The following is a 144,179-nucleotide window of genomic DNA, read 5'->3' as shown; positions in this document are numbered from 1 at the left end:
ATGTGTTAATTCAGAGTAAAATCTATTTCCATTCCAAATTTCATTCATTTCTATTTCATTCCAATTTTAATACGTATTTAGAGCCTTAGAGGCACAAAGTTAAAATAATTTTCCTAATTCCTTATTGATCATACAATATCTCGAAAAACGCTCAACAATACCTACCAATTACGTTTATATACAAAGTCCTGGAATCTAATCCAGATCGTATTACCCATAGGCTCACTCACTGGGCCAAGGAGCAATTACAGTCTTGCTACGTTGGTCTCATTTGCACCATTGGATAAATAATCCACCTACTATTTGCACCATTGGATAATTACTCAAAACTGACCTTCCTAATGAACTTTAAACTCGATGTAATCAAGCTTATACAGGGTTCTATATAAAGTTTGATTAAAATGTCTGCAAAGACGTTATCCTGTCTACAAGATCGCAAACTTTTAGTTAGAGGAAACTTTGAGGTCAAAGGATTAAGGGTCCCCTTAAATATGGTAGTGTTAACTGTACTTTTAACAAGCGCTATAGTTAAAGTTTTACATGATAAAGATTTATTTATTGAAAATATCTAGAGCCAGCAGCGATATGAATTCATTAACAAAAAAACATAGCGACCGGTTTTTTTTTTGTACAAAATAAATTAAGGCAATCAATAAGAAATAATAAATACTTAAAACCTATTCTTTCCTTTGTGAATGCGGGTAACGAAGAGATAACAACACTTGTATAATTTTTGTTTAGTAGCCATAGGAAATTTTTAAGAATATCAATAAAAAAATTAAAACACTGTTTTACTTTCTATCGTTCTATCTTTTTTTTTTACAAATTTTTATTAGTCTGTGATAATACATACAACGCTGTAAAGTATTATATAGTATCAAAAAAAATTGGTACAAACCAAATTCAAAAGCTTTCTTTAAACTTGCAACAATGATTATGGATGAAAGGACATGTCTCAAAATGGGCCTTTGTTATATTATATTATTATTATAGCCTTTATTATTAATAATTTACAAGCGGCTTGATAGTATATTTTTACAGATAAAAGACAAAAATTGTTGCTTAAAAATGAATTTGCTTTAGAAATGTCTTAAACGAACGCCACTACGCGAAGATCACTGAGTCAGGATGTGAGTTACAAGCATTAAATGTCATTTTAATTAATTAATAAAAAATGCAGCTAATATTTTTTTTATTTTAGGTTTTAAGCCCTATATTTTATATTCTTTCAAGATATTCGGAATAATGGACCAGCCTCCATACAAATACGGTACATGTCCTTTGAATTTTAATAGTTGAGTATCAGTTTTAACTTAGCATATATACCTTGCAATACCGTAACGCTATTAGTTCTTTGGCTTTTCCTTCACACGTCGCAAGGTTCAAATATTACTTTTCTATTACAGGATCAATACAGTTGGTCGGGAAGCGTGAAATTGAGCAGGTCCCCCCTACAAAGAGATGCTGAGTGTTTGCGCGACTCGCGTACAAAAAGTACAAAACGCCAATGGACTCAAAGCCTGAGATAGCCACACTTACGAGTACCTTATTTTTTGCTTACCTTTTTTTTATAAAGAATATTTGACATCATCATCATGAACAACCTATATTCAGCTCACTGTTGAGCATCCTTTCAGAATGAGAGAAGTTAGACTAATATTTCACCACGCTAGCTCAGTGCAGATTGCCATATTTCACACACATTAAAATTTTTTCGTGAATTAAGAAAATTCTCATATAGATACCTATGCTGGGTCCTCACGGTATTTTTCTTTATGGAGTTTGGACTTTGGTGGATTTGGAAGATAACAGGTTTCAAGGGTCCAGAACCTCAACCGTCCAAGAACAAAGCATGTTTCCTCAACATAGTAATATGTGAAATCATCTCTAGTTGGCAATCTAACTTGTTAGGAGTAGGATGAAATCCACACTCCTTTCGGTTTCTACACGACATCGTACTGAAATGCTAAATCGCTTGGCGGTACGTCTTTGTCGCTAGGGTGGTAACTAGCCACGGCCGAAGACTCTCACCAACCAGACCTGGACCAATAAAGAAAACCTCAATCGGACCAACCGCGCTTACCACATCGCCACGGAGGTCGTCAAAACTTTTCTTCATAAAATGAAATATGTCTGACTGTTACAGGCCCCTACTACAGAGGGATAAAGCGACACTTGGCTGTAAATACGGACAAAGAGATGAAAAGATTTCGATTGCAGTTTAATTCACTCAAAATTGGGAACATTGAAACGATTGAATTTAAAATGTTTATCGCCTTTCCGTGGCGGTGGATTTACTTTTGAATTCTGTGCACGGACCAGTCCAGAACAAAGGAAGTACTGGGTACGGGAACATATTGTACGGTACTTGTTGGTCAGACTACATTGTAATTTTAGAGTCTAAGATGTAGAATATTTATTACAAAATTTGGGTTCTTATTATGACTGAATGGATTTATGAGAAGGTTTATATATGTACGAGTAGAGTTTTGACGGCCGTGTGGCGCAGTGGGTAGTAACCCTGCTTCCTGCATCCACGGCCGTGGGTTCGATTCCCACAACTGGAAAATATTTGTGTGATGAGCATGGGTGTTTTCCAGTGCCTGTGTGTATTTATACATTATATAAGTATTTATATGTAGTATATAATTGTATATTAATATTATAATATCAACTATCTTAGCACCCATAACACAAGCTACTCTGCTGCTTACTTTGGGGCTAGATAGTGATGTGTATTGTTTAAGTATATTTATTATTATTATTTATTTAGTTTTGGCGGGAAAATCGTAAGAATTACAAGTAGCTCTTGATTTATTTTCATAAATTTTCTGCCTTTTTATGCTATACTATGTTTTCATAAAGTATTTTAATCAATATAGTTCTGTAAAGGTTCATAAGTGAAGTAGAGGTTAAGAAAGAGTGTTTTATTTTGATTAATTCGATTTTCTCGCATCACTGTCAAAAGTTTTGGTAAGGTTGCCTTACTAAAGCTTAAATGACTTAACTTAGGACCGACTGACAGACAATGATGGATGGTATTTGACCACTTTTGACCTAAAAGGGCAAATTATTTGAATGAAATTAAAAAAGAATTAGGAGTATAGTTGTAGTATATAAGATATTCATGTTTCGTTCATCATTAACACCCATATTCGGCTCACTGTCACGAGCCTCCATTAAGGATGAGAGGGGTCCTAGGTCAAACTATTCAATATTAACGGTTCTTTCTATGTTCTATGTTTAGTTGAATGTTGTAAAGAACAATAATTCTTGCAAATAAACGATATTATTATTATTATGCTGACTTCAAAACGTGATGGTCTTACTTAACTTTGAATAAGAAAGCGGTTTAAACCGTCTGTCCCGATCATCTATACTAATAATATAAAGAGGTATAGTTTGTAAGTTTGGAACTTATTATTATAAATGGGGTAAGGGGTAATCTTCGGAAATACTTATCCGATTTCAAAAATTCTTTCACCAGTAGAATGCTACGTTATCGAGGAGTACTATAGGCTAATTTTATATAATTATCGTATGTATTAGCAGAGTTATCATAGTTTTTGTCATACAGGTCGGACCGAAATTCATCATAAACAGACTTATGGGGCAGGGCAGAGGTAGGGTACGATAGGGAAGGGGAAGGTAGGATAGGGGTAGTGAAGGGGTAGGGTAGGGTTAGGGTTAGCGGTAGGGTAAAGGAAAAGTAGGGGTACAGAATCACTATCACAGTAATATTTTAAAGGCGAAAGTTTGTGTGTGTATGTTTGTTCCTCGATTTAGCTGAAATTTGGAATGGAAATAGATTTCACTCTTGATTAACACATAGGCTACTTTTCATCCCGGAAATATCCATGGTTTCCGAGGGATTTGTGAAGAATTAATTTTACGCGGACGAATATTTTATATGTAAAAGAAGAAAGTCGTGTTAGTTACACTATTTATACTTACACAAGAACGGCTGGACCGATTTGGCTAAAAATTACTGTAACCATGTAAAAAATAATCACTGTGTATTGGTGAAAAAGTTTTACTCATACATTTTCTCTCTATAACGCCATATAATGACCAGTCCCTTTAGTGTCGGTATATAGAGTTTACACTGTAACATAATATAATAATGGTCGTTATAGAATCAAAAGTTATAACTATAAACCCGTTAACCCGCATTAGTGCAGCGTCGTGGGTCTAAGCTGAAAATCATCTCTCCTATATTGAGGGAGATCTGGCACTCTATTCTGTCATCGTAGGCTATTCAAATAGATTCATAATGACTGGATTTCTTCATGCGTTTAACAGAGAGTACTATCAAATAAATAAAATAAAAAACCTATCCCTCTTCAAAATACAAAAGTTAAAGCGAATCCGCATCAACATTCATTGGTTATTTATATTTCAATAACTTCTATACAACGCAGAACGATATTTCAATACATTTCCGAGAACACTTTTATATCGTTATCACGGATTATTCATGTTGAATAATCCAACTTATAGTGTTTGATTTCAATATTTATAATTATTTTGTTACAAAAACTAAAGCACTCCTTGATAGTATTTTCGTAAAAGGTCATAGTAAGTACTTTAAAAATGCATTGTCATGTGGAATTTAATATTATTCGGTATTACTAGTGTTGCGTTAATATTATTGCCTGAAATTTGATTTTTAATGTAAAATTATTAAAACAGAACGTTATTCATTAAACAGAAATTTGTAAGAAACAATACGGCCACATTCGGTACCATGTCCACCCAAATTGGAAGGCGTAGTTGTCAATCGTAGGTAGGGATATTGGCGGGAGATTGGTGATGTGGCAGGCAGGCTTAGGTCGTTACAGAGTTTAGAAAATCTTTAATCGTCGTTATGCAACAAAAATGCGTTTATTTAAAAAGATTTCCATCTATTTAAGCCGTTATACCAGAAGGGAAGCCAACTACAAGTAATTCAATCTTGTTTTAATTTCAAAGGAGGATTCAGAAACTAGATCTTTTCAGCTTGCACTCTGACTATTGGAAAATCCCAATTTATTTTATTCCATTCACTATTGATGCTTTTGTAAGTGTTCTTGGTTATACTGAATGGCGTTGGGTTGATTTATTTATCACTACCTAACTGATTCCTGTGACTTTATTCGTGAAAAGCGGTTTTAGGAAAATTGTTCCTTACGTCTTATTTCAATTATTATAATCGATATAACTGTAAAAGTAAGTACGATTTTACCGGATAGAAACGGTGCGGGGGTGAGGGGGTGAGGGGGTCGGCGGGCACCAATACAACACGACCTTCCTGGTAGAATAGCGGAGGTGAACTGCGAATTTGCTTGAAATCTTATCCAGTAACGACGGATACGTTGAACGTTATACGGTGCCTATGTGTGAACAAAGCATAGTTTTTTGTCGAATCCTTTAAAACGGGTACCGTATTCACGGAGACAGTTCATGAAACCACCCATTAAACACGGTAACATTATAATGATTGTAACAAACATAACGTGACATCCTCCTCACCAGTAACGAACTCTAAAAATCTATTCTATTTTTACACTCTTGACAAAATAAACCTTTTCGTAAACTGTGCGACACTCAATGATGTAAGAAGAAAAAAAAGGTAGATAGGTTACATAAACCACATACGATGTTTACAACTAACACACGAAAAAATATTTCAGTAGCGTTGTCAACGGTGAATGACAGTGCGGCGACTGAGCTCAGGTTTGCTAAATAGCATAGTTTTAACGTGCCACTTGCTGTCCGCGTATAACCTATCTACCTCTTTTTCTTCTTACATCATTTGCGGCATTATTTCTTTATAAATATGACAACGGAGGTGCACTGTAACTTTAACATTGTACACCAAAATATACACATCTTATGTATTACGGAACACTGGCTCATAAAGTCACAACTATCAGTACTTGATATTAAAAATTTTTCATTGTCAAGTGTATTCTCCAGAAGGGCTGGACATGGTGGCTCTTTAATACTCTTACTTAATAACCTAAAATACAAGGATAGAAAAGACATAGTTAGTCTTTCTGTGGAATGCATTGTTGAACTATCTTGTGTGGAGTTGGAACGAATTGTTATAGTATGCGTGTACCGACCCCCTCCTGCTGACTTTGATCAATTTGAAGAGGTAATGGAGGATGTAATGAGACGTTTGTGCACATCTTCCAAACAAATACTGATTTGTGGCGATTTTAATGTTGATATTCTAACAGAAAACTCAAAGTCTGTTGGATTTCTTAACTTATTCAAATGTTTTGATTTGACTCATGCTTTTAATGAACCTACTAGGATAACGGCTACTTCAGGGACATGTCTGGATAATATATTTTACAATTGTGTGATTGAAAAAAGATGATAATAAATAAATTAGGCTCTGTCATCACAGTGGTCAAATAATAACTATTTTAAACAATAAATCCAATAGCAACCAATGGTTCAAGTATAGGCCGATAACTGAAGGCAAATTAGAGCGATTTAAAAGCATAATTTCTTCTAAAATTCCAAGTCTTTCATTTGAAAATAGTCACCCAGACAGGCTATTTGGTACGCTGTTCAAGACAATAGACAAAGAGTTTTGTAAAATTTTTAACTTTAAACGTATTAATGTTACTCAAAAATTAAAGTTTAGCGAATGGGCTACTGTAGGCATTTACAAAAGTAGAGACAGATTGTACGAGTTGTACGAGGAGAAACAGTATAATCAAACGCGAACATATTTAGAACATGTAAAAAACTATTCAAAAATTTTCAAACGTGTTTGTATTCTTGCAAAATCATTACATATCAAAGATAGAATAATAAAATCTGAAAACAAGGTACAAACAACCTGGAACATAATTAATAAAGAATCAGGCAAAATTAGACCACGTGATATGAGTTTTGAATTAATTGTCAATGATAAAAAGATAAACACCGATAACGAGGTTGTTAATGCCTTTGAAGACTTTTTCCAGAATGTTCCTATCTTGTTAACAGATTCACTGGACTCTTCTGCTACGGAAGCCCAGAGGATATTAAGAGGCCATGTTAAAGAGTGCAACGTTCTTTTTGAATTTCATCATATAACTGTATCAGACATTAAAAAAACTTTTAAACTGTTAAAATTAAAAAGAACTGGAGACATGTGGGGCATGTCAGTGAAAGTAATATCTAACATCATTGATGTCATTGCTCCCCACTTAGCTATTATTTTTAATGAATGCGTGGATTTGGGTATCTTTCCGAACCTAATGAAACATGGCAAACTGTTACCACTTTTTAAATCAGGTGACAAAACTGATGTTAATAATTATAGACCAATTACAATACTGCCAACACTTAGTAAGGTTTTTGAAAAAATCATTTTAAATCAACTTTTAAGTCATTTTAATTTAAATAATTTATTTCACCCTGAACAGTATGGTTTTACTAAAGGTCGCAGTACAACTGATGCAGGTGCTAAACTTTTAAAACATATATATGATGCATGGGAAAATGCTAAGAATGCTATTGGTGTATTTTGTGATTTGTCCAAAGCATTCGATTGTGTTGACCATAACATTCTTTTACTTAAGTTAAGCCACTATGGCATAAAAAGTGTTGCACTCGATCTCATCGCCTCTTATCTTAGTGATAGAACACAAAAGGTATGCATAAATGATTCAAAGTCTCGCGGTTTTTCTAACACAATGGGCGTCCCACAGGGTTCAATTCTGGGTCCTTTTCTATTCCTAGTGTACATAAACGATTTACCACACCATGTTAGCGGCATCTGTGAGATAGTACTGTTTGCTGACGACACATCCCTAATTTTTAAGAGTGACAGAAGTAAAGATAATTCCGACGATGTAAACCGTGCCATATCGCATGTGTCGCATTGGTTCACTGTTAACAACTTACTTTTAAATGCAAAGAAAACTAAATGTATTGAGTTTTCATTACCAAATGTTATAAAATTAGATAAGTCTATAATGATCAATGGTGAAACACTAGAAATAGAGAATTCCACAGTTTTCCTGGGAGTGACCTTGGATTCTAAACTTCAGTGGGGTGCTCATATAGAAAAACTGTCAGGTAAACTCAGCTCAGCTGCTTTTGCAGTGAGAAAAATAAGACAGTTTACTGATGTTGATACAGCTAGACTTGTTTATTTTGCGTACTTTCACAGCGTAATGTCTTACGGTATTTTGTTGTGGGGCAAGGCTGCTGATATACATTCTATATTTGTACTTCAAAAAAGAGCAATTCGAGCAATATATCAACTAAAATCACGCGAGTCCCTTCGTCAAAAGTTTAAAGAAATAGGCATTTTAACAGTAGCCTGTCAGTATATATATAACAGTATAGTTTATGTGAGGAGGAGGAGGAGGAGAGGGCGCTGCGGTGCGATGACAGTAACGTAGGCTGCGTGTTAAAAGTGTATTTAAAATTATAAAACTGCTAGTTTACGCTTGTTTTCAAGAAATACGTATAGAACTCTGGACAATACGCAAGTGAAAGTGTTATTAGCGTCATTCGACGGCTAAATCAGTGAAAAAGTGCATAAACACAAACGCTTTATACTCGCCAACCGTTTGAAAATTTAGTAAACAAATCACTTTGTACTCGAAAAACTCCCGAAAATAAAGTTACTGGATACTGTTTTCCTGTGTCGTGCGTGCAATCGTGCAAATAAACAATAATAAAAAGTGAAACTACAGTATTGAAAATAAAAAAATACTAAGTCAAGTGAAGTGGTTAGAGGGTCAAACATTAAAAAACGTCAAATTAAAAGACAAGCTAGACAGCGACGATACCGATTACAAAATTCACAATATCATACAAGACAACCGGTGGCGTATTCGGAACTACCTCAGCTACGTAGTCGAGTCCCTCGGTTCGAGCCCCGGCAAATGGACTTGGTTTATTTGGTTTTCTAAATTTATTTATCAGTTTAACAAGGAGATTTATAAGACAGATGATGTTTAATAGTGGTTGATATAACTTCAAACTGAACACACACATTAACACCACGACTACAAGCAGTTCGTAGTTACGAAGTGATGACAACCAACATAAACTGTCATAAATACTGACAGCCAAAAAGACAACTGTCAAAAGTGTTGCCACTAAAACAAAAGAATCTCCCTACATTATACAAAAGTGTTACTGCCTTAAAATATTAATTTACCCACCACTAAAATGGAAAAACAAATGGAAATATTGCTCTCTAAAATAAATGAAAAGTTTAATGAACAAACAATAACATTAACAACTGAAATAACGAAAAATGTCATGGAAGCTTTCGACGAAAAGATGAAAATCCTTAGAGAAGAAAATAACAACCTTAAAAACAAAGTTACAATTTTGGAACAAAAAATAACATTCTTAGAAAAGGAAAAACGCAGAAATAATTTAGTAATTTTCGGCATCGAAGAAAAGGGAAAGACCGAAATAGAGTTAGTGGATTATGTTAAGAAAATTATAGTGGAATCGGGAACGCACTTTGATAGCCAAGAAATAAGTTACATCAAACGAATTGGAGCACAATCTGAGAAAAATCGTCCAGTGATAATATCTCTAACAACAACTTGGAAAAAACATCTGATTTTGAGAAACAAGCGTAACCTTCCCACAAATGTATATATCAAAGAGGACTTTCCCAAGGAAATTCTTGAAATACGCAAACAATTACAACCAAAAGTAGAAGCTGAAAGAGAAAATGGAAATATAGCATTTATAAAATACGACAAACTAATTGTGAAAAAACCAGGGAACACCATTCGCGAGAATAGGAAGAGACAGATTTCAAGATCGCCAACCACTCCATCTCAGAAAAAACTCAATACGAGCAATACTGCAAATGCAAAGACAAGGGAAGTGATCAAACCAAGCATTCTTTCATATGTAACACGCGAAAGATCTTCCTCTATGTCAGAACTGCCAAAAAACAAGTAGCGGCCCTCTCCGACCAAAACCAACTTAATATGTACACAACTCTGATAAATTACCCCCCAAGCCGGCCGGTCACCGTGGGGGAAGTCGACCACCACCCTCCAACAAATCTGCCAACTCAATCCAATACAAAACCAAGTAGTTTATACCTATGTACACTAAACACCCGAACCCTGAGAACACCAGAAAGTTTGGGAGAGCTAGAGTTAGCTATTAAAAACATCAAGTGGGACATTTTGGGCATAAGCGAGATGCGAAGACTAGGGGAAGAAATAGAAGAGAGAAGCCAGTTTATTATGTACCACAAAGGTGAAATCGCTGGACAAAGAGGAGTAGGATTTTTGGTAAAGCTAAACCTTAAAAGCCAGATTATTGGTTTTGAAGGCATATCCGATAGAATAGCTGCAATTCATATAAACATTAATTCGAACATATGGACAGTTATCCAAGTCTACTCGCCGACAGAGCAAGCAACAAAAATGGACTTAGATATATTTTACGACAAACTGAGTGAAATTATTGAAAAATATTTAGAAAACAATATAGTGCTGATGGGTGACTTTAACGCTCGAGTCGGCGTTCAACTACCTGGAGAAGAACATATAATAGGGAAATACGGAAATGGTAAAAGAAGCAAAAACGGAGAAAAACTGGTAGAATTCCTGCTAGAGAAAAACCTGACAATTCTTAATTCCGTGTTCCGCAAAAAACCTAAAAGTAAATGGACGTGGATGTCTCCAGATGGAAAAACTAGAAACGAAATCGACTACATAATTACAAATAGGGTTCGCTCATTTAGTGACACAGGAATAATACAAAACCTAAACTTTAATACTAACCATCGTATGGTACGCAGCTGCCTAACTGAAAGCGGTACAAAAAAACCTAGACCAAAAGCAGTCCTAACGAACTACTTACAAACAATTGCTGAAAAAAGGACCTCAAACGACACCACAGAAGACCTAATGCAAGTAGTTACTTCAGATATGGAACTAAGCGAAAAATATAATAAGATAGAAAACAAGCTCAGAAAACAGGCAAGTATAAAAACAAACAAAAGCCAAGAAACATATCTAAGTGAAAAATCTTTAAAACTAATCGAAGACAGAAGAAATTTAATAAAGAAGAAGAATAAGAAAGAAAACCAAAAAGAAATATCTAATCTCAGTAAACAAATTCGCGAAAGTATGAGGAAAGACAGGCAAAATAAAAGAATCAAAACCCTGGAAAAGCACATTAGCAGAACGGGAGGTACGAAAAAAGCACTTAAGGAACTACGAGAACGGGGAAAAGAATGGATTCCAAAGTTGAGACACAATAATTTGCCAACTACTTCTCGTGGCGAAATCCAAAATATAGCAACAGACTATTATCGCTTATTGTACAAACAACAAAGTCCAAAAGAGTCAAAAATACTATTTCCATATAGCGAACAAAATAATATACAAAAATTTATGAGCAAAGAAGTGGAAGTTATACCTGAAATATTAGCGACGGAAGTAGAAAAATCTATAAAAAGCCAAAAGATGGAAAAAGCTCCTGGTCCAGACAGAATCACAAACGAACTTATGAGAGGATCAATTGAAGAATTAAGCCCAATATTAACAAAGATTTTCAACGAAACTCTATATACCGGCAGCATTCCAAAGCAATGGGCAGAATCACACATAATACTCCTACATAAGAAAGGTCCTAAAGACGACATAGGAAATTATAGACCAATCTCACTTATCTCAAATGTATACAAAGTTTTCGCTAAAGTGATCCTGGACAGAATATCACTCATACTTGACGAGAATCAACCTGTGGAACAGGCAGGGTTCAGGAAAAACTTTAGTACAATCGATCACATACATACAGTCAAACAGCTCATACAAAAATACAATGAATACAACAAAAACATTTATCTGGCCTTTATAGACTATTCTAAGGCTTTCGATAGCCTTAAACACGAATCCGTATGGCAAAGTCTAAAAGAGCAGGGGATCCAAAACACTTATGTTAATATCATCAAAAATATTTACAGTGAAAGTAAAGCTAGAATCAGGCTAGAATCTACAGGAGATGTTTTTCCAATCGATAGGGGCGTCAGGCAAGGGGACCCACTCTCCCCAAAGCTTTTTACCGCCGTGCTCGAACAAATGTTCAGAAAAATTGAATGGGGACATCTGGGGCTAAACATAAACGGAGCACGATTATCTCACCTAAGATTTGCGGACGACCTGGTTGTATTGGAAGAGGACCCAATGAAACTGCAATCCATGATTCAAACCTTAGTAGACAGAAGTAGAGAAGTAGGCCTAGAAACTAACATGAGCAAAACTAAAATGATGACTAACTCAATACCCATAGACATAACCATCAACGGACAGAAACTCGAATACGTAGATGAATATGTGTATCTAGGCCAGATAATATCGCCAAATGACCAAATGCAGAAAGAAATAGACAAAAGAATAGCGACTGGGTGGAAAAAGTATTGGACCTTAAAGGAAATAATGAAAAGTAAGGAACTGGGCATTAAGATAAAGAAAAAGACTTTCGATACCTGTATCCTACCATGCATTACCTATGGGTGCGAAACCTGGGCTTTGACAAAACACCTCAGGGACAAACTAGCAAGATGTCAGAAAAGCATGGAAAGAAGTATGCTAGGTTTGAAATTAATGGACAAAGTCAGAAGTACAGATATCAGGCATAAAACTAAACTAACAAACGTACTGACACGTATTGATCAACAGAAATGGAGATGGACTGGACATATGCTCCGCTGCACAAAAGAAAAATGGAGCAAACAGGTGACAGTTTGGTATCCAAGGGATGGTGCTAGGAGCCGAGGTCGGAAAACAAAAAGATGGGAGGATGACCTAAAAATGACTTTAGGACCTCTTTGGATGAGGATAGCGGCAGACAGAAAACAGTGGAAGGAGTTGGAGGAGGCCTTTGCCGTAAGGCACACTGAAATAAGAGACATTCTATAGCTATAGTGTAGTTTGAATTTTAATGTGTACCTACTTTTTTTTTTTTTTTTTTTTTTTTTTTTTTTAAATTATTGTAATGTATTTGCTAATAACTGTATATATTTCGGGAAATAAAAGGCTTTATTATTATTATTATTATTATATAGTTTATGTGAGACAAAATATTAATTTGTACAAACGAAAAGGAGATCTAAACCCACGTCTTACTAGACACGGGCATAAGTTAGTTATTTCTGCATATCGTCTCCAAAGAGTTAAAAAATCTTTTGTGGGTTTGGGTGTACTCTTCTATAACAAGATCCCCAAGACTGTGATGGACTTGCCAATGCACAACTTTAAGCAATGTGTTAAAAAACATTTACTTAGTCGAGGTTACTACACTATTGATGAGTTCCTTAACGACAAAGGTGCTTGGAGGCCATTGGATCAGCTTCCACCTTCACACAGGAAATAAAACTATAAGAAATTGTAATTTAATTGTTATCAAATGTAAATTGTAATACTGTATGACTTTTTCAAAAGAGCAACTGTTGAGTTTCTTGCCGGTATCTTCTCAGCAGAATCTGCCTTCCGAACCGGTGGTAGAATCTTTACAAATAGTCAACTGACGTGTCAAAAGTGCTTGTAAACTGAGCCTACTTGAAATAAATGAATTTTGAATTTGAATTTTGAATTTGAATTTTGAATTTGAATTTTGAATTTGAATTTTGAATTTGAATTTTGAATTTGAATTTTGAATTTGAATTTTGAATTTGAATTTTGAATTTGAATTTTGAATTTGAATTTTGAATTTGAATTTTGAATTTGAATTTTGAATTTTCTACAAATGGCTGGATTATAATTTTAAATTAAGTGAACAACATTTTCCTACTAAGAAAATAACATTGCATAATTACATTGTATGAAATGTTTAATCATTTAGAGTTCATAATTTATTTTTCTAGGAATAACTAATGACCTTAAGAGTATGAAACACCTTTTCCTAAAATATACATTTCAAAAACGAAAAATCAATCCAAATCATCAGAGAATCAATCATTTGATAATATCATAACAAAATACACACATACAGAGCATGGATCCTCTGTTTCAGAAGTTGGTATAAAAGGTGAACTATGAAAATATGCGTTTCGCAGAAATAATCCGTGATAGTGAAGTTTTATACACCATGTGTACTAAGATCTAAAAAATTATTAATCTTGAAAAGCAATAAATTGTTCCTTCTTTAGTTACCAAAAAATCCAAGATTTTTTATTTTAACAATAGGATTTTTTTCTATTCCACGAGTACGGAAATAAATAGACGTTCTGGAGTCCGGTCTTTTCATGTCGGCTATTTATCACTCTCGGAGGGCGGTGGATCGGGAGAGGCGTCTGGAGGGCTGAGGGAAAATAATATGATGACAAGCACTTACGATTGTGTGAGGGTGACTTGGCGGTATCTGAGAAACAACGTTATGCTGCGAATGTACACAACGGGATAATGGATAGAACCTGTTGCGTATGTCAGGGAGGTGTCAGGTTTGATTCCTTGTTCATGTCGTTTTGGCATATTTTACTGCAAATTATGTAAATTAGGTCAATAACAGCCTATTTTTTACGGCAAACTAAAGGGCAGTCATCCACCGTTATTTGAGGAAGGGATATGGAGCTTAAAACCACTACACAGCTCCAATACCGATTGGCGGACTATGATGTGCGCCAAACTCAGACCAATTACTTCTGGGCTTGTATCGCACCCAAATTCACTAACAAAATTATCTATCATTTTGTCGGAGGACGATGTTAACGCACATATCGAAAATATTAAACACTATACCTACTAAACCAATGATAAAATAAAAAGAGGTAAATAGGCAACATTCGATGATTATAACTGGCACAAAAATTATTTCAGCGATTGAGCTCAGGTTTGCTAATTAGCATAGTTTTAACGTGCCATTTGCGGTCAGCGTATAACCTACCTACAGTTTTTTTCTGCCACAGCCAGACCTAGACCAATTAAGAGCAATAATGTTATATTATTGCTCTTAATTGGTCTAGGTCTGGCTGGCCTGGCTAGGAGGCTTAGGCCATGGCTAGTTACCACCCTACCGACAAAAACCTACCCCCGATCGATTTAGCGTCGTGTAGAAACCGAAAGGGGTGTGGTTTTTTATCCTACTCCTAACAAGTTAGTCCGCTTTCATCTTAGATTGTATTATCACTTATCATCAGGTGAGATTGTAGTCAAGGGCTAACATGTAAAGAATAAAAAGAAAGATCGTTGAATCTTGACCTCTGACAGAGGGTTAACGTCTAGCGAGGCAGGTCCCTATATAATTCGTCTGAGGCACCTTGGGATAGAGGGCATAATTATTCTTTATTTTGTAATCTATAATTGTACAAAAACATGATGCTTGGGTAATTTTAGATTATATTCAGCTAGAAATTGGTTGAAAACAGTGAACTATTTTCAAAGCTTAAGATATTAAACCTTAGGAGTATACATGAACCAAGCAATAAATTTTAATACGTTGATGTTCTATGTTGAGGGTTGAATATTTATAAATTATTCTTTAATTAGCAGTATAATAGAATTTCCAAGAAATTTTGCTCCTTTACAGAATATACTTCAAAAATCTCTTCTTGTAAATAATTAGAATGTAGAATATTCAAAGTACTTGTTTATTAGCATTATTAATCATGCTAAAATTAATTTATATTGTATCAAATAATTAATTTGTCTCGAAACTGTTAATTAAACTCGATCATCCCAGCTCTCTAAACAAATACTTCCATTGAGAAGTAATTAGTTTGTTATTATATAATATTAATTATTGAAAGATAACTTAAATGAAAATAACTCAATTATAAGATCCTCCGGTACCCTGGGAGCTCGTCTAGAAAAATAAATTAGCTTTATTCAGCGAAGATTCAAGAAACTCTTGACACTAAGTGGATTTTATATTAGATTAAAAATTTCAGACGAAAGAGCTTCAGCTAAATTCAACCGAAAAACTTTGATAGTACGTGCTTCCTGTATAATGTACTAAATTGCCGTGAAACCTCTTCGATAAAGAAGCCTTATTATGAGGGTAGTGTTACATTTCTCACTCTGTATATTTGCAAATATTACGTATCTAGTCCTATATTCATAGGCACGTAATATTTGCAAATATATTATAAAATAATTATTGTTTATTCGTTTAACATCATCATCTTTCTCATTTATCATATTGATTCATTTATCAACTCATATTTGGCTCTCTGCTGAGCTCGAGTCACGGTTTAGGCCAAATTGTCCACCACGCTGGCCCAATGCGGATTGGCAGACTTCACACTCGCAGATAATTAAGAAAATTTTCTGGTATACAGGTTTACTATTTATCCAATAAAATCTAATATAAAATGGTAAGACCGGTATTATGTTACGCCTATCGCAGTAAAATTACCTCTCAATGGTAGGTAAACTTCACCGTTCATTTCATGCGCACTTAAAATCAAATTATAACGCGAAATATAATTTTACGATGAAATTGACTGTTTCGGAATGAATTTCACTTAAATACATAAAATTTATTAAAGCCATAATAAGTAAGATTATAGAACTTACTAGTGGGATATTAAACCAATCTAGCTTTTTATAATGTCGGCTTCATTAATGTTTCACTGGCGGGCATTTAACCTCTACCATAGAGATGTGGATCAAATTCCAACGCCTTGTTTGCGTCATTAAAATAATCGTCATCTCATTCAGATTATTGGCTTGGCTTACTCTTACCTGTGACTTTTGTCTGTATGCGTTTTGATTTTTCGCTTTTTGCCCTGATTTCAATCATAATGAAGCACAGCTTTCGTGCAATATCCAAACTTTTTTCTAGAATATCCTGTCTGTTTGTATGTTAAAACAAAACTGTATTTTATTATATTATTTAAGTGTTACAATTCGGTCATGTATTTATATCCACGAGAATGGTATTTTATATTTCTAGTAACTTTAAATCTGAAAACAAATTTTTCAACTGCAGACAGCTACATTTATTTTCAGGTTTGCAAACCATTTGACATTTCCCAGAATCGGCACTGCTCATGTATTTGAATACTTTGTGAATATATATATTGAAAATATCAATACATGAAAAAAGTTGTCACTTTTTCAGATTTGGAATTTAAATCATCCAATTCAGATATTAATAATTTTGAATAGACAAATTTAAAAAGATTTGGCTTTTCCAAATGAATTTGAACATTGTTAAATGGTAGTATTTAAGGAAATTTTAATTTCAAATGGCAAAAACCGAAATACAATGATGCTCTAGCATCATTGTATTTCTATTTTGAATATTAGGTACCTACTATATTTTTTTTTTAAGAAAAAGAGAATTAAGAAAATTCTCTGGTATGCAAGTTTCCTTACGATGTTTTTCCTTCACCGTTTGAGACACGTGATATTAAATTTCTTAAAATGCACACAACAGAAAAGTTGAAGGTGCATGCCCCGGACTGGATTCGAACACACACCCTCCGAAATTGGAGGCAGAGGCCATATCCAATGGGCTATCACGGATCTTAGGTTACTAGTACACGGAACAAAACGATTTGAATTGAATGGTTGTTAAGTAAACCAAGCAGCCATTAATCTGAATGAGATGAAGATTATGTTTTTGACACAAACAAGGCTTTGGAATTTGATCCACATCTCTATGGTGGAGGTTAAATGCCCGGCAGTGAAACATTAATGAGGCTCACATTATAAAAAGCTGGAACGGAAATTTAATATCCGCGCAAAATGTATTGAAAGAAATACTCTCCAGAACGCCAGGCTGCATCAATAGCAAAGTACTTTAAAAGTAAGTAGCCTGAACTCGAAGCAACTCCAACGGTAAAAGTTAAATAGAGGTTCTTCGAGAAACTGTTTGAGTAACAGCCTGATATCGGTTTGAGTAACTGCAAGATAGTGGCCAATTAGTACTAATGCAGCTATTATTTCTTTTGCATTTTATTGCATCAATATTGGAGTAATATTGATGCAATAAAATGATGTTGGGTTATTGCTTCAATCAAAGAATGGTTGGTTAAATTTTTGGAAGTGTAAAATATACCCACGAAACATTAATTTTTTTTTTCCAATTTCAATTAAATGAAAGCAGCGGTTATTATCAAAAGTTAGGTCATTATTGTTCATTTCTTTGTAGGCAGAGAATTTAAAAAAGATCGGGAAATTCAACGAATATTTTCTGGATGTGTTGCTCAACAACTGCCTTATGGCTGAATGACTTCGGATAAAGTTCATCATTAAGATATATAATAGTCTGGGCCTAGATCTAGGCCGGAAACCTAATCTTTCATCATAATATCCCCACAAGAACGGCACTTACGCTAGAAATTACAGGGTACCACTAGTTTAAAAAAAAAACGTGTATTTTAATTAATAGAAATGTATGATTAACTTGATCTTCAAATTCACATCTAGGCCATCTATTGTACAATATTAAGAAGGATCATAAGGGCGAGTTATAATGACCAAGGCTAATTATTTTCACACAAAAACCACGCTAAGCCACAAAGACCTGGAAAGCCTACAAACACGAAACAGTCCCGAAAGAGGCCGCGGAGGCTTCAAAGCGGAAATCTGGAAAATGGTGGAAAATTCGAAATAAACCAAGCGTATAATCCTGCCGAGGCTCAAAGGTTGCGTCACACAATGCATTATGTAGGAGGCTTTTCAGCGCCTGCTTACTTCTAGACTCTTTTGTGTTATACCCGGCCTAACTCATAGGCGTAGAGCGATTTTGAGAAAGTATTGATTAAAATGATAATTACGTTTTTTAAACGACTGTTTTAATTTGCAAACAAACGTTTCTAAAATGGAAAATAATACTGTCATAATACGAAATTGAGAATTGGTGTTATGCGACTTATCGCAGCAAAAGACTACGATATCTTTGAATATAAGTAAATTTTGGAATTTCACTATTTCTGTTTGGACATTTTCTGTTTTTTTCAACCGTGAAGATAGCTCGTAGAGAGTGATAGTGAGAATAATAATTACTAGGTACATTTCTTTTTTTTTACACAATTTTGCATGTACATTAGATCTCAGCGTTAAACCCAGCGTCATTGTGTCAGACACGGGAGCAAGAAAATAAAACATATAAAAATAAAAAAATCTTTAATAATATTAACTACATTATATTTACATTATACTTTTGCGTAACTTTTTCGAGGAAATCTGTATAATTAAACGAAAATTCAAAGAAATTTAAATTATCTATTATTTCAAGCCTATTCTTCAAATCACAATTCTATAAGAGTTCTACGAAAAATTATAACAACTAACTTTCCATCAAATACAAAGAAAATTTTGGAAGTTTTTATGAATAAATGGCATGTTCCGGGAACAAGTTATTAACCTCCTGAAATTACGAACTGCCTCAAATAAGGCTCCATTTCAACTTGCTTATCTCCGCCAACTCTTTTTGTAGGGATATCTTTCTTTGACCTCACAATGTAGTGTAGTCGTTTGCATAGTCTACAACGATTAAATTTTCAATTTTAAAAATTCATTCAAATAGACATCTAGCTACACTTTATAATTATATAAAATATAAAATGTATTTTTATCTATACTAACGATTTCTGTCAGAAATTATTTCGTAAAAAAATTTTTAAGTATTCACGTGAAGGAAGTCGCGGATGCACTAGTAAATATATAAATAAAAAAGTTACAAATCGATATAAGTTGCAGTGGACTCTTAAACCAAAGAAAGAGTAAACTCTTGAAACTAAGAAGTTAATTTTATTCAGATAGCTTTAAAGTAAATTGGTTCCCGAAGGGGGCACACTTTAAAGGTTTACTAAATCGTTTATACAATTATTATATGCTTTATTTAAGCAATGATAGCCCAGTGGTATGACCTCTGCCTCCGATTCTGGAGGGTGTGGGTTCGAATCCGGTTCGGGGCATGCACCTCCAACTATTCAGTTGTGTGCATTTTAAGAAATTAAACATCATGTGTATCAACGGTGAAGGAAAACATCGTGAGGAAACCTGCGTACCAGATAATTTTCTTAATTCTCTGCGTGTGTGAAGTCTGCCAATCATCATTGGTCCATCGTGGTGGACTATTGGCCTAACCCCTCTCATTCTGAGAGGAGACTCGAGCTCAGCAGTGAGCCGAATATGGGATGATAACGACGACGACTATGCTTTATTTCAAGTTGAATAAAATGTTGGAATCAATTCTGTAGATAAAGAATTTTGTAAAAGTATGGATACAAAATAATATTGATTCGTTATATATTGATTAATGAGATACGAATAAGTATTTCGAACTATTAGTTTATTGATTTAATTTAACTTAAATAAGAATAAACTAGCTTAACTAAAAAAATGTTTCACTAGCATTGAATTTTACAGGACATTGCTTTTGTATGTAGTAAAAGGCCTAAAATAAAAATACCCACAGTAACACCAACTTCAAACACACCATAAAGAAAAAAAGCAACTGTGTTCGAATTTTGAATGAGTCGTTTGTGCGTTTCGTTGTTTTTTGTCTCTGGCTGACAAAATGTATTTTTATTCGAATTTCATGAGTCATAGAACGTTCTGTAGTTATTTATTTAATACTTTCAAACAATGAACGCTGCGAATTGATAACGACATGACATTTAATTAGCGATTCTGTGCTTTTTGTTAAATTAGAATTTGTCTCTGTTTATGTAATTTATAACTACAATTTTATAGTTTTTCAGCTATCGTGAGAGTTATTCATATTGATTGATTATGAAACACGGCTAAAACTCACGTCATATTAGGTCGGAGTATGCCCGACTAGTTTCGAACCCATACGGAGCCCTTAGTCATGAGCTGGTTCTTGCATCGCGGCACGATCCAAACTGACAGTTTGGATATGGGCATACTCCGACCTAATATCACGTGAGTTTTGGCCGTGTTTCATAATCAATAAATACAATTTTATAACCTTTATTTTGATGTTAAACGCTGCTTAAATTTGATACTGTTTTTTTTCATTTCATTACATTTATTTGACACATAAATTAACATTTAATGTGATAAACTGTACACTTATTTTGCCTCTAACATTACAAACTTTTACCAAAAAATAGGGGAAAATTTAACAGCATAATGAAATAGCAACATTACGCCGGTGTGAAGTGCGGCGGGTGCGGGTTGTTGCTACAATTTTTGGACACAATGCGTGCTTTATAATGAAGACTGAACGTGGCTTCTGGTGTTTTTCTGTATTATGAGTCTTGAAATTATACCAATACGACTGCGAAGCCTTAAATACTTTTAGTGATAAGAAATAATGTTTTCATCCGAATTAGCGCCACTAACCTTTGTGTGAAAGTGTCCGAAAATGTACCTGGCGTAAGTATTCTTCCTGCTATTTTTTTGTAGGTTTCTTAAAGCTGTATTTTACTTTTAAAATTACTACCACCGAAACTAAAGGCACGTAAGGTTTGCCTTGCCCCGGCTTGATAGGCACAGGTCTTCTTTAGTTTATGCCATCACTAGTACTTTGAAAAAGACTTTATAGATGTTTTGTTTTCTCTGAAACTTATCTGACGAACTTATTTGGCCAATTAATTAGGCTTTATAAGTACACTAGCGGACGTCCGCGACTTCGTCCGCGTAGACTTTAGATTTTCACAAATTACTCGGGAACCATGGATTTTTCCGGGATAATAAGTAGCCTATGTGTTAATCTAGGCTATAATATATCTTAATACCAAATCTCAGCTAATTCAGTTCAGAAGTCAAGGCGTGAAAGAGTAACAAACATTCATATCATCAAAATCATCAGTTTTCGCAAATCTCGGGAAACCATGGATTTTTTCGGGATAAAATGTCTATGTGTCAATCCAGAGTAAAATCTATTTCCATTCCTAATTTCAGCCACATCGCTTCAGTAGTAGCGGTAACAAACATCCAAACATCTAAACATCCTTACAACCTTTCGCGTTTATATTATTAGTAGGATAATATCATCTAACAAATTGCCCAGAGGTTAGCTATCACATCCGTTGCGTCTAATTAAATCACGTGATAGGAATATTCAAGGACCACGTATGGGAAATACAAACAATTTATAAGATTAAATGTTTGCTATTGCGTTTTATTTGCGGAAAATCGTTCCATTTCATTAAATGTACATTACTATAATTATGTTTGGTATTGTATGGTATGGTATTATTACAGCGGACGCTGACAGTGGCTGGTGGGAGGCTTCGGCCGTGGCTAGTTACCACCCTACCGGCAAAGACGTACCGCCAAGCGATTTAGCGTTCCGGTACGATGACGTGTAGAAACCAAAAGGGGTGTGGATTTTCATCCTCCTCCTAACGAGTTAGCCCGCTTCCATCTTAGACTGCATCATCACTTACCATCAGGTGAGATTGTAGTCAAGGGCTAACTTGTAAAGAATAAAAAAAAACATATCTCTTGAGAACCATATATTTTAATGTAATAAAATGTAAGCTATTTAGTAATCCTAAGTATATTAGTCCCATCAAAATTTTTGTTTAATCCATTAAGTAGTTGCTGCGTATAAGAAAGACACACAAACACACTGTGACACAGAAAATCTTTTGCCGTTAATGTTATAATGTAATTGTGATTTTTTAATGAAAGTGGATATAAGGTAATTATTTTGGATATAAGGATTAAACAGTATGTTATAAAACTAATGATCCCTTGATTAATGTAGTAATTGTACATTCTGATATAATTAACACTTTAAATAAGAATAAAAACATTTACATTTTTTTTAATAGTTTTAAATACTAGTTAAATGAAAAATTGATAAATAACAGAATCTAATAAACATGAAATTTTCCAAAATGTTCAAGTTATTAGAAGGAAGCATCAGTTTAAAAAAACACTCAATTAAACAGTACAACACAAATATAATAAATAATACACATAAAAAGCACACGAATAAAATGTTAAGCTAAATAAAACTCCCAAATAGAAGTAGTTGTCTCTCAAATTATATTTTAATGACTGTGTCATTCAATATTCATGAATCTAAACGGAAATGATTTAAATGTCAAGACCTTTCTCGAACTAACTGACAACGAGGCAAATAAAATATAATAAAATTTTGTTTTTTTAGCAAAAAGGTCTAAAAATTCAAACGAAAAAGAAGATTAAGATCATCTTAATGTCACGTTTCTACAATACCCCAAGGTTTTGTTCTTCGTAGATACAAAATAATTAATGTACTAAGTAATTATCAGACAGATGATTAAAATTCAGAGAAAGGGTCGTTAGGACGCGGTAAATATTTATGTTAGAGCTCATTTTTGAAAGTGACGTAATCGTAAAACGGCGGCAAGTAAAGTAAAATAAGAAGCTTTTTGCAAATTAGAAAACCTAATATTCATAAAAACTGTACAACTCATTTTAATAAAACAAAAACGTTTGTTTTAATGATTTTGTTCTATCAAAATGAGTATGACAAAACATAGCTATATACATAGCTTATAACATAATTATTCCTACTAATATTATAAATGACAAAGTTTGTATGGATGTTTGTATAAATTTTTGTTTGGATGTTTGTTACTCTTTTACACTGCAACTACTAAACTAATTTGGCTGATATTCGAAATAGAAATGGACTTTACTCTGGATTAACACATAGGCTACTTTTCATTCCGGAAAAATCTATTGTCCCCGAGGGATTTGTGAAAAACTAAATTTTATACGGAAGTCGTGGGCGTCTGCTAGTATATATTAAAAACAAAAAGTAGTCATTTTAAGGGTGGTAACTAGCCACGGCCGAATCCTCCCACCAACCAATTTATTTATATGTATTAAGGTGTTTTACTTTGAAATACAACCAATAAAAAAATATTGTTTCTATATATAGTTAAACCTCCTTGAGTTTTCTACATTTTTACTAATTCTCTAACTTTAACAATAATAGAGATCAACCATCTTTCTTTATTAGTTGGCATACAAAAAATTGTTCAATTCAAAAAACCAGTAAAATCGTAAATGAATAAAGTACATTTGAATTTCAATCAGGTAGTGTTGAACGGAACTGTGCGAATTCAAAGCTTATGCAAAGATTTTCAAATTTTATTCTTGGTCAGTAAATTGAAACTACTATGTTGCATCTTCTAATCTTCATAATACCCGACATAATTATAACAATAAATATAGATCATATCCATTTGGCTATCACTCTTTTCACTCACTCGTAATAGCCTTCGATTCGGAAGGCGTAGGTTCGAATCCAACCCGGGGCATACACCTCCCTACTTTTCAGTTACGTGCATTTAAAATTAAATATGTCTCGAATTATGAAGGAAAAACATCGTAGGCAAACCTGAGAGTATCTTATATACCTTCTTAATTACCTACGTGTGTGAAGTCTGCCAATCTGCATTTGGCCAGTGTACTATTAGCGTTACCCCTCTTATTCTAAGAGGAGACTCGTGCTCAACACTGAGCCGAATATAGGTTGTTAACCTTAGGTGCACACTATTAGCATTTTGCCGAATTTACCACAAAAACGGTAGGTAATAATTATTAAATTAATTGTCCGTTAAGTTTGCGCCTCTATGAAGTTGTCCCTATATTGCTTCGCAAATCGTGCTGAAAAGCTAGTTATCATTACTGCAAGGGCGGCTGCTGGAGGAGGAGTTTGCTACCACCAGGTGACGCGCAGTGGCAAACTGCTAAGCACGCGCTCACTCACCTACGAGTAGGTAAAAATTGTGTCATATATATATTTTTTGTAATGTCGAAATTTTGAGTAATAATGCATCGTTATAAAATCTAAAAATAACCTTTTTTATTTCAAAATTTCACTAATCAAATAATTTTCGAAGCCCGTTGCTGAACATTGTATGCTACACCGACAATATTTCATAGAAATTTCAATGTTTATTTATTGGTTTAGCCATATAAAAGACCACAAGATCTTGTACTGCAGCAGTTCATACTCTTTTGCCCAAGTGGTTATGGTATCGGACAGTCGATACTACGTCCAGTGTAGCCAATATTAAAATAAACATTGTTTTTTCAACAACACCAGTGACTAAATATAGGTATTGAGCTAACTTATAAACGCAAAAGTATTCAAATTGAAAATTTTCTCGCAAAAGACTATTCAAATTAAGAATATTTGAATTTCAATTTGGTCATCCTGAACGCAATTCTATAGGGCACAGAGGTATTCCGAAGATAGGTATTCCAAATTGAAATTCCTTCTTGAAGTAAAGTTCAAGAAAATGTTAATTTGAAATCAAATCGTAAAAGGTATTATAAATCGACTTGATTTATTTTTTTAACTTTAACGCTTTACTGGAATCTCACCTGATGGCCAGTTAAGATAAACTCGTTTATAACAGTAAAAGTGAGGAATCTTGTCATTGACATTCAATTTAATATAGATAAACCGGAGGATTGGCAAAAATACACGAACATGTAAAAAATATTCAATGTCTAAAGAAAAGAATTTAATAAAAACGAATAAAATTGGACAAACATTATACAAATTTTCAATTCGTTCTTTGCCAAACAAAATATTTGGATTTTGGTTATTTTATACCCCCGGGATATACTGCGACATGGTTCTCAATTAGTGTATACGAGTAAATTTGGATTTTGTTTGAACCAATAATTTTTTGATTCCCGATTGGACGGGTTTTATTATTATTCCGATAGATATAGTTTACCCATTTAATAGAATGTAAATATTTTTTATTAACTTTTTTTAGCATAGTACTGGGCTACTACAGACTGGAGACTGGACATCTGGACTGATTTATAATTTAAATTTTATTTGAAAATAAATAAAATGAACCGTAGACAGATCAGTAAACAGACGTATAGAAAGCATTTAACGCGTTCCTCTAAATAAAAAGAACAAATAATAAGTTCTTTTCATTCAAGGGAAATATACATACTTAAGTATAGACTCTGTTATGTGAAAAGGGGACTCGCTATTTGGTGTCATGTCACGTGCTTTTTTTTCAAATTTAGGCACAAACCACCCTGAAAAATATTCTGAGTAATAAGCCTAAGCGTTACAGCCTAATTTTATTCAAATTATAAACTAAGGAAAAAACATTTTTCAGTGTAGTCAAAATCATTATTTTAATATTATATACATTTAATTGTTATTATTTTGACGTCACACGGCATGCCAACTAAATTGTCTAGTTTCTTTTGTCTGCGAAATAAATACATTTGAATTTGGTTGGTCCATAAATCTGCTTACATTACGGTGGTAAGTACAATCAGATGTATTGTCAGCAAACAGACCAAGCAGAAACAAAGTTCTCATTTGAGGGAAAGTGTCTGACTTTTAGCTACCAAAATTTGAAATACTCACATATGAATATAAAGTTACAAAAGTAAAATAAAAGCTTTTAAATCTAAAGCTCCATACTGAAGATGGCGGTAAAATGTTCAAAGCCCACATTCCACTTGCGGGCGGGTGCCAATCGACTTTGAAATTCGTTGGCCTGCACTCTCTACGATGTGCTAAGTACGTTGCCGCTCCAGATGAAATTAACTCCGGAAATTTACAGTGGTTTCAAAATGTACTGTAACTCGCTGCACTAAAGCGATATTGCTAGATACTTTTATAAAATAAATAAAAAGAAAACCTTTATTGCACTGTTGTTTTAGCTTTAAACTTTACAAAATTTACAATTAAAAATGAGAGTTACTACTAATAAACATTCAGTTGGTCTCTCTTTATACCAACTTGTCTTATAATGACAAAGGCCCTTTCTAAGGTTTACTACGTACTCGTAGTTCTGTCTTTTGCTATGAGATCCACTCTGTATTCCTTTTCTTAAAATCTTCTTCCCATCTCTTCAGCTGCCTTACCCTATTTCGTTTGTTTTCTCGGGTAGGTTATTCAGTTGTTATTTGATCCATTCCTTTCTCTTTTCTCTCAGAATATTTTTTTATTATTTATTATCATTTGACACAACCTAATTTGGTTAGGTATTGTGGCACACGACCAAAGCAAAAATTGAATCAGAAGTACTGATTTAGGTTTTGATTGGTTGCATAATTAATATTCTTTTATTTAAACTTTTCAACGATAATCTTGTAACTACTGGTATCATAGTACGAAGCTACTTGACAAATTTTCAAAATATAAATGTTTACATTAGGTACTACTTACTTTTCAATTTTAGGTTTCTACTCAGAAAATATTTGGTAAACAGCCTTACCGACCAAGTTGTTTAGCATTATACCAACGCTATAGGTAACAGTAAAAATTGTAATCACTCGAGTACTGTAAGCGTTTAATTCAATTTCACTTCAGTTCAGCCAGCGTGCTACTTGCCTATTTGGTTTGTGGACTAAGTCATAAGCGGTGAGCGTAAATTTACGCTAAGTATAAAAGCGAAAACCGCTTGACGTACAAACTTGTAAATAGATATATAATAAGAACGGATTTTGCGTGAGGCTTAGATAAGTAAGTACACAATAAACATTATCATTACATTTAACTAATTTTTAACAAACCTAATTGAAAAACCTAACCTGTCAACTATGTATCATCATAATAATCATTAACAGCTTATGGATGTCCACTGCTGAACATAGGCCTCTTGCATGGACTTCCAAACAAAGCGGTCTCGAGCCGCGAGCATCCAGCGGCTCTCTGCAACCCGCTTGATGTCCTCAGTCCACCTAGTAGTGTGGACTCCCCACTTGACCAACACTGCGCTTTCCGGTGCGGGGTCGCCATTCCAGCACCTTGGGACCCCAACGCTCATCGGCTCTTCAAAACTATGTGGCCTGCCCATTAACACTTCAGCTCCGCGACTCGCTGAGCTATATATCTCAGTGACTTTGGTTCTTCTGCGGATCTCCGTAAATCGTGAACTTATTCCTTTAAAAAAAAATATCAGTAGCAACCCGGTGTTAGGAAGTTGGTGATGTTCCGAGCATAACTCCATTTATAGGAAGAAAGTTTTTTATAGACTTCCACTAGTTGCTTGATGGAAAACATTAGAGAGTCTTAAGTTGAGCACGCTTGTTTACATGATAGATTCCTAAAATATATGGATAAGTATCCATTAAATATCATAACAACTTGGACCACACTACCACTGGGGTGTAGAACCAAGTTGCAACTGAATGCCTCCTGCATAATGCATTGTGTCGCGACCTTAGCACCTCGCACGTATTATACGAGGGGGGTTATTTTGTATTTCACACCACTTTCTGATTTAAGCAATGGAAAATCTCTCTTATTGTTAAGGTTATTTACATCAATAGGAGGTCGCTAATTAAGGGATAGCAGCTGATCACCGGGACGTCTTGTGCTTGAAATCCAGTTTTAAATTTGAATTAGAACTCAAAATTAATTTCTTTCCAGTAGGTAGACAGGTTTACAAGCAATTTTGAAACGTTAGGTTTGTCTGTTTGTAGTGATTCATCATCATTATCAACCCATATTTACCACCCTGCTGAGCTCGAGTCTCCTCTCAGAATGAAGGGTAAGGGAAGTCCACCACGAAGACTCAATGTGGTATGTAGATTTCATCACTTTGATTGTTTGGAACACGTGATATTTAATTTTTAAAAGTTGGAGGTTCATGCCCCGGACCGGATTCGAACCTACACCCTCCGGAATTGGAAGCAGAGGTCCACTGGGCTATCACGGCTCCACCACTATGGCACCAGGCCGTATCTTATGAACCGTGATACTCAGACAGTGTAAATTTTCACAGATGACGAATTTATGTTGCCGCTATATCAACTAAAATTTTAGGGGGTCATACGATAATCGTAATGTTTTTTGCCGTTTTTATAGATAGTGGTACTAATCCCTTTCCGAATCTGACTCGCACATGGCCCGTGTTTAACATTCTTTTAGGTGTACTTTATGGCGATAAGTAAAATTAAAGCAATGAGTGTACCAAACACAAAAGATGAAGTTTTTGTTTTTATATATCTATCAGAATATTATGTATTCTTTCATAAATTATGATGTGAAAGTTTTTGTATCTACGAATAATAAAATTAAAAATTTTCCTTATGTATAAAAACTTCAATTTTAGTTTGTTTTTAAACTGCGCACATAAATCTAAAGTTATCGATGGAGCCTCGGATCAACATTTCACGGCTGAAAAGTTAAGAAAACTGCAAGAGCGAGAAAACTAAAATAGTAAAAGTTAAATAGAAATTCTTATGAAAAAGTGTTTCACTTTGTACTGAATTAAAGTTCTGTAGCGAAAAGTGGCAATTTTTGTACATTGCTTTTTTTAGTTTGATTTGCTTTTTACTTTGTGTTTGAAGTTATTCGATAATTCTAGTTTGAATTGTTATTAAATACAAATATTTATTTTGTAAATATTCAGACTTCTTTTCGTCCGGGGAAGTAGGTAGGTTATTAACATTAACAACCCATATTCGGTTCACTGTTAAGTACGGGTTTCCTCTCAGAATGAGAGGGGTTAGTCCACCACGCTGGCCCAATGCGGATTGGCAGATTTCACACACGTAGAGAATTAAGAAAATTCTCTGGTATACAGGTTTTCTCGCCATGATTTACCTTCACCATTTGAGACACGTGATATTTATTTTGAGTGTCCAAATTGGAGGTGCATGTTCCGGACCGGATTCATCTACTATTATCATGCTCATTTATCAAGTAACATCATTGCGTTACAATATGAAGAGTTTGTTTGTCGGTAAAATTACAGGCATATAAGACTTGAAACCTATACCTCAGGTTGTCAGGCACAGGGCTTTACAGCATACAAAGATTACTATTTTCAAATTTATTTCATAAACCAGGCGCTGTGAGGTATTGAGTTTGTTCAATCATACCCTCGACACCGAAAGGGGTAGTGTATAACAAAAGAATAGACCAACAAACCTCCTGACGACATGCCGAATCGTAATCGACATGCTTTTCTGAGTTCAAAACTCAAAATGCGGACCTCGAGTTATGTAAACTCAAAATTTCACAGTGTCTGATCTATTAAGCTAAGTTTATAGACACTTTTGAAACGGCAAGTTTGAGTACCGTTATTACCGTAATTCCTTACATTCAATCTGACATTTTTATTAGACGTAAAAACTTGGACGCACAAATAACAAAGATATCTGTAATTTTGTTTGGATGCCCATACGAGTTAAGGATTTTTCGTCGGCATGATGTCTCGCGAAAACAATATTTATTATGGGGCGTATTAGGACGATTTTGAGCGAGTTACGGCAACACCGCAAAGACCTGTATCTCCGAAAGTAATCATCGCAGATACACTGTTACTTCTACAAGATTCCTCTAGTATTAGCTCACTTTCAATATATTATACAATAAAAAAATTGGATAGAAGCAGGCGTTACTTTGCGGAAGTTCATCATGATTATATAATGATTTATTTATTTTGTTATCATCCGCGAAAAGTCACGTTTCACCCCGAAACCGGAGCATCCTCAGGAGATGTTGACTCTACAACGTGCAATTGCAAAGTTTTAGGTACGTAGAGAGTGTTATGTCGGACCTGGGCGACGTTGTCGCATGGGTTCGTCGACTTTTCGCGGATGATAGCAAAATAAATAAATCATTATATAACAAAAAAAATGTCAAATACCCAAATACAGATAGATATAATACTTTTCCAACTAGGTGTTACATATGAACTTTTAGCTAAGCTAAGGATAAGAGCGTGGGATATAAGATCGGTTAGAGAGATAGGAGCGCTCTGACTAGCTTAGTACCTACACAAGAAGTGGCCGGACGTTGTTTGATAACAGCTTTACATATTACAGAGACTTTAAATACATTACATGTACGTTTACATGCGCCACGGTGCTATGCCAAATTGCCTCTTAATGTTCGTTTTTTTGGCACCGCCTTCAAACCAATTAACAGAAAGGACATAGGTATTTTGGCTGGTGGGAGGCTTCTGCCGTGGCTAGTTACCACCCTACCGGCAAAGACGTACCGCCAAGCGATTTAGCGTTCCGGTACGATGCCGTGTACAAACCGAAAGGGGTGTGGATTTTCATTCTCCTCCTGACAACTTAGCCCGCTTCCATCTTAGACTGCAATATCACTTACCATCAGGCTAACTTGTAAAGAATAAAAAAAAAGGTACGATGTTATTTTTCGCTGTTTAGAGTAATGCATCTTTGAATTTGGTTCAATAATTTTGCCGTAAACGCCACAGTGTGGGTAATTTCGTTCACTTATTTCAGTTATTTTGATTTTAACACAAAACTACTAAGCCGATTTTCATGAAAATTAAATGAGACCAATCTAGAACTACTCTCTTTCAACCAAAAACATAATTTTCAAAATTTCAACATCAAATGACGGGGTTATGAGGTAACAAAATATAAAAGAACATACGCTTTCAATTGAGAACCTCCTCCTTTTAGACGGTTAAAAAGTTTTTTTTATTTTACGACCAGCTGATGCCTTTTGGTTTCACTCGCGTAGTTCCCGTTCCTGAGGGAATACTGGGATAAAATATAGACTATGCTACTCGGTGAAGATGTAACTACCATCAATTAATAAATCAATCGAACTTTGATTGTGATGTTTGATTACCTATTAAGTGAGTGTTCAACCAAGAAGGTTTACTGCGGTACGCATCTAAAAGGTACCTAGACGAATATTGAACTTGCTTGGTTAAGAATTAATATAATGTTTACAAAAAACACCCTCGCAAACAGTGCTTTATTTTAGAACAAATTTGAATACTATAAAAAAGGTTATCGTATGCTTAATAAAAAAAAATATATGCTTTCACGGAGTTTTTTTTTAAATTATAAGGTAACAATTCCGTCATACATAAATTTTGCGTAACTCTAACGGATTACGCAGCGCACACAAAGGAGGCCCTTAAATATAATTTTGTTTCGTTATAATTTAGTACCAGATAAAAAATATAACCGAATAAAAAGTCAACCGAAAGCCAAAAATATCAAATAAAATATTTTATCCTAAACCTAATCACGTATGAAAATCTATGTTCCAAATATGAAATAATACAATTTCCAATTACATTAACTATAACACACAATACGTTCGTACAATCCAATATCCAAAGGCACTTACTCTGTTATAAAACCTAAACAATCGAGGCGTTCCCCGGGACCGATCCTAATCGAACCCCCGACCCTTCATCAGAGCGGGACGTGACCTGGGTACACGAGAAAAATCTCGATTTCAAATTGGAATATGAAATTATCAGGATCCTGTAGAACGGCGTATTGGATTGTTATATTTTTTGCTTCTTTATTTACTCATTTACTTTTATTCGTATTTATTATTATTATTATTTTAAATGTTGTAACGGGGTAGTCATTGAAAGAACGTGTCTTTCTTCTTAGACTAGCTTGTTTTTTTCATTTAAATGATCTAGGTATGAAAAATAGTAAAACAGATTCAAAGATTAGGGAATGTCCATTGTTTTTTCGTTTTTTGAAACTGTTTAGTTTTGCTTAACTTAACAAAGATATAATATGATATTTAAACCTTATTTAAATAAAAAAAAGCTAATTAAATCACTTTTGTGAATTCCCACATTTCTTGCCTCCCCATTGCGTTGGTTTGCAATACTTGTTTCGATTGAAAGTTTTAATTGGATCAGTGCCGTGTCGATTTCCAGTCGCTTCAAAACTAATTTGGTATTAGGGCAGGTCGTGAATAATTCAAAAGGCCCGGCCTTCGTTTGCGTACATTATTGAAAGCTATCCATAATTGATGGAAAGAAAACATTCGGATCAAAGTTCTAAAGATTCTACAATTACTCAGCGATGCTATTGCATAAATAAACATGGCTCTATTATTGTTTACTAGCAAATGTCTCAAGGTTTCACGCCCTGTAATACCCGTATCACCATGATTCATTGGGTTCTTCATTCAAACGGTAAAGGAAAAACATCGTGAACAAACCTGCAAGCATACCAGAGAATTTTCTTAATTATCTACGTGTGTGAAGTCTGCCAATCCGCATTGGGCCAGCGTCGTGGACTATTGGCCTGACCCCTTTCAATGAGAGTGGTTAGGCCAATAGTATCATATCAGCAGTGAGCCAAATTATATGATGATGAATTCCCGTCTGTGGGAATATGGGGATAAAATATTGTTCTTACAGTATACACTCACAAAATCACAAAATGGGATTCAATAGATCCGCGGCCGGCCACAACACCAAGGGATCATGGGAGCCCAATGTGTTCGCTATTATACACTCTCTAGCTGACGCCGTGCGGTTACACCCGCGTGGTTCCCGTTCCGGGATAATATATAGCCTATAGCCTTCCTATCACTGAAATAATTTTTCAAATCGGACCAGTAGTTCCTGAGATTAGCGCGCTCAACCAAACAAACAAACTCTACAACTTTATAGTATTAGTATAGATAACACTGTCCTAACTACATGGAAGGGCAAAGGAATATTTGGTCACAATTATCAAATAAAAATAATCGCTAATATTATAGATAGATATTCATATTCATTTGTTTATTGCATTCAATCTGACTTTAAATTTTGGAAATTCCGATATTTGGTTTGCAAAACAAATTAATGGAATCCCTTTTGCGGGTAGATTGCAATAAAGCGGGCAATGTTCGGATATGAAACTGATAGCCGAACCCGCATCAATTGATTGATTTCAAACTATTTTAGCCCAATCACCTATATTTGAACTGAATATTTATTTTTTAACCGAGTTGCAAAAAGAAGAAGATTTCTTTTTTCGACTGCACTTATATTATGTATGGTTTATAGACAAGTTTTTCTTTTCTTTATTGAGCTAAAGAATATCCATATAAAAACTTAAATTAAACCGGTAATTAAGCTAAAATTTTTAAAAGACTATGCTACAACTGCCAGATCTCTTCACGAAGGAATATTACAATGCTGTAATTCAATCAAAAACTAAATTTAGATTTGTAAATTTATATTAGTTTATTTTAATTTATAACATAGGAAATTAGTTAAATAACTTAATTTAGAAATATAATATAATAATTTACAGTCTCTGTGTAAACATTTGTTTCCTATCCTCGCAATTAAATAATTATAATACAGCCTTTGTGGAAGTGGTCGTTCTGGGAAATTCTACTTCCATGCTTAATTACACGCAGGTGAGGCTTAGTAACACCTGCCACGTTGGTCCAGTGGTCTATAAAAAAATGTAGACGAAAATCATTCTATTCAATTCAAAATAGGTCCCGACTGTTTTGTAATTGCTTTCTACACTTCTGGACTGAGCTTGTTTTTTTTCTTTTCAGTTTTTGTATAATTTATGCAGTCGGGTATTTTTATTTGTTTAATTAATTTATTTATTTTTAATCAATTCTTAAGTTTACTATAACAAGTAGGTAGATAACGCACTACCAAGTTAAAAGTTTTGCATTCCTTGGTACTTCCTGGCAAGAATAACTTATGTAAGATCAAGTTAGTATAAGAGGTTAACTTATAAGGAAGTTTGCTTCAATAAAATATACATGGGTGCTTAAAATTTAATATCCATTTTGATGGTCAACATTATGTATTTATTAATAAATATATAAAAAATTATCACTCACTACATACTTGAAAAAAATAAAATTATATCTAAATTTCAAATAAATAAAATAATTATAAAAAATACATACTATCTTAATCACCCGTAGTGATTTAATTTTGATGATCAAATGGTCAATATTTTACTATACAACAATCTATAGTGAAATAACAACGCCTTCCAATTGCCAATTGCCAATGGTCTAGTGGTTAACTAATCCAGCAACGCATATAGAGGTCCTGAGTCTAAATTCTGAGTCGCGCTATGAATAAGATTTATCTTGTTTTGAAAAAATCTCAGCTGTAAGGAGTTGGAAAACCCATGGTGTGACACCATTGTCTTACAGGGCACGTTAAGCTGTTGATCGCAATTATTAAAAATACATTAATCAATTGTAATGTTTACAATAATTAAGTGTAAAAATACATTAATGAATTATGAACGAGTAATTCTATTTCTAAAAAGAGAGTATAATAGTAAAATTATTATGATCATGGGTTTCGGAATAGTCCAGGATCCGGAAAACACTTTTACAATTGATTACTCTCAATGATATTAGACGCTTAAATTTTTATTTACAAAAAAATTCAATTCTGGTAGTTAACAGGTACCTTTTAGCTTTTTTTTACAAGTTAGCTCTTGACTACAATCTCACCAGATGGCAAGTGATGATGCAATCTAATATGGAAGCGGTCTAATTTGTTAGAAGTAGGATGAAATCCACACTCCTTTCGGTTTCTACACGACATCGTACCGGAACACTAAATCGCTTGGCGGCACGTCTTTCGTCGGTAGGGTGGTAACTAGCCATGGCCGAAGCCTCCCACCAGCTAGACCTGGACCAATTAAGAGAACCTCAATCGACCCAGCCGGGGATAGAACCCAGGACCTCCATCTTGTAAATCCACCACGCTTTTCGTCCTCGTCCTAACAAGTTAGCCCACTCCCATCTTAGATTGCATCATCACTTACCATCACTTACCAAGGGCTAACTTGTAAAGAATAAAAAATTATATATCATTTGTGAAAATGTTCCCCGGATCCTGAACTAGAACGGTATTCACTTTTGTTCTCATTTTGTCCAAGAATATTTAACAAGACCTCATTGTGTTTTATTAGATAATGGTCCTCAAATAACATTTTCCTTTATAGAATAACCGAAATATTATGATAAAATAAGGATGTGTTATTGTGAATTAAATTATTCATGAGAAAACGATACCGAGCTCTGGGAGCGAGTTTACGCGTAAATTTGAGATTAAAAGCGCTTTAATGTGGCGTAATAATAAAATATATTACAAATTTATGGATACCTACTTTTAAAATCCTAGCAAATATTCACGACTTCTTCCGCGTCGAGTCCAGCTTAGCTATTCTGTAACGATATTTTAAAAACTCGCAAGTGCGAGTTTCGAATTCATCTCTATATTTTTCTGTTTAACACGATACTATAGAATGAGAAAGATAGCGGTGAATTTGAAACTTGCACTTGCGAGTTATACAAAACATCGTTAGAGAATAGCCGTGCAGTCCCTAATATTTTTCGTTAATCCGATGCCATCAAAAACAATACTTGTAAAAAACCCAAGTCTCGCAATTCAGTTCTTCTACCGTAAAAAGTTGTGAGATCTATGTAATACCAAGTCGGTTATTTTATTCAGTCCCTACATAAATAATCTTCTGTTTTAAGATATTACGTAATTTGTTAACATACGAGTAACAACATCTTACAGAGACCATATCAATGTTAAGGATCTTTATTTTTTTTATAAAATAGATTAACTTAGCCATCGCATCTAAACACAATGTATCTCGCAAGTAATACATAATATTATATTCAATAGATATAATTGCTTAGAGCGATTGCCAAGTCAATCTATTTAATAAAAAAAATAAAGATTCTTAACATATACTACGCCCGCGACTTCGTCCGCGTGGATTTCAGATTTTCACAAATCCCGCGGGAACTGATGCGGACTTTTTTTTAGAACTTTTAAAGGGGAACAATTCTGTCATACGTGATAATATATAGCCTATAGCCTTCTTCGATAAATGGGCTATCTAATTTATCATTTGACACATTGAAAAAAAATTTCAAATCAGACCTGTAGTTGCTGATATTAGCGCGTTCAAGCAAACAAACAAACTCTTCAGCTTTATAATATTAGTAAGTATAGATTTATATACCTACTTATACTCGTATCTGTAACACACCCTCATTTTATTAGGCACTTACATACAACTTCATAAAACATACCCCATTCTTGCTTTTTCATTCCCTTGACCATTTTAGATACTTAATACCTTTGAACATAATATTTGTTACTAAGAGATCTTGAGAACGGCTGAACCGATTATTTTGTACATAATTTATTTTTTAGAATATTCCTTGAAGTACGATTATTGTTTTTGCTCGACTTGGCGTCACTGCCGTGCCCCCAGATTTATATGAAACGAAAATACAAATTTATTATAATCTACCCACAAAATTAGTTTGACTTTTGGTGTGATATTTTATAAATAGGCAAAAGTTTTTAAAGCATTGTTACGTGTATCGCCACTGTAAAGCATTACAAAATTTTTTAAAGTTTTTTTTTTAATTATAGCATGCGTGACTTACGTTCAAATTCATCAATTTGCTTTCACAATTAAAATTTAAGTACAAAGGAAGAGGCTAGTAGTTACGTCGCTCGAAGTGAAATTTAACCAAATCTTTACCAAGCTTAGTTCACAATTACTTTTGAATCAATAGTCTGACTTTAGAGCATAGTCTGGTAAGTTCATTGATGATACTCCCATGATATGCGGGCGACGAGTGGAAAGACTGTGCGGTTATGAAATCACGCGTGCGGGGAAGTGTGGTGCAACAGTCGTTGATTTTTCATTCATCGCACGCCCCCTAGCCCGCGCGGCCCATCGGGAGTGTTACAAACGAAGTTGTCAATATATCGGTTCAGAAGACAGATTCGACTCAGAAGACCCAGCAAGTTAATCAGAATATCATTATCAGTCTATTACTATTAAAACTTATCCCATCACTCACTATTACTATTAAAGACACCCATCTATTACCCATCTATTAAAGACTCACCCATCACTCACTATTACTATTAAAAACTCACCCATCACTCACTCAGCCATGAGTGAGTGATGGGTGAGTCTTTGAAATAGACTGCCCTTATTATCATTGAGGGGATAAGGAGCCCTTATTATTGTAAGCCCGCAAGGCTTACAATAATAAGGTTTTGAGTAATTGTTGGTCACTGTCAGATGATTATGATAATAGCCAGGTGTAACACCACCAACTTTCCAACACTGTACTGAAATTTATCTAGTTACCAACCTACTAGCAAAGATATACCGCAAAGCAATTTAGGGTTCTGGTACGATGGCCACGTAGAAATCGTCCGAGGTATGGCTTGAACCTCTTCCAAGAAAGCTCGGTACTATCTTAGATGGCGTCGCCATTTAACATCAGGTGCGATCGTAGTCAATGGCTGTCCTGACATTGAAAAAGAAATAAGAATTTTAATTCAGAAGATATAAGAATAATTTCAGAAGAAAAAGAATCTCAGAGGATGCTCTATTAAAATAAATTTAAAAATAAATGACATCACAGTCTCCGAGATCGAATATAGGTTCGGTAATAAGGTAGCGGGTTCCGGATGAAAGCCTCCAGCGACGTCTGACGGACGGGGGCACGTTTCATTGACAACACAAATCTTTTCCGGTCGCCGCCCGCCCACTGCGCGTCGCGCCGTTGGGCCAAGTGAGAGCGGAAATTACTTGCTATTTTCAAGGAATTTCAAGGTACCTGCGTGGTTAAAAGGAGTTCAAATTGTTTTGAAAAAGTACGACCAAAATTTGAACAATTTAAAAAAGTCGTAAGAATTATACTTAAACTAGCGGACTCGGTCAAACTTCGCTTTGACTTACGCCTACCCCTATTTTCTTTGCTATAAACCTCACGGAGCCCGAGACCTTTCCAACGAATGCAAAACCGTGGAAATCGGTTCGTGCGTTCTTTAGTTATAGCGTCAGGAAGGAAACCCGACTTATTTTTATATAGTAAAAAAAAAAAATAACAATCAAACATTGTTTGTCGGATTGTATACCTATTACCTAAATACCTACGATTTTATGAATGTTTTACTTTTAATTAGCTTTCTGAAATCTTGGTACACTTTCAACATAATTATTAAGAAGTTAATTATAGCTTGGTAACTTCGCTCGTACCACTCCCGGTATTCCGCGCGGGCCGGGGGATGAGCGATGAATGAAAAACCCACGACTGATGCGCGTCACTTTCCCCGCACGCATGATTTCAAACCCTCGCAGTCTTTTCCTCTGTCGCCCGCAAATCATGGTAGTGTTATCAACGGACTTGCCAGACTATAGATTCGTTTCAGTTGTCGAAGCGACGTGGTGCGTATCCCAGTCTGTATCAGGCAATCAATTACTAGTTCAGCTCAACTATTATATTTGTGTGAAAGAGTAAAATCTTATGCCTTGTCCCATTTTCGAATAAAAACCAATACGCGGCCTTTTACGTTTGACTTGGAAGGGCCGTTAAATTACAAGGGACAGGCTCTTATTTATTTGACAGATACGAGTAAAAACTTGACTGCCGATAGATTAGTGTTGCCATTTCGAGCGTTGTTGAAGTCTTTACTAGATCAAATAGGATTTCTTTACAAAAACTCTACTATACAAAGGATACCAAATTAATATTTAGTTTGATAAATATTTACTTACGTACGTTTAAACAGCTTGTTAAAATGGAGTCCTGGGTTTTTCAACAAGTTTTATCGTTAACTTATAAAGTACCTACTCGTACATTCAGTCTTCAATAATATTCTGTTGTGCACGAAAATCATAATATTTTAGGTATTTATAAACATATATGAAATAAAAATATCCTATTAGACTAATATTATAAACGCGTTTAAAAGTTTGTAGGTATGGATGTATGTTTGATTAGATGCTTGTTTCTCTATTAATGCTGCTACTATTGGAAATTTGGAATGGAAATACATTTTATACTAGATTAACACATAGGCTACTTTTCATCCCGGAAAATTTTATGGTTCCCGCGGGATTTGTGAAAAACTAAATTCCAGGCGGACGAATTCGCGGGCGTCCGCTTGTTTTATAATAAAATGTATCGACTAAAATCGTAGAAGCTATTTATAATGTCGGACCATTTCTCAATTAAGATGTTAATCTATACTAATATATATGAAACTAAAGAGTTTGTTTGTTTGATTGAACGCGCTAATCTCAGGAATTACTGGTCCGGTTTGAAAAATTATTTCAGTGTTAGATAGCCCATTTATCGAGGAAGGATATAGGCTCTATATTATCCCCGTATTCTTACGGAAACGGGAACCACGCGGGTAAAACCGCGCGGCGTCAGCTAGTAACTAATAAGGAAGTCGACAACGACCTTTGTAATATTAAAATGCCACCCGCTAGCGAACTACGGCCGACAAGCGATGATGGTTGATTGCAGAGATCAACATCTAGCCAACAGATCTAAACAGAAACAGTTAGCATCTACGGCTATAGGTCCTGGTTTTTAGTTCTGCACTCCGCGGTTTCACTCGAATTACATTATCGCCTGTTTGTCGTATAGCCTTCCTCGGCTAATGGTCTATCAAAAACTGAAATAATTTTTATTTTTGAACATATAGATTCTGAGATTAACGCGCTTAACCAATCAAACTAACTCTTCAAACTTGTAACACTAGTATAGATGGGATACTTTTCCTTCAAGTAATTTCAAGTAATTTAAAAGTTAGGAAGTTATTGGTGTAAAAATGATTTGTAGAGCACGTTAAGTTAGTGCCAGCCCTATAAAATAATTCATCAGTTTCATCATCGTTATCAGCCGATGGACGTCCACTGCTATACTAGGCCTCTTGCATGGACTTCCAAACAAAACGTTCTCGAGCCGCGAGTATCCAGCTCCTTCCTGCAACCCGCTTGATGTTCTCGATCTACCTAGTGGGGGGTCGATCAACACTGCGCTTTCCAGTGCGAGGTCGCCATTCCAGCACCTTTCCTTCCGTTTTTCCTTCCTTCCCAAGGAAAGCCTCAGCGAAAGAGAAAATAGAAAAATTAGAAGAAAGCCAAGTGCGTGTAGAAATGTTTTATTTAACTAAAATGGCTCAAAAATCCCCGAATATCATTTAGCGTTATAACTTATAGTTCCTAGTGGTAGTAGCCTGCAACGTTAAAAACAACAAATCATGTTGCCATGAATACAAAACAATACGGTAATTCTAATGCGTCATCGTTACAACAACAGTTTCTTTGAGGGTTGAGGGTGTTATTACGAACCCGTTACTAAGGGATTTTGTTATTTTTATCAATTAGGGTTTGTACACATGGATGACCATCCCAACACCTGGCACTTCAGCATATTGACTCACTAAGTCTCTGTTATGAAGCAAAATATGTGTTTACGGCTGAAAATAACTAAAAATGTATGCATGTGTTGACCGGTAACAATAATTTAGATAATTATAATGAACTAGCTGACGCCGCGCTGTTTCACCCGCGTGGTTCCCGATTATGTAATGATATGAAGCTGAAGAGTTTGTTTGTTTGAACGCGCTAATCTTAGGAACTACTGGTCCGATTTGAAAAATTCTTTTAGTGTTAGATAGCCCATTTAATTACGAGGGCTATAGACTATATTATCCCCTTATTCCTACGAGAACAATAACCACGCGGGTGAAACCGCGCGGCGTCTACTAGTATAATAAAAAAAATTATGGCAAATAAAAAAACGTGTGCGTTTCGGGACGCTCAACAAAAGTGATAACACAACTGCTGTTTGCGTAAGAGAATCTCTCTCTATAGTCGTTGCTTCATTACTGAAGATCGTGGTCCTGGTAAGATCCCAGCCTCCTGCGGGTCCACGCCTTCCATCGGCTTCTGTTGGTGGCCATCGCTGCTATCGTATAGAACTTCGTCCCTTTATCCTCCTTCTTTAAGAGAAAGCGTAAGAGAATAGCAAACCAGAAAGAGTGGCGCCATAAGGTTACGAAGCTTACCCCCCTATAAAAAGTTGTCACTTAAAAAAAAATATTAATATACCTACTCGTAAAAGACATCTAAATGAATGAAAACCGGATTAGCAGAGTATCAGTGACATGTTTACTAAAGACTCCTTGGTTCGTAAATAGGGAAAAGGCAGGCCTGTAAAAAGGCGAAACATACTCGTACCCTGCTCTTATTTATGCTAATCATGATGTCACATGGGTTCATGGTATTGTTTGTATCCTCTTTTGACTTATCTTGGGCTATTTTTGGCGAAAATAAAAAGTCAAAATTATTTATAGATCATTTTAATTTTGACGGTAATTATACTAGGGTATAATTATTTATGGATTTAAGTCATTAAGTTTGGATTACCTAAGTTTTCTCTGACTATTTTGTTAAGAGTTTGAGCGACTTCATTATCTTTATACGTAACTAAATATACCTACTTACCATTGACAACCCACATTCGACTCACTGTTGAGCACGAGTCTTCTCTCAAAATGAGAGATGATTCGTGGTCAACATACATAGAGAATTAAGAAAATTCCCAGGTATGCAGGTTTCCTCACAATATTTTTCCTTCACCGTTTAAGGCACGGGATATTTAATTTCTTAAAATGCACACAACTGAAAAGTTGGAGGTACATGCCCCAGGCCGGATTCGAACCCACACCCTCCGGAATCGGAGGCAGAGGTCACATCCACTGGGCTATCACGGCTCTTAATCAATGCTTAACTATTTTTTTATATAAATTGCGATGTCACAGAAGACCATAAGCTTATATACATTTTAAAACTTTAAAGCTGATTAATTTAATAATTGGATAACAATAAAGATATAATCAATTATATTCACTTCCTAAATTTTGAAATTTCACAACTGTTCTGAATTACTTGTAGTCCAAATATATTACATTTAACTATTTTAATATTCAGCTACTTGTAATACGTAGCTAAGATTTAAATTCAGTCACGGTTTTTATTAACATTGGCATTTCATTATGAATTTCCCCAGAGATTCGTCTCACAAATCAGGCCTCATCGAACTAAATGACAACCTCTCAGTCCACCGGGGACAATAGCTGATGCAGCAAAAGCCACAATTTTTCCGTCACAATCATGAAAACCGAAGTAACCACGTAGTAACTATAGGTTAGTTACTACGTGGTTACTTCGGTTTTCATGATTTAGTCTTTTAGTCTTTTACAAGTTTGCGCTTTTACAAGTTTGTTTTCTATTCATTCGGTCGGTGAACGAATGAATGAATGAATGCCAAAATTAAGTACAAGTTCTGCATTCATTTATTCGTTATCTGAGTTTAGGCAATGCAAGTCGAGCATGAGTGAGGTGACTTCAAAAAGGGTTAATTCTTAACTCCTACTTAGTTATCGATCATTAGCATTTTTTATTGACCCCAGAACACCCTGATGCAATGCGTCGGATACGTACGATGCAGATATGTGGACACCTATCATTAACATACTCTCTGATGCACGTGTGTGTAAAGCACCAATTTCTGACTCTGTGCTGAGAATTTTTACCGAGGATTTGGAAAAAAGTACAAAATCAATGAATAGTTTCAGAAATATACCTAAGTAGTTACTATTGTTGCATGAGAGAAAACCACTTTTTTAAAAAATCTTCTTGTACGTTAACTTTATCGTTAAAGTCGTAAAACTAACCCTACAAAACAACACAACCCTTTTTCAGAATAGGTGGGCTTAATGAAAAAAATCTAAATTACAAAACTTGGCAAGAAGCAAAATTAATTTCGGATTTTACCTGTTTTCTATTTTCCGGCGCTCCGACTTTTCCTAAAATCATGTATTTAGGTCAAACCACGCCGCTACAGGCGGCTGTGGTCTGACGAGGGTCAATTGGAGTTTTTGTCTCAACCTTAGGTCTGACTATTCTGGAATTGCCAACTAAGTAATAGACTATTTACTTAAATCTCTTATATATAAAATTCTCGTGTGTTTTTACTAAACTCCTCCGAATCGGCTAAACCGATTTTTATGAATTTTTCTGTGCATTTTGGTCTAACAATCGGTCAATATCTACTGCCTTGTTCTCGTAGTCGTAGCCATTCTGGAAATAAAACCCAGGACCTCTGTCAAGAGTTACAGCAATACAAAATACACCAGAGAGGTAATTACAAAATTAGTCATTCAAATGTCATTACATAATTGATGTGAATGAAAGTAGGAGGTCCTAGTATTTATTTAAATATATTTGGTGATTTTTTAGCATTCTTAATTAATTATTTTAAATGATTTTTTCAACTTTCGTGGTAACTAAACGAAAAACTTGAGCTGGGAGAAGGTTATAGTGTATCAGTCGGGCATTGAACTCTGTTCTCTAAATTTACTTAATACTTTATGTTTCGCTCTTCTTGACTACCCTTTAGCTGGCAAATAAATTATTCTCACTTACGGAACTCACAGTATGGTTTGTTAAAATAAATACAAGATTACTTCCAAAAATTTATTTTTCACAACGAAACATATTATTGATATATTAGGTATTTTATACATTATTAATCTAGCCATTTACATAATAATAATTAATTACTATGAATTTAGAAAATATAAGAACAGCAAGCTTAAATAATAATTTATGCGTTTTTACATGATTTACAAAGAAATATTAAATATAGCACAAGTTCAGAACAGTATACATTTAAGTTTAGTTTTTGTTTCAGAAAGGTATATTAAAAATTATACAATTAAACATTTTAATTAAAAAGAATTATTATATAGAAACACGGAATTTTTTAAAGCATTGCAGATGCAGATACTGATTTGTTATTGCGATTTCAAATGGCTTCACAAAGTCCAATTTTGAAATTAATTTTACTTGCAGTACATAATTTCCAAAAACAAAATAAAATACTTAAGAAAATGTGGCCTCTTCGTAGTATACCTATGTCTTGAATACCACACCTACCTGAGTAAATATAATATCATGGAAAGAAAATATAATTTAAATTTAATCCAAAGTATTTTACATTGAAAATGTCAATACTTTGGATTAAACCAACTTCTACTAAGTATATTTAATAAGTATACTTAGTAGAAGTTGGATTCCTTGTCATATAGCTTAGTTTGTCACAACATATTGTGCTACTAAGAAACACGCGAGGCATTTATGCCTCAGGTTGACAGATATAAGACCAATGGGGCTAAGTAACGAAGTTTTTATAAACTCGCTAGTGCGAGTCTCGAACTCACCTCTACCTCTCTCTGTCTAATACGATACTACAGAATGAGAAGAAGAGAGGCGAATTCGAAAATCGCATTTGCGAGTTTTACAAAACATCGTTACAGAATAGTACTTACCACTGCTCTTTGTTTCTTTCCAGCATGTTCTGCTATAGGGATGTTTTTCTAATTAAAATCAGGTAGGTCGTCTGCTTCTTCTGTTAATTGCAAAAACAACAAAAAAACAAGTTTACACATGAATATTTACTTTTGCGTGATTTTAAAGCGTAGAACGCTTTTTACAACACGCTACTTCACACTTCTTCACATCATTACCAACCCTCTGTTTGTGTCTAAGTCTAAGAGTCTGTGATGAGCCAGACCAGCGTCATTTTATAAAAGCACAATTGTCAGCCGGTACTCTTTTCCTTTACTGAGTCTATGGGTCTTTTTTGACCCATATGAGGAATGAAACAAAGTTTTCTCTAAGGATAATTTCTTATCAGATTTGATGTTTCGTGCAAGTACGGTTTATGGAGAACTATTAAGGAGTTTGGATAAAACGACAATGGTCTGGTCATATCGTTCTACGTCGGTCGGTGGTGTTTTGTTGTCTTTGGTGCCATTATAGTCTCTGATATGACTAGTTCGTGCAAATTTATTTACAGCATTAACTTACTATAACATTTTAATAATTTCTATTACATTTGTTTAATCTATATACAATTAATTTGTTTTCTTTTATTCATAAAAATGTAGCAGTCATTGGAATGCGTCAGAAGATGTTAATATTAAAGCTTACGTCCATTAGGTCGTTGAGAATCGTGAGTATTCATTTATACATTTACTATGAGCGAGCGATGTTTTGCTAATGGACGCAATTTCATAGTAAATATGTTATGGACGCTGAAACGCGATTCTAATCAGCAATCTAATGGAAGCTTGCCATATCGATTATGTTGAACGGTCGTTACAAATTTTGATTTTGGCGACAACAATAATTTTGATAAAGCATAATATTAACAAGTCCGTTAAATAATATTATCTCTTTACAGCGAATTTTAGGTTTGAATAGTTCTTAATAGTCAGATATTATTACTTACCAGTTTAAACAAACTCGATAACTTTACGAAAAACTGTGAATAATAAATAAACTCTGTTTTGAGAGAATTATCTAATTTTTATTTATATAATTCAAAAACTGGAATCCAATTCCTAGTACCTTTTGTAAAAACAAATAATACTACATAATACATATAATATTCCCACTAGCTAAATTGACATGAAAATATCATTATAATGCCAGTGACAAACCATAGTAAAATTTCTCAGCAGTGTAGAACACATTTGAAAATTGAATTGATTTGTTTAAAATTAATGTTGAAATAAATGTATGATTCTAACATGACCGAATTTAATTTAAAATGGTAAGCATCATACTTCAAAGTAATTTTATCAAAGTTATAAACAAACAAGCTAGCTCCAACACAATAATTGTAAGCTAGATCGGGCTAATCAATTCCAATGTTGACAGAAAATCCGTTGAAGATTACAGCAGTCACTTCCAACACAGCACTCCCCCCAAGTCTTAACAAGTTTAGTTTTCAACAAACAACGGGTCTCCAATTAAAGGCCGATTCACGCTTTGCCGAGGCCGTAAGGTGCCGAGCTCGGGTCGAGTTTTATTTAACCTTGTCACGAACTAATTTAATTATGTCTTAAATTCTGATGTTAGAGACGTCTTGTTGATCTTTGTGTAAGTTTTACGGGCAACGTGTTTTCAACTGCCTGAAGGTTGATTTCATTAAAATTTAATTTTGTATAGCTTGTTTAGTTAACATAGTGTAGGAAATAGTAGTCTGAGACGGATATGACATCGCTCGATCTCGTGTTGGCTCGTGCCGACGCTAGGTGGCGTGACTTGTTCCGTAAAGAGTAGGGAGTTAGAGAGGGCTAACGATCGGGCGGGAACGACTTGGGATATAAGGCGCTCTTACTCCTACTCCGTATGGTCGTGTCTCGTGGCGTTCTACCTGTCCACAACTTTTGTTGTGTATTCCTGTAAGGGTTACTTGGGATAGGTGGGGAGAGTGACTAGAGTGAAAAGGGGAATGTTAGTTCACTGTCAAGGACGTCCTTAAGCCTACGTACAACGGTCACAAGACCGCGACTCCACTCAAGGTCATTCTCTTCCATTCTAAGGTCTTGTTATGGTTACAGTTGATTTGTTGGTTAAGTTGTCCTGGCAAATATTGTGAATCATAGGTAACCTTCGTTCGACATTGGTTTTCTTATTTTTATAATCCACTTCTGAGTTTGCGAGAAATAGATTCAAGCCTTTATTTAATTTATTTGGATATGTGTGTTGTGATTGAACCTTTATAAGTTTATTAGATACTTTATTAGCTACTTGCGTATCTTCAGTTCCATGCACGTGTAAGTTGTGCAAGTTGAATTACCAAGTGAAATGTTATCATAATTATGTTTAAATTGAAACTGTTACCATACAAAGTCAGTTAGATCATCAACCACTGTATGGACGTTGAATACATATAATTATAGACTAACTATAGGCTCTATGATTGTCTCTTTAAGTACACAAAGACATTTAGACGTGTTGTCGATACAATTATCGCGCCAACATAATAATATTAAGCTGTATTCGCATAACGTAATTAAATAGATTGCGTTACGATTATCCTTTATTAATATTAGTTTAGTTTCATTTGGGCTATTTATTAATACATCTATACAATCAAATTCTTAACAGAATTGTTATTTTTGAAACAATATCTATATTTTTCGACCGATTTTGAAGATGATTCTAAATAAATTGTATTATGATTGTCGCATTTTTGTTTGTATTTCCGCGATTTAGTCAGATACTGACTAGAACAAACAGTTCCGTAGTCATACCTGGATAGACCTTCTAGATTGCTATAATTGGAATATCCATTTAAATATTTATCTTTTCCAAATTTTAGGGAGCCGTCATTTTGAAAATAAATATCAATTAGAACAGGTAGGAAGTTTTATTTGTGTGAAAGTTCATAATTTATATCAACACCTGTGAAAATTACTCCAGTATCTGACAGTCTTATCAGTATCAGTGACAGCTCAAGCTTAAGCTTTTGCGAAAAATTACCAAAATGTTTTTTTATTACAATTTAAAAAAATACATCGGTGGTCTGTAAAGTTGGTTTACTGATGATAGTTGAACGTGACAACGTCATAAGAAAATACAGGTGGATGTCAAAAGAAAGTTCGTTTTTCTAAAATACTGTTTAATAATCTTTATAGAGCAGAATATACTTTATTTCTTGTAAAAAAAGTTGGCATCCCTAGAGCGAGGGAACGACGCATGACGTAATTTTTTTCGAGTGTGCAGCCGGTTTCATCGAATTATAAGACGTGTCACGTCAAATAAGGTTCCTTTCAAAGAGGCATCCTTAAAAATAACTTGTGGCGTATTTCACTTTAAGTGAATGTAAAATATAATAGTTTTATCTCAATTATTAATTAATTAATAATCTGTTACAAAAACTGTACTCGAACTCGACTCGAACTCGATACGATAGAGCCTCACTGCAATAGTTCACAAATCACTTGACACAACCGAGAAGGTCACGCGAGCATCACAACCGAGGCGAGGAGCCACAGACAGAGGCGTGCACGCTCGCGAGGCGCCGCATCCGGCAGGGGCCAGCTCTCACCCCACGGGGACTCCCCGGGCCCCCGTGCTTCCGGTCACATCGTCGTCACCATTTCTGATAAAGAATACAGATAACATTAATTTATTGAATGACCAGTTGGCCCTTGACTGCTATCTCCCCTGACAGTGCAGTACAAGATGTAAATGGGCTTACTACTAGGATGGGGTACAAAGGACATGTCCCAATTTTGAATGGAGGCTGGGCCTTTATTCAGAGTGTCAACTAAGCAGAACAAATTATTTTTATCTTAAAAGAACATAAAATATATCGCTTAAAATCCAAAATAAAAAAAAAATTGGAACCGGCATTTTTTAATTAATTAAATATTTTTTTTTTCATTAGCTGACAACATTAATTAAGAATTTTTATTATGGCAACGCGGACACAGGAAGAACCACAGTACTTACTACCCCAACACCCAATTGCGTCAGAGAGGTCTCTTAAAACAGTTGTTACAAACCTTCGGGGTAATTTTTTTGCTTTTTTTCAGCCCCTCTAGTCTCTTTATCTTCGGGGTAATTTTTTTGCTTTGCTTTTTTTTTCAGCCGCTCTAGTCTCTTTGGTTCAATGGCTTGCAAGTGATTATTAGATCCTGGATCGGGCAGTAAAATATTGATTTTTTTAACGGAACAATTTTCAGTGAGACCTTGGAAACTCGTGTAACTACACCCCGTGTCTAGGAGAGCACATTGTACAGTCGATCGCAGTCGTTATCTATACTAATATTATAAAGATTTGTTTGTTTTTTTATTGAGCGCGCTAATCTCAGGAACTACTGGTCCATTCTTTCAGTGTTAGATAGCCCATTTATCGAGGAAGGCTATAGGCTATATATTATCCCCATATTCCAACGTCGTCAAGTCATTTAGATAAATATCGTTTTAAATTCAAGTTTTCACCCTACGGCCACCAAAATACACTGAAGGTACGTGGTGCGTCTAACACCTATTTTCCTATTCCCTTTGGTTGATTATAATTGAACTGAAATTGATTGTTCCCAGTTATATGTTTGATATACACTATTAGGGCTTTTGTACTATATAGTAGTAATACAGCTCTTTGATTTGATTTTCTGTTAATAAAAAAAATCTGTAGGTACATACGGCGGGTATTTGACTATTTACCGGCTTTACATAAATGCAAAATTGCGTAAAATGTAAGTTTACATTTTACCCAATTTATACATTTCAACCAATTTTCGAGACGTGATCGTAGTTAAGTAAATATAATAATAATTTTATATGAAACTAGTAGAAGCCGCGCGGTTTCACCAACGGGGTTCCCGTTCTCGTAGAAATAGGGGGATAAAATATAGCCTATAGCCTTCCTCGATAAATGGGCTATCTAAAACTGAAAGAGTTTTTCATATCGGACCAGTAGTTCCTGAGATTAGCGCGTTCAATCAAACCAACAAACAAACTCTTCAACTTCTATATATAGATAACTAAATAGTGTTACAATATACCATGAAATATCTATGAGAATTTAAATTGAAACGTTAACATTCGTTCAAATATTTGAATTTGAATTTAATGTCTTCCATAGAAGCAGGTTTCGCGGAAACTTTAATACATACTCTCGCTGAAACTTAAATACCACGGTGCCAAGTCCCCGGGACGCGTATGCAAAAAGTTCTGTTTAAATAAGATGCACTAAAGCAAAAGTCATACGTAAGTATTAAATCGGAAACTTTGGGTTACTTTAACTTTATTTCTTTCATTAAAACTCTTGTGGTCTTTGTAAAGTCTTTTATGATTATAATAACTTAAATATTACACAGGGCCTAGTGGCAGTATGATACTGTGACGATCGCGTTGACGTAAACGTGAATTTCTAAGGAATTGAAACAGTGGCATCTAGTGGCACTACTGCACAACTGTTTCAATTCCATATAAATTCGCGTTTATGTTAACGCGATAGTAACAGTATGAAAATATTGAAAACTCCCACTAGGCAGCTGTTCTCAAACCATTAATCTTCATAATGTTTAAATTTAACGTAATTTCAAAATTATTCAATTGTATAAGGCACAGAACAGAAAATGCTAAAGATAACGCTTGGTATGAAGGCTGTCTTTAACTAATTCACGAACTTGTCTTTTCTAGGCTTTTTGAATATAGAAAACATTTAATTTCTAAAACAATTAGTAATCCACAATAACCGATTTATCAGTATTACCCACAATCACTGATAAATCGGTTATTGTGGATTGTGTATTTGAAAGTTGTACGTGTCCAAGTATACAACTTTTTTTTTATATGATCACGAGGAATAATTTGTATAGTCGCCAAACTATTAACTTCGTGGCAACCCTTCGCTAGAAACTTTTATATTTTATTTGCTGCTTTAATGGGTGAACAAACCGCTTCAGCATATTTATATTCCTTTGTTACAATTTAACCTTTCCAAACAGCTTTCAACTAGATTTATTTCGATTGACTTTTAAACTAGCCTGCTAAAAGTTGAAGGTTGAATAAATCAAGCGATAATTCACCACATCGATATACTGTATCGGCAATAAAACTTTTATCTAATCAAAGTTTATGTACGTTTAAAAGTTCATTCATTTTATATCATTATTGAAGGGGTATCAAAGGCCGGACTCTATTTCAAATTCTTATATTTTATGTAATAACTAGCGGATTTTCTCAAATCCCGCGGGAACCATGGATGTTATTATACATAATTATATACCTTTCTCTTCAATTACTCTCATCATCATCATCATATCAGCCGATGGACGTCCACTGCAGGGCATAGGCCTTTTGTAGGGACTTCCAAACATCACGATACTGAGCCACCTGCATCCAGCGAATCCCTGCGACTCGCTTGATGTCGTCAGTCCACCTGGTGGGGGGTCGGCCAACACTGCGGTTACTAGTGCGGGGTCGCCATTCGAGCACTTTGGGACCCAAACGTCCATCGGCTCTTCGAACTGTGTGCCCCGCCCATTGCCACTTCAGCTTCGCAACTCGTGGAGCTATGTCGGTGACTTTGGTTCTTCTGCGGATCTCCTCATTTCTGATTCGATCATGCAGAGATACTCACTCCTAACATAGCTCGTTCCATCGCCCGCTGTGTGACTCCGAGCCAAAAATATTATCCGATTGTGAGAATCAAACCCACGGACGTGGATGCAGAAAGTACGTTTATATTGGAATCTTATTTCCATAATAAAATATTCATGATAGAGTTAAGAGATTGTTTCAATAAATTTCTTATAATGAGGCACGATATTATCCAAATTAGGTATTGTGAGCTTTTCATGACTTTGTAGATATTAAAAGCAAAGTTCGGGTAATAAAATTAAAAGTTAATGAGGTGAAATTGTGTTATTTCTAATTTTCGTACTCTTCGTTCTTCATGTTTTTGTTCTTATTAACATTATTTACTTATCTTACAATAACAACAATAAAAAGTGAAAACAAACAATAAAATAATAATAATACTTTTTATTGTGAAAATAAAATAAGAAGGGGGTGACATAGGGGTATAAAATTTGTATGGAAAGTCATTTTTAGAGTTACAGTTTTAAAAATTTGTTCATAAATCATAAAAATAATACAAAATATATTGTGATTCAAAAACTTTTGAAATTCAACCCATAAAGAGGTGAAATAGGGTTTGAAAGTTTACATTGATTTCCACGCGGACGAAATCGCGGGCGTCCATTAGTTATATAATAGAGTTCAAAGATTGAGTCTTGGGTTAACAGGAGGCCACTAAATGCATGCGGCTCGAGACCGTCATCTTTCGAAGTCCATAAAAAGGACCATGTTTCAGTAGCGGACTGATAGTGATGATGAGACTTTACCAAGGTTCTGCATTTGGTGTTGGCTGAGCACGATGTAGGAGTTCTCGAGCGCGGGGTCCTCCAGCACCCCGCGGTGGAGCTGTTCCAGATGTCTCTCCGGGTCATCTGCAACGTATCAACTGTTAAACCTCTAAAGCCCATAGTGTATGCCGAATAAAAGAGACTTCGTCTATTCGTTGGACTTATGTACAAACTGGTTCTTTTATTAACCTAAAAGAGCCATGATAGCCCAGTGGATATGACCTCTGCCTCCGATTCCGAAGGATGTAGGTTCGAATCCGGTCCGGGCCATGCACCTCCAACTTTTCGTGTCTCAAACGTTGAAGGAAAAACATCATGAGGAAACCTGCATACCAGAGAATTTTCTCAATTCTCTGCGTGTGTGAAGTCTGCCAATCTGCATTGGGCCAGCGTAGTGGACTATTAGCCTAACCCCTCTCATTCTGAGAGGAGACTCGGGCTCAGTAGTAAGCTGAATATGGGTTGATAAGTCTGACGTTTTTGATCGAGAGGGTTAATATTACGATGAAAACACAAGATTCGATAAGCCAAAAGGACGTTTTCATATTTTGATGGAAAGAATTTCAAAATATTTGAGTCTAACATGATTTTATTATTTTCATCTATTTTGAATAGTTCTACGTAATCTTGCATACACTGCGTGAGTTATGCAAATCTTAAATTTATGTTATGCATAACTTAAATAAATTAATAAATAATAAATACAATTTATTTATTAAACACTCAGTAACAAATTTTTTATACAATAATAGAGATCCCTGGCTCCCAAACTAGCTGTAACAGTACCTTGGAAGCCATTTTAATTTGTGGCGTCAAAATTATTACTGAGCTTGTGTAGTCAGAATTTTAGTCACACTCACGTGTGCCTTATAGCGTTGAAGACTTGCTATATGCGTACTTATACCCTTTTTAAAACCTTATACATTCAAATCTAAAAGAATTTTTCAGAATTCCTCTTGAAACAAGATTAAATAAGGAATAAAAGCTTGTGACTTATATTTTTCAAATTCCTATCCTGAAAACCACTATATCTTGCATAGCATTTGTAGCTTGCATTTTGAAAAGCTGCGGAATGCTTTCTTAATACCACGGGAAATCAGAATTTATACGCGAATAAATTTGCAAGTAATCGCTTTTTCGATAAAATAGACATTTTTCGGAAGACGAAATATAATACATACAATATTGTAATACTTTAAAACAACAAAACACGCTTTTAGCACGCACTAAAAATTACATATATTGGATTTAAGTCACGTGACTATTTTTTTCGTATCAAGTAGCAAGCCCTTTTATTTGATATCCATATCATGCGGGTGGATTTCAAACGGCCAGTCGGGCATCTTGGGGAGGCCGCCATTTTGATTCGTAATGATAATTCTTAGCTAGTCATATACTTAGTCTTACACGAAGACCGGGAAGTGGGTCAAATTAGGATTCCAAGATTTGTCTTTCCTACATAGTTAAAGTGATTGGGGAGGACGCCATGACGTTTCTTAGCTAGTCATGTATTGTTATCAGAACTCAGAGCGTGTGCAAAATTTCATCCTAATCGAAGACTGGGAAGTGGGTCAAATTAAGAAGATAATATTTTCTTACATACATAGTTACAAATGAAGCTAATATAGGTAAAGCGTGTAAAAATGTTGTTTATTCGACATAACCTGCCTATTATTATTTTTAACTATAAGTGTAACGTTCCCTGTTAAATGACTCCAAAAGGAGTCACGTTTGTACCAAGGTCATCAGTGACTCCTTGGAAGTATGGTTAAATAACAAGGCTATGGAAATTTTTAATTAGCATAAATGGAAACTTATGTTATTGTCGAGTATCACGAAGTTGTAGATGGACGTACGAATACATTTTTAACTTTTGTTCTGTGACAACTCGTTAAGTTACACCTGCGACCAAAGTGTTACAGAAGTTGTTAGATATGGCTTAGTTATAAGACTCAGTAAGATATTTGCCATATTTCTAACTAAGCCAGTGATAAGTGGCTCACCTGAGTCTTATGCTGGCATCACACGGTGACCCATCGCTGGTGCATCATAAGGTAGACGAGATGGCTATGTGATCATTGTAACGATGGCGATGTTTAGTTTTCATTCGTAGTTGTAATAAAATTAATATGTAAGCTATAATTGTTGCTGCATCAGTATAACTATTTAGCGCTTTTCATTAACTTCATAAAGAAATCTCTAAACACCTATTCTAAAAAATTGTCATAACAGACGACGCACAACAAGTCAAATTAAGTATTTTTTATTTCAAACACCGTGGAGTGAACCACTTGTAGAAGCGTATCGCCATCAGGAGATCGATTGTTGTTCTTGTTCTATATACTCGTCGATGTAATATTGGCCTATAACAAGTTATAATACAATTTGAACTTTATTTTTATGGGATGCCAAAAATAAAATGTCAATAACAACGACGTACCATGGAAACGAGCGATGTCCCATCGCTGTAACTATACAGAATGCAAGGGCTGGCCTACTATCCATTAATGTGCGATCAGAAAAACGACAACGACCTATACAAAGACACATCAAAAGGCACACGCCAAAAGCCGACAAATGTCACAACGCTCTCTACACGATGACCCATTACAGTGGACTATCGAGATACCCACCCACCAGGCAACTGCAAATACAGGTTACAAAGAGCTGATTCAAAATAATGGTAATAATTTTAGAAATAACTTATCATCATTGCAAGGTATGAAATTCAAGCGCTAGGTACAAGGTTTCCAACGTTTCTAAAATCAATATCCCCAAATGCACTATTCATCACCTTGTGCAAACTAACGCGACGGTATTTGGTTGGTCGTACGGTCATAAATCTATTCGTCGCTGCTAGACGCGACTGTGTCGCTTGTCGTATGTCGCTTGTCGCCGGTCGGCAAGTAGGTCGATGTAATGCCTCACTCCACATGCATAATGTTCATACGAGTGTATAATGTGTTTGCTCTTTTATGTAGGAAATGTTGCAGGGCGGAGATTTTCGCGGCGTTTTCGCCAGATTTAGATTTTCAAGGCCGGCTTTTACGAGATTTGTACGTGGTTGTTTCTTTTTAATATTTGGATGACCGAGTTTTACGGTTATTTGTGAAATCATATCACATTCGGGTAAAAAATATTCCAGTGCTTTATAAACCACGTTCAACTCACAACTGTATTCCTTTTAAACGTTTTTAGGCAAATTCTTTCTGTATAAAAAAATCGCGCTATAAATAACTATGCTCATAAGCATTCTATCTGTAGAATTGGCTTACTAAAACATGAAAGATTGACTTCTAAAACGTCCGACTTTCCAAAAATGCTTAAAATAAAAGCTTGCAAATTTGAATTGAAATAAATATTAGAGAATTCTAACGAAATTCAAAAGGTCTTTTCAAACATAAATACAGCAAAAGACGCGTAAATACAAAGTTTATAAGATGACGTATTAAAACATTTTATTAATTCAAAATATAAAAAAATAAACCCCGTTTCCCAACTGAAAAGGTTTTGACATTCCGTAATTTGAACGTAATCTAAAGAACGAATGAATTCATTCAGAAATATTTTCGGGGAAAACGTTAAAAATACTGCGAGGAAAATGTTTATAAGCCCTTAGGGTTAAATTTTCAATATTTTCTCATTTTTATTGAATACCTATACAGAGACCGCGGGCGAATATAACGAATTTACGTGAACGTAATATGATGTATCTTTATGTTTTTTTTAATTTTGATTGGTAAGGTATATTATTGTTTTTTTTATAAGCTCCCTCAATTTTTGATAACACCTACGTACGCTCTTTCCCTCTGGCCTAAGCTTCAAAAGGGCTATTCAGTAACGATGTTTTGAATAACTCGCAAGTGCGTGTTTAGAATTCACCTCTATTTTTCTCATTCTATAATATCGTGTTAGACAGAGAGAGATAGAGGTGAATTCGAAAGTCACACTAGCGAGTTATTAAAACATCGTTACAGAATAGCTCTACTGATTCCCTTGTCTAGGTAAATTTTCCACTCAGAGAATATTTTATTATAAAAATCAACAAATTCCAGACCAGGCGATAGAAGATTCAAAGAGGTTTCAGATACGGATAGTTTTCTAAACAACAACTATTTGACGGATTCTACTTTTGACGACAAGTTCTAAGTATAATCCTGACGTTAAGACAAAAGACACAATTTTTAATGTAGGTAGATCTAGCGTCCTACATTGAGAGTGTGGTTGGTGTGTTAACATGGTTATCAGTAATTTATTATGTATCATGGTGATCCTTCATTGAAAAGGGTAATAATAAACAATAGCACTGAGTCCCAAGATTCTATATCTTGGGACTCAGTGCTATTGTGATTTGAAGGTGTGAAAAAAAAATAACTTAAAAAGATACTGCCGTTTATGCCTCTAAAAACGTTACCTATTTTTCGACACTGAAGGGAAACTTACTTCCCCAACCATCCATAATATGGTTAAAAACCAAGCATGTATATTTATATATTAAATTACAGTAATCTAACATAATATACAAGTAGGTTAAGCAAATAATAATAATATATACGGTACGGTACGGAACCTTCGGTAGGCGAGTCAGAGTCATTTTGTACGGTTTTTTTATAGTACTTTAGTGTTATATTGAACTCACATGACTGCATTGTAGTTGTGGGTGGCGGCGTTGTCGTCGTTGTCGTGGTGGTCGTGGTCGTTGTCGTGGTCGTAGTGGTCGTCGTCAACACTGAAAATAAATATGCTATTAGCGTAATATGATATTAAAAGCCAATAATACTTTATGAAGCATACAGGTATGTAGATCGTATCCATTTATTTTGTTAATTATTTTCTTTTTCAACATAAGTGTATTATTTTGTTAGTTTTATAAATAATAAAATATATCAATAAAAATTTGCTACGTCTATTTGAAGAATTTAATAGAAAATAGAATAAAGATTTTAGCTTAAAAGGATTTTCTTATCTGTTCTACGTTTACTAAGTCCTACGAATCCATTTTATATTTTGCCAGCAGAAGGCAAAAAGGCTTTAAATAGATTGTTACTAAGATTTACTTAGTTATCTATTTAAAGCCTTTTTGTATAGAAAGGTTTGTTGTATTGATTTTTCTTCACTGCTATTATTTTGATTGAAGGGTCTGGTAAATCGTGATGTGACTTAATCAATACATATCAATATCAAATGAAATATCAATACATACAAAAATGACTACAAACACAAAAATGTCAAACGAGAGTTTATACTCTATCATTAAAAATGATTTTTGTGTGTATGTGTCGGCATCTACCACGCTGCTCTAATGTGGGATGGCGGGCTTAGAGTGACATTTTTTAGGGTTCCGTAGTCCACAAGGAACCTTTAAAGAGTCGCAATGTCCGTCCGTCTGTCCGCGACTTAGTGCAAATACTATCACTACTAGTAAGCAGTAAATTAGTATGAGTAGGTAGTACATCAAAAATGCGAACAAAGTCGTAAAATAAAATATTTTTTGTAGGGTACGCTACATGCAAAGTGATGATGAATTTATATCGTCTATCCCATTATCGGTATTTTTGTGCATTACATAAGGGATTAAAGTGCTTACTTAATCTACGGAACCCACGCGTGGTACGACATGCACTTTGCCGGTTTTATTTGTAACAATCACTATCAGATGTTAAAAATATATTACTAATATTATAAACGCGAAAGTTTGTATGGATGTTTGTTACTCTTTAACGACGCAACTACTGTACCGAATTGACTGAAATTTGGAATGGAAATAGATTTTACTCTGAATTAACACATAAGCTTCTTTTTATCTCGGCAAGAATCCATGCTTCCCGAGGGATTGGTGAAAAACTAAATTTCACGCGGACGAAGTCGCGGGCGTAATACAACTGCGTTATATACCGATTTCCCAACGGTCTTATACTGAGAACTTCTCGGAAGAAAGAAAAACTCAATAATAGAATAATAGTAATTATAGAAACATTGAGGAGGTTACAAAAATAGATCAGTAAAGTTGTCTCCTATTATTCGAGCAATAAAGAAAGTATTATGTTACTTCGTAAAACTTTCTTTATTAAAAACCATTACTTTTATGAGTTTTAGGTGGTTGTCACTTAATATGAAGCTCACAGTCAAGTCATTACGTGTTGTTTAATTTAAACAACTGTTGATAGATTAGTTAAAGCTGGATTTATATTTGTCTGACGTGTCGTGTCGTGACGCGTCACATCAGAAGCCACCACGACATGTCACAACACATAAGTGTAAAAGTTGCCATATGAAATGTATGATACCGATTTTGTTCTGATGCGTCACGACACGACCCATCTGACGAATATAATATTCCGCCTTTAATTATGACTCTGACATTTAGAAATATTGAGCACTTCTTTCGATCAAGAAATTTTCAAAACCCATTTCCGATTCGGGATGTTGTTGATTTTACAACCCTAGGAGCTCAAGCCGTCGACCAGAACCACGATATCACTAACATGATTACTACCTATTATTGCAGTCATTTTTTTAAAGAATATTTGTCATTATATATTTTCTAAATACTTATGACTAATATTCAATCCCCCTCCAAGTAGTCGGGAACGACTATATTATTAGTGGGATCGCAACACCATTGAATTATTGAGGCATTATAACCCTAAGTCCGCCTAAGAGCAGTGTGGTGCGCAGCATACGTCCTTTATGTTCTGTTGCTGAGCCTAAGCTTATATACCTGTCCTATAACGAGGGAGGCCAGAGGCCAATTTAGAAGGAATTGATACAGGGTCAATTAGTGGCACTACTACACAACTGTTTCAATTCCTTAGAAATTCGCGTTTACATTTACGCAATCGTCACAGTATGAGAACATTGAAAACTCCCACTAGGCACTCTGACTCTGTAGTGGGTTATTCTGATACATAAGTTCTTTCCTAACTTTCAAATATCTTACTATGTAGGAACAGCTCCGCCTGTGCCTTGCCCAAACTGTTTTCAACGTGACACCTGTAGGATCCCGCGTCTTCTCTCGACATTTCGCTCACTTGCAAGCTTAACGTATGGCGATACCCTCTTGTTGTTTTGCTGACTCTGTATTTTGTGCCTGGGAACAAAAAAGGAAGTTAACAATGATATAAGTCACAAGGCTGAAATGGTAATGGTTTTGAAAGGCCCAAAGGTGGTTGTTCATATGCTGAAGCGATGATAATAATGATGATGATGATGTTTAGGATTATGACAATGGTGAACCCTAATGCCAATGATAACTGCCTCATTGGTCCCGTGGTTAGCTGATTCAGCTACGGACAATGAGGTCCAGGGTTCGAATCCCGGGTCAGGCCAACAAAAACAAAATAGGTTATTGGGATTTTTCTTACAAGGAAAATCTTAATAGCAGCCTAGAGTTAGGAAGTTGGCGGTGTTAGTACACCCCCGTGCATCGGAGAGCACGTAAAGCCGTCGGTCCTGCGCCTGATCTCTCACCGGTCGTATCGGTCTGCCGTCCCATCGGATTTCGAGAGTGAGGCAAGAGAGAGTGCACCTGTGCTTGCGCACTATAATATCTCCTGCGTACATGGTTAATCTCACCAAGAGATTAGCCGCCGTGACCGAAACGTCGGTCGGGAATTAATGATGAACCCAGTGCATTTTAAAGTGTGTGTTGTATATAAATAACTGTCCCGCTCAGTAGCTGTTAATAAAAGCTTTCAGATTTCATTTAATAATCGTTATATTTTATGCCACTGTCATATTATAATTTGGATCTTTGGGTTTAAATAAAGATATTAGACGGACAGACACACGGATGGGTAGCCGCAAACTTATTTAAAGGTCTCGTTTCATCAGTTAATTGGTTTGCTTTGAAATTGAGAATATGTAAAAGTCAAAAGTCAAAAAGTCAAAATTCATTTATTTCAAATAGGCTTACTTTACAAGCTCTTTCGAAACGTCAGGTATTAAACTTAAGATAATGGTGATACTAATCATTCGAAAACTTAAAATTAAAGTTACGAGGGTTCCAAACACGCCTTGGTCCGAGAAGAGCCCACAACAAACTCAATAACTAACCCTATGAAAAACAGAAAACAACATAAACCATCCCTCTTTTATGTCAGGGGTGACAAATGAATGAATAATAAAAGAACTGGAAATGTATTTATAATGTGAATATTTGGCAAGCAGTAAAAATTTATACAAATGGTGTTTTGATAGTTTCACTATCAAGTAACGAGCCGTCAAGGGGCAGTATCAATCAGTGAGGGGCCTGGCTGACGGCCAAGGGGCTTGATGACGACTCGACAAATTATAAGCGCGAGATCAGAACGAAGTTACTGATGAAGTGAGTTTCAAAAGGCCAAATAGAAAATGCCTCAAAGTATTATGTTTCGCTTCTGCACATTATCTTACGCTATAACAATTAAAACAAAAACAAAACAAACGATCACTGGAATGGTAGAAAGATTATGAAAGATTTTGAGAAAGACACGAGAAACAGGTGTAGCTTCTTTCTCGTATTTTTCTTGTCTTCCTGTGTCTTTCTGGCGTCAACCGTGATTTCAAAAGGGGACAAACGATTTAGATGTGGGTTTCTTTATTCGATAGTTGATTTTCTAGCAACGGTACTTAAATATTTTTATCAAAATCAGTTTAGCCAGTGCAAGCGAAAGTGGATTCACTGGGAATAGTAAAAATTGATAAAGATTCAATTCAGAACAATTCTTAAAAATATATAAGACACAAATAACGCGTTTTTAAAGCCAAATTCTTGATTTTCCCAATTTAAAGTAGAACATTAAGTATTAGAAATGTCCACAGAGTGAGTTCTTATGAGCAATACGATAATCGTTGTTGACAAAAAGCGACCGACTAGCTGGAGAGCTGTGAAGTGATAAACGAGCTGCCACCAGGAAAGTGATTAATGGCTTACGAAGTCTTTTTCAAACCCACAATTCGAAGCATTCCGTTAATCTTGTTTTAAAGTATTTGAAACTACTATGAGATTAGCTAACGATAATTCGAGGTATGGAAAAGAAACGTTTGTAGATTGAAATTCAAATTAATGAATTTCAAATAGCTCATGTCCATTTCATTCGTCAATTTCTTCTTCTCTAAATTGAAAAAAGCTTATGCTAAGCATAAGTAAGTCAATATTATAACCCAATGGCTATGTCCACATTTTTTATTTGACATATTTAAAATTTACATTATTTTATAACTTAACTGGCGAACAAACCGGCGGAATGTTGTAATCAACTCCGAACATCTGCATCACCATAAGAGCCATCGATACGTTGAAGGTCATTTGGGGATATGTTTATTGGCGGTTTGAATAACCTCAAATTATGGTATGCGAAAACACTGAAGATGAAAACTAGTTAGCGTTACGAATATCACGTGTACGACAAGACTAGGTAAAATGGTTGGCTATCTAAAACTATGTATGAATCATAAAAACAATCTGCGACGTGAGGTGCAACCCGTGAAAACGAACGATGGGATTAGCTCAAACAACTTTTCAGAACACAGAAATTTATAAAACAAACAGTTCCCATTATAGTATATAAGTAGGTATATAGAACAAACAGCTCTTCAGAAAACTTCCCAATTTAAAGTTTATAGAGCACACAACAGGAAATGTGCGTTATCAATTTTGTACTCATAACCTTTAGGTGACATGAGTATAACACGGTAGTCGATCATGTAAAGCTATTGGTTGTGTCGGTCATCTATTGTAATATTAGCAGAGGATTTGATACATCGTATAAGGTTCTCTCCACATTGTTTCCGACGATTGTGATTCTACATCCGAAGCATACGTGTATTAATATAATCTATACTAATAATATGAAGCTGAAGAGTTTGTTTGTTTGATTGATTGAACGCGCTAATCTCAGGAACTACTGGTCCGATTTGAAAAATTCTTTCTGTGTTAGATAGCCCATTTATTGTGGAAGGCTATAGGCTATATTAATCCCTGTATTGCTACGGGAACGGGAACCACTCGGGTAAAACCGCGCGGCGTCAGCTAGTTTTAATGAAAATTGTAAGGCCTTCAAAAAATAATCATTAGCTACTATACCACATTGACATCACAATGTAGAAACAACGAAATTCTGTGTTTGCAATGTGGTTTGTGGTTAACCCGTGGTTACGCTATCGTCAATATCTCCCACATGGTTGAATTTTACGAAAAAATGTGGTATGTAAATGAAACTATTCAAATTACTAATCACGATTACTTTACGAGTGTAACAATGTCAAGAATTAGTAATAATAAATGAACACGAATGCATGGAAATTTAACTTTACTAACTAGGTTTTGCAATACAAAACCAATTGTTGTGTTTTATTTGAAATTATGCCTGCGAAAGTAAAGAAAGACAGAAAGAAAAAACATTTATTTTGCAGATAAAATCGATCGATTGCAGATTGGAAATTTTCAGCTTCTTGGTAATTTACAAAGCTAATATGGACCATATTAATATGTACTTATTTTGACTGGACTGAAGTAAAACTACACGTGTAAAACTAGCCTATTTAAGATCGTACTCCGAAAAGGAATCAATCATCTGACACTCCAGCGCCACCTGGCGAGGGGCCAATGACTCGACACGTCCACCAGCTATGATGAATGTGCGAGATCTACGAGTACACGATGATTTTAAAATAAATAAATTAAAACTTGTTAAGCTAGGCATCAAAAATTATTTTTACGGTCATTGCGCGTATTATAGGCCGAGTAAGCGAAGGATTCCAGGATTCAAAGGGTTCAAAAGTAGAATCCATGAGTGTAGCGAGAGGCACAATCAAGAGCACTAGAGGTAAGTAATTCATTTTTTAAATCATAGTCCTGTTATAATATAGGGTAATTTATCACAAAAATAAAAAGAAGAATATTTTTATTCACGTGCCGTGGGCTAATAATGATTATTAGCCCGTGTAGGCTGAAGGGTAATTATCATATTATAATACATAGATAATACTTAAATATTATTTCTGTTTTTTTACTATTATTATTTTCAAAATTATAATTTGTTTTAAAATGGAAATTAATAAACCTCTTAATTTAAATTAATACTTTAAAACCCACCTTTACTTTAATTTCTAAACTTTTATATTTTATAAAGTTACTTATGACAAGTCTTCAATAAAAACACCAAACAAGTGCGAATCAGAGTAACGTATAAAATAAAAATGAACAAGTACTCACAAAATAATTTAGTTAATGAAAGTTTAAATTTCAAAGTTCAAGGATTATTTTAAAATGAAGACAGATTTTCAAATTTTCTTTTGATAATTGCTTATTACCGCGGTAATTACACCGGCCCTCTTACACAAGAGATTGAAGTTCTAATTATCTTCAAGGGGCGCATAATTCTCAAGTTGAAGATAAATTATTATATTTTTTTCTTTTTTAATTAACAAAATTAGATTTTTTAAATGATGTTCATAATTTTACCAAGTACCAGCCACAGAAATGTTATAGAGTTTTATTATTATTTTATATATCTTTTCAAATAATGCATATTCCGAAAAATATTGCACTCTATGACACTACTGTTCTATGGGCTTCATAAAAGGGCTCAGAGTCACTGGATCAATGGAATGATGGATGGAATGAAATGAGGAGATCAGCAAAAGAATCAAAGTCACCGACATAGCTCAACAAGTCGCGAAACTGAAGTGGCAATAGGAGGGGCACATAGTTCGAGGAGCTGATGGTCATTGAGGTACTGCATTGATGACCCCGCACTAGTAAGTGCACTGTTGGCCGACCCCTCACCAGGTGGACTGACGACTAGCGAGTCGAGGGGAGTTGCTGAATGCAGGCGATTCTGGATCGTGGTGCTTGGAAGTTTCTACAAGAGACAATATGTCCTGCAATGAACGTTCATTGGCTGATATGACGATGACCATGACAATGTCCTTTACAATGGAGGAATAATATATTGAAATCCCTAAAATTCGCTCATTTCTTCTCTGGTGAACAAGTAAAGATTGCGACTAAGAACTTTGTATAAGTTTAAAAGTGGTCAGATATCTAACAACAATAATTACGTGACCTTAGCCATTATTTATTTCAGTATCACATTACACACGCGATAGAATAAATTCTAAAACAGGTAAGCTAACCGATACACAGATGAAACTTACCATTTACCAGTCTCTGTTCACCGTTCAGGGTCCAGTAGGACTGCGGCAGGGGAAACGCCTCCGCAGTGCAGGTCAGGCCCGCCGCCGTCCCGGACAGTGCCCGGACCGCCACCCGACCGGCCCACACCGACGGGGCAACTGTAGGGAGAAAGAACAATGTAGTTAAGGTTACAGTATACGTATATATTGAGATACTAGCTGACGCCGCGTGGTTCCCGTTCCCGTAGGAATACGGGGTTAAAATATAGTCTATAGCGTTTCTCGATAAATGGACTATCAAACACTGAAAGAATTTTTCAAATCGGACCAGTAGTTCCTGAGATTAGCGCGTTCAATCAAACAAACAAACTCTTCAGCTTTATAATATTAGTATAGATTAGGTCAGCGCGAAGAAATTCGAAGTGGTTCGGCCCTGACCACGGAGTACAGAGGAGGTCATTTTTAGTCCGTGCAAGTCGGATAAGTCCTGTCGACTAGCCGACAGAAATCCGGAGGAATATTTTTCCTTCCCGACAAAAAAAAACGTAGATATAATATTGAATCTGTGGTAGAAAAACCTCTGCCATATTATAAAAGTGTTTGTCAGTTCAGTCAGTTCCTACGGCAGGCAACTGTGGTGTTAGTGGGTTTCATCGGTCCATACCCTAAGCCATCGTAGTAGCCAAGTACAAACCGTAATATTTTTGTATTTTCTACGGGATATCATTAGTATTATAGTCGCCAGATATTTAGTCGATCACAATCCTTCGCTAGAGATCTTTTGAAAGTATAATACTAATAATACTTAATAATAACACATGCGGGCAGCATTTCCAAAAAAAAAAAGGGCCACAAAAATTCCGAAGTTTATACCCGAAATTGTTAAATTCTGGAACATCTAATTTTAGTTCGTACCTCAAATTATCAAACTCTGGAATATCTAATTTTAATATAAAGCGTATTATTTTATTAACTCAACAAAATTTAACAACACGCCAAAATATTATTCACGAACAATAAATAAATTTAGAATGTTGAGCGCCTGTCACAGCGCCGATTCAGCTTAATACGAAAACAATTAAAAACTTTTGCCCGTTCCAACAAGCTTTCGAACAATTTTTCTAACATATTAAAAAAACAGAAAACACACAATCCAAATATCCAATTCAATTTGGCTATAAAAACTTTTCAATTAATTTGTAAAGAGCCAATTGTTAACCGTCCGAAAAAGAGAGGTGTTTTAACTTTACTACTCATATGTATATGTTCAACACGTTCTGGTTAAAATTCTTAGCAATATACCAAGTAAATTGGACTAGTTATTAATTAGATGATGACGTATTTCTCTTCGTATGTGAAATTTGCCAATCTAACGTGGTGGACTATTAGCGTAACCCCTTTCATTCTACTCGTGTTCAACAGTGAGCCGAATATGGGTTGTTAATAGTGATGTACCTTCTTCTAAGCATTACGTAAGTACATTCTAGACTTTTTTTCCTTTTTATTACGTGAAAGCTTCATACTCCAGCTTTTACACTCGTAAATTTACATGATAGGTCACGCCGAGGCTTAGGTAATGCTCTATGCATTACAAACATTACGATGAATTTAGTTTTACGCCCGGTCGTTCATTCAGTTCATTCACAGCTCGGGAACCAAACGGAGCGTAGCATTTTCAGCTTGTCAGTGGCAATTTCATTTCTGGCTTTCCCTCCAATTAAGGCTACCAGATGCAAAACATTTTTTTCGGCGCAGGTTTTCACTGGACGGTATAAATTAAACCTTATGGAAATTACACCATTTTTTCTCCTAATTCAACATATTTTACCTTTTAATTGGCTTGCGCCGGTTATAACGTATTACGTTTAGAAATAAAATTGAGTAATAATGCATGAAATGATTGTATAGTTTTAACACGGCTTGCAATATATAAAATCGGAAGGTCACTCATCACGATATACTCGTATCGATAACAGCTTGACATACGAGTACCTACAAAGATGAAAGCTAGGGTAGTTATTAGACATCCACTAATACCGGATTTTGCGATAGGTTTGGATTAAGAAGGTCTAAGAGACCCGGATGATGTCTCTAGCGTCAGCTAGTAACTGATAATAACTTTCTAATGTCGGTAAGAAACATAGTGAAAGCATAATATAGCAGACAGTAGATATACATAAATTAATAACCTCGGGAGCAAAGATATAAATTTACAACTGATAATAACAAACGCTATTTTAAAGTAATATAAATATTATCGAGATCGTATTCATCGTAATTCAATTGAGCAAAGATTTGGAAACGAAGCCAGAAACAAATCCGTAAATCTCCCCTCCCTGCAATGGTCGATCCAATATTGGTCGGAGTTAAGCCGCACAATTTAATTTTGCGATGCGGCCATTGATTGGGCTCGCACGTGGCGTTTATTTGTGGGCACCCATGCTGCTCGCTGTAATGTGGCCATAGACAACGTAGGTAATGTAAGGTGACAGGCTGTGATGGTCAGAACTTTATATACACAGTAAGTTTGTCAAGAAGAAATTAAAGAAAGTTTTCCTTAGGGATCCCATCACTAACTGACGGATTTACTTTATAGAAATTGTCTTGCACCTTTTTGTAATTTTTTTATTATTTCATTTTATAATATTAAATTCTTAGGTTACCTTACTTTAGGTAATAAGTATCTTATTAAAATTAGATTTAGCAATTATTTTTACATAATCATTAGAATAATGAGCGTCAACTCGCCAACAAACTGCCTGTACAGTTTGGCGAAAGTATAGATATGTTCAATAATTGTTAAGTGTTATAAATAAAATAAATAAAAAAAAAAGAAATGCTACCAACGATAAGTACAATAGGTAAGTATGAAGTTTAAGCCATGGAAGCTTCGAGACAAATGTGGTGGGTTTCAAAGATCATCCAAAGATAAAACTTTTATTTAAATTATAATTCTTCTTCTTGTCTTATTACGATACTCATAGATAGTATAACGGAACTGTGCAAATATCTCTTCTAACAAAACGTTATAATTAAAGAAGTTAAATGTTAGTTTTACTGTGTTTTTCTAAATATTCACTAATAATAAATTACATAACAAAGTCTGTTAATACAAAAAGAAGGTAGCAAACTAAACTAAACGATCGAATAAAATGATCGTTTAGTTTAGGAACTAAACTAAACGATCATTATATAAAAAAGGGTGTATGAAACTAGCGGACGCCCGTGATTCCGTCCGCCTGTAGACCACCATAATCTGGTCCTACCGCAAAATCCGTTCTTAGCAGACTTATAAACTACCTCCCTGACAAATTTTATCTTTTTGCGTCAAGCGGCTTTTGATATTTCGTGATGAGTGATTTGCTTTTCTTTAAATTAATGATTATTATTATGTGGAAATAACATCGTTTTGTTTTTACATCGTACATCGTACATTTTTTATTCTTTACAAGTTAGCCCTTCAATCACAATCTCACCTGTTGGTAAGTGATGATGCAATATAAGATGGAAGCGGGCTAACTTGTTAGGAGTAGGTACATCGTACCGGAACGCTAAATCGCTTGGCGATAGGGTGGTAACTAGCCACGGCTGAAGTATCCCACCAGCCAGACCTAGACCAATTAAGTAAACCTCAATCGGCCCAGCCTGGGATCGAACCCAAGACCTGCGTCTTGTAAATCGAACGCGGACACTACTTCGCCACAGAAGTCGTCAAACCTTGTTACATGATTGCTTCAACATTAACGGCCGTTTTCAATAGCCTACCCAAGATTACGGATAAATAGCTATCCTCGATTATCAGTAACAGTCAAACTATCTTTACATAGTCAAACTATCTGTAAGTAGGTTATTGAAAAGCAGATAAGAACAGATAGATAGATTTTCTTAACTTTAGTAAGCGAAATGGCGGATAGATAGGTTATTCAAAACGGCCGTATGTCACAGCCACTTAGCTGCTTTGATCATTCATTATGATTATCAACACCGAGACATATTAATATTATTATTTTTTTTTATTTATTCTTTACAAGTTAGCCCTTCACTACAATCTCACCTGATGGTAAGTGATGATGCAATTTAAGATGGAATCGGGCTAACTTGTTAGGAGGAGGATGAAATCCACACCCCTTTCGGTTTCTACACAACATCGTACCGGAACGCTAAATCTCTTGGCGGTACGTCTTTGATACGGCATATCCTGATGTTTGAGCTCATCTGTCTTGGGATAAACATACTTGCCTTTTTAATTAGAGCTTATTTTTTTTTAATTGGTACTTACACAAGACGTTAATCTGTATCCTCTTGCTGACGGAGGGCGGAACGCCGTTGGTCGCGATACAGAGGTAGGCGCCCGACGTTGCTCGCTCCAGGCCCGTCAGGTTCAACCACTCGCCGCTGTGTTTTGACACTGGAAGAAAGTTATACTTTTATATTTTGTATTTCCTTTAGTTTGAACCAGTATGAGGCCAAACAAGCAAGGTTCAAAGTCAAAGTCAAAAGTCCAAAATTCATTTATTTCAAATAGGCTCAGTTTACAAGCTCTTTCGAAACGTCAGGTAATAATATTAAACTTAAGATAATGGTGATAATAATTATTCGAAAACTTAAAATTAAAGTTACGAGGGTTCCAAACGCGCCTTGGTCCGAGAAGAGCCCACAACAAACTCAGCCAGGTTTATCCTTTTTTTAGTTTATCACCATTTAACAATAGGTATATAAATAGCCTGTCATGTAATACGTTAAACAACCCAATCATCATCATCATCGAATCCGTAGGTCAATAAGAATTGGCCTACGATTGTGTTGCGGATTGCGACCGTTGCGATAACAGTGAATAAAAAGTAATTCGATGATCTTCCATTAATTCGTGCCGGCTCTCTTCGTTAAAATCTGTTATCCGAACCGATGTCAAAGTTATTACCAATTCATATACTTCACTTGTTAAAAGTGCTTGTTTATAAGCTACTTCAAAGAAATTAATTTTGAAATTGTAAACTGCTGGTTAACAGATCGCACCTTAACCCAATGATGTTAGAAGAAAAAAGAGGTAGATAGGTTATACGCGGACCGCAACTGGCATGTTAAAACTATGCTAATTAGCAAACCTGTGCTCAGTCCCAGTCAGTCCTGTCATAAGCCCCAGTATGTCGTTATTCTTGTAAAAACAATGACGTTGTTTCACTGCGTCACTACAACCAGATCGTCAGTGTCACAAGTGATGTAAGAAAGTCGGTCAACAAAAAGAAAGTGACACAAAAAGTGTTTATATGTATCTGCAACCATTAAGGAAACGCGGTGAGATGTTTCCCCTATACGTGTTGGCACAGTTTTACCGTTTCCAACGTTACCGGGGCGGGAAAATAAAATCGCACGATACAGGTCCGGTGGCGTGTAGATATACCGCTGCACGAAATATGGCTGATCTCCGCGAAATATGCGAGGATTTTTAGCATTTCTAATATTTAGATTTAGAACATACCTTTTTATAGCTATACTTTTTTTAGCTGGTATAAAATAATCGGCTTAGCTAAACTATTTTACCAGTAAATCTTTATGAATACGACATTTGTAGTTTGGGCCATGTTTGGAGAGATATCGAAGCTAAAATTTGCGAAATAATTTTCACTATTTCTAATTAATGTTTAGAATATACAATTGGACGTCCATCGACTGATATGATAATGATGATGATATAAAGAGAGCCGTGATAGCCCAGTGGATATGACCTCTGCCTCCGATTCCGGAGGGTGTGGGTTCGAATCCGGTCCGGGGCTTGCACCTCCAACTTTTTAGTTGTGTGCATTTTAGGAAATTAAATATCACGTGTCTCAATCGGTGAAGGAAAACATCGTGAGGAAACCTGCATACCAGAGAATTATATTAATTCTCTGCGTGTGTGAAGTCTGCCAATCCACATTGGGCCAGCGTGGTGGATTATTGGCCTAACCCCTCTCATTCTGAGAGGAGGCTCGAGCTCAGCAGTGAGCCGAATATGGGTTGATGACGACGACGACGACGATGATATACAAGTGCATTGTGGACAACAAAAAGTAAAATTTCAATTTGATGGACAGTTTTAAATGGTCAATGGTCTACGACGTATCCAACGATCGATTCGAGTAAAGCTATTAAAATATACGCATTAAAGAGTCCTAAACATTAGAAGCAGTCATTAATTTGAAGTAATTCACGATGTTAGCATAAAGCATTTCTCAGTTATGAATAGACATTTCAACCATACATTACTCGCAAAAATAATTTCTCTCTACTAAAGTCCCTCATTTCAGTGCCATGAATTATGGATTTCAAAACGAAAAACCTAAAGAAACTGCTCTTGTAAATAGAGCATTTACATGCTTTTTTCATCAATGTTTTTGGCACGAGCTCACATCTTCTGAATCCTTACTATTTAGAATTGCAAACCCCCCATTAAGGGGGGGATAAAACACGCCACAAATCTGGTTTAACGTTTTAATTTAAACTTTTGCGTAGAGGCGAGATTTTCACTTGTGTTGTTTGTAATCAGTAAACATAAAAATACGGCTCGCGGGAATTGGATTGGATTTTTTTGAAAGAGTAAGCAACTAATGAGTTTTTGCTTAGTTGTACGGATGATTCGAGCTTTAGAATGAGAACTATTATTTCTTACTCAGTACAGCGAAGGTTTATATCTCAGTGATTCATTGGTATAAATGAAAATAATATTAATATGGTTTGTATAGTCCGTATTTTAAACCATACGATTACTACTGGAATATTGTCAATACTTTGACCCAAATTAAAAAAGGCCAGAGCTAATCAATGGATCAGAGCTAATCAATGGATGTTAAAGCGCCATGCATATTTCTGTTGTTAAGGATTATTATTGACGTGGACAGTCTGATACTTAAAGGAGATGATAAAATTAAAGACACAAAGCTAATTGGTTAATTGACAAGTGTGTTATAGAACGTATTCCAATGTAGGATGGCCTACGAAGTGAGAAACCTACAGATAAATAGGCGAGTAGTAAATCTATCTGCTTGTTCATTCTCTTTACCTGATGCTATAATACATATATTATGATGGAAAAACTGACAACTCTTAAGAATTTTGTCGTGTGTTACGTTTTACAGAGATTTACTAAGATTTTTAATATTTCATAATCAGAATAACTAACAAATAGAAATTAACAGTGCAAAAACACAACAACATAAATGTGTTTCTTTTATTGCTATAATAAGGAAGCAGTAACAATAAATTACAACAAAAATGTAGCACAATGTTTAAGCGTTTCTTTACAAAATAGTTGGCAAACGTTTTCCACTTAAGATTTCTATTAAAGAGCAAAAAAAGAGTAAAACAAAGTAAAGGCGATCCGAGGCTTTGTGCCAGCTTTGATACGAAACGCAACCAGACAGAAATTATCCGCACGGAAAACTCCAAATAGTTTTCAATTGTTAACGGAAGTCATTGATATAGGTACTAAAGAGTCCTCGGGTTTATGGAATGTTACTTTGTTAACTCGTATACGCATTTGTGTTGTTACTAATATATCCAAAGCCATCCATGATGCTGATATAGAATAACTATAACATCATATCAGCCGATGGACTTAGGCCTTTTGTAGGAACTTATAAACATCACGATCCAGTGAACCCTTGAGACTCGCTTGATGTTGTCAGTCCACCTGGTAAAGGGTTCAACTAACACTACGTTTTCTAGTGCGGGGTCCCCATTCTAGCACTTTGGGACCCCAACGTCCATCGGCTCTTCGAACTATGTGCCACCCATTGCTACTTCAGCGTCGCGACTCGTGGAGCTAAGTCAGTGACTTTGGTTCTTCGAATCTCCTCATTTCTGATTCGATCACGCAATGATCCGAACGTAGCTGCCTCATTCTATCGCCCGCTGCGTGACTCGGAGCGTTCTTATGAGGCCCATAGTTAGTGATCAAGTCTCGGAATAACTAAAGCTTGAATTTGTTATAGTCTTAGTTAGCTACTGCGAATTGTAGTTTCTTCTTTTTCAATGACCAGTGCGTTTAGATTAGAACTATTCGTGACTAACAGACGCCTACGACTCCGTTAGCGTGAAATTATATGTTTTACAAATCCAAAACGAAAACAAAAACGCTGTATTTTTTCAGTTTTTTTGGCCTGTTCTCCAATGAGCCCACAAGGTTCCATTTGTAACAGTATCAAAATTCACTTTGATTGATTCAGTGGTTCAGCCATGAAAGGTAACAGACAGACAAACAGACTTAGTATCGCATTTATAATATTACTATGGATATGAATAGTATGTTGTATTAATAGTCGTAGTAGATATGTTTACACGTTTTAATCAAGATAATTTTAAATTACGTCGGTTTTCAAATGCAAATAAATCCCACAACAACAAAAACAAATATTATTGTAAGCTGCTTTAATGAAAACAATGTTTTGTTACCACAACGCGGTCCGAGCGGATAGGTGTTGTACAGTTTCATCCGTAAACTTTGCTTGGAAATCCTAGTTATCTGTAATGCACACGTAGCCCGGCTAAACCAATCTTTATATGTACACAAATAAGGGTTGAAATCCTTTGATCTGTTGCATTTGTTTAATGTAATACAAAGCATAACACTCCCATTGTTAGAGTAGGGAGGAATAATAGGTAATGCTGGTGTAGTACTGATGCTAGAGGAACTAATATTGTTGATAAGCTTGGAGAAACTTCGCCGCTCGCGGTTGCAAATTGAATGTAAACTAATCTAATTTGCATCCCGACTCAAACTTCGCGTGTTGTACGGATTGTCACTTCAAAGTTTTCTTATTTGAGTTCACTTATTTTTCGTTTGCTTTTGAGATTCGTTGAATTACCCTGTTGCTCTTGTTGCAAATGTATGTTGATATGTACGCTTTGCTAAGCTGATTTTCAGAAAAAACCTCGACAAAAGCTCATCAGTGATAACGGTCTGAGCTGTATAGAGAGGAAACTACGAGATACGTAATCTAAATACGAGCTTTTATATAAAGGAAATAAGGTAGAGAAGACATTCGTTTTTACTGAAAAACGCAACTTTATTGGATAATATTTCTGATATTCCGTTCTTATCCCGTCATCTAGGACATAGAATGCAAGCGTCGTATGAACACAGATATTTATATTTCAAACGTTATATCAAATCGATATAATAGAGGTTTCTGTTATATCCTTTCGTAGCCGACATCATTAAGAATCTACTTTATAAATTTTGAACAGCCTAGTATCACCGATCCGGCGCCATATCTACAACCATATTATTTATAATACATACATTTTCGTAAAATTCTATTATACAAAATAACTACCTATCGAATAATAACTTTTCAAACTTTTATTCTTTACAAGTTAGCCCTTGACTACAATCTCACTTGATGGTAAGTGATGATGCAATCCTTGATGAAATCGGACTAACTTGTTAGGAGGAGGATGAAATCCACACACCTTTCGGTTTCTACACGACGTCGTACCGGAACGCTAAATTGCTTGGCGGTACGTCTTTGTCAGGGTGGTTACTAGCTACGGCCAAAGCCTCCCACCAGCCAGACCTGGACCAATTAGGAAAACCTCAATCGGTCCAGCCGGGGATCGAACCCAGGACAGGTCCACTGCGCATACCACTGCGTCTATACGTAACTTTTTGGGTATAGCAGCTTATGCTATACAGTGGGTAAGTATGTGATTTACACTTTACTGTTAATAGTTTGTCTGATACTACCTGAACACATGGGTTAGATTTTTGGTTCTGATCTGCTTTTCCAGGCCTATAATAAAACAGGACAGGCAGTAAATGTAAGTACGAATACGTACCGAGTGTCTGGTTGTCAATTTTGAAGTGCCTAGAGTCCTCCCTCCTCCAAGTGACGTTAGGAGGGGGGACGCCCGACGCCACGCAGCGCAGTGTGGCACTCTCCCCTTCTTTGACTAGCACTTCGCTGCTGCTTGCCTCGTCATCTATATCCGGAGGCACTGTCGAAAACAAATACATGTAAAGATTTTTTCGTAGTAGTAATTTATTAAACAAGTAAATAATATGTACGTACTTGGCTTGGCTGTTTTAAGTGGAAAATCTTTGCCTAGAATCAATAGTGTGTAGGGGCAGATAACAGAGTGAAACGCCTTGTATGGGTACCCATTTAACATTATTACATTTAGGTACATAGGTACAAAAACAAAGAACTTAAGTCAGTCATTGACGGTTAATTATTCTCACGTTTCTGCAGCTCTGTAGATCCCTGGAACCATAATTTTTTCCGGAATAAAAGTAACTTATCCTGTTGCTCAATAACCTCCTCTTTATTCTAACCACCAAAATAGAATTTATTGGCCACGGACGAGGATAAAATAAGACTTCAAACTCTTAAGTTAATTATCCTCAGCGAAACATTCATTCATTTCTTAGTAGTAATTCCCGAAAAAGACGTTTTTATTCTTTGGTAAAATACGGTTGAATAAACTAAGACGAGTTCGTTGAAGTTTTCTTAAGTTTATCTTCACTGGCCGCGTACTTACTTCGTAGTTACTTTCTGAATAGTTTGGAAGCGAATAGTTTCCAAAATGTTTGTCATCGAATATACCAAAGCGTGGAATACGGAGACAAAGCATACATACATAATATCGTTTACTGACTTGGACCCAGGGAAAGAGTGCTGAAACTTTTATTAAAAATACTCAGGATAAAGATTGTTTTTATTGTAGACTTTTATATATTCCAACCGATGTGCGTCTGTTTTATTAGAAAAATTAATAAACGTGAATTTCACGCGAAGGTATTTGTGGGAGTCTGTGAGGTTTTAAATACAATAATCTTTTTTGATTTATAATCAAGCAGGCGCTAGTAGATTTTAAGCCACGGTTTGTTAAATCGCTACTCTAAACCATAATTCAAAATTCATTTATTTTAAGTAGATTTACAAGCACTTTTGAAACGTCAGTTGACTATTTGTAAATATTGTACCACTGGTTCGGAAGGCAGGTTCTGCTGAGAAGAACCGGCAAGAAATTATAAGATCAACCTGGTTTTATGTGAAAATAAGTTTCTATCAGTGTATTTTTTTCTGATTATGTAAGAGCCCTAGGCTCCTTAATGGGACCTCAGCGGCATCACCGGGGTGTAAGGCGAGAGCAGAAGCATTGCCTGATGGGACCCGAAGGCAGAAGCAGAAGAGATGAGCGGAACGACTCTATATGGGCGTCTGACAATTACAATGCTTTGTCTCCAGCCATCAACCGAAGGCATTGCAGCTGCAGCCTCACCTGACTTTCATGTCACTGACAACAAATCAACAATGTGTATCCCATATTGACGGCTTCCGTGGCGAAGTGGTATGCGCGGTGGATTTACAAGACGGAGGTCGTGGGTTCTATCCCCGGCTGGGCAGATTGAGATTTTCTTAATTTGTCCAGGTCTGGCTGCTGGGAGACTTCGGCCGTGGCTAGTTACCACCCTACCGGCAAAGACGTACCGCCAAGCGATTTAGCGTTCCGGTACGATGCCGTGTAGAAACCGAAAGGGGTGTAGATTTTCATCCTCCTCCTAACAAGTTAGCCCGCTTCCATCTTAGACTGCATCACTTGAACAACTTGTAAAGAATAAAAAAAATTAAAAAAAATTAGAAACATCTAATATGTATTTAGCAAACTAAACAGCATTCGAACGCAAATGTAAATAAGAGGGAGCTATAAGAATAAGTAAAGTTCAGTGAGTTTAGTTCTGTGAGTCTTCGTATTCAGTGTCATAAGTTCAGATGCGAGTTCCCAAAAATTCGGTTTCTTTGCCCCAGTTAAACATCTACAAGGGATCCCAATATTGTACGAGTATGTTTGATCTCTTTGAGGACGCCGTTTGTTGAGTCTTATCTATGTAAATACGGTGTGTCCTTTCCCAATAGGTAGCCACTGAAGCCAGATCTATGAAAATAAAGTTGGCTTCCAAAGGGGCTCTTTTGATATCGAAATCTGTATGCACACAGACACTCAGCGTAAGTGAGGTCTGAGGTGACAAGTGATCATTTCTTATTATATAGACTAGACTAGACTAGCCGACGCCAGTGACATCATTCGCGGATGTTTGAGTCGCTTTGCATTGTAAGATACTTAGTAGAGCTACCGGGTGGCGCGGTCCTCACATATTCGCAAAAAATGCATTACTTAGAACAAATTTGATGATCTTAAAAAATATTATATTGACTTATCGCTAAAAGATAGACATATACTGATATGCATCGCAGTAACAACATATATAGTCTGGTTCATCATGAGCATAGTCCATCGCCTGCTGAGTTGCTCTAGGCCAGAGTTAGTTTTGGCATTTGGTACTCCCGCCCTATCATATCTCAACTGAACAGTCTTGATACTAAGATTTTCAGGTTAAAAGTGCAAATGGGATGTACCTATGTAACTTACCGATGAGTTGTAGTAGATGAGTCTGGTTCATTATTGTTAAAAGTCAATTGACTGACTTACTCTGGGCCTTCTAATACTCTCTCTACTCGTAAGATGTTCAAAAGAGATGTGCTACTTACCAACAACTTATTACTCTGACTCATCATAATCATAGCTCACTCCATCGCCCGCTCAGTTACTCTGGCCTTCTTATGAGGCCTATACTCTTAACAGGTTCAAAGGAGGATGTGTATCTTACCAACGACATGCAGTTATAGATGAGTCTAACTCATCATGGGTTGAGAGTTAGTTGGAACGTCTGATTCGATCATATACCTACATACTCGGAGCATAGCCAAGTCCATTGCTTGCTAAATTACTCTGGGCCGTCTTATGAGGTAACTCTTAAGAGGATGGACTTGCCAATGCACAACTTTGAGCAATGTGTTAAAAAACATTTGCTTAGTCGAGGTTACTACACTATTGATGAGTTCCTTAACGATAAAGGTGCTTGGAGGCCATTGGATCAGCTTCCACCTTCACTCAGGAAGTAAAACTATAAAAATTGTAATTGTTATCAATTGTAAATTATTGTACTGTATGACTTTTTCATTTCAAAAGAGCAGCTGTTGAGTTTCTTGCCGGTATCTACTCAGCAGAACCTGCCTTCCGAACCGGTGGTAGAATCTTTACAAATAGTCAACTGACGTGTCAAAAGTGCTTGAAATTGAGCCTACTTGAAATAAATGAATTTTGATTTGATTTGATTTGAGGTTCAAAACAGGAGGTGTATCTTACCAACGACCTGGAGTAGATGAGTCTGGCTCATCATAGGCTCGGTGTTCACTTGGCACATGTAGCGGCCGCCGTCCGTGGCGCTGACGTCACGCAGGCCCAGCGTCCACGCGCCGTCGCCATGTTGGACGCTGATGCGGTGGTTCTTGGTGATCACGTGGCCGGCGATCGTGAGGATCGTCTGCGTGTCCACGCGTAGCCACGCCACCTGGTAATAACTTTTTTTTAGATGATGTTGATGTAGTTAGTGGATTACTAAAGTAACACAGTGAGAACCACATGGGTTGTTTCTCTGAATTCACAGGGTCACTTGGTATAGGAAAGATTATATTGCATTCCGTATTTTGATCAGTTTGATCAGATGTTGTAACGACGACATCGTCAGTGAAATGCCGAGCACTCGAATAATTCAGAGAGGTTCAAAATGGACGAGGATACTTTTTTATTTGCGTTTCGATTTATTTTTAAAACTTATAGAGATAATGTCAGAAAAATAACAGTGCCATTTTTATTTTGTTCCATGGCATTTAAGTTGCACCTTCTAACAAGTGTGTAATTAAAGATGAATCGCCCAAAAAACATTGTATTACTGAGACGGGCAGCGTGACGTCAGGAATGTGTATTCAGCAATGAAAATCTTCGTATAGTTCCAACAAAGTGTATCATCACCAACAAAGATCGCGCTCGACTGACTACCAGACGACAAAATAATTACCGACTATAACTCAAACAGTTTTACAATTCAAAATGGTTTCTGTATCTTACAACTACTTTTTAATTATACAGTTTTACGGCTTAGTCTAACATTATGAAATTAATATCATTATAATATTTAAATTAATTATAAAATGTAAATAGTTTACTTTAATCTGAGTTTAAATAATAAAGCTAAAGATAGAATCTTTAGGTTTAGTCAAATCAGTATCTTATAAACGAAAAACTGTAATCATGACATTGAAGAATTATTATCAGCAAATAACAGACAATGTTTATAATAACATATAGATAGTTTAGTATATTTATAGTTTGTTAGATGGAACTCGTAGGCCCTCGTTACAATTGGTCACATTTTATTACTAATACCAGGGTAACTAGTATGAGAAAGAAAGTAACTTCTAATATAATTTAATAGTATAATACAAATGTTTGGACAACATTTCTGTATTCTGAGGATAACATTATCATTTTAAAATCACTTTATTGTATATGTTTGCATCTATAAAGGTTTGCGTCTATCTAAATATTCGAATATCTTTTAAATACAATTCCAAAGGGGACTTAATAATAAAATCTTAATTTTAAATTTAGTCATGTAACAGATTAGAAGACATTTATCAACATCAGTTGAATGGGACGATCAAGTAAAAATTAAAAACGTCACGACTACAGTATCCATTAATCATTCGCGGACAATCGGCGCGAGTTGGACTGTGTCATTCTCATTTATAACGAAAATTGACCTTTGTGTCACTCGGGACGCGATGACACCGCGATTTATGTAATGTCATGGTGAATTACTTGAATTTATTTTTATTTTAGGTAAACAACTAGCAGACGCCCTGCGGTTTCACTCGTTAATAACTGAAGCATTAAAAATTATGCAATGGCTTTAATGGACTGTATTTCTATATGGTTATCGGAATTGGAATAATTGTTCTTCTTATTTTATCCTATTATACTCTTATATTCCACTTTATAAGTGGGTTTAACCTTTAATCACTCGTGAGGAATTGTGAGGTTTCACAGTAGTTTTGAGCTCACCACGTCCACGAAACAGCATATTTTTTTTTCACAGGGCATTAACCACTCAACTTGCAATGTCTATAGTAACAGAGAACGGATGCCGAAGAGGAGAATGAAGCGGGGTCCGGGAATAACGTAAAATATTACGTTTTTTTATGCAAATTGATTCTCATATACATCTTCCTGGTAATTACCTTACATGATTTACTTACCTTACATTACATTGGTACATTGTCTTATTTAAATATAAATATAATAATAATTATTATATAACCTAGTAGGTACATAGAAAATACTTATCAAATAGGTAAACGTACCAGTTACAGTTACCGTGGAAATATGAAGATAAAATATAAGAATACTCACAAATAATAGATAAAAAGTGTTTTGAAAATCGGATCGACCGACGAAAATAAGTTAGCATTTGACTGCGATCTCATCTGACTTTAAGTGACAATTCTGTCTAATTGTGAACTTGGAAGTGGATTATAATCTACTCATGGTTTCTACGCAGCATCTTACTGGAGCATCTAAACGTACGTATTTGTCAGTAAGATGGTAGGTTTATCATTAGTCACTTCAACTTTGAAACTCGTTATGCTATATTGGTAGTTTTGTTTCTTCTGCAGATCTTGTTTCAGTTTTGATAATGCAAAGATACTCCGATCTTATCTCGCTTCATCACCAATTAAATGACCATAATGATAATTATGATATTATGATGATGACCTAATATGATCCTTCATATGAAGCCCATAGTTAGCGTGTACCCTCAAAATGTAATTTTACCAATATAAATGCTGATTTTTGATCTCGTAACGTAGTTTGAACCTCGTACCTTAAAGCTCTGTAGGTTATCCACTCTGCAAGTGAGCGCCGCATCCCTGCCGACTGCCACTGTGACGTTGGACCCCGGGCCCACGAAACGGGGCAGATCTATAACAAGAAAAAATAACGTCTTTAGCCTTTTGCGAGGAGAAAATTAACATCTTTAGCCTTTTTAGCGATTGGCACTAAACCCTTTGGACTCCTAAAAGAAAATGGGAAATTGAGCTTTAATCCACAACACTGATCAAATACAGTCACTAATAGGTATTATTGATAGTGTTTTGCATGATAGAAGTGCTTGCTTAGGCATGGTGGTGCAACACCACAAACTTTCTCACTTCGGGCTGGTACTGTAATATTACTGTAATAATAACGGTTATTTATAATTCATCCCACTGCTGGGCAAAGGCCTCCCTTTTTAATTGTCTATCCATTCCATTATCATTGGTTGTCCCTGTCTTATAAGTTCTTTTGAAGGCAGTTATTTCCGTTTTCCTCCTAGTAATGGACAACTGTTTCTTTTTGCACCCCTGGGTATCATGATGTAGTTATACTACTTCAGTTTTTGTTCGACCTTTTGTTGTTCTGCCAGTGTCTTCTCGTTATTTTACCTACATCGCTTATAGTATCAGTTTCATCATCATCATTAAATACCAATGGACGTCCACTGCTGAACATCTCGCATGGACTTCCAAGAACCATGGTTTGGAGCCGCTAGCTTCCAGCAGCTACCTGTTTAGTATTATTATCATCATAATCATCATTATCAACCCATATTCGGCTCACTGCTGAGCTTGAGTCTCCTCTTAGAATGAGAGGGGTTAGGCCAATAGTCTACCACACTGGCCCAATGCGGATTGGCAGACTTCGCAGGGAATTAAGAAAATTCGCTGGTATGCAGGTTTCCTCACGATGTTTTTTCTTGACCGTTCACCGCACACAGTTGAAAAGTTGAAGGTGCACGTACCAGACCGGGTACCAGAGGTCATACCTATCCACTGGGCTATCACGGCCATAAATATACAAAGCATTACCACCTATATAACTGCTTAGTTCACGTACCGAGTCCGTAATGTCGTTTAACTAAATGAACCCAACTCCCAACTCCCAACTCCCGTCCCGCGAACGGACAGACCGCGCGTATAAAATATCGCCCAACTTTGCGCACAGCGCCGCGGAACTGTCCCGAACATACAAAAATATAATTTATTTAAGCAAATGTTTAATGCCCGCCATTTATAACGGGCCGAGTTACGGGCTTGAACTTAATGCTTAGAGAGATAATAGCCCTTGTTGTCTAATGTTTGCGCGTGGGTTTTACCGAGAATAAATCTTTTTTGTTTAATCTATACTTAGAAAAGCGAAAGGTCACTTAATCGTCAAGAAATCCCGAAAAACGCTTGACATACAGAGATGAAATTGGCAAGGAGGTAGTTTTTATTTAGTAGAAGAAAGTTTAAAGACGGACGTTGTTGCGGTGGTCTGTTAGGACCATAATTATACAAAATTATTGTTTCCTAGTCCAATAGTCCACCACGCTGGACCAATGCGGATTGGTAGACACGCAGAGGACTAAAAAAAGACTCTGGTATGCAGGTTTCTTCACGATGTTTTCCTTCACTGTTTGAGACACGTCATATTATAACTGAACAGAGGGCATGCCCCGAACCGGATTCGAACCCACCACGCTCCGAAATCGGAGGCAAAGGTTATGGCTGGGCTATCACGTATCTCAACTCAACTCTTTGGCCTAAGCCTTCTCATTCTGTGAGGAGAGTCGAGCTCAACAGTGAACCGAATATGAGTTGATAATGAGTGTTTTTTAAAAAAAACGCTCCTAATCTAGATAATTATCCTACTTGTTACATGCCGCTTCGCTTGTCGCTCCGCCCGCATTGGACTCGCGGCCTTATTCAACACGTGTACGTAACTGGAACGCTGATTCGGCAAATCGCACGGGTGCATAGTGACATGGAAATTTACCACACTTCTTCACTTACGCTCGAAGACGTCGTTAGTTTAATTAGTTTGTAATTTTTATATTAATAAATTCATTTTAAGAACCAAGAACTCTTTCTTCTGGACACTCCTGCATCGGCGAACGTAAATGGCGCAGTTACGGTAGGATCTCGGGTCGAGTCGTAAGAAATAGTGCCAACTTCGCATCGTCTTCTCACCTCGATAGACTTTCAAGTTTCACCGAGATCGAACGTGTAGCCACGCAGTGAGGATTCCAGAAACAGAATCGAGTCAGCAAGAAAGAATGTTCACGTAAGTACGCTGAATTTTCCAGTGTCCTACATCCTTTATTAAACACCTAAGTAGTAATAGTATTTTTTTTTTAGTAGATTAAATTATTATTCAAAATTTTCCACTCAAGGAAAGAACCAAAACCTAGCGTTAGTAGTAGGCTTAAAGACCAGGACTCTAGGCGTAAAATAGATAATAATATGTCCGACTTAGAGAATATATATAAAGCTCTCCGCTTAGTCCCGGACTTTGACGGGAACCCGAATACTCTAACTAGATTTATTAAATTATGCGACCAGCTCGTCGTGCAGTATGGCAGCGGGCTCGAATTAAATAATTTAGGATTAATTAACGGTATTCTTAATAAGATATCGGGTCCGGCCGCTCGACTGATTAATACGAACGGAATACCTACCGATTGGGCAGGTATTCGCAAAGCGCTTATTAATAACTTTAGTGATCAAAGAAATGAAATAGCGTTATATAATGATTTATCTCTACTCAGTCAGGGTTCTAAAACACCTCAGGAATTTTACGAATCCTGCCAAAACCTTTTTAGTACGATAATGACATATGTATCTTTACACGACACATTGCAAACTACCATAGAAGCTAAGAGAGATTTGTATAAAAAGCTCACCCTTCAGGCCTACCTAAGAGGTCTAAAGGATCCGCTGGGCTCACGCATTAGATGCATGCGCCCTGATACGATCGAAAAAGCTCTCGAGTTTGTCCACGAGGAAACTAATACGATATATTTGCAAAGTAGAAGTAGCCATATGCCAGATAAGAAATTTTCACCGCAAGCACCATTAAATTACAATCATCAGCCTATCCGTAATTTCAATATTCCGTTCAGTAATAACCCTTTACCACATTTTAATAAACCTATGAACTTTAACATGCCCGGTCCGTCTAGACCGCAGCAACAGGGTTATCATGCACCCCCACAATTTAGCCAGTTTAGGTCACCTATGACACGTACGCAGCAAATGTTCAGCGCGCCGCTGCCTGGCAACAACCAGCGTAGCGCAGTGTTCAAATTGCCGCCAAAGCACAATACCTCTACGCCAATGAGCGGTGTCAGCCGCTTCACTAGCAGACCACTGCCACCGTCCGGCTGGAATTGGGCGAGACAAGGTAATCCACCACCTACTAATTATTTTAAATCTAGAGATGTCAATCTGAATGAATGTTCGAATTATGATGACTATTACAATTACTATCCCGACTGTGACGAATATTACTATGACTCTAACAATGACGTAGATTACTATAACCACCAGCACTATGACCAATATCCTTATGACTACAACACCCCTCATGACCCTCATGACATGACCAACGATTGCAATGCCCAGATTACTTACGAACAACCGCAGACGTCCAACGATCAGGATTTTCAGGGAGTTTCGAAACCCAGCAAATTAAAATAGAACTTAATTTGCAGACTCATAGACAATTACCTTATATACGAATTTCCGATCCACCTTTGAATTTTCTTATAGATACAGGGGCCAATCAGTCTTTTATCAGCCCCGAGGCAGTTGAAAATTATTTTTATAATGTTCCACTAAATTACGATCCGTTTGAAGTTACAAATGTTCACGCTACAACTAAAAATGATTTTTCCATAATTTTACCATGTTTTCCAGAAGTTAATGATAATGACACTATGAAGTTATTCGTGTATAAATTTCACGATCATTTTGACGGTTTAATAGGTATGGATTTACTTACAAAATGGGAAGCTAAATTAGATCTTAAAGAACTAAGCTTAATTACTAAGTTCGCAGTTAATCCAATACAAATGTATAATTCTCGGAATTTAAATCTCTATGAAGATATAATTCCTGCTGAAAGTTCTAAGTTACTTAGGTTACCAATTAATGCACCCGACGGTGATGTATTAATTGAAGAACAGATTGTCTGTAACTGTATAATAAGCGAATGCCTCGCTACAGTTGAGAACTGTCGTGGTATCGTTGAAGTCGTGAATCCAACTAAGAACGACATTATATTTTCATTAGATCAAGCTACGCAAGCAACCGTATTCAATGTTGAGTGTGCTCGTACTGAATACTTATCGCCGCGTGCTAAAGATATCATATCGCGAATACGAATGAACCATTTGAATGAAGAGGAAAAAGCTAATTTAACAACTCTTTGCTCAAAGTATGAAGACGTATTTTATGTTGAAGGTGAAGGTAGCATTAGAACAACCGACGAAATTCCTATTCACACTAAGAGTTATCGATATCCTTTTGTACATCGTGATGAAGTTCGAAGTCAGATTAGTAAGATGTTAGAACAAGGTATTATAAGACCTTCTGAGTCAGCTTGGAGCTCACCAATTTGGGTTGTACCAAAAAAGGTTGACGCATCTGGAAAAAAGAAATGGCGTCTGGTCGTTGACTTTCGAAAGCTTAACGAAAAGACAATCGACGACAAATATCCCATTCCCAATATTACAGACGTTCTAGACAAGTTAGGCAAATGTCAGTACTTTACCACCCTTGACCTTGCATCTGGATTTTACCAAGTGGAATTGAATCCTTCAGATATCCCAAAATCAGGCTTCCAAGTCGAAAATGGAAAATTTGAGTTCTTAAGAATGCCAATGGGATTGAAGAATTCCCCCTCTACTTTCCAACGCGTTATGGATAATGTTCTTAGAGGACTTCAAAACGTTATTTGTCTGGTATACTTGGACGACATAATTGTCTTCAGTACAAGTCTCCAGGAGCACATGGTTAACCTGGAAAAGGTATTCCAAAGATTGCGAGAGTCTAACTTTAAAATTCAATTAGACAAGTCTGAGTTCTTAAAACTCGAGACGGCTTATTTAGGACATATTATAAGTAGTGAAGGTATAAAACCTAACCCAGATAAAATTGCTGCTATTCAAAAGTATCCTATGCCTAAGACCCCCAAGGAAATAAAACAGTTCCTAGGACTCTTAGGGTATTATCGAAAATTCATACCTGATTTTGCTCGAATCACCAAACCAATGACAAAGTGTCTTAAAAAAGGAACTAAAATTACTTTTGATTCTAATTACGTTAATAGTTTTGAAAAGTGTAAAACTCTACTTACTAATGATCCCATCCTTAAATACCCAGACTTTGACAAGGACTTTATTCTGACTACAGACGCATCGAATTTTGCAATAGGTGCAATACTCTCACAAGGGACAATTGGTTCCGACAAACCTATATCGTACGCTTCACGTACGTTGAATGATAGCGAAATAAATTACAGCACTATAGAAAAAGAATTATTAGCAATAGTATGGGCAACGAAATACTTTCGACCTTATCTTTTCGGTAGAAAATTCAAGATAGTAACTGATCATAAACCTTTGCAGTGGGTTATGAACCTTAAGGAACCGAACTCAAGACTTACGAGATGGCGACTGAAATTAAGCGAATATGATTTTACTGTAATTTATAAAAAAGGTAAGAATAACACTAATGCAGATGCACTATCACGCATTGAGATCTGTAACGAAGAAGTTAGTTCAATAGTAGCGAACCCCACCGAACGACCACCATCCTTAAATGACTCTGAAACCCTTACAGCACATACGGCAGACGAGAATCCTATACTTGAAATTCCTATAACGGACGATCCCTTAAATAAATTCCCTCGACAATTGTGTTTGACTATTGTAGGTGACATAAAAAAACGTACAACTGTGACTAAACCTTTTGACACTCATACTCGAACATCTGTTCAGTTATCTAGGTCAAATTTGGTGGAAGATCTTGTGAACGCAATCAAAGAATACGTGCAACCTAAAATTAAAACAGCCCTTTCTATAAATCCACCCCTTGCAATGTATGATATTATTCCAATTATACAGGATAACTTCAGAAGTTCGTCAATGAATTTAGTTTTAGCAAAAAAGGAGCTTGAGAACGTTAAAGAATTTTTAAAACAGCAAGACATCATTCGTCACTATCACGAAGGTAAAACGAACCATCGTGGTATAAACGAATGTTACCTATCTCTTTCCGCTAGATATTACTGGCCTAAGATGAAAGACCACATAAGTAAATTTATCAATGATTGTTCAATTTGTGGGCAAGCCAAGTACGATAGAAATCCAATAAGACCCCAACTTCAGTTAGTACCACCTGCAACTAGGCCTTTCGAAATAGTGCATATGGATAGTTTTACGGCGCAAAGTGAAAAATACGTAACTTTTATCGATGTATTTTCGAAATATGGTCAAGCATACTTACTTAGAGATGGCACAGCGGTTAGTGTTATACAAGCTCTGTTAACTTTTAGTACTCATCATAATTTACCTCTTACTATAATTACAGACCAAGGTACAGAATTCACTAATCAGATCTTCTCAGAATTTTGCAAAGTACATAAAATTACACATCATAAGACTTTAGCTCACTCTCCGAATGCTAACGGTAATATTGAACGTTTTCATTCGACAATATTAGAACATCTCCGCATTTTGAAATTACAGCACAAAGATGAATCCGTAATTAACTTAATGCCATATGCTATACTTGCATATAATAGTTCAGTTCATAGTTTTACTAAATGCAAACCATACGATATTATATTGGGACATACTGACCCTAGGGACCCAACTGACATTGACTTGACCCCACATTTACTCCAACAGTATATAGAAAATCATAAGAATAAAATGACGCAAGTTTATGACATAATCAATGACTCATCTTTAGCAAATCGATCCGCACTCATGGAAAATCGCAATAAAACTCGCGAACCCGAAGTTGAATATCAACCCGAGCAGCAAGTATTCATTAATAACCCTTACGCTAGTAGATCGAAACTTGCACCTCGTTTCACACATGATACCGTATTGGCTAACTCACCCATTCACATATACACTTCTAGGAAAAAGGGGCCTGTAGCTAAAGCTCGACTAAAACGTACCCCTAAAACGACCAAATTGTTACAGAATACTCGTGATGCTGCCCTTCGTTCTGACCATGGGACACGAGATAAAACTTGAAAGACTAGAAGATGGACCAGGACTTTTACCTTTCAAACTGGGACCAATGAGACTTACAACTGACCATCATATACTTTTACAATACGTAGACCTGACCGACATTCAGACCAATATCAATTTAATAGAAACTCAACTGACTAATATTAAAGACAAACTGGACAATGATACATATGCATTATATGAATTCCAGATTGATCACCTTGCAACTAAATTAGATAAAGCCACATCCCGCTTGTTAACTTTTGAGCCTAATCGTTCTAAAAGAGGTTTAATAGATGGTTTAGGCTCAGTAATAAAAAGTATTACAGGTAATCTAGACTATAAAGATGCTTTAAAGTACGAAAACGCTATTCAAGTTCTTAAAGAAAATCAGAATAAAATGATATCTGAACAAAATCGTCATATTAGCCTTAATAAAGAGCTGATGAACGAACATACATCTATTTTAACGAAACTTGTTAATAACCAGGTTCAATTAAATGAAAGCATGCATGTTCTACTTAATTCTAACAAACATAGAACATATTCTCTGTTGAAATTCGCTAAATTCGGACAAGTTCTTTCAATTATTAATGATAATTTAGATAGTTTATTAGATGAGATAAGTAGGTTAGAAAACGCATTAGCATTTTGCAGTGAATCGCGCACTCATCATTCAATGCTTAGTATAGATATGATAAATAGTACTTTAGTTAGAATTAAAACTCTATATAGGAGGGATCAAATATTAGATTTAGACTTTAGAAATTATTATGACGTCGTAAAATCAGGTTCATACTTTAGTGGAAATCGCATAGTTTTCATATTTAAATTTCCAATAGTATCTCCACTTACCTTTTTCCTATACAAATTAGTCGTAGTACCTAATAAGTTTAATCAGGTTATTATTCCTCCTTTTCCTTACCTTGCCTTAACTGGAAATATTCACGTGTACATTGAGGCTGAATGCCCGAAGGTAGAAACACAGTTTATCTGTGAGAAAGAAATCAATCATCAACTGAGATCCACTCCAGACTGCATCAGCAATATAATCGAAGGAAAACCGACGGACACCTGCAAGAAAATCATCATCAACCTGACGAGGCCAGCAATGGAAAAATTGGACGATCGTCACTACGCAGTTGTATTCTCAAACCCAACTCGAATACGACTTACCTGTGAAAGAGATGAACTTAACACTGTATCCGGAAGTTTCTTAGCTACTATACCACACAACTGTGTACTTCACACAGATGAATTCACCTTAGCCAATGTTAACGACCGAATAAGAGGACATCCGCTAAAGATAGCTAACTTTACTGTCAAACCTGAAGAGGATCCTGCTATTCCACTCTTGAATATTAACTCGATAGATTTGAAGAAACTTCATGAAGTCCAAGATAGAGCAAATTCGCAAGAACCCATCCAAATTCAAGAAACTTCGATATTGTACCACACAACCATTCCATTCTACGGATTGCTACTGGGAGCGCTGATACTTACCTGCATATTAACATCTCTATCATACTACCGTCGAACAAGAAGCAAGCCTAAGATAGAGACATTTCACGTCTACCCTGAACCGAAGACATCCGAAGATCGTCAGAAACAAGAAGCATCCCACGAACAACTGTCAGCAACTTTTCCCTTAAACTTCAAGAAATAGTTGCTGATTCGAAGGGGGAGGTGTTACATGCCGCTTCGCTTGTCGCTCCGCCCGCATTGGACTCGCGGCCTTATTCAACACGTGTACGTAACTGGAACGCTGATTCGGCAAATCGCACGGGTGCATAGTGACATGGAAATTTACCACACTTCTTCACTTACGCTCGAAGACGTCGTTAGTTTAATTAGTTTGTAATTTTTATATTAATAAATTCATTTTAAGAACCAAGAACTCTTTCTTCTGGACACTCCTGCATCGGCGAACGTAAATTACTATAGTAGAAAAAGCGAAAATATTATTGTTTTTTTTCCTATAATTTTATAAAAGTAAAATACTTTAACCATTTGCATCAATATATCAGGTAAAACCGAGTTCCATTAACCTAGTCTGAACGTAATATCAGTTCAAAGTTAGTTAAATTAACTGAACGGTAAACTAAATTTTAGTTATCTGCAGTTTAACTAAGTCATAATTCAAATTGTTAATTAATGCTGTCATCTAACACCGTGAATTTAGTTCCGCCATATTAACAGAATGGCTTTTTGACTAAAATTAGGTAATTTTGTTGTAGCTTATGAATAAGTACTTACTACAAGACACCAGCTGGGTTTTAATTCCTAGATATAGTCCATTGCGTTTTTTAGAGGACGCAATTTTATTTTTTTTGCTGTGTAGGGGGAGTCAGTGTAAAGCTAAAACCAAGTTTATGGGGTCGCCACCTTTGTCCCGCGGCCGCCATGTTGAAAATAAGGCTTGAAATGGTTTTTACGATATATCTCGTAAACTATTTGTCTGATAAAAACATTTGTTCTTATTTTAGCAAATTAAATTTTCTACAACTTTGGTTCAGTAACTTTTTGTCGTAGAACAATAAATAAAAAAGTTATAAGCAAAAATGTTCAGAAATTCCAGAAAAAACATTATACTTTTCGAAACGCAACCCCAAATGTAACTTTTCAATGGACTAGAACTCGTGCAAAGCGTTTTGATTTTCTAATACATCATTTATTTATTAGTCCTTTTTTAATTTTTAACAATGTTGATATAGAAATAAAAACCTTTTATTTGTTTTTTTTTATTCTTTACATATTAGCCCTTTATATGACTACAAACTCACCAGATGGTAAGTGATGATGCCAATCTAAGACGGAAGCGCGCTAACTTGTAAGGAGGAGGATGCAAATCTAACTAGCCAGTCCTGAAGTCTCCCACCAACCAGGCGTGAACCAATTAAGAAAACCTCAATAGGCCCAGCCGGGTACAAATGGTTCCATATATGGTGGCCAGCGAAGAGGGGTGGAGAAAGGGCGCAGAAATGATCCATTACATTATAGGCAGACGGGTGCAGGACGAATGAGAGCGGTGAATTGATTTTGATTTTTTGATTGGTCTGCGAATGTAGGAAGTTTTAGTCCGTAGGGCGCTGAGTAACACATACTCAACGGTGAAGTTGGACATCGTCATCCAGGATACCTAAATGTCATCCATGAGGATTTCCTCCTACAATAAAAAAGGCCCAGCCGGGGATCGAACCCAGGACTTCGTCTTGTAAATCCACCGAAGCATGCACTAAAAACCTTTTAGCTTTTACATGTAGAATTAAAATATAGTTAAATGACGGACGAAGGTTTGGCTATACAGGCTGTTAGACCTTCAGATATATATAGGAACAATAAACGCCCAAAATAAATAGACCAGACGCTCTTTTTGATGTCATTTGATTGATTTTAAAAATTACTAGCAGACGCTGCGCGGTTTCACCCGCGTTATAAAATATAGCCTATATCACTCAAGATAGTATATCTTTACAACAGTAAAAGAAATTTTCAAACCGGCTCTGTAGTTTCAGAGCCTATTCAAACTAATAAACAATCAAATCTTTCCTTTCAATAATATTAGTAAAGATAAATTTTCCAATCCCATACTAATGGCTAAGAACTGAACGCAGGACTTTAAATAAGGACCTTTTGTTTAAGAGGAACCCTTCTTTGCAACACCTTAATTATAAATGAGTAGATGAAGTATGCTGTATAAACATTCAACACAAACATAAAGCCCAGCGTACACAAAGGAGTAATCCAACCGTACATAAATTATACACACGCGCAGTAAAATAATTCGTAGGAGAAAACTCAGGTATAAAATATTACCGTACCCGAGTCGGGCCCATCGGGTTCCTAAGCAAATCGACCTCAAGGTGCACCCTCACAATGATCTACCATTTTTCAGCCTCCCCAAAAAGCACCCGAGAGACAACCGGCCATATTTTTGGGAACGGACACGTCAAGTGGATCAGGGTTGCCACAAGTCTATCAGAACTATCAAACATTAATGAAGTTTCAATACAACAGAATCGAAAGGTTTTCATTGTACAATATTAGGACTCAATTTTTAGTCTTTTAAATCAATATATTTATTTTTAATTTATATTTAAAGGTTTTTTTTAATTTATCTAGATAGACAGTTTATTAGATATCGCTCAATGATTTTATAAGGTCAGTAAGACAATGTGACTCAATAATATTTGCTGGAATTAATTGTCATAATTATTACAGTAAACATTTATACATTACAGTTTATTATATTTTAATATCCTGAAAAACACACTTTATTAAAAATGTTTAAAACATTGATTAAAACGTGCATACTTTTCATCGTTCCCCTCTGATTCCTTGTGTCCTATTAGTACAATGCACTTACTCAGTTATACTGTTGACAACCCTAAATGGGACTCAAAGAGCTCAAAGCGATGATCGCTCCCTAGACAGATGAGAGACTTGAAAAACATTCATTTATAAACCAACCCTATGGCTCAGTACTTAAGATCCATTATGAAACATTTCGTTACAAGGAAGCAAGAGCATTATTCAGTCTCTACTGTTTTTGCCGTAACTCTTGTATGAAATTATATACAGAAGTGGCAGTCGGTTTGCGAATTTTTCACGAGTGGATATGGTAAGTGGAAACTGTCACGTAGCCTTTGAATTGTGGCGTGTAACACGACCGTATTGTTTTAGTGTACGTTTGCCTTTACCATAACTTAGTTTGGGATCTCTCTAGCACAGAGATGCAATTTGTTTCACGATTGGTTCAATTTAACTTTTGTAGTTCAACCGCTAGAAATGCGAGTATGTAACTGACAGGCGCAGAAGTGAGTTAAGTGCGCAAACACTTTACACGCGACACTTGGTGCTATTTTAGTAAAAGTAACTTTATTTACACAGCAGCTATAGCTCAAAATATAATTTTAGAAAAAAATATATCAGATTAATGTTAAGTTACAAAGTTTTTCCATGATGTACTTCCGCAATATTTTTTTGTTTGCCAAGTAGCATTTCTATCCTTCGTTCTAAAGGGTATAGTTTCAGATTAGGTTACCTACCTACCTATTAACAGTATCGTTTAATTTTTTTTTCACTTGTCATCTTACTGGAACGTGAAATCGTTTGGCAATACGTAGGGTGCCGGTAGGGTGAAAACTAGCCACGGTCAACGCTTTCTAACTTATAGATCGGACATGAGCCAATTTATAAAATACTAGCGGACGCCCGCAACTTCGTCCGCGTGGAATTTAGTTTTTCACAAATCCTTCGGGAACCATGGATTTTTTGGGGATAAAAAGTCTATGTGTTAATCCAGGCTATAATATATCCTAATACCAAAATTTCAGCTAATTCGGTTCAATAGTCGAGGCGTGAAAGAGTAACAAACATTGTATAATATTAATAGGAAGTAGGACTAGCCGACGCCGTATGGATTCACTCACGTAGTTCCTGTTCCCGTGTATCGAAATTTACTATGACACTCAGAAATAACGTGGCTTTCTAGTGCTAAAAGAAGTTTCGAATCGGTTCAGATGACACAGAGATTACTTCCCTAAATACGACAAACTTAAACTCTATAATATAATACTAGTACCTATAGATAACATTTTAACTGACCCGAGATGGGGATCAAACCCAGAGCCTCTCTGTTCAGAGCCATAGCACCACCAACTATATACCACATAACAGTGGTATGCGCGGTGGATTTACAAGACGGAGGTCCTGGGTACGATCCCCGGCTAGGCTGATTGAGATTTTCTTAATTGGTGTAGGTGTGGCTGGATTTGGCCGTGGCTATTTACCACTCTATCGGTAAAGACGATTACGACTGTATGATGTCGTGTAGAAACCGAAAAAGGTACGGATTTTCATCCTACTTCTAACAAGTTAGCCCGCTTCTATCTTAGATTGCATCATCATTATCATCCGGTGAGATTGTGGTTAGGGGCTAACATGTAAAATAAAATATTCAAGAAAACTATCACTTTTCCTTTACTATTTGAATAAAAGATTACGTCAGATTTATACTAATAAAGTGCTTAATATGTGAATGTCCACCCAATCGTCACCGGCTTCGTTGATACGCTATCACGCGTTGCATGCGATATCACTCCAGAGTAATGCGATATTAATGGGCGAAAATATTATCGCGTACTACTTACTGGAGTTACTGAAACGAGTTCGAAATCTTTCATCAATATTATATTTAAACCTTTTATAATAAATCGTTGGATATTATCATCAAAATGTGCATTCAGTGTCATGATATACTCGTAACAATATAATAGTCTTCATCAAACATAACTTGATAAATACATTTTTCGGAAAGCCGACGAATTGTCACTGCCACCTATCCTCACATATCCTCAGGATGCTTCGATTATGGATTCAAACGATCAAATTTTGCACACGCTCTGCGTTCTGACCCCAAGATGGCGGACAGGTTATTTGAAATGCACCCCCCCCGATATGGGTATCAAGCGTGTTTTTTAACTGTTTAAACTATTCATGTTATTAACAAGCAACGTAGTACTTATCAATATCAGCCTGTCTGAATGGCATTTCTTTATAAAGATTTGATTGGCGGCTTTAAATCACCACGCTGCTTCATTGCAACAACACTTCTTACTATAATATTGAACGAGACCGAAGCTGTAACATACTCTCAGAGGCTTAAGGCTGTAACAAACGAACTTACTTGGAATTTCTATAAAATATGCAACAACACTGCTTATTATAATAATGTTGAACGGGACCGAAGGTGTAACATACTCTCCGAGGCTTAAGGCTGTAACAAACGAACTTACTTGGAATTTCTATAAAATATGCAACAACACTGCTTATTATAATAATGTTGAACGGGACCGAAGGTGTAATATACTCTCCGAGGCTTAAGGCTGTAACAAACGAACTTACTTGGAATTTCTATGAAATATGCAACAACACTGCTTATTATAATAATGTTGAACGGGACCGAAGGTGTAACATACTCTCAGAGGCTTAAGGCTGTAACAAACGAACTTACTTGGAATTTCTATAAAATATGCAACAACACTGCTTATTATAATAATGTTGAACGGGACCGAAGGTGTAACATACTCTCCGAGGCTTAAGGCTGTAACAAACGAACTTACTTGGAATTTCTATAAAATATGCAACAACACTGCTTATTATAATAATGTTGAACGGGACCGAAGGTGTAACATACTCTCCGAGACTCAAGGCTGTAACACACTAACTAGAATTTCTATGAAATAAATGAAAGCCCAGTTTTTTACAGCCCGAAGTAACCCAAAAGTAGGCTCTCATTAATCGAAGGTATCAACTAACGAGGTGTTGTATATTACAATGTAAAATAATCTAACAGTACCTTTATATGCGTAGATAAACTACCCGCTTATCGCTAAATCACGAATAGCTCTCAGTGGGAACGTTAAAGTGACATCACGTCACGTTACGTACATAATAAAATAGCACCACCACCTTGAGAGTTATAAACTTGACAGCTGAGTTGTAAAACAACATCTCGTATAGACCTCGGCAAGTAAGTTGAACCAAAATGGCGGTTTCCGCAGGTACATTTGTAAACCAAAGACGTGTGCTCTATAGTTGCCCAGTACGTTTAAGATATCAAACAATTGAAAGTTTCGTACGAGATTTTAAAGGTTACTCGACCGAAAACGTGTTGTTGAGTTGACTGTCCTATACCTTGATATCCAAGTAACAACTCAATGAATAGCTACAATAAAATACAAATTGCTACAATTTTTATCTAAAAATGGCCGAATAAAACATATTGTTTAAATAAAATTTTAGAATACAAACTTTTAATTTACACTAATTTTAAAATATTAGGTAAATTACAGTTAAAACCTCTAAAAACTATTAAAGTTAATACAGTTTAAAACAAGACATGTTAAATGTTAAGTTTTTTTTCGTTGTTAAAAAACTGCCTCAGTTTTGATCTTAAAATTAAAAAAATGCATTGGTATTTTATCACCTTCTGAACATGAAATGAAAATATAAAAAAAATTGGACCTTGTTAAAAATATTTTTAATTAATTTTCGTCCGTTTTTCAAACGTAATTACCGCTTTCCGAAACCTCGCCTTTATTAAAAGCTGTTGCTGAAATTAAAAGTAAACTCAATTAAAATCTATGAAAATTTTTATTTCTATGAAAAAAATCATAATATAATAATATGTCAGCCATGTTTGTGATGTGAAAAGGTAATTTATTTTCCGCTCCACAGTTCATGGATCATAAACTTCGTTTTCATAACTTTTACGAGCGCAACTATGTTTTACTAATTTTTAATTAAATAGAAGTTTATACGTTACGGTAAGTAACTTTTTTTTTAAATCACCACCAGGATTATAATTTCAATGTACCATTCAAATAATAAGTCACTACATCATCGTTTTTTGATCACAAAAACAATGTGATTTTTGTTTTTATTGAAATAGCCGTAATTGTGTAAAATGCAGTTACGACTATTTTAACGAAAAAACCTCGGGCACGCCTTTTTAAATCAAGTTTTAAATTTTCTGAAAAACAGAGAGAAGGTTAACATTTCGACGTGTATATATTTTTTACCCAACTGCATCAGAAGGAGGGTAATGTTTTTCGAGCGCATGGATGTATATGTATGTCCATTTCAAACAGCTAGACGGATTTTTACTTAAGACACAGTGCTTAAGAGGTTTCATTGAGTTCATCAGAACTGTGATAGTGATATAGGCTATGTTTTATCTTCGCGTTCTCACAGGTACGGAGAGAGTCGTCTAGTCCTTTATAAACGTGAAAATGAGTTTGTTTATTTATTACCCTTTCACGACTTAACTAAACTGGATTTAAAAAATTTCAAGTCAAAATCATTACTAGCGGACGCCCGCGGCTTCGTCCGCGTGGAATTCAGTTTTTGGCAAATCTCGCGGGAACCATGGATTTTTCCGGGACGAAAAGCCTATGTGTTAATCGAGAGTAAAATCTATTTGCATTCCAAATTTCAGCCAAATCGCTTCAGTAGCCGCAGCGTAAAAGAGTAACAAACATACTTACACACTTTCACACAAACTTTCGCCTTTATAATATTAGTGTGAAGTGTGATAGTGTGATAAGTAAGTTGTATTCTATATAAGTTTATAGAGGAACACGAGACTTTAAATTGAACCTAAAAAAATGTTAACTGGTTTTCAGTAAAACAAAAGCTATTATTTGAAGTTGTCACCCGTAAATTGATTGCAAAGTAAACTCGACTCTAATTAGTCGCGACTCGTCAATTAACGAGCGGCAATCATTCTGACGCCGCGCGAGCGATGTGTTATCTTTTTAACCCGCGATGCAAAAAGAGGGGTGTTACAAGTTTGATGACGATGTCTGTCTATGTATGTGTGTCTGTCTGTGGCATTGTTGCTCTCAAACGGATGGACCGATTACGATGCGGTTGATTTTTTATTTGAAAACCAGTTTCCTTCGGTATACACCACACAGTAATTAAACTTAAACTTAAATTAAAAAAATAATTATAATATGAATGAGTGAATATAATCTACATATACATAATTTAGCAGTAAAGGCACTCAATTAGATCATAAATTATAATTATTAAACCTTCATTATAACAAATGTTTCTTATATTTTAATGTTAACGACTGCAGTATTTACTGCAAAGTTCTACAATACTCAGCAACATTATAAGTTATTAGACAGCGCCCTGAATATATAAAATAACACAATAAATTACCATCAGCCCACAATTTATCATGTTTTGCTGGTATATAAAGGAAAGGGTAATTAATTTTAGCAAAGGTCACCAAACTCAAAGGCAACGACCCCGACCACGGCCAATTTATACCACCCTCTCGCAAAGGCTAATTTACTATCACTTTTGAGTCCTTATGAAAGGTACTCTGAAAAAATAATAATTGTATATTTTATTCCATCGAAATACAAAGTTAATACGAGCGCTTTTATTTCTCGAATAAGAAACTAATATAATAATTCTACAACATACTCATTACCGTTCATTGACTGTTTTTTCCTTGTTTTCGCTTATCGGAAACTAATTATCTTTGAGACATTCATATATTTGGTGGCCCACGCGTTTCTGTTTAGATCGTCGCGACGCGTCGCAAAGTATTCGTAAAAATTATTTTTTCATAAACACATGATTGAAATAACATAATCACTAGGTTATTATGCATAAATATATTCTCTTTGAGAAACGGATTTATTATAGTATATTATTATTTATTATAGTAATAGGATAGAAAAGTTTTAGTAGGTCTTATAAATAGGTACTTAGTTTTTGTCACGTCCATCGTGTTTTAATTAATTAGTTAGTAACCTACGGTTACACTATTCGACACTTATCAGAAGGGGTGGAACCGGCCTTTAAATAAACTAAAACATCGAAGTAACGATCGACTAAACCATCAAACATAAATGGCTAACATCACACCCATTCGCTGTAGGATAAAAACGTGACTGAATGTAATTGTATTTTCAGTTTTTCGGATAGAGAGGTATTTGAAACTGTACCAATTAGGGTGAAAGGGCAACACGGAACGTAAAAAATGTACGAGTATGTGGGAAATTCGTCGTTTTTCCCCGACGCATGCGAGTTTACATTATCCACTTCGGAGTACTCGAATCAGGGTCGAGAGACTCTTTCACTGAATGCTAAGCAGGTTTGTGTCTGCGCTGGCGAAGCTACGCTTGTTTACTTGTTTGCTTGCGAGGAATGGAGACTTGTTAGCATAAGTTGAACATTGAGTTGATCTTGAACTGGAAGACTTTTAATGTTAAAGGACATTTAAATTTAATGATTTATGTTTTCCCTTAAGAAAAATAAAAATGTATAGTACGTTAAAAAATACGTCATGGCTCACTAAAGGTATAAAGAAGTCTAGTGTGAACAAAAGAAAGCTTCATTTGACGTATAGGCTCTGTAGGTCAAATAAAAAAATAAATAAAAAACAGTATTTGAAATATAATAGCATTTTTAAAAAATGTATTTATCAGTCTAAACAACTACAAAGTACTAGATACATAGTTAATAGGAAAAATAAATGCAAAGCCAGTTGGGAACTAATAAATGATAATTTAGGGAAAACGATAGAGCCTAATGATATTTCTCTTATAAAAACGCACACAGGAACAATTAAGGATCCTAATGAGCTATGTGAAATTTTTAATAACTTTTTTATAAATTTAAGCGAAACGACCACTTTGAGTAAAAACGGTAGTAAATCATATTGTTATTCATCTAATAGTCACTCAATTTTTATAAACCCGACGGATGCTTTTGAAATTTTAGCTATTATTAAATCGCTCAACAACACTAGAGCTGTCGGTTATGACGAGATAAGGACAGACATAGTTAAACATTGTGCCAATTACTTATGTGGACCACTAGCAGACATAATAAATAAATCATTTCAGCAAGGAACATTTCCAAATAATTTAAAAATTTCTATTATTAAACCTTTATTCAAAAAAAATGATCGTTGTGACATAAATAACTACAGACCTATTACGTTGGTACCTATTTTAGCGAAAATATTTGAGAAAGCAATGTTGAAGCGACTAAAAAAATTCTTTGACGCCAACAATTTATTGATTCGAGAACAATTTGGGTTTCGTGATAATAGTTCCACTACTGAGGCTTGTTTTTATTTAAGTAAAATAATTAATGATAGCCTAAATGACAAGGTACCAATAACTGCTATTTTTTTAGATATGACTAAGGCGTTTGACTTTGTTAATCACAATATCTTATTGGACAAATTAGAAAGATATGGAATTAGGGGAACAGCTCATCAATGGGTAAAATCATACCTAAATGATAGGACTGTATGTACACAAATTAGTAAATTAGAAATGAATATTAAGACATTATATAATTCGACATACAAATGCAATAAAAAGGGAGTACCACAAGGAAGTATTCTAGGACCATTTCTTTTCCTAGCCTACATAAACGATATAACAGCAGCGACAAGCCACCCGTGCGTATTGTTTGCAGATGACACAACTATATTAGTTAGATGTCATAATAGTATTACGTATGAACAAGAGATAAACACTGTTCTACATAATATAATAACTTGGCTGAATGAAAACAATTTGCAAGTCAATTTAAATAAAACTAAATTTATGCAATTCAATTATTATAATGCAAATACAGTACCAGTTAATCTTAAGTATAATGACATTCAAATAGAAGAAGATGACACAATAAAATTTTTAGGGTTAGTTTATGACAAAACAATGAACTGGAAATCTCATATTGACTACATTTGCACAAAATTGGCCAAATTTGTTTATGCGCTCAGACGTCTTACGCAGACGGTTTCAATGGATGCAGCTTTAAGTGCATACCACGGACATGTATCGTCGGTACTGTCATACGGTTTAATACTCTGGGGTAACTCTGTGGACTTTATAAGAGCATTCCGACTACAAAAGAAATGCATTAGAGCCTTGTGTAAAGCAGGGCCATTGGATAGCTGTAAACCTCTTTTTAAACAGTTGAACATTCTTCCACTGCCATGTATGTACATTAGAGATGTTTGCGTTTTTGTTAAGCGCCATCCAAAATATTTTCAACGAAGAGGTGAAGTCACTGTCAATAAGTCAGTCAGACACGGTAACAGGTTAATGTTATCAAAAGTATGTACTGGTAGCTATATGAAAAGTGCATACTGTATGGCTGTAAAAATATTTAACAAATTACCTGATGACATTGGAAAATTAAGCTTGCCTCATTTTAAAATGAAATTGAATAAATGGCTTATTGATAAGTGCTACTACGACCTTAAGGAATATTTGACTTAATTCTTTAATGACATTCTTACTTTTAATTCTAATTTTTGTATTATTTGGTAATTGTAAAATTATAATTTTATAATTTTCCCGTTTAATTTGGTAATTATGACTGTTTGTGTTATTTATTTCTTTTTTTTTGTAATTTTATATCTTTTAATTTAGTACTGTGACTTTTTAAATTTGTAATTGACTGATTGTAATTATTATTTTTTTTTTCTTAATTTTATTTCATTTATTTTAGTAATTGTAACTGTTTGTATTTTTTCACTGTATGTATAACATTTGCAAACTATTAATTTAGTTGAATATTGTAAAGAACAATAATTCTTGCAAATAAATGATTATTATTATTATTATTATTATTAAATATACTTTCGAACTGGTAAATACGTGGAGTATATTTTATTGCGAAACGGCATTGAAACATAAATAACCCTGTATGTACGTTAAGGAGATTTGTTTATTTGTGAAGAAAAACCCTGAATATGTTAGAACTCGTGGTCAATTAATATATCACACAGATCCAAGGTCAAAATAGATTACTTTCGTCAAGAGTTAGACTTGCTATGTTGTATACATAACAAGTCTAATTCTTGACGAAGAAACAAATGCTTTTTGTATGGCAATTTCAATATATGATAAAGTTCCAAGTTCGATTAGAGAATTGACTTTCCCTGCATTTAAGCGTAAAAAAAATCTTAGTATATTCTTATGCAATTGACAAATGCTTAGAAGCAATTAGATCATGTTGCATTCACACAATTCATTGTTATTTTCACACAAGAATTAGTAGAATAAATTATTATTTTATGTAATGATTATAATTATTGTAAAGAATGATAATTTTAAAAGAAAACATTATTGAGCTTATTAAGCTGGCTCTTTTCAGTAGAATCCGCCTTTTGAACCTCTGCAAAATTTATGTTACAAAAGTGTTTGTTAACAAAGCATGTAGGTACTCGAAATAAAATGATTTTAAATTTTAATTACGATATAAATTCAGTGACGCACTAACTTCCTAGCGTGCGCATCCATCGCACAGCCTATAATTAATTACAGTAATTAAAATTTCGCACCACTATTAATTAGACCAAATTTGAATCAAAACAACTCAAATGATCAATGCTGATATTTCGTTGTAATTTTGCATTTGGAATGTTATTATTGGTCGATCAAACATAACTGGAGCAATTATAATTATTATTAGCAATACAAATCTAACTCGTGTGCAAATTGTAGATATTCGTTAAATGAGTAGTTTGATTAATTTGTGCCAAATGACAATTAGCAATATATCGGGTGTGTTATGACGTATGGCACTGGACCGAGTTGTTTCATGCAAGAGGTATCAACAGGCTAATTCAGTAACTTTAACGTATGAGCCTTTGTTAGATATCACACAGTAGGTAAATGACATTTCTCAGTTAATTTCATGTTTATTTTAATAGGTTGCTAGACAAAAATGCAAATTTGGTCTCTAATAACAACCTATTAAAATAATACCAGCACGTAGACCAAATTGAAGACTTTAGGACATTATTAGGCGTGTATATTTTCCGAGTGATTTATACATGAGTGCCTATTTGCTATGCATAGGGTGGAGTGACACTGGTTTAATTTGCAAAATCTTATGAATAATCTCTCGCTATGTCGTCAATAATATATAATTACAATAAAAACTGAGGATCTATTGAGACGTTATGTATATTTTTTTTAATAATTATACTAAAGCACATATTCTAGGAAAGACAGAAACACCTACATCCTACGTCCTACATTTAAAAGGCAAATTCGTGTGTAATTTTATGATTATTTTAAAGACTAAGTTACAAAGGTATAGAAGCGTGCTCGCGAATGCCAGAATCATTTTGATAAAGTGTATTCACGCGTACGTTTCGCTGAGAGCCATCTATAATTACATAGCAAGCATCAGTTCAGCAAATGAGGCCATGCATCAAGCGGGCCTACCGCCCAAATATATTTGCCCGAATATTTCATAAGCCGAGCGGAGTTAGTGGAATTTTCCAGCTTATGCCGATCATATTTCACCTGTCTCTAAATATGTAATGTAAGATTATTGTAGAGGTGTGTTACGAATGTTGGAATTATGCTGGAATTATGTAGGAATAAAGTGGGCCGTTATTGTTTGATGATATATTATTCCTTCTTGTGTGTGTTCTGGGTTAATAGACAGCTTATGTAAATATTTCTTCCACTCTTTATAATGAACCAAGATCCTGCGAAACATACTTCATTTTATGAAGACTGGAAGTTCGCCAACAGGGATGGCTCAGGTAGATTTCAAGAGTAAAGTCAGTTTCAACATTTTGTCTACCTAAAATGAGTTAGATCACAGGCAATCGTTCTATACTATACTAGCGGACACTCGCGACTTCGTCCGCGTGGAAATCAATGTAAAATTTCAAGCCCTATTTCACCACTTTAAAAATTTAAATTTTAAAATTTTTTGAATCCCATTTCGTTTATTTTTTTTACAACTGTAATTCTAAATTCACAAATTTTTAAAACTGTAATTCTAAAAATTAAGGACATTCCATACAAACTTTCAACCCCTATTTCACCCCCTTTATTATTAGTTTAAATATAGATATAGATATGCTCATGTTTAAATTTTTACTGATGCCTTAAATAGCTTTAATGCATAAAGATAAAATGTCCGTCGCCTAATACTTTATTTAAGGGGCAAAGAAACAATATTCAGTTTAAAAAAGCAACAATACAAAAAAATAAAACCTTTTTACTGTTTTTAGTTTTATTATTAGCTTAAGCTCATCTTCGGGACTACTAGACGACGAAAAAATAGAAGATTAAACTAAACTTAGTGGACATACTCGTAGGATGTACATCGTAACTTTAATTTTAAGTTTTCGACTATTATTACCACCATTAGATTAAATTAAATTATGACATAATTCTGACTTTTCAAAAGTACTTCTAAACTAAGCCTAATTGAAATAAATGAATTATAAACGTTCAAAATTGCGAGTACGAGTCATATATAAAGGTTCCTAAATCAAAATAATATCAAAGTTTCCTAACCTACTGAACACGATATCGGTTGCTTTTTAATAAAACATTCTTAGAAAATTCAACTCCTTTGTAACGGAAGAAAGATTTTTATATTAAAGCGAAAATTCTTGTGCAAAGATTCTCATACGTATTAGAAACTTACAACGCTCTAGTTCCCTTATTCTTTACGAGATTATATATATTAATAACTTTACACATTACGTTATTAGAAGGAAAACCATTAGACTTGTCAGTTTTTCTAGATTTTTTTAGTTATAACTTTAGCAAAACCCTCATGTTGCGTACACTGACTTTTTACCCCTACCCTACCCCTACACTACCCCTACCCTACCCCACCCGTACCCTACTCTTCCCTATACCTTCCCTACCTTCCCTATGAAAAACAACTAATAGTACATCATGATATAAATGCGGTAAGTTGAAAATTACAGCCGAGTCCATATTGAAGCTCGAGCCAAAGGCGAGAGGCCTCTGCTTTCTTACTATAGTAAGAAAGCAGAGGCTGTAATTATCAAAGCACGTACGTCATACGACGTTTTATAACACATTTGTGAGTAAACACGCTTTTAATACACTTTCTGAAAATGAATTTGCATCTATGCCTGTTTTCCATTTGATGACATTTTGACACGCTCGTCATTTTTACAAATTGCTCGTCAATTCTACGACGCCTAAGTCTGTAGATATAATTTTATATTTTCTTTTATTTTATCTTTATAATAAATAGGTTAAGTACTTAATTAAGTTAATAAATATTATTGTTTTAATGTATTAAAGATTTTTTTATGAACCGATTAGGCAAATAAAGATTTCTACGAATTGTTTACCTTAAAAAAGTATTAAATAAAAAAAACACCGAAACATCGTAAATTAAATTTTCATTTTGTTAAAGTAAACGGGATATTATTTAAAGATTTGTCTAACTTTATTAAAAATACTTATTATAGTAATACTATGTGTCTTACTTACTTACTAACTACTCGTACTAGTCCGCAGACGAACCAAAGTCACTGACATAGCTCAGCGAGTCGCAAAGCTGAAGTGGCAATGGACAGGCCACATAGTTTGAAGAGCCGATGGACATTGGGGTCCCAAGGTACTGCAATGGCGACCCCGCACCAGTAAGCGCAGTGTTGGTCGACCCTCCACTAGGTGGAAGACATTAAGCGGATTGCATGGAGCCGCTGGATGCTGGCGGTACGAGACCATTTTGTTTGAAAGTCCATGCAAGAGACCTATGTCCAGCAGTGGACGTCCATCGGCTGATAATGATGATGCTGTGTCTTAACTGATTACTCTCAACATCATCGTCATTATCAAACTATGGACGCCCACCGCTCTCCTCGTCTACCTCTTCAAGACAGGAAGGACTTGCAAACACAATCGTCTTCAGCTGCAAGCATTCAGTGGCTCCCTTTAACCGCTTGACATGATCGCTACACGTATTACTATTTGCCTTACTTTTATTTAGTACCACAGTAAATTAGAGAGACAACAGTAAAAATAATGAACAAGGAAACGCGTATCTTTACTAAAGATCTCTGCCAGTAACCCTTGGCTGTGTGAATGCTAAAAGAAAAATAATTTGTTGGTAAAGCTTTATAGGAGAAATGAATGAAATGGGAACATGAATAATGCTTTTACTAACTATTGATTCTTTTTTAATAAGACGTTTGAACCCTACATTCACGTTATCGCTGTTACATTACGAAAATGCAAAAAGAAAAACTAGAAATTCAAAATTAACCACAATGTATAGTTTAATCATAGAATATAACACATGAATTAAATTAATTTGTTTATCTACAATTACTGTTTCGTACGTCAGCGTTCATCTTATTTGGTTTAGGATCTAGGAAGTTTAAGAATAAAAAAGTATATATACCTACTCTAATTATCATAAAATTGAAAGAAATTTAAATATTTATTAACGACATACACGTGCATAATTATGCACTTAGTTAAATGATATTATGTGGATATAATTTTTCATTTAGGTTTGTCTTGACAAAGCTTTGAATTTCAATCCCCATACCCTGAATATTTACACGCACAAATATGTGTACATTTTATGTATACACACGCGCACACATTGCTCTGACATATATGTAATTGGTTCAATTTAGCAAACGGCATAGACGCTAAACGTTCATTCAATTCGCTAAAGCGGTGTGTGATGTATGGAATGTTTCATTAATCGGGGCTTAGAATATGTTTATTATTACGTCATTAATTGGATTCAAGCCTCAATGACACCACGGTCGCATTATAAATGAAATCTGAGTTAATTCTATAACCATCGGAAAACTAAGTATATTTACATTGCTGGTTGAAGCTTTACGGAAATATTGGGATAAAAGCACAAAGGTAGTAGCTTAGGAAGGCTCAGTCACACAGCGAGCTATGGAACGAGCTATGTTGGGAGTATCTTTGCACGATCGGGTTAACAATGAGGAGATCCGCTGAAGAACCAAAATCACTAGTATAGCTCAACGAGTCGCAAAGTCGCGAGTCAAATAAAATTAAAACCAAAAAAATAAAAAAAAACAAAATCAAAATTCATTTACTTCAATTAGGCTTTGTTTACAAGCATTTTTTAAATTTAATAATAGGTATGTGTATTTATTACTACTATAATGTGGTAAAAAGAAAAGGAAAGAAGTCACCTGTAAAGTGTAAAGATACATTTTACTTTCAAGCCCAAAACACATACCAATTTTTACTAATGTTAGTTGAAAAATGACTTTCGATTCAAACTGTCATCAACTATCAACCCCTATTTCACTCCGTCCTGATTTTATTTTCACGACACAAATATCCTTTAACCTTCTTCATATTATAGTCTTAAATCGTGAGATGTTTTATTTGAATTCATTTAGTAGTTTAAGTGTAATGTCCGGTCAGCAATAACACAGAATTGGACCAGTTACAGTTTAATTAGAGGTAAGTATAAAGATAGATTCCCCTTTACCTGTATAAATATAACTTTATATTATTAAAATTTTCAATATAGCCCAATTTCATATTTTAAAATTAATTTAAATATCTTTTCAAGTCTTTATTACAAAAATGAAATAAAAATCTATGTAATTCTCAAATTCCAAGTGAAATCGAGTGTTGCGAATCCTATTAAAAGCGATGAACAAATGAATTGAAATACACAAATACAATCCAATCCGCGACCGGTCCAACCCGGGATATTATATTTCGGCATTCACATGTTTTATATGTTATAGGTACCTATCTGTCGTTATACGTACTGTGCATATTATAATATTTTGTTGAAATAAGGATTTTTTTATTGAAGACTTACTTACCCCATTTTTAATTTTTTCTCTCCGTAAGAACCTCTAACCTACTTTAAGGAATATGTTAAAAAATAATTAGTGTAATCGGCTTAGCCGTTCTCGAGATTTCCGCTTATGAAAAGATATAGAAATCAACTGTTATTTTTCCATAGTCAACCATGAGACTGCGTATATTATGAGGCGGTTCCCCACTCAGAAGCCCTGACCGCCGCCGGTTGCTTGGGCACTCAAAAGCCATGCAAGTGGAAGAGCATTTTTTATATAATTTTAATAGTGTTTTTATTATTTTATATATTTTCAACATTGTTAATAATAAAAAAATGTGTTAAAAAATGAGAGAATAAATCAAAGCATCATTTAAATTTATAGAAAGTACAATTATAAATTTATATTTTATTTCAAGATCGATAGACATACATCTTATGTTTGTTAAACGTTTGATACAAATTAACTACTTCTTAATAGTAAACTTGTTACAAAACGATTCTTAGTAAAGTCTATATTTTGTCCCTAATCACTAAGAATCTTGAAAAATCATTACTTTAATTTTAGCTATCAATTAAAATTCTAAAAAGTTATGAATTACAAGTCTGTAGCATGTATTTTTTTTGTATGTAAATAAATAAATAATTGAGTTTTTTCATTTAAAGTTATAAAATTTTTCCTAAGAGGGAATCATGTTTATTTTCTACTCATGCGTAATTTCAACTTGATTTGGTTTTCACACGCGAACATCGATATTACAACGATTATCAGCTTTTTCATCGTTGAACGTTCAAAAATTATCCTTTTCAAAGCACCCACCTATTAATTATTGCTCACTCACTCGCATCCCGAACATTTGAATGAAAGGCTAGTATGGTTCGTCAAATTACGCCAACTGAATACCTGACGCAGACTAAAATAAATTGATAGAGAGGAAGTTTATTGATCACTTCGAATATGTTATTCGTTTTGAATTGCCACTGAAAAAATTAAAAAAGGACGTCCTATTTCGCGTAAATAATAAATTGTCCTTTTGTAGGTGATTTAAAAATTTATAATCAACCAATCAATACATTACAGAGTCAGGAAATTTTATAAGGTAGAAGCAGCACGTATATTTTATGATTCGATTTAACAGAGCTATTACTCTAGCAGATTGCGAGCGTTTTCAAAGCGGAGCGGGCTCGCAACGGATACGTAGCGGGTGCGCAACGGAGACGCCGCGCATCCGCAGCGAATTCGTTGCGGTCGCACATTGTTGTACTGTCTCGTACAAACGCCAGTCCGTCCACGTGTTGTCAAACGTACGATTTAAATCGTATTTGTACGACTTTTAGGCTCTTGTACGATGTACGATCGAGTAAAAATTGACGACCTATTCAAATCTTAATAACAATCTTTTTAATTAACTAGTCCACGAAATTAACCTGCGATGATTTGTTGGTTTGGTAAGAAAAATACAAACAATATAAACAATAGTTTTTTTTAAATATTTTTTTTTAATAAATTTTAATAAATAAAACAGCGTTGCGAATCCACCACGCCTCCGTGAAGTATTCGCTGCACAGCCGCGACGTATTCGCGACGCATTCGCTGCGCCTCCGCTCCGCTTTTAAACCGCTGGCAATCCGCTAAACCGTAAGTTTTAAGTAAAAAAAAATCCATGACTACAAAAAATTGTAAACTTTTAATAATTCTCTTCTTTAATTCCTTTACAGTAGTAGTAGTAGTAAAGCTTTTTGTGACAGGACTCATCCGAGGAAGTGATTATTTATGCCACAAATTTCTGTTTTCTGTTTTAACTATATTGAACTGTTAATTGGCAAATTATAAAATTGACTTTTTCGAAGACTTTTTAACTTCTTTTCAGAATTTGTTTTCCTAATAGTTGCTAGAGTTATTGTAGTGTGACTACATAGATTTTTTAAACAAAATAAATTAATTTAAATATGTCTATATCTAACCCAATTTTAATTTCAATATGAAAATTCAGTGTTCAATTAACGCATTGCGACATACAAGGTTTTGCTACGCGCTGGCTATTCAGGCATCGATGCAATAGTCTGTGGCAGTTTAATACTCGTGCAGAGTGTGGGAGGGATCAAATATGGAACAGTATATTTTTTGCAAATGACGGGGAAATTTCAATCAGTTCTGCGCTTTTCATGTTTGTTAAAAAAAGTGTACATGAAAGTTATTTATAAATATGGAGTATCCAGTGGATTGAAATTTAATTTAAACCAAACTGAAATATTCGCTTCGTTTGAAATTTTATGTGATCCACTGGCTGGTTTCAGTTAGGGTAGTCACTAGATACAAAATAGTTATTTATGCCACTGTCAAGTACTGAGGGCAATTGTTTTTTGTTTAGGATGATTCAAAGCCGAATTGCACAATGGACGCTACAATCCTATAGCACTCGTGCTGAAGTCGAAGCTGATACATACATACTTAAGTGCACTTACGTATGTGTGCCTTGGCTTTGCCTCGGCCCACATTCACACGTTTGTCCATCAATGCCTAGTTGCCGCCAATGCTTGTATAGTACTTTTCTCAAATGCGCGGAAATTAAACTAAGTATTACAATTCAGAACTTTTATTTGAAAATACAATTATTTAATGTACAATTCTTAAAATTTAATGTGGATTTTCCAGGAATTGTGTTAGTTTGAGATAATTCTAACGAGTTTGAAGTTTGTTGTCCATACTAGTATCTTAGGCGTGATTCTGAATTTCAAAGTTTTGATGTTAAGTCGATGGTCGGGATAAGATGCTTTCGTTAATTTTACGTGTAATACTATTTTAAAACCAATGATGAAGTCGACGAACACCTAATGACAATAGTTTTATTCGCGTCAAAGTATTTTTTTTTACTAAGCAGCTTTCTATGTGCAAGCTAGTTTAAAATTTAAATTAGACCTTTGATAAGTTACCTTTTTGGTCGCCATGTTGCGGAGTAGAATATCGTTCCATTTTTAAATTGCACGACAAATATGATTTTACATAGTAATTTATTTGGCCGGTAAACCAAACAGATATGGATTTTCATACAACTATTGCCTTAAAATTACGCTCAAATTTCAAAGCATGTTTGAGAGGAAATAGATTACGAAATGGGTGTAGAGTAACCGATAGGTATTGGAGGTTTCAAGATCGTTTATATTGAAACCTTCAATACCTAACGGGTAGTAGAACTTATGGGGTAGATAAGCAGTGTGTTTATGCATAAATATGGAAGGAAAAGGCTTAAAGCGTGCAGTAGCCTATTATAGTATTCTGACACCAATAATCCTAAAACATACATAAACGTTAAATTTGTAAAATAACATTCGCTTCCTTTTAGGTTAAAAGTTGATAGAAAAGCACATGGTGCATGTGATGTTAAAGTCGTCGTCTATAACAGAACAACCATCGCAGTGGAAGTAACCGTACAATGAAATGCCTAATAAGTTTTGTAAACATCATGTCATTAATTTCCTGTGAAAGGTGGTCTTCGAGTTGGATGAAAGATATTATGTTTATCCTTTACTAGCTGACGCCGCGTGGTTTCACCCACGTGGTTCCCGTTCCCGTAAGAATACGGCAATAATATATAGTCAACAGCTTTCCTCGATAAATGGGCTATCTAACACTGAAATAATTTTTCAAATCGGATCAGTAGTTCCTGAGATTAGCGCTTTCAACCAAACAAACTATTTAGCTTTATAGTATAGATTTTTATATTATTATTATAACTTTCTTTCGATAATAAAATATTTTTTTTTTTTATTTGAAACAGATCAACATGGTTTTGTTGCAAGTCAGTCTATCACACGGGTTCAAGTACAGCGCTCTACACTCAGAACATACTCTATTAGATTTCATTTACAGCATAACTAAGTAACATAAACGTAATACAGTTTACGGCCTGAAGCTTTGACGACGTAGCGGTGTATTTAATGAACTGATACGTTAAGGTTTGAGACCTGACGTTGACTGTAATATAAGGTCGTTTGTCCAGCACGAATATGAGGTTGGGCAAACATTGCCTTTCCCGAACCTTAGATAAAAAAAAACCAAATTCCTAAAATGTTTAAATTTTTGTAAAACGATCCTTGAACCTTCTCATTTGAATCATAAAGCAACGCTTACACAATTACTTCGGAAACGATGTCAAAAGAAATATCCTCATGACAAATAACAAAATACCAGACCAATCGTTGGACCGATCTCTCACAATAAAAACAACAGCTACAGGACATGGCAAAAGAAAGGAAATGTTATACTTTGATTTCCTCAGAGACAAAATATTTATGACACCAAAAACTGATTTTCTTGCGTCATCCCCAACACGAATAAAATAAAAAAATATCAGCTTTACGTTTGAACCGTTAGAATATATGGCAATTTTTTGGCAATGGCAAAAAACTAATTAAAATTTCAACTGACTGAACTGAATTTCAATAAATCTTAATAGTTACGGTCATCGTATATCTATTAGCTACTACTATTGAGATTAGATTACTTGCAAATACCGTCAGATATTTTTAAATCAATTGGATCTGTGAAAATTTGCCAAGCATTACTTGGTGATAATTCGAACAACTTAAATAACCTTATAAATTATCACTTTACTTTTAAACAAACTGCTGTTTTGTTTAAAAGTAACGTGATAATAGTAGTAAAAAAAGTTCAAGCTGAAAATCAGCGCTACGTGTCCTAATTTAAATGGAGACTATTTATCTATCATTATGCTGAGCTGAGCCCCTTTACCTTCGACTTCAGGCTTTTAACTCTGTTGTAATAAAAAAATAGGCATATTTCGGCTAAAAGTAAATCCCTAGTTAGTTTAAGTTTTATTATCATGCAAAGACGCCGATGTTCGTTTTTGTTTGAGAATTTTCGACACTTAAACATCTGTTAGCCGCGATATTATCGCAGATCCGTCTTGCGATATTGCCTTGTTGTAGTCCGCGTCTTAGCTCCTAGTGGATTCATGTTGAAATTAAGAAAGGGTATGATGGATTTCGTTCCGTTAAAGTCTTCAAAATTGTTCAGCAACAATATTAAAAAATAATATTGCTAGGGATTTATATAAAGACAAACGAATGTCTGGTATTTATATTTTTTCAAGATTAATCGATCATTTGCATATCTTGTTCTGAAAATAACCCATGTCTTAATAACTGTCCCTGTACCAAAATTAAGGATCACTTCAAAAATTCAGCCGAGAAAATATGACATGAAAAATAATTATGGATAATAATAAGGATAATTTAATGACCAATGGAGCATTGTAGAGTTACCATGGTCCAAGAATGTTTCGGTCTTAGATTTTTGACCTCCGATTTACAAGACGGAGGTCCTGGGTTCGATCAGCGGCTGGGCCGATTGAGGTTTTCTTAATTGGTCCAGGTCTGGCTGGTGGGAGGCTTCGGCCGTGGCTAGTTACTATCGGCAAAGACGTACCGCCAAGCAATTTAGCGTTCCGGTACGATGCCGTGTAGAAACCGAAAGGAGTGTGGATTTTCATCCCTCCTCTAACAAGTTAGCCCGCTTCCATCTTAAATTGCATCATCACTTACCATCAGGTGAAATTGTAGTCAAGGGCTTTCTTGTAAAGAATAAAAAAAAGAGTGAAACGTACTAGTGACTGACAAAATTTTGGATGTTTTTAATTTTTTTTTTATTTTTTTAATTGAAAGACTACAATTATTATTATCTATGGCAAACTGTAAAAGCAGTAAATGTAACTCCACTAACTATATAAGTTATACCATCCTCCATATTCCTTCTACCTGACGTTTTTAAAACCCAATACATAGTATGAGAGTAAACGGCATATATTCGCAGGCAGATCACAAGCTACAAACTACAAGCTTATCAACTGATAGGCTCCGTTTTATAGTCGCGATTTCCATAACGAAATTGTCTCTCGAACGCTTCTTTCTGCGTTCGTGTACGCGACGCCGGGAAATTTAGGTAGTTTGAGGGTTAGATAGGAAAATAACCACTTAATTCTTTGACCGAGAAGACCTTTATTTTTGAAACGAAAGCTTTTAATATACGATTTGTTCGTGAAGTTTGCCACTAGACTAGAACTAGAACTAGAACGGCATACCATGTGATTGCAACTTTATTTCTTAAATAGATTTTTAAAGTACTTACCCAATAACTCTACAGTGAAACATATAATATTTGTATATTATAATAGATTATATTATGTATAATCGATTATAATATAAAGTACTAAAGCAAGATGATAGAAAATATGTTGACAGTATTTTTAAAACAATTAAAAAAAGTAGTTTACCTTCAATTCTAAATTGTTTGTTGGTAAACAGTGCATAGCGAGTATGGCTTTAGTATTATAGTACATAAGTATATCATCACATTTTATATTTTTAAAATTACTTTGAAATACTTTTTCCATAAAAATTACATCGGATTATAACGAGTAGCTTTGAAAATTTTATTTTTTACAAGTTAGCCCTTAATTATAATCTCACCTAATGGTAAGTGATAATGGAATCTAAGATGGAAGCGGGCTAACTTATTAGGAGAAAGATGAAAATCCACGCCCCTTTCGGTTTCTACATGGCCTCGTACCGGAACGCTAAATCGCGGCTGAAGCCCACCAGCCAGACCATGACCAATTAAGAAAACCTCAATCGAGCCAGCCGGGGATCGAACCCAGAACCTGCGTTTTGTAAATCCACTGCGCCACGGAGGCCGTCATTCCGTTAGTGTAAGTAATGTTAAGTTGGTTATGATTTCTATTAACAAGTCAGCGCATTCCTCGCTCGCTCAGAACTCGTTGCGGTTCACTCGTGCAAAGAGTCGACACGATCTCTGCTCTTTATACACGACTGCTTCACAAAGTTGCCTAAAACGTTAAAATATCCGTCTTGCGTTTACCAAAAATAGTATTTATTTATATAAGTATTGCAATATAATATAAAATTATTAAATTCTGCCTAAAATTTCTGTTTAAATATTTAAACCTGTCAGTTTGACACGGATAACATGATCAGGTCGCGCAAATGCACCTTTACGAGTAATGACTTTCACAAATAATTTAGCTGATTTAGCTAATGTAGATTTTTCTGAAAATTGGCTCAATAATTATAATTTCTTGCAAACTTTCTGTATAGTTTGAATAATTTTTAGGCCTGAGTTTGTATGGAAACTGGGTCTCTCCTTCGTCTTTTTAAACAAACAATTAATTAGTTAGTATATATTTTGTTAATCAGCACAGGTTTAGTATTTGGTAGCGCAATGAGTTTGAAATAACTTTGGACGAAGCACTGTTGTTTTGTGGTACATAAGACATAATTATGATATAATTCATAGAGTATTTTTTTTGTATCTATTGTATCGTACGTTCTTTGCGGAGTACAGTAAAGTATATTCTCTTTCTTTCTTCTAAATTCACTTGAATAATTTCATCTATGTATTTAGTTTTGTTTATTTTTTCGTTGGGATAAGTTGGCGGTGTTACACTCGAAGAGCACGTTAAATCGGTCTCCGTCATTATCATAATCATCTGACAGTGATATTAATCCCGCCAACCCGCATTGTAGCAGCTTGGTGGTTCTAAGCTCCATTTTTCTCTAATATGGAGCTAGGCTTAGTAGTAGGCTGTTAATGATGACGTAAAAAATATACATCGTTGCTAGGACTGACGGCCTCTGTGGCGCAGTGGTATGCGCGGTGGATTTACAAGACGGAGGTCCTGGGTTCGATTCCCGGCTGGGCAGATTGAGATTTTCTTAATTGGTCCAGGTCTGGCCGGTGGGAGGCTAGTTACCACCCTACCGACAAAGACGTACCGCCAAGCGATTTAGCGTTCCGGTACGATGCCGTGTAGAAACCGAAAGGGGTGTGGATTTTCATCCTCCTCCTAACAAGTTAGCCCGCTTCCATCTTAGACTGCATCATCACTTACCATCAAATGAGATTGTAGTCAAGGGCTAACTTGTAAAGAATAAAAAAAAAAGGAGATAAGACTTCCACGTAAATGTGAGTATTGATTACTATTTCCATTAACAAGTTAGCGCGCTCCTCGTACACTCAGCTCGTTCATTTGTACGAGTCAGAGTGGGGAGCGAGGCGGTGCGTCGACACGATCACTGATCTTTATACACGACTGCCTCCCAAAGCTCGCGTTCTTACGTTAAAATATCCGAATTACATTTAGCAAAAGTGTCAGGTATTTTCAACCTAAAGGAATAAGAATCAATTAGAGGGACTAAATCGATGTTTATGATAATTCACCTTACAAATGTGTTATTAAAATATTTTTCTTTCTTTTTTTATTCTTTACAAGTTAGCCCTGGACTACAATCTCACCTGATGGTAAGTGATGATGCAGTCTAAGATGGAAGCGGGCTAACTTGGTAGAAGGAGGATGAAAATCCACACTTCTTTCGGTTTCTACACGACATCGTATCGGAACGCTAAATCGCTTGGCGGTATGGTGGTAACTAGCCACGGCCGAAGCTCCCCACCAGCCAGACCAATTAAGAAAATCTTAATCTACCCAGCTAGGGATCGAACACAGGACCTCCGTATTGTAAATCCACTGCGCATTTCACTGCACCACGGAGGACGTCAAAATATTAGCCTTTTTTGTGTGGAAATATATAAATCACTACGTTACTACTAGTTAACCTGTAGTGGGGTTTGTATGTATGGAAAAAGAAACTATAGTTTTCAATATTGCTCGCTGATAAGATGGAATATAGTAGCTGACGTATTTTTTAATATTGCTCGCTGATAAGATGGAATATAGTAGCTGACGTATTTTTTAATATTGCTCGCTGATAAGATGGAATATAGTAGCTGACGTATTTTTTAATATTGCTCGCTGATAATATGGAATATAGTAGCTGACGTATTTTTTAATATTGCTCGCTGATAAGATGGAATATAGTAGCTGATGTATTTTTTAATATTGATCGCTGATAAGATGGAATATAGTAGCTGACGTATTTTTTAATATTGCTCGCTGATAAGATGGAATATAGTAGCTGACGTATTTTTTAATATTGCTCGCTGATAGAATGGAATATAGTAGCTGACGTATTTTTTAATATTGCTCGCTGATAAGATGGAATATAGTAGCTGACGTATTTTTTAATATTGCTCGCTGATAAGATGGAATATAGTAGCTGACGTATTTTTTAATATTGCTCGCTGATAAGATGGAATATAGTAGCTGACGTATTTTTTAATATTGCTCGCTGATAAGATGGAATATAGTAGCTGTACGTATTATACTTACGAGTATAATTGCTATTTTATTCCCATAGGTATGCTATGTATTAAGTGGTTTGAAGGCGGTGTCGGAAAAATAAAATAATAAAAGATAGCACAAAAGTATAAATAGTAGTTAATTTTTGTTTTTTTTTTATTTAAGGTATATAGAACATCTTATGAAGTCACTTATCATAAAAGCAACGAAAGGGACGTCTAAAGGACTTTATAAAAATTTCGGTAACATTGTAAACTCTAAAATAAAGTAATGTTTATAATCTGTATCAGAATTAGCTGATATAGTTAGTTGTGTAGTCGTACAAGAATATCATTATAAAGCAATGTCGGAGGACATCAATAGCAGAATGGTAGCAATCAATTGATGCAAAGAGAGGAGGGGGGGGTTACTCGGCTACTGTGACGGGCAATCACTCTTGACCGATGGCCCAATTGCTACTCTGGTTTCTGAACGTTGACTTATACATAGTGTACTAGCATTTGATTCCTTCTTCGTTTGAAGTAGATTTAGTTGCCAAGATCTTTGTTTAGCAGATATACCTACCTTTATTTTATGTGTAGCGAATTTATTACCGCTTTGGTACGAGTAAGATGATACTAACTAAAAGGATAGTTACTAAAAGGAAAGAGAACTGCATTTATCGTTTCAAAATCTGTATAGATTAAAAAAAATATATTAATTTTTTTTTCAATATCCAGTTTTATACCAGACTTCTATGTACTATACTTTATAGACTATCCAATTAATCATTCTTAAAACTTAAAAAAATAAAACTAGCTCTAAAGTATGAAACTGTGAAAACATCTTAGGAAAAGATGGAAAAAATAAAGTCTCTATGATCTTTTGTTCGGTCAATAGCGCTATTCTGTAACTATTTTTTTTATAAGGAACAGTCAAATTCGTCTTTAAACCTCCAATACTAACAATGCAATACATATACAGGGTGTCCCGTAAATATTACGAAATACTTTACAGGGTGATAGCTGACATCAAAGCCTACTAAAATAACGCAATATTTATGGTAGCCAAAATTCTACGGTTATTAAGTTATTGGTTTTTGTACAAAATACAAAATTCCCTACCTTTAATGCAGGTTAATCATACCATGTACTGAAAAATAACTTAGCCGACGCCACGCGTTTTCACCCCCGTTGTTCACGTTCTCGTGAAATACGGCGGTAAAATATTAGCTATGACACTAAATGAATAATGTAGTTTTCTAGTAGTAAAAGAATTTTCAAAATCAGTTCAGTAGATCCCAAAATAAACTACCAATATAATACCACAAACTTTACCTCTTTATAATATTAGTTTGGTTGAGCCGCTATTGCCTTTAACTCGCACCAAAATCTAATCACGTAGTATAACTGATAAGTCAAATAAGTTGCGTATCTCCATTACGCCTACCTGCCAAATTAATAGCCATTATAATTTCAGTTTCGATTTGTCCCGAGCAATAACAGCAATATCAGCAATAACAGCAATAAGAGCAATAACAGCAATAAGAGCAATTTGCACAAACGTCACGTACAGGACTCTGTAATGTTCAAATGTTGCGATTTCATAACGGTACGGGCTCAATTTGGTGCGTGATTTTATATGGTAAATATTACAGAATTTTTGGTTATCTTTAAACAATATTAATTTTTCTTTTTTTTATTCCTTACAAGTTAGCCCTTAAATATAATCGTTCCTGATCGTAAGTGATGATGTAATCTAAGATGGAAGCGGGCTAACTTGTTGAGGAGGATGAAAATCCACACTCCTTTCGGTTTCTACACAACATCGTACCGGAACTTTAAATCGCTTAGCGGTACGTCTTTGGTCGGTAGGGTAGTAACTAGCCACGACTGAATCTCCCTACAGCTGGACCTGGACCAATTAAGAAAACCTCAATCTTCCCAGCCGGGAATCGAACCCAGGACCTCCGTCACTAAATCCACCGCGCATAAAACTGCGCCACGGAGGCCGTGCATGAATAACCGTTTGTTGGTATATCCAAAATTTTAAATTCAAAATCAAAATGTAAGATTAAATTTTAGAATTCAAACCATCTTGAGTGTTATTCATCCAAACCAAACAAACTTTTGGATCGCGCCGCGTTGCAAGAACCAGCTCATGACTAAGGGACTCGTATGGGTTCGAACTAGTCGGGCATACTCCGAAGTTATATCCGTGTTTCATAATCAATTAATATAAATTAAAAAATATTCTAAATGCAAGTAAAATTATTCTTATGTATTTACCAATCACGCGCACTACACTGAGAAAAATAAGCTACTTCCGTAAAGAGCTTGCATATAATTATTTACTATAGGTGCATGATACGTACAATAGATGCCGTATACTTAGTAATGGCGCAGCTTACTGTACTGTTTAGAAGCAACATCATGTAACATATGGAGCTTGTATACAACATAGTGCCGGTTAAAAGCGTAATAGTGTCTGGTTTGCTACGTATTTTAAGTGTGAAGCACCAGGAATTTTTTCTCAGTGTAGTTTTATGGCAGTAAGTATATGAAATATGCGAATATATTCCAAGACCGTATTCCATTGTAGGCTGATCCATCCAAACATTCAGCAAATGTGAATGCAGACAATTTTTCCCCGGAATACGCAACAATTTTTCATCCGTCAGCCCCAACTGATGAAGTCAGTGGCCAAATAAACACTGGCGATATTTATCAAAGGAGCCGCATTGTTATTGTGGGCACATTCATAAAAGGAGAAGGGAGAAGCCATTTACCAAATCATAATACACAAAAATAATATCATTTCGGGGCTGTATTAAAAGTTCTTTTGCCTTTATTTAACTTATGAAGTGGCACTTATGATTTGGAGGTAAAATGTTTCTTTATTTATAACGAGTACTTTGTGAACCCATAAGAGTGGATGAAAGAGTCGTTCAAATTGAAATTATTTTTATTTTGACATTGGAAATACATATTTTGCTATTTAAAATTAAATGAACTTCGACAACCGGTTTCATTTCATTTGAATAAAAGCTTTGCATTAACTGTTTATTGGTTTACAACAGTTACGGTTGTTTTTTTATATCATCATCAATACATATAAATAAAACTGTCTGTCTGCGATTCCATAACAACTATTATCTCAATTATACAGAATGGTGTTTGGAAGTCCCTACTAAAGGCCTATATCCTGCAGTGGACAATGAACATCTATCGGCTGATGATGATGATGATGATGTCACATAGTATTATGAAGAATGAAAAATTTTACCGTTGTGTATGTTTTTTTCTAAAAATATGACAAAGGGCTTCAGAAAAGCATTTCTGAGGGGAAGATAAATCTATATAAATATTATAAAGAGGTAAAAGTTGCAAGTGGAAATCTGTAGATTTACTAAACCGATTTTAAAAATTCTTTTAACATTAAAAAGCATCTTTCTTTTATCAAAGCCTATATTTTATCCAGTATTCCCTCGGGAACGGAAGCTATGAGGGTGAAACCGTGGGACGTCTGCTAGTAAAGAATATATTGGCAATATCATATTACACATGTATCCATACAGGGTGCTCGGGAGTATTTTTCATAACTCTAGAGTTTCCTTTAACAAAAATTAATTCAAAATGTTCAAGGAACATGTGTTCTAAAATTAATATTTTCGGAGTAAATAATATTTATTTTGCCAATAGATCTTAAAATGTGGGACACATTTTAAGAAACTCATCCTTATAATAATGACGTATTTATATTTTAAAATGCAACGTAGTCACTTTGTTATCTAAAGGCGTGTTACGTGTATAGTCGGTATTAATTAATTAATTAGCATAAAACATTTTTTTTTGTTGTTATTAAAATATTAGGCAGACATTTCGGTTCCTATAAATGGTCTCGTTAATACCTTTAAGTTATGGTTAATACTCCCGAGCACCCTGTATAATATTACAAAATACGATGCAAATGCTCCCCGTAACCGAAGAGCGGGTCCCTGGGCACCAGAGATGAAAGATGACGGAAAGTTTCCCCACTTTGAGCGATCACCTGCCAATTATTAACTTGCAGTGCGCTGGGGTCTTATTGACTACGTGTTCTTAGTATATTAAGGTTAGCCGCAAGATAATCTTCTAAGCTTCGGGACTTATCTTCTTTGTATTGGCTTGTGAGCATGTAGTAGCCAGATCTTCGTTATTTAATAAAACAGATAATTCTGCTCCTACCATAAGTAATTATAGTTGTGGTTTCGCAGGCTTTTAAGCTCTAGTTTCTCAATCTAGAGAAGAAACTAATAATATTATTCACTATAGAATTATTGTTATTTTATATTTTCTTCTGTATACCCTTCAACATACATACTAACGATTAAACTATAAGGTATAATATAAATGGACAGACGAAAAGTACCCTTTCTTCCTGTCATAATTAAAATCTAACTCAGTTCAAAATTTGTCAAAATTAGTTCATTAGTGTATTGATAGTTAATCTTTTTTGTTGTCTCAAACCATACAAAATATTGTATTTCTAATATTAAACGTATACAAAACACAAAAAAACATTTGCTTAAATAACTTTGTTCAAAAACCTTTACTGGAAAACCAAAACTCGAGTTTACGGGTCTAACTTTAACTTGTAATCAGGAAAAATACCAAAATTTACGAGCTTACACCGAACCGGGTCCCTTTTGTTTCGAGATATAAGCCGCAGGCGTACAACGGTGCACGTAATTCGACTTGTATCCCCATTCAACCCTAAAGTCCTTCGTCAAAACGTCCGTGACCGTCCCTTTCGCTGTAAGCCAAATCACCAGTCATTTCGCAGCGGTTTATGGAAAAATCTTCGCCGTCTCTCGAATGCTAACAGTGTTTGCGACGTGACAATTTGAATCCAACTATTACTGGGAACAGAGCGCCTCAGTCGGTATTGGCGCGATTCCGCACCTTTACGACAATGTTTTATTCGTCGGCGAAATTGCTTTCGTTTTGCAGCTTTATGCCCGTTTGATTTTAGTACGAAGGTTTTAAAATTTTCTGCGAGTGTTACAAGAAAAATACAATCGTATTGTTTTGTGTGTGAGGCGAACAAACCCAGCATTGTGCTCGCGATGGAATTCACTGTTGTGTACAATAGTCTACAGTGTTTTCTCAAATTGAGTTTCCACACAAAGAACTCGGTCCATTTTATGAACCAGCAGTCCACTGGCAGAAGTTCTAACATAATTTATTTAATTTTTAGGTTTGAACAAAATGTTTTTTAAATATTTTTTATTTCAAGTTTAGATGAATTTGAATTGAAAAAATTACCACTCTCGAAACACTGCTTAATAATTCTGCGTTAAAAATACGAGTAGGGTTCTGCACAGCTGCTAGGATACATATATATATACGCTAGGAATTGCTAAGAAGAGTATGACTCAATTATATTTAAAGATTAAGAGCAATTTTATTTAGAGCTACTCGTATGCTCGGGGTATCTCTGCGTGATCGAATCAGACATGAAGATCAAACCAAAGTCACTGACATAGCTCAATGAGCCACGAAGCTGAAGTAGCAATGGGTGAGAGGCACATAGTTCAAAAAGCCGATGAACGTTGGGGTCCCAATGTGATGGAATGACTACCTCGCACTAGAAAGCGCAGTATTGTTCGACCCCCACCAGGTGGACTGACGACCTCAAGCGAGTTGCAAGGATTCGCTAGATGCAGACTTAGGATCGTGATCTTTGGAAGTCCCCTACAGGAAGGCCTATGTCCTGCAGTGGACGTCTATCGGCTGATATGATGATGATGGATTAGCCAAGTAGCTAAGTTTAGATAGGTAAGTACCTTCAAAGCCTCGTTTCATAACGATTAATATAAAAAAGTTCACGTTACAACCCTCGGACTCGCAAATTAGATGCCTAAAAGATTGATTGATCCATTCAACTTGTGCCCAACGACTCACGACTTAAAAAAAAGGGAGAGTTAATATTGTTGCTTCATAAATCAACAGCAAAATGAGATATCCGGTTGGTAAATTAAACGTCGCTTCGCAGTAAATCATCTGGCGTTTTTGAGATACTGCCTTCCAGTAGATTTGCCTACTTGTAGTTTATGAGGTAATGGAGTGTGCCGAGTCCTCAATTCGGTTATCAGCAATATCAGCCTATTTTAACCATCCAGGTTGTGGTCTTGCTTCTTATAGGTGAGAAGAATATGTAGCTTAGACCCACCACGCTGCGCCACTGTATGTTGGCCAGTTGAGGAGGATAAAGTTTTGATGTTAAGACGTACAGTGTACACTGTTTTTTTTTTATTCTCTACAAGTCAGTCCTTGACTACAATCTCATCTGATGGTAAGTGATGATGCAATCTAAGACACAATTATTATTTGACGACCTCCGTGGCGCAGTGGTATGCGCGGTGGATTTATAAGACGGAGATTCTGGGTTCGATCCCCGGCTGGGCCGGCTGTGGATTTTCATCCTCCTTTTAACAAGTTAGTCCGCTTCCATCTTAGACTGCATCATCACTTACCATCAGGTGAGATTGTAGTCAAGGGTTAACTAGTAATGATTAAAAAAACACTATCGTAACAATTAATACACTATCGTCATCATATTGAACGAGACTGAAGGCCTAACGTTTGTTCAAGCAGGTCCCAACACTACTACCCAACTCTGGGCTAGGAATTTTCACAAAAATTTACTTGGACAAAAGAAAAGTTCTATATTTTATAGCATCTTCTATCACACTCCACTTTGTGTGGAAGTGTGTGCTTGTTTCTCTTTTGTGGTGCGGCTACTGAACCGATTTGGCTGAAATTTTAAATGGAAATAGATTTTTCTCTGGATTAACAAGTATATGCTACATTTTTATCCTTGAAAAATCCATGGTTCCCGAGGGATTAAAAACTAAATTTCACGCGGACGAACTTGCGAACATCCGCTAGTTTGACATATGCCCAATATTCCCATTTCCCTCTATATGGCCGGTAAGCGTGTGTTAGGAACATATACGACAATAGCCCAGCGGGCATCGAACCCATGCCTTCTCGCTAAATCCGGCCTCATTTGCCGTTGAGCTATTGAGGTTTCAAAACTCGTGGAAATGTTGAACGACTCAGATTTGTGAGAAAATTATTTTATCATGACTTAGCAAAGCAAAGATATGGTCGAAATTGTAAAATGATAAAAAAATATTTACCGTCTAAAAATGAAAGTATTCATGGTAAAAGCTTTTCTCCTCACCATCTCGTCATACAAAGCAAAATTAGTAGAAGTCAATAAATGCGTCGACTCAAAATTGCTGAAAGAAATATTCTCAAAAGATTTTTCAGCGACATCTTGCCCTCTATTGAAATGAGCAGAAAAATAGAATACCTTTTAACTTTTCAATATTTTATCGCGAATATAATCAATACAATATTGCTAAAAAAGGGCCATTGATAAATTCATATTATCTAAGTACCTCTTTGTCATTCTTACTAATAATGCCTAATGTCACCTTAATTTTTCATCTGACGACAATAGAGAATATAAATTATTAACATTTGAACTCTTCAGAAATATTGTTTAGGTTTATTATGATTTTTACTTTCCTGGAAAAAAATGATCTACGGATCCCTGACTATGATTCTATGGCTTAACGGGGATGTAACACTACTTACTTCCCACCTCCAGATTGCCCGCCCAGGATCGAACCCAGGACTTTGTGATCCAAAACAAATAAGCAGTTCTATAAAAATACAGGTAATTTAATTGTGATTGCAATACAGCAAGTCATTACAACCCCGAACAATAATTTACAAGTCAACTTTAAGAGCTGCCCTTTATCTACAAATGGACTATGAAGGTTATACCAAGGTGTACCTACATATATATATTACCTCCGTATACATTATTGTGCCTTACTTAGTCCCAGGACAAAGCCCATCATATTAATATGAAATATGAGGGGGACTACAGCGTATTGTCTTACTACGGCCTCCTTAAGTCTCGCGGATCATTGAACGCAATCCTGTGATGTCGCATTATCCGAAAGCCTTTGAAAACAAACGACAACGTCTTTCATCTCCGTTTATCATCGTCAGATTTTACCTACCTTCGCTACTGCTACTATTAATTAAACAACAACAAACTTTGTACACGGTTTTTCCAAGCTAACCCGTAACTTACTTCGTTAGTATGCTTGATTTTTTTGTCTGTAAATGTCGCCTGTTTTTCGAGGATTTAAAGGAATACTCATACCTTTATAGTTTAGAATTTTAAACGCAGTTTAGTAGGTATAAGTTTAATGTTTAGTTTTTGTTTATGATTTTGTAAAGATTTTTTGAAATTGGACCAGTAGTTCCTGAGATTAGCGCGTTCAATCAAACAAACAAAAAAACTCTTCAGCTTTATAATATTAATATAGATGGAAATTACTATATAATGATTTATTTATTTTGCTATCATCCGCGAAAATTCGGCGAATCCATGCGACAACGTCACCCAGGTCCGACAAAATACTCTCTACGTACGTTTTACCCCGAAACCGGAGCATCCTCAGGTGATGTTGACTCTACAACGTGCAATTGCAAAGTAGAGAGTATTTTGTCGGACCTGGGTGACGTTGTCGCATGGATTCGCCGAATTTTCGCGGATGATAGCAAAATAAATAAATCATTATATAATCATGATGAACTTCCGCAAAGTAACGCCTGCTTCTATCCAATATGGAAATTACTGTCACATATAAAATATATATTCAGCTTATTTTGTTTACTATAATTTACTTAGTTTAAATAAAGCATCCATAATAATAGTAGAGGAGCCGAAGAGGGGATTTTTGCAGTTACTCGAGCGCGGCAGATAAACATAAGGGACTATACCTTACACTTTGTCGAGTACCTCCACCGAGTATGAGCCCTTAATATTGGTGGGTACGTTTAGGGCAACCAAAAAAAAAACTAACTTCATAAATACTCAACCAGCACGTCAGATTAAGATAAGGTAGGTGAGTTGATAGCTAAAAACTGCACATTTCGAAAATCTGACGATTTGAGCGTAACGTAATGGAATGGGAGGGTTTCAAAGTTACAAAATTAAACCCTTATATTTTAGTGCTCGAGATACGAGTGCGATTAATTTTTTACTTATTTTTAAGGAAATAATCTCCTAATTAATCGCTAAAATTTTCTTACAATTTCAGTAAGCCAAAGTAATAAAAATTGTTCTTAAAGTCTGTAGTTTTTTTTCCACCGCTAAAAGCGGAAAAAGTAAATAACCATTTATTCGTCCTATAATTTAATCTACCAAATGTAATCGGTCTCAATGACGCTCGAGTAACTGCAAATTTAGCATCCCGGGCTCCCCTACTATAATGTATGTAGTGGCAAAGTAAAAGGTCCCTGCAATGTCTTGTTTGGGTCAAGAGAGTATACAAATATACTGTGGAAAGTGCTATCGTCCTGACCACGTATTCAATAACTTGGGTCACGCGACTTATGATCACGTCACGGACTGACCCCCTTTCTCACACTGGCCTGTACTGCTTCTATTTCTATTACATAATATTATAAAATTCTTTATAACTATCGCATTTTATTATCAAATTGAAGCCTCAATAGCTCAACGGTAAGAGCGGTTGGACTCATCATCGAGCGGTGGTGGTTTGATTCCCGCCCTTTGGTCTATTGTCGTACCCACGCCTAGCACAGTCTTTCCCGAATAGTTAGAGGGGAAATGGTCATTATAAAAATATGGCAAATGTTCTTTAAAAAATATATATCAACTTGAAAAAAAATTACTTACTGTAGTATACAAATATTTATGGTACAGTAAATACATACCCAATCTGGGGGCACGGAAGTGCCCCCGCAAGTCGAGCAAAAAAGCAAGCGCTCTAAGCAAGGGGCACGGCCGTGCTTTTCTCGAAGCAAGCGCTCTAAGCAATATTATTGAATACTAGCTGACGTCGCGCGGTTTCACCCGCGTGGTTCCCGTTCCAGTGGGAATATGGGGATAATATATCCTATAGCCTATAGCCTTCCTCGATAAATGGGCTGTCTAACACTGAAAGAATTATTCAAATCGGGCCTGAAGTTCCTGAGATTATCGAGTCCAATCAAATAAAACAAACAAACTCTTCAGCTTTAAAATATTAGTAAAGATATTATGTATTAATTATAACATTTGAGTCTATTGTGTATTCATGCGATGACCAAGTAAATCTATTTATTTGAAATATAAAAGATTTTTAAAATTTATATGTTCTCTATAAGATGTTGTAAGGTTAGCTAATTACGTAATAACTTGAAACAGAAGATCCTTTAATTACAGACAGAATAAAGTAATCGACTTGGTATTACATGGATCTCATAACTTTTTGCGGTAGAATAAGTGATTGCGAGAGTTGCTACATTTTACAAGTGTTGTTTTTTATGGCATATGTATTTCATAAAACATGTTAGTACACTGCTAACTAAAAATTCTACGTAATGACATTACATAACAATCAGTACCTATCTTCTTTATTAAAAAAAAAACAGTAGGTAACTTCGTACTGCATGTACTTCGTACTTCGTACTGCATGAAATTTTTATGCAAAATATCTATTTTAGATTGTTTTTTGTATTCCATATAAGAGTTAACAAACCCCAAAAAATAGGCTAACGTACAGTAATTTTATACATAAAATAATATGCATGTTTATCGTACACCGTATACTTACCGTATGTACATTACACTAGATCGAAAACAGACGATAATTTACCTCCTCCCTAAACGAGCAAAATGGCTTCGGACCCAATATTCACCGCCTACTCGAATAACCACATCAATTGTTCAGTCGGGTGCTTCGTTAAATGAATTAGTACCCAATTGCTTGTTCACACTCATCTATTCTCTTCTTAATTAACGCGTGCCATGTTATACAGATTTTTGGGTCAATAAAGTTTACAGTTAGCTAGCCAACGCTCCGTAGTTTCACACGTTTAATTCTCGTTACTTTCACCTTTTTAATGATAAAAAAATTGAACAGACTTTAAAATCATAAAAATAAATTAAAAAGCGACAAATAACATCGCGTGTGCTACCTTCTAATCACTTTAATGGCGTTGCCAAGCCAGTGACATATTAAATAAAGTCGTTTAAAAAACTTTATGATTTAATCGGCTAAGTTAATGCATCAGAATTGGCACCGCCTTCAAAGTGATCAGAAGGTAGCACAGCACATACGATGTTATTTTTTAGTTTATTTTATGATTTGAAGTCAATTATTATTTTTCTGTTAAAAAGATTTTATTTTAGTTTAGTGAACGATGGCGCTACAGTACGGTACTGTTTCCTAAACGAATTTTCATAAAATTAAATGGTACTAATCGGGAAGTATACTTTTCAAACACCAAAAATAATTCAAAATTGGTTAATGACGAATTTATGAGATAACAGACAATAAAAAAAACATACAAATTGAATCAATACATGTCGAATTGAGAACCTTATCCTTTTTTTGAAGTAGGTCAAAAACATGCCCTCGTACGAATATGTTTATCAATAAGTTGGAAAGAAATATGTCTAAATATCCATAAAACAAATCAATACATTAAATCATATAAAATCAGTAATTCAATCAAATACCAAGTTCCTCTTGAGCGGGATCACTTTCAATCTATATCAGAAATAAAGAAAAAAAAAGGAATTTCGTCCGAATCCTTTTATTCTCCTTTGATATCAGCGAGCTCGTCTGGATTGGATTAAGTTCAATATCTCGTAATATAAGTCTTCGATATTATTTGTGAATATGAGATAACGGGACTCGTAGTTGATTGGTAAAGGGAGGGCTTCGGAGGGGACACTAATGATTTGAAAAGACTTTTTATTTTGTTGTCGATCTTATCATAAATGTATATCTAGTACATTCTTATTCGGGAGTCGGATCTTTTTGTTACACTGTACCTACGTAATATAAATCTATATCTATCTATCTATCTTCTATATCTATACTTATAATAAAACTGGTCTACGTATGTGTACGTACGTACGTGGCATAGAGTTCTAATAGCGCCATCTAGAATCTATACTTCTAATACGAATTCTGTATATTCTGTACATTGAAGATATTTTGAAAATTTTTGTTGGGGGACATTATATAATCGATATTGAAGCTAAAAATATTTCTTTTCGATTTTTTTGTCTGTCTGTCCGTGTTTTTTCGTTATTCTGTCTGTCCGGGCATCACACTAAAACTACTGAATGAATTCAAATGATACTTGGCACGGTTTAAGACCATAATACAGAGAAGGTTACAGGATACTTTTTATTGCGAAAATAAAATGTGAAGGGGGTTGAAAGTTTGTACGAAAAGTCCTTCATTTTTAGAGTTATAGTTTTAAAAGTTTGTTCATAAATCATGAAAAAAAAAATACAAAATATAGGTAATGTAATTCAAAAATTTTTAAAATGCAACCCCAAAAATGGTGAAATAGGGCTTGAAAGTTTACATTGATTTCCACGCGTACGAAGTCGCAGGCGTCCGCTAGTTTATTATTATATAATCATACCCTATACTTTTTACTAATTCAATCATTAGAATAGCAAAAACTATGTGATGCTTACATTTGTGATGTTTTGATTTTGTGTTTTGTACAGCTAATTTTATAATAATTTTGGACAGCTAATTATTTAAGAAGATGCCGTTTCTCACTCGACTATGCGGAAGCCAAAAAGGCTTTGTATGATCTATCATAGCACCTATCCGAATATGAGGTACCTACTCGTAAATAAATTTGTTATTGCAGTCCAGTTTGCATATTTAAAACAAACTCGTTGCAAACATCCCAAAAAGTGGGGATAAAATAATTTAAGAGAAATTTTCTCAGTTTCTCTCTCTTTTAAAGATTCTCAGAACTCTACGGTTCAGAGGCCAGATTCAAGAGAAAAAACGCTATCGCTGTTGAACTACAGCATCATCCACTAACACAGCATTTACGACTAAATAGAAATGTTCTTAGAAATAAAAAAATATTACTCTAAAATATTGTTTTGTGCTTTCTTATTTTACTATATCTGATTATTTTTAAATTTGTAGGGAATCCTCGTCACAGGAGTACTAGGTGCTTAGACGATGTTTCTAAGAGTGTAACGTATTTTGTTTCAATCCTGCCCCTGCGCTTGCAGTATAATACACGACTTAAAGTTTCCTTCAAAGGTTTCCCGGGGGATTTCCTTTTGCTGTACGGCGATGAAATAAATTACAATTTGAGCCTCTTACTTCCTGGAATAATTTAAAAAGAATCCACGTTTGTGTAACGTCGTGCACTTTATAAAATTACTTTTGTGCATAGTTTTAGTATCCTCTTTGAGAAATAATGTAGAAGATTTATACTTTTTGATATTTATAAGTAACTAGTAGACGCCACGCGGTTTCATCCGCGTGGTTCCCGTTCGTAGAAATACGGGGATAAAATATAGCATATAACCTTCCTCGATAAATGGACTATCTAACACTGAAAGAATTTTTCAAATTGGACCAGCAGTTCCTGAGATTAGCTTGTTCAATCAAACAAACAAACTCTTCAGCTTTATAATATTAGTATAGATTTTATTAGATAAAAAAAAACTGGCCTAATGCGTGTCGTGCCACGCGCAGTGTAGGGTTCAGTAGATTAAATTAGCACTTTAAACCTTTAAAATGCACAAAATTACCGATAGCGATACCCCACACCATGGGACAGACGAGAAAAAAACCATCTGCATTTTACATGTAGAGAATTAAAAAAAAAATTAAACTATAATAAAATAGATATGATAACTGCACACACACTTTTGTTCAAAGCATATGTCGTGTAAGTGACGGTCAAAAGCCACTTTCATTTTAGACCGTCGTCTACACCAACCCTTATCTCCGTACGTTGAAAGGGAAATAAAAACACGGCAATGTAAGCAGGAAATCAAGTATGTGTAAACAATAAAGCCTTTTGGGACAGCCCTAAACTTTGTAAGTGAAGGTTTGTCTCTGCCCATGGTAATGCTATCCCTTTGGATTTACAAAAAGACAAATGTGACGTTTTTGGGTGGACACGTTTCTTTACCTTTCTTACCTAATTTAATATAATATGATGATACACAAATATCTCAAAATAAATAGATAGTACTCTTAATATAAAGTTGTTCTTTGTAGGATATAATTAATATTATTTTAGTGGTGGTATTGTCTGTGATAGAGTTCGTCCGTATTTTACCACCAAGTTTATCTTTCTTCCAAGACATTCTCAGGCCAGAGGTAAGAAGTCGGTGGTATAGCCAAGACTGAGTGAGGAGCACACAATATTATCTCCCTAGGTGCCAAATAAATAAAGCCAAATATTATCCTATTTATGATATTTAAATATTACTTAGATACCGGCAAAGACTACCGCCAAGCGATTTAGCATTCCGGTACTATGTCGTGTAGAAAACGAAAGCATTTTTCAACATTTTATTTTGACTTTGTCGCCGTACTTAATGTACATAAACATTATTATAGGCCTAATTTAGCGACTCAATAGAGGGCCAGGCCTCGCTCCCTACCCAGGTCGCACCCCCGCGTCGCAGTTTGGATCGTGCCACGTTGCAAGATACCAGTTCATGACTAAGGGCCTCGTATGGATTCGAAACTAGTCGGGCATATCCCGACGTTGTATTACGCGAGTTTTAGGCGTGTTTCGAATTAAATGAAATATTAAATTTATTAAATGAATATGAATAACACTCACGATAGTAAAGTATTCTAAAAAGTAATATTAGTCACTGAGCTAAACCGCGGATATATATACTGACAGACAGACATGGCGAAACTATAAGAATACCTTGTTGAGTACGGAACCCCAAAAAGTTTAGCAAAGTCCAGTTCATAGAGATCGGGTAAATAATTCGAACAAGCACTTCCAAGTATAGTTAAGTTTTATTCACAGCTACGAGAGCCCCGCGGGACGACCCTTAGGCCGGCTCTAACACAACTTCGGAGAGGAAACGGCCCTTTTGTTACTCCGTTTATCTATCGCTTATTTGAATCAATTATACTCAACTTTAATAACAACCCAATAGGTTTAAAGAGGTAGCAAATATTAAAATCAATTTTGATATTCAAACAATGAAATAATCCTACATGATTTTGTTGGTATATATTCAATTTGTGTTAATTGATTTATATAAATAAGATTATTCAAAAGCTAGTATTCTAATTCATTGAAAAAAATGGATATATCTAAAGGTACTTAGAAGCATAAAATCAATAAAAAAAAAGAAAATTTCGAGCACTTTATACGTAACTCTTATCGAATGTGTTGCGAAGCTAATCACGACAGTTGAGCCAATAAACAAAATGACTGGCAGGAATTTTGTACGGAGTTTAAATATAATTTAAAAAGCATTTGTATTATTTATATTCTAATACTCCTAAATGAAACAAGTCATTGGTACAGATATAGTAATTAATATTTTAGGTATATTACGATTTTATAACTAGAAATTAACGCAAAATTACCAAATTTTTGAATTTTTTTGGAGCTCGGTTAAAAATCGTCTCTTTCAAATCAATATTTTTTTTAAAAGCTATTCTTTTAGAAGCTACGATACCACGAAAAAAATATAATAATACGCTTTTTCGCCGTAGGTTAAAAAGCATTCAAGTCTCGAATTTTAGACAAGCACTTGAAAATGTCCTCCCTTAACTTTTATTCACCGTTAGAGTTCCCTCCTCAAGACTATCTGGGGGGCGATAATAGAACTTCTGGAGTGGAAATAATTCCTTCCTTGAATTGCTTTTCTTCAGGAGTAAAATGTTAAATTCCATGCAAATGAGTAAAGAATTACGTGAAACGAAAAAAATATCTTTTGTGGTAACAAAGAAACAAGGTTGCTAATGATTTTGTTTAGACTTTAGGAATAAGTTAGGATCTAGAATATCTTTTCTAGAAATGAGGTCAAGTTTGGTAGCAAACTATAAAGCTTTTGTTAGTTTTGTTTATTTCATAATAAGAATTGAAGCCACTGGCTCCACTGTCAAAGAGCTGACCTCATATACGAGTAATAATAATAATAATATGCTCCCGACCGACTTTTCGGTCACGGCGATTAATCTCATGGTGAGATTAACCATGTACGCAGGAGATATTATAGTGCACAAGTGTATGCGCAAGCACAGGTGCACTCTCTCTTCACTCACTCTCGAAATCCGATGGGACGGCAGACCGACACGACCGGTGAGAGATCAGGCGCAGGACCGACGGCTTTACGTGCTCTTCGAGGCACGGGGGTGTACTAGCACCGCCAACTTTCCAACTCCAGGCTGCTATTAAGATTTTCCTTGTAAGAAAAATCCCAATAACCTTTTCTTTTTTTTTGTTGGCCTGACCCGGGATTCGAACCCTGGACCTCATTGTCCGTAGCTGAACCAGCTAACCACGGGACCAATGAGGCAGTTAAAATTACTTACGAGTACGTAAGGTCCGAGATTCCAACTACTTTTTAAATTTTTGTCTTTCAGTCTGTCTGTTTGTCCGGACTAATCTTTGGATCGGCTGCACGAATTTCAATAAGAATTTCACTGAAAGACAGAGAAAGTTATTGAACAACATATCGACTACTTTTTATTACAGAAAAAAACAATGGTACCCGCGGGATTTGTGAAAAACTGAACTTAACGAGAACGAAGTCGCGGCCGTCCATTAGTCACTAATATGTATGTGTTTCTTAAAAGTGATATTATAGTTTTTACGCCAATAAACTAAACATATTATTCAAATCAAATCAAATCAAAAATCATTTATTTCAAGTAGGCTCAGTTCACAAGCACTTTTAACACATCAGTTGACTATTTGTAAAGATTCTACCACCGGTTCGGAAGGCAGGTTCTGCTGAGAAGATACCGGCAAGAAACTCAACAGTTGCTCTTTTGAAAAAGTCATACAGTATTATAATTTACAATTGATAACAATTACAATTTCTTATAGTTTTATTTCCTGAATGAAGGTGGAAGCTGATCCAATGGCCTCCAAGCGCTTTATCTTAAAGGAACTCATCAATGTTGTAGTAACCTCGATTAAGTAAATGTTTTTTAACACATTGCTTAAAGCTATGCATTGGCAGATCCATCACAGTCTTTTGGATCTTGTTATAGAAGAGTACACCCAAACCTACAAAAGATTTTTTTACTCTTTGGAGACTCTATTGTTTGTAAAGTTACAAACTTACTTACTCTCAGCTATTGACTCAAACTCCGCCGGGCTCAGCCTCAGGACTCCAACAATCTAATATCGTTGTTACACAATAATATTATATTGATAGTTTCTAACTTGGAAACTTAGGAATAAATTATTGACTAGCACTCCCAACAGACGTCGTCCCGTAAAAAAGTTAGCCTACAAGCTACATTGTGCTTCATAACTCATAGTATGTTATCCCTAAATATTAATATGTATTCCTTGCTACCCCTATTAGCTACCAGAAGAAGATTCATATTGAGAAAAAAAATCCGAGAGTAGATTCATCTTCATGACCCATGTAGATGAAGTCACGGAAAATTGTCTTTGTAATAACTAGTTCTAAATGTTCCCTGTATCCTGGACTATACTTATTTTTCGTCGTTTTTGTAACCTGGGTAACCTTTTCAAGGAATAGCGGACATAAATATAAAAAGAAATTCCAAACCTCGCTCCTTGACATTTTACTCGTTTAGTTCGTTTCATTATAAAAACATCTGAACCTCGTGGAGCCATCCCCCTTGCATTTATATGATAAAAATATACCTTCTTTTAAAAACTGGACAATTGCGATATGAATCGGCCACTGACGATTCCGTACAAAAAAACATTCTTCTTCATAAATTGAAGTTTTGACGGCCTCCGTGGCGCAGTGGTACGTGCGGTGGATTTACAAAAACTAAGGTCCTGGGTTCGATCCCCAACTGAGAAGATTGAGATTTTCTTAATTGGTTTAGCTAATGAAAGGCTTTGGTCGTGGTTAGCCACCCTACCGGCAAAGACGTACCGCCAAGCGATTTAGCGTTCCGGTACGATGTCGTGTAGAAACCGAAAGGAGTGTGGATTTTCATCATCACTTACCATCAGGTGATATAGTAGTCAAGGGCTTACTTTTAAAGAATAAATAAATAAAATTAAATCGAAGTCCGAATCCCTATGAGAATTATTATCGAAGTATAGTATCAAAAAAATACTATACTACGATAATAATTAGGCAAGTTTCAGCCTACTTAGACTAGTAAATTTATCGAGGATACTATGGAATTGATAATAATTACTCCTTAATTATAAAGATAAATAATTTAATCGTGTTTGCCTCCTTCTGTGACAGGAATTCCTCAATTCTAAATGACAACATTTTTAGTTTTTAAAAAGAGTAATTGCTAAATTTATCATGGGCTCTTCTTAGTAGCATCATCTTTTAATTATTATTTATAAATAGTTCATAACATTAATTTAATTATTATGTATATAAAAATAAAAAAAAACATGTATGTAATATAAAGTCAAAAACTCATTGATATAATCTTCTGAAAATATTTTTTTTAAAACAAAAGTTATAAATTACCAAAACTTACGTGGATGTTAGCAAATGTTATGCTTACGAATATTCATCCAATAACTCTAAAAGAACAGAAAAAGACCCAACAGTTTAACACATTAAAATATCGCACAAAGTAAAGAAACTGAAAACTATAAACTTACCGACAGAATCCGTACATCGAAACAACACTGTAACTCCCAAAAGTATTACGATCAACAAACGCAGCCACATCACTGACAAGCACTCACCAAAACCGTCACAACAAAAAATAATTCAAGCAAAATTTGAACATTTTACTACGGGAAAGATCGTCTTGTAAATACGCGGATTACGAGATTCGCCGCACAGAAATTCAAAATGGCGGTAATATCCCTCCCGAACGGTCCATTCGCAACTGTGGGAGACAAGTTTGGAGTCCAAGGATCTGGCACCGCGCATGCGTACAGCTACTCTGAATAATATGTGCTCTGTAAAAGCTCAAATGGTGGTAAATCTTATTCTTTAAGTGCCTTTTGTACGAAGGTCGACGACTTGCCATCATTGCGGCAACCGGAACTCTGTTTGCACCCGACTTCAAATGATTCAAATATTTAAATGTTTCAGCGCACCTTCGTATATAATAATAATACATAAGTAATATTTAAATTTCTATTTGAAAATTAAACAGAAAGAAAATAATATAATTTCTAGTACTTAAGTGAATGTTTTTTCTTCCGTATATTTCAATGTAATGGAAATTACACCTTTGGCCCACTTTTAAAAAGGGGGTCTTAAAATACATTTATTGTTGTATTTTGATATTATATTAATAAATGTGGCTAATATTTTAAACAAGTAAAGTTTACGGTATTTCACGATATTTTCTGGATTTGGATACTCTTTTTACCACTAGAAGGCCACGTTATTTGTGAGTATCATAGACTATATTTTATCAACGTATTCTACGAAAACTGAAACTATGCGGGTTAAATCGCGGGGCGTCGTCTAGAAATCAATAATAATAATACCTACTATTGCTTACCCTGCAATAATATGACTTTTACAAAACCACTAGCTCATTCAAAAAACGGATGGTAATTGAACCCTGAACCTCTCTGATCTCAACGCAACTCACACAACAAAGTATCAGTACAACAAAGGTATTATAGCCATTTCATATTATAAAACAACTAGCCATTCGTCTTTTCAAATCAAATCAAATCAAATCAAATCATTTATTTGCTAGAATGTGGTACATGTTTTGGTCTTAAAAATATTGAGTCACCAACTTCAACTGATTACAGTATGCAAGATTTTTACAATTAAAATATTAATTTCACGGGTGTAATACTCGTAATTATTATTAAAGACTAGCTGACGCCGCGCGGTTTCACCCGCGTGGTTCCTGTTCCCGTAGAAATATGGGGATAATATAAAGCCTATAGCCTTCGTCGATAAATGGGCTATCTAACAGTAAAAGAACTTTTCAAATCGGACCAGTAGTTCCTGAGATTAGCGCGTTCAATCAAACAAACAAACAAACAAACTCTTCAGCTTTATAATATTAGTATAGTTAAAATTAATTAATAAATCATAAAATTTGTTACTCAACCCTATAAGAATAAACATAATAAAATTAAGCTTCCGCGGACTATTTTTAGCTGCTTCAAAGTTTATCGCGACGGAACAAAAACTCCGCACAGCGCAACACTTTAACTATAATGTGACCACTAGTTACAATAATTATTATAATAACAAAATAGATCATAAAACCATCGTTTTTTGCATTTTTATACAGAACCACAAAAAATTTAGGCATACTAGTTCTGATATTTATAACCCAGGTGCATCGCCTATCATATGTCTTTAATTTAGACACAGATGAAAGGTTGAACAAATCTAAATAATTTTTTACAAAGATATTCGTATAGTACAGCAAACACGAACGTTTTCTTCCCAGTATTCTTGTAGGGATGGAATCTATGATAAACCTCGAGGCACAAACAGTGTCGTATAAATACCTACTACAAAACTCTCGTCATCTACATTTCACTGCAATACAGATGCTTCACTATCAAAATGTGCACGAATTTTCTTTTCATATACAACGACATTTCCCGTTGGAGTTCTAGTGTTTCCTTTTGACAGTTTCAACGGGCTTGCTCTTGTAATTTGCAAAGAATATTTGCCGCGCAGCAGTAATCTACTCATGCGACCGCGGCTCACGAGTGCCTATTCATTTGAGATGACTCGGAATTATAACTACCTTTGTATAATAACCCATTTATAGGTGTACCCTACTTTTTTGCTATAACCTTGTGTGAGCTATGATAGCCTAGTGGAAATGACCTCTGCCTCCGATTCCGCAGGGTGTGGGTTCGAATCCGATCCGGGGCATGCACTTCTAACGTTTCAGTTGTGTGCATTTTAAGCAATTAAATATAACGTGTCCCAAACGGTGAAGGCAAACATCGTGGGGAAACCTGCATACCAGAGAATTTTCTTAATTCTCTGCGTATATGAAGTGTGCCAATCTAAAATCAATTAGGCCAACGTGGTGTACTCGTAATTTAACTGGTAGTCATAACATAGAAATAAGGAAGCCTAAAAGAGATATTGCTACGAATTGATAAGGCCGACTTTTATTATGAATACACGATCAGTTTTATCGGATGTCCTGCCGTTAGCGCTACAGGCACGTTGACTTATTGGATGGTGAGTGAGAGAGCCAGCAAAGTGGGCGTAGAACTTCATTGCGCAAACGCAGTCATAAATAGCTCTACTACCACTGGTTCCTGTGGAACTGTATTACGCTTCTTAAAAACAATTACTACCACTGACTGGTTCCTAACTGTATTACGCTTTTGAAAAACAAAATAGTCTTGTTGGATAATAATCGGGCAATTTAAAATTATCAGCAAAAAACGATCTTCAAAACATAATACGTCACACGAGTAAATTTTAACAGGCGTACGTAATATTTACATGAAATCGAAAAATTACTGCTTATAATAGAAATTTCTAGGTACAAAGTGCCAATATTATTATTGTTTGGTACCAGTTACCGAACTTTTCCATAACATTGAAACGATCAAAGTTTTCTTTAGCATATAACATGTAATTGCTTCGATAACGATTTACTTACACGAACATTTCGTCAGTATATTAGGCATCTATTTTCTGCTCGCCAACATCTTATTTAATTCCCACTAAACCTCATTATTTTCAGCCAAAGTTAATGACCTCTGCCTACGGTAAGGTCAGGGTTCCCTCCGTAGAGGAGAGGAGATATGAAGCTTAGACCCACCACGCTACTTTAATGCAAGCTGGCGGGCTAACGGTAGCCAACTACGTCGTTGGTCAAGTGGTATGCCTATGTGGTTATGTCTTAAGGTCCTGGATTGAGTCCTGTGTCAGGCCATGAAATACTTACCTTTTTTCTTCTTTTTTTCAGTAATTTTTTTTAGCCCAGTTAGTGAACATTTAAGTAATTTGTTGGTGCTACAACCCGGTTCCTCAAAAAGCACTGGCCGTCAATCGTTATTGTATATAAAGTTTAGATTAAAATACCTATAACAAAACCTGTTTATTTGGATATTTAGTTTAATGCAAAATAACTCCAAAACATTCATGTGCATATAAAGTCAGAAAAAAATCTTACCTAACTTCTTATCACGTGATTTTTAGCAGTGTTTGATAATAAATTAATGAAAATAACTTTATTGAGCTGTGTACCTAACTATATTATTTTTCCACTAACTTTGTTCGAAAGATATCGGCCACAAAGCACAAAAATAGCTTGCATATTTTTATCCTCAGAAAGTAAACAACTTCTCTTGGGATTTTGAGAACTCAACGCGCAGTCTCGGGTAAAAGCTATATCATATTACTACATTTTCTTCATTGTATTACCTTATTCGAAAATAGACTGACGTCGCCTCTTCAGATCAAAGTAGCAAGGAGAGATAGTGGGGGTATTTCATATATTATGTAGAACCATTGAAGGACGTTAAAGATATTCTTGCCCCTAATAATGTATCGACTGATGCATACTATTATAGATTCGTCGTCGTCGTTGTCAACCCATATACGGCTCACTGCTGAGCTCGTGTCTCCTGTCAGAATGAGAAGGGTTAGGCCAATAGTCTACCACGCTGGCCCAATGCGGATTGGCAGACTTCACACACGCATAGAATTAAGAAATTCTCTGGTATGCAGGTTTCCTCACGATGTTTTCCTTCACCGTTTTAGACACGTGATATTTAATTTCTTAAAATGCACACAACCGAAAAGTTGGAGGTGCATACCCCGGACCAGATTCGAACCCACGCCCTCCGGAATCGGAGGCAGAGGTATTATAGATTCATATTATGTAAAATACACACAGTAGTTCTCGATACACTCTTTTTTAATTAAAATCAATGCGAGCAAAGCAAAGCTAGGCGTAAAATCTATATCTATAGTATGAGTATCTTTTTTAATATTATGCCAGAATAATTTTAAGAAAAATGCCTATTATATTCTGCTTGAACGCAACTGGGTCCAAAGTATTTTTCAAAGTAAACTATTCTTTGTGGAAAATCTTATAAAACTGTTTTGTTACCAACTAACAGACAATGCAACGCCCAGCTAATAATACTGAGATAAAAACTTGAAGAAAATTTCATTTTTCATCTTTACGCCAACTTTGAACAAAACAGTATCGACAAAGTAGTTTTTTAGGCTAAACAATAAAATTATTACTCTTCGTAAATCATTTTAAGTTATTAAGTCGACTAGGGACTCGCGATTTGGTTTGAAATGGAATTCTATTATTTTCAGATAACTTTTTATCTTCTTCTTTTGACACAAACGTCTTAGTCGTCACAGTAGATAGTTTGGCAAGAATGTGAATGTAAATGTGTATGGTTCGCTCCAGGCTTATGTCGCTCCATGCAATATTACTAATCTCAAAGCATTAATTTCTGCCCCGAGAAACAAGTAAGTATAGATACGTACGCCAACACGCAAAGTTTTGGGCAAAGCATCAGGCTAAGGAATATGTACGGGAATGTTTGACTCGTCGCTTTTCTCGCTTGATCGGGCAGAGGCGAGCAAGCCTGAGCAAATCTGAGCAATCCACTGGCTCAGTTGAGCAGAATCTGCGGGCGTATTTGCGTACCTGAGTACATCAGCTTCTAACCACTATATATTATAATATTATTGAATTTATCAACATACAGATAAATTACATTGAAATGTCGCAAAATTTTCATTTCAGTGTAGTAGTAGGAAGTGGCTGGATGGGTAGATCGGAGGCTCGTGTGCAGTGGCCGCTCTCAGAAAGGTTTATGTCCAGTTCTGGACTGTCAGGCTGATGACGACGTATGCTGACGAATTTTTATTTCAGTATACAGCAAAGAAAATTATGACCATTACTGTTGTGTACCGATCTGAAATTCATGGCGTGTCTTACAAAACTTATAAACGTAGCGAACCATGATGGTGGGAAGTGTTTCTTTTGGTCTCCAAGATACAGATCAATCTAGTGTGGAGACCAGACCTTCCAGACATCGGCGCACCCAATAACAAATGGGCCTCCATCGTAATATACACATCACGAAATAATTATCACAAGACAAAATTGTCATATACATATATGATGGTGAGAGAAAAGGAAGCCAGACAGAGTGACACCGTAACGCGTTACATTACAAAGTAGTTTACCCTTCCACAAGAAGTTATCACTTCAAAAACGCATCATAATCATAAGTACATCATAAGTACATTTATTTATAAGCTGCAATGCCACAGAGAGACACACATAGATACAAATTACACAGGCAGACGGGGGTTAAAAAGAACTTTTATAATATAAATACCTTTGCGGTTTGGTTGCCTGAAAAGATATCTTCGAGTAACAAAATTTCAGGGGCCAAATTTGAACAATAACAACGAAACTTTTCCAAACAATTTGGTGTTGGTTCACAAAAACTTTTCTTTTCAACGATGTTGGTTTTTGTATAAAATAATACACAAAATCAAACACTACACAATTGTTGTGATGAAATATTGTTTGTTTTATGGCTCGTGTAGTTTAATTAGCTTTTTGGTTCTGTAACAATGCAAACACTATTGTATTTTATGTCTAACTAACAGACGTCCTATGGTTTCACTCGTGTAGTTCTAGTTCCTGTGAAAATACAGGGATAAAATATAATATTCTAAAATCCCAGTATATAAGGCAATCTTCACCGAGTTGGTTAATGGTTATTGGATGATATAAAAATCTTTTCATCTAAATAACCAGCTCGGTGATAGTCTTCATAAATTAAGATCAACTATTAAATACAATAACATTCTTTACGTGACTGGCTTGGTAAAAGAATTTTCGGTTCTGTTGATCCCCTTTGAGGTTGTAGGGGGTAATCTTTGGATCTACTTAACCGATTAAAAAAATCAAAATAGAAAGCCATGTTACTTTTAAGGTGTCATAGGTTAGGCTAGGGTAGGTCATTTTATTTTTGTACTAGCTGACGCCGCGCGGTGTCACCCGCTTAGTTCCCGTTCCCGTAAGAATACTGGGATAATATATAGCCTATAGCCTTCATCGATAAATGGGCTATCTAATACTTAAAGAATTTTTCAAATCGGACCTGTAGTTCCTTAGATTAGCGAGTTCAATAAAACAAGCAAACAAACTCTTCCGGGAAAGGAAAGGTGGCAATAGTCGCGATCGGTTGTTTTTAAGTATGCGTAGAAATGAAGTGTTTCCTTTTCGGAAGTTGGTTAAAAACAACTCACTGGCTGTGCCCGTGGCAAAAGCCAGTTCAACACATCGATAGTGTATCACATTTGGGTCAAATAAATACGGACATACCAAATTCTGTGAGCGCGTCTATTACCTGTGTTTACTGAGGCCGGCCATTGATTGAACAACGGGTGAAATATCGCTGTAATAATTTATCTTATATGAGTATATACGAGTAGGTATAGCTTAGGAGTTGATTAGACTTTTAATATTTTCATCTACTGTCGTCATAATTATATAGAATGTAAAATTGATTGAAAGGGTGTCAAATACTCATATTCGACTAAACGGTTGAAATGAAACTGGGCAGGACATATTATAACGAGAAAATCAAATGACAATTGGAGTAGTATAACAACATCGTGGTGCCCAAGGGATGCAAAAAGAAAAAGAGGCAGACGTTATTAACCCATATTTGGCTCACTGCTGAGCTCAAGTCTCCTCTCAGAGTGAGAGGGGACTTGTCCACCACGCTGGCCCAATGCGGATTGGCAGACTTCACATACGCAGAAAACTAAGAAAGTTCTCTGGTATGCAGGTTTCCTCACGATGTTTTCCTTCGCCGTTTGATACACGTGATATTTAATTTCTTAAAATGCACACAACTGAAAGATTGGAGGTGCATGCCCCGGACCGGATTCGGACTCACCACCCTCCGGAATCGGAGGCAGAGGTGATATCCACTGGGCTATCACTGGGATATCACGTAAAAGAGGCAGACTCAGGACAAATTAGGAGATGGAAAGACGATCTGATTGCATTTGAAGGTACATCTTGGACCCGATCAGCTATGGAAAGGACACAATAGAAAAGGAAGGAGGAGGCCTTTGCCCAGCAGTGGGATAAAATTTAACTATGTAGCATGTAATAAATATTATGTAATTTAGATTGTAAAGGCTTAAATAAATAAATAAATAGAATGTAAAAGATAGCAGTCAATTCGAAACTCGCACTTGCGATTATACAAAACATTGTTAGAGAATAGCCGTGCAGGCCTCCCGTCAGGGGATGCACATTGGAGTAGCATGGTGAGTCTAACTCACCATGCTACTCCAATGTGCATATATTTAGTACAACCATCATACAAGTACGGATAAATACCTACGGCGGATTTTTCTAGAATCTAGAGTATACATTAGAAATGCTTCTATAAAAGTTAAAAATACCTTAAAACTGATCTTACTATAGAACCTTTACATAGAAACCCAAATTTATTAATTATATATATATATATAGCTATGTTTATTTTTATAATGTCGCATCTGCTTAGAAATGTTTTGAACATTAACACACGTAATACGCACGCAAAACCAAAGTTATTATAAACCCTAAAATAACCCTCTCGTCCCTTTTCTGTCCAACTGAGCATCATAATCTATCTCGGACATTCAGCTGATCTCACATGTACTTAGTCGCTGAGGTGCCGCACTCTCCGCACGCATAAATCGAAACACCGTTAGTGACGTCATAATATGCAACAACTCTTATTGGTGCAATTTAGATGACTGGGTATTTCATTTTAATATAGGTAAATAAAGTTAGCACCAATTAAATGAAGTCAGAAATATTTTCAAGTATACCTAAAATTTATAATTATTCTACAGTAACTGTTTGGAAATATTGGTGCAAATTTGGTTTTTTATTCACCCAATAAAGGTAACACGTTTACTTTACTAGCAGACGCCCGCGATTTCGTCCGCCGCTAGACCTTCTTAAACCGACAATCTCACAAAATCTGTTCTTAGTGGACGTCTACTACCTACGTAAAACCTCACTGCCAAATTATCATTTTTATAATATGATTAAATACTTTTTTTTACTGATTTATTGCACTGGTTTTTAAATCAAAAAAATAAAATACTACATACATAGTGTTATTTGATTTAAAAGCAATAATTAATGATAATCAAGTAATTTTGTAGTGCATAAACGCTTTTTTCTAACAGATGTGCGTTCAACATTAGACATGTTCAGCAGAAGATTGATTAAGCTTCTGTATCTACAAGAGCATTGGAGATGAGAGCATCCGTCATAATACATTTACACGTGGGCTTCCACTTAAACACGGAAACCAAGAAGATTACGAAATGTTTTGGTTCCATATTCCTTCCATTCAACACATTGTGAATACGTGTAATAAATATCCTCTCGACTTTTGTTTTCTCTATCATATTGTTTCCAGAAGCCAGACTTTTTTTAGACCCTAAAAGATTAATCTTTGATGATAAAGAAAAGTACGCTCTATATTTGAACCCCTAAGGTTGTGGATACTTAAACCCTGCTATTTTTCAACCACAACCGCAACCACGGTTAAATACCAAAGTTACCATATTCAGCTAATATGGTATGAATGGGCTTCCAAAGCTCTCAATCTTTTTTTTATTCTTTACAAGTTAGCCCTTGACTGCGATCTCACCTGATGGTAAGTAAGCAATCTAAGATGGTGCTAACTTGTTAGGAGGAAGACAAAAATTCGACACCCTTTTCGGTTTCTACACGACATCGTACCGGAATGCTAAATCGCTTGGCTGTACGTAGTTGTCGGTAGGGTGGTAACTAGCCATGGCCGAAGCCTCCCACCAGCCAGACCTAGACCAGGACCTCCGTCTTGTAAACCCACCGCGCTAAACGGAGCCACGGAGGCCGTCAATCTGTTGATGAAAAACATAAAATTGAAATCGGATATACTTGTCAATATAATAGGGATAGGGATGATGACAGTTAAATTGTATATAAATTAAGAGTATGCTAATAGTAAAGCAATTTCGTAAAAGTAACGGGGTATCTGCGATCATTACTTTCGGAGCTACAGGGATTTAAAGGGTCAGATTTGCGGCGCTGCCGCGGATCCCTGAAAAATGCCCCATACAAAATGGTACGAACTAATGACGTCGTAGGTAATGTAATGATCGTTAGATTTGTATGGGCGTTCAAACAAAATTACTAATATCTTTGTTATTTGTGCGTTTATGTTATTAGTTTATATAATAAAAAATGTCACATTTAATGTAAGGATGCTAAAACGGTATGAATTTTTATCTAATTACGACAAAAGATTTTTAATAGATTTTGAAATTTTATAATCTCATTTATTTTGCAAATATCCAGTCAATCTTTGCTTTTTATGTATAAATTAGTTAACATTGACCTTATTTACCG

The 144,179-nt window shown here is 35.4% G+C and overlaps 1 protein-coding gene across 1 annotated transcript; it reads right to left on the bottom strand.

The window, feature by feature from the left end:
* Positions 1-45,417: 45,417 nt before the first annotated feature.
* Positions 45,418-134,644, bottom strand: LOC112050994 (lachesin-like). The gene is made up of 10 exons (XM_024089432.2): positions 134,413-134,644; positions 80,118-80,215; positions 77,540-77,744; positions 74,168-74,326; positions 68,631-68,759; positions 64,373-64,510; positions 59,172-59,321; positions 56,871-56,960; positions 52,211-52,315; positions 45,418-48,450 (listed from the first exon to the last, which is right to left on the bottom strand). The coding sequence occupies exons 1-10, from the start codon at positions 134,480-134,482 to the stop codon at positions 48,431-48,433; spliced, it is 1,164 nt and encodes a 387-aa protein (XP_023945200.2). The 5' UTR covers positions 134,483-134,644; the 3' UTR covers positions 45,418-48,430.
* Positions 134,645-144,179: the final 9,535 nt, after the last annotated feature.

Source organism: Bicyclus anynana, chromosome 12 (assembly GCF_947172395.1).
Source record: "Bicyclus anynana chromosome 12, ilBicAnyn1.1, whole genome shotgun sequence".
In the NCBI taxonomy this organism is placed as follows: Eukaryota; Metazoa; Arthropoda; class Insecta; order Lepidoptera; family Nymphalidae; genus Bicyclus; species Bicyclus anynana.
Note: the sequence above shows the minus strand (reverse complement) of the source record. Positions and strands in the feature narration are given on the sequence as shown.

Bases quoted from the DNA above. Each gene is read 5' to 3' on its own strand.
- LOC112050994 (XM_024089432.2), bottom strand. From the start codon at position 134,482: ATGTGGCTGCGTTTGTTGATCGTAATACTTTTGGGAGTTACAGTGTTG. The intron at 80,216-134,412 runs GTAAGTTTATAG...TTCTTGTTATAG, and splicing joins TCGATGTACGGATTCTGTCG to ATCTGCCCCGTTTCGTGGGC. The intron at 77,745-80,117 runs GTACGAGGTTCA...AGTTATTACCAG, and splicing joins ATAACCTACAGAGCTTTAAG to GTGGCGTGGCTACGCGTGGA.